Raw genomic sequence first — 117,983 nt, 5'->3', positions numbered from 1 at the left:
AAAGTGATGCATGCAGCACCTTCTTCATCCATCACAGTCCTTACTTATCTATTTCGCTGCAGCATCTACACTCCCTTGCTGTAGGCATCACATCACATTGGCCACAATGACACCTGTAAACAATACAAATCAGTTCAAATAATAAAGAGCCAATTCGATGATTTCATACCGACCTCAATTATTGGGGCATACTGTACTAACATGTCAAAATAGAAAAGGGGCACCTCTGAAGGGCAATCTACCGTTGAAGCTCCTTACAAGTAACATCACTAATAAGGAGGGGGTAGCCTCTTCTTAGAAGTCTTGCCTCTGTTGGGAGAATGCTGCAAAGGAAAATAAAACAGGCCGATGTTGCCTCGTTTCCAACTCTTTCCCACTTCTGAATCCATTCCCTAGATTGAGAAAATCTGGTTATGTAATTAGCTCAAGCGGAAATGACAAAAAGCTGGTGTGAGGTGCCACCTTCTCCATGCCCCACCCTTTCCCTGATTTGTGGTAACTTCACTAATTTGCCACTACAACTGCTAGGAAATTAATAATAGGCCACCTCTGAATTTGTTGTGCACTCTTCCAATTGGCTCCTTCAATCTACTAACCAAATGAAATATGTCTCTGTGACATGTTCCGGGGCATGTGCTACCACAACTTTTAAGGAAAATAGTAACTTCCTTAACTTAACTTAACTTAACTCGACCGCACTTTCATGTTAATTTTGCTGCCCCATCAAATTGGCTAGCTAAGAGTATGAGCAAAGTTAGGAAACATTTATCGGTTCTAGGCCTTACTAGTGACACAACTATCCTATATACAGTATAGTACGCTAGGCGTAACGTTACCGTTGTATTCCGTCAAGACGATCAATTTCGACATCGCTGTCCGATCCCGCTTCCTCTTCGCTGGTCTCCGGTTCGAACATGTAGGGAAAAACTTCCCCCACGATCGTCCACCATGTCCTCCATTTCCGTTACTTCTTCGCCGTTGCTATCTAAATACTGTGTGTCAATGCCACCGGCAGCCATTTCGCGATATGTATAAGCTATGCTGTGCTGTGTATATATGCGTACTACAGTGCGTGTATAGAGACTGTATGTGGTAGCAATATCGTATGCGACGATATCATTCACTTTCGACTTGGTAAACAAATGACGTCATTTGTTTTCGGCTTTCCCTGAACGAGTCAATCTAGCCGATTTTTGCGGAGTTTATGTTGCTTGATAGGAAGAAAATGCAAGGAATTTATGAAAAAAGAAGTCAATGGATGTTTTGTTCGATGTCTTATGTATAAATTTGTGATTTTTCATCTTAATCCAAATCTTAACTTTCTTGTAACAGACTGCTGAAATAGGTAATATTTTCGAGAAGTTTGAGATTTCTACATACCCAATGCACTGCGCAGAACATATACAGTTTGCACTCTTCTGCGCTCCCCCCCCCGTGACGTCACTGAATCTATTACGTAATAGTACTTTTTACCGATTTCTACCCCTTTGGAGACGGAAAAAAATCGCGGTGTTGAGTTTTTGTTAATGTTAGAATTGTTAAGTTTAATATTATGTAAAGTCAAGTCTACGTGTCGCTTGACCTTTAAACCTTCCAGGGACACAAAAGATTGGCAATGGGTCTGTAATTATGTAAGTCATTTTGATTTAAATTCAATTTCTTTGACAGTGGTACAACATGGGCTATTTTGAAAGATTCTGGAAATGAATCTGAATAGGGGAGATAATTCTAATGTGACTACTATTAACGATTATTTTCAGTTACTTTTTAATGGAAGCAACTATATTTTACCTTAAATAACCGATTGATAAATGGTTTGAACGTCATCCATAGTTTTGCACAAGCACTCTGAAACAATTCACGAAATGCACATTGAGACAGAGGAGATGGACACACTTATGAAGGCAGTAACTCATCTGAGGAATGGGTCACAGTACCCAATGTATGCTCTACGGAATGGCAAAATGGGTCAAATTTTGCAGACTTGGTTAAATATATTTAAAATCCGGATGCTGTAGGCAGTATTATAAATCTGCTTAACACCGTAAAGTCAGTAGAAATTGGACATGTCGTGGGAAATATAGACGTGTGATAACCATATTTCAGATAATAACATAAGAGATTATTGAAACTGATAATGAAATAAACAATATTGTTAGTTTGACAAAAGTATGTAGGTAGTCATAAATAATAACATCAACCTGACCTTGTTTTTTTTAAATTGAATAAACTGAAATCCGAGACTGCCGTTTAATTAGACTGCTTTATTCAATTGTGTTAATGATATGCATATTTTAGTTTAATTTAGTTTAATACAGAAGTTCAAATTTGTGAATGAGAAATGAGAAATCGTGAGTTAGGCTAATGCAACGGAAAGTTTAATGCTCGTAACCTGAGAGGTTAACAAGAAAGGCAAAATAACATCATACAGTAAAACTATGTACATATCAAGTTTTTTTAATGGTGTACAGTCGTAGCCTTTGATCATTTTATAAATGAGAGAATTCAGGTAGATTTAATCCTATCAGAGTTGCTTTACGAAGTGTAAATACATTTTGCAGAACATTACTAAAACAGAAATTAACATTGCTAAACATGATTTAATATTGCTAAACAATAATTGTAAAGTATAATTACAAATTATAATTACATGAATTTCAACATGAGTCTATGTTTTTTTTAACGAATTTATGATCAATTAAACTCAACAGTGTTCGGATCCATTAACACAGTACACACTCAAACATGTTTGTATCCAAGTATTTTAGTCATTAGGCTATGATTAGGCTTCAAAAATATATTTTTGAAAAATATAACATCAAGTCAATTAACAAATACCGTATTCCTTTTATATAAGTGAATGCTGCCTAGCCAGTGGCGCATGGTTGCATTTGAATCGAAATGATATGGAAAGAAAAAATAAAGACTTTTATATCATGTAAAAACATATCAGTGTATCCACGTCTTATCACATGTCAGCTATTTGCCTTGGGAGCCTTCCTGATCGAAGAACAAAAGTCATATCAGACTATCAGTTATTGAAGAAAAATAATAATTTAAGTTCAAATCAAAATACTACGTTATTTTTACATATTAAGTGAATGCTACCTAGTAAGTGAAGGTAAAGTCTGCAGACAAACATGGTTGCATAGTTATCGCTAAATTACCATTTACAGTTTACACTATGGAAGGAAAACAATAAAATTTTATAGAATGGAAACAAAAAATGGTATTAGTTGTTTATAAAATAATGTTTAAATTTGCAATAATTGAGCGTATCTAAGTCTCGTCTCAGATTAGATCCGTGCCTTCCGTGAGACTTATTGATGGAAAAACAAAAGCCATATCAGATTATTTTTCAGGCCAAAGCTTCCTTCGAATGACGCGAACCAGGACCAAGAAAACCTCACCTGGAAAGAAATACGGGATGTTGTCTTAGGTGATATACGAGAACCATGTAGCACTTTGAACTGAATGATAACTTATAAATATTTAAATATTCTTTCAAAATGATCCCGAACTCCCTCGACAGTTGACCAAATAGTCCTATGAGAAGAGAATGGGGGAGGGGGGGGGGTTGTTCTACATATATCTTAGGAAGAATCAAGACACTGTAACGCGGGGTGCAAAGGTTATAACCTTCATTTCCCCCATAATTCACCATTTGACGTGAAATCTTGTATTTTTACCTGGGGCGGGGCGCCAGATCCTGTATATGAGAGTCATGTTAACACCCCTAGGGCCACCGTTCCTTGTAAATTCCCTGATTTCCTAAATATTTCGTGACAAATTCATGATCCTCCTTCATCACACACACATATACAACTTTACTTAGCAGGACATTGGAACAAGCTATAAGTAAATGTTCACACATACCTGCTACAGCAAGGACGATTCCAAGATCGAGTAATATAAGTAAGGTGGATAGGGTTGCTTGATATTGAACGGGCATATAAACTGCTGCTACCAAGATATTGAGAAATATCGCAGTGAGCGAAAACAGCTGTAAAGAACAGACATTTTAATAAATACTCATACTCGTCTTCGCAAAAATATTTAGTAAGTTCTCTTTTACAATACTTCGGAATGGTATCATATTTGACTATAATGTTAATATTACAAATAGCTTGCATTTATTGCCTGTGCCCAAGTACCACTTCCCAAATAACTTTAAGGTAAAAAGGCTTCTTCATATCAACTAACAAAGCAGCGATTCACAAAGCTTATGTTTCGGTAAGAAATGTTTTCAAATGAGCTACAATAAAAAAAACATAAAACATATAATGTGTTCTTAAAATATGCAATTTTACCTGAAGATGTTGTTCAAATCGACTTTTCATAGGAGAGAACTTTACATGAAGAGTCAAGAATAGAACCGATGTACCGATGGTGAATAGTTTCGTCAAAGCGTCTCCCCAACCAAGAAGTGTAATTAACATCGTCTGTCCAACCTTCCTACCAAGCTCTAGAATCTCCCAGAACCAAAATTTATCCTTGTAATTTTCACAAAGAAAATTCAGGCAGGAGGGAATGTTCTGACGCTGCTTCTGACTGGTATTAATAAGAGGGGTTTCTTCATTCAAATTTGAGCTGTTATTACACTGGATATTAGCCCTTTTTATGGAAGACTTTCGACAATATTTTCGGAGCAGGATCAACAGGAAGAAAGGGAAGGCTATTACATAGACAGCGGTGGCAATGTAGGCCTCAGCTTGGTATTGATCAATGGATTCACAATTAATATCATAGTCAGCTCGAAGTAGTGAAATCGTCATGTTACCTTCTTGGTCTACACGATAGATGTCGCACGAGCCTGGATAGATCTCAAAAATAGCATCACAAGTTGGTTGGTATGTTATAAAGAGGACAAGAAGTACGTAAGTATGTAACTTGGATTTGATCTTCTTAAGTTTCGTCATAATTTCTGCACTTCCATCTTTACTGAAAAACTTAAAGTATATTTTAGACACTAGATATATCACAGTGGACACCAAAATAATTGCTATTGGAAGAAGCAGGGCAATTTTGAATCGAATGATTGGATCAATTAGCAACCGGCTATTAAGGCACTGAGGTCGGAAAGTAATTTTTAATATGTTGAGGGCGACATAAGAAAATAATTCCCATACGAAGCGTAGTGGTCCACCCCAAGTAACAATGTGAATGCTCTCGTAAAGATCCCCAACCACCTGATAAAAACCAAGGAAAATTTTCATACGTGAAGAGAGTTTGTCCACAAACAATCTGCCGTCTGTTTCCCTCTTTTTCGTATTTTGCCAGATGACTAAGATGATAATCAAGAAGCACAGTGAGAGAGTTATTATCATCTCAGAAATAATAAACCATTTTGATTGACAGGGAAAGCAATAATGCAAAACAGAGTAATATGCATCTTGACATTTACTGCAAAGCCATCCTCTGTAACCGTTCAGACAATTACCGTTGATTCTATTCGATGTATAACTGTAGTTGTTTTCGCAGCTTTCGGGTCTAGGACACTTGAAGGCTCTGGGCATTTTGTGGTTGTACTCACTCGTCGATCGATTGTAACTATTATTCAATGTAAGGAGGTTTTTTACGAAGCTAGAGTAGAGTGATAAGTTCATACCAGTAAAAGACCAATTCCAATAGTAACCGGGTAACAGACTTTTAAAGTCATCAGTACAGTTTAAGCCTGTATATAAGCACAGCGTACACAATCCAAATCGATCGCTGCGGGTGTAATTCCTTTTACAGAAACAAGCTCTGAAACCAGCATGCCTAGTATGATCTGTTCCTTCTGGACACGTTTTACAGTCCAATGCAGATGAACCATTCCCCTGTATGACATAATTACCACTGCTACAATTTTTACACGTCTCGCTTCCAATCTCGTCCTGATAAAATCCACCTGTTTGAGAAATCAAATACTGTCCTTTTTTAAAGGTGTGCTCTAGGTTAAAGCTATTTTGGAAATTACTTAAATATTGCATTTAAATTCAATCAATTAATAATATAATCATCACCATATCATACCCTACATTACCAGAATCATTTCGTCATCATCATTGTCAATTCAATCAATCATCATTCGAAGCTGCTGTCAAAAACTACTCACCCCTTGGACAGGTCATGCATTCGCCGAAACCATTTCCATATCCACCTGGCTTGCAAGGACTACATGTGACATTTGAGTGATTTCTCAAGCACTGAAACCCTAGCTTTTGGAATGATAGAGTTAGGGCAGCCCCACTGTCTGTAAATGTCACATTTGCAACAAACTCGTTATGAACACAGACTCTAATAATTGAAGGGAAAATGGAATTTAGTAGTATTCGAAAGCGTCTTTTATACTATACGGGTGTTCTTCATATCTCGATGAAACAAAGAATAACATTTGATGTTACTATTAACTTACAACATCGCAAAAGTTATTGTTTAAATGTGTGGAAATTTTCGACATGTCATTAACCACTTACCCGGATACCTTTCTCGTATACCTTGGTAGATGTTTTAACTTCGCACAAGTCAAAAACCTGTTTCAAAAAGTCAAATGATAAAAGTTATTATCTATCCTTGTTTTTGAGAACGTCGGGCAATACAGTTGTACAAGTTTACCAAGATCGTTGAACCTGTATATTACTTTTTAAACATACTGTACTACAATGTTATCAACATACATTGCGATATATAAGCAAAAAGTGTGAGTTATATTAGATGAACATTGACTGGTAGAACGAAACACTCTTAAACAAGAAAACTATCGTCTTCAAATTAAGTTCCGTCCATGTGTAAGCCTAGTTGAGTTTATTTCGGATCGTTTGCTGCACCTATTAAACGTGCCAATGTGACGCAAAGTTCTGGTGACCCCGGCAATGTTGAAACTTGATGTTAAAAATATGCCACAGAGATTTTTATGTGGATTACTGCTGGGATTAAGACGACCTAATTACATTTCGTTTGGAAAATCTACTAAATATGATATTCAACTAAAATATATATTTCGAAAGATTGTAGGCCATGTCTGACAATTTCTTGCTTCAATCATCGTCACACGTGTACAATTATCTAGTTACTTACTGTTTTTTTTATTGATACTTACATTGTTGCATTGCCAATACTACCAAGAGCTGTCTCAGAGATCTCCTCAATATCGTTTTTGTACACGTGACTGAAAGATAACATAGTTATAACATAACATAATCATTTAAAATACAAGACCATGTACCAAGACATTTAAAGTACCAGAAATATTTATAAGGAAGTGCGGAACCACTTTAAATGGCACGATCACAATTGTTTGTGACCGTCGTCAAATCATGGCTAGAAACATATTATGTATGTTCTGAACTGGTTGAATAGCTTGAGACAAGATGGGTATATTTTCCTACCAGTTGATATCATATCTCTATGATAAAAATTAATCAATATTTTCCATTCTTCCTCCCTCCCCTTAAAAAAGCAAAACATAAAGAAATATATGATATTTTCAATAGATAAAAGATTTGGAATCATATTCCAATATCAGAGTAACTTACATCCACACGTCATGACTTTCTTTACTTTATATTTTAAAGCACATGATATTAATAATATATATATATATATATATATATATATATATATATATATATATATATATATATATATATATATATATATATATATATATATGCATTAACCATTCCCAACATGTTTTTAATGTGACGAACCTACTTCACCTGACCATGAACCAGATACATATTTACTTAACATTCGGCAGTGTTAGAATGTGAAAATATGCTAATGACTGGAATCTTTATCGTCGACATAAAACAATATTAAGAAATTTGTCAAGAATGCATTAAAATAGTATTAATTGTATTATTGTTTACATACATTGACTTAACAGTCCCTCCTCCAAAAGAGTCATTTATCAGTTTCGTTAATTTGTTTTCAAATAGATATCTGCCGGTAGAGGAAAAAAAACCATCGATTGTTCTTGGGAATTGAATGATGTGAAATACATATTTACATCGATTTGTGTTTGCAATTCAATGATGGGAAGTGTATATCCACATGCAAATATTACATTTCATGAAGTAAATATAAGGTATAATGTTGATAATGTTTATGCAATATTTCGATACGTACATATATTATCTTAGTCTCATTGAAACTAGGAAATCATCCGTTGTATATATATTGAATTAGTAACAGTGTAAATATGTGTGTGTGTGTTAGAAGCTGAAACCATCATTCTCACGTTCAGCTTGCAGTACAAATGAACATTACTCAATTGGTTTCAAATCATAAAATGCTGCCTTAAGATATTTTTATGTCCCTTTAAAGGCTATAAATCAGCAAAGCAGAGTTTATCTTGAAAATTTATTAATTATTATTATTGTACTTACATTAACTGAACACCTGTGTTGTTGAACGTATTTTCCTGAATAGCCCGAATTAAGTTGTTGTTAAGGAAGCTTTACAAATACAGAAAATTTAAAATAACCGTAAATAAATTGTTTACTTTCATTGCTTCATTGTCACTTAAATGCACCTGAATGCAACAAAGCTGTACACAATTTCTGTATTACAGTGCTAATTCCACAATTGAAATGAAATGGAAGTGCATCTTAAAATTTTCCTTACATTTGATGCAGGGTCTTCAAACCTTTAAAGGTGGTGTTCTTAAGTTGTGTGAGGTTATTTCTCTGGAGAAGCAGATACTGTATGTTATGTTCCGTTCCAATTGTTTTCCAAAGCCCGTCTGGAATCTCAGTTATCTGATTATTTGATAAGTCTCTGAACAAGTATCAAAATAAAAAGGAACAAAGCGATGGAAAAGTGTTATTCCTCTCATCTGCAGCTTGTCACGTTTAGGCATTTGTAAACCGTGTAACATTTTGTTAACCGTGTTCGGTTTTGTTTTCATGATGGAAAATAACTATCCACATCGATTTGCATTTGCAATTCAATGATGGGAAGTGCATATCCACATGCAAATATTTCATTTCATGAAGTCAATATAAGGTTTAATGTTGATAAAGTGTATACATTATTTTTCATTACTTACATATACGATTTTAGTCTCATTGAAACAAGGAAACCTCCGATTCACATAAATTGGATTAGTAACAATGTAAGAGTGTGTGTGTGTTTACCTCTGAATAACGTATGAAAGATTTCACAACAACACGTACTGATCTTACTACTGGGATCAAATATTCAATGAATGGTCAAAGGAACTATTTTATCGTTAATTGATTTGGCAAATCGGTTATTCTACTCATATACTGAAGTAAGTTATTTCCACATTTACTGTTTCGAATAGAAACCTTTTCAATGTTAAGTTCCTGGGTCTTTGATTTTGTTTTCTTTCTGCAGAAATTATGTTGATGAACTACACAATCTTACACACAGGATATAGCTGAAAGTTGTAACATCCTTACAATAAATGATTGATCTGTAATTTACTAAAAATATCTGCTGGTAAGGCTGTAATTCGATTCTGAGACAGAGAGCTGCAGAAAGAAAAAAAAAACAATAATTAACTCTACAAAGGTTAACGAAAATACAAAATCGTGTAATTTTATGTTTATATCTTTTGTAGATGACAAATAGCTAGTTGGCGCAAAATATACAGTAATGCAAATGAAGTATTTGAAATATCTTGAGGGCTTAAAAGAGAAATAAGAAGAGAAAGAAAGTCAACATAATTACTAAAAAAATATTGAACATACTCATAACAAGAGCACCCGAACCCACATACACGCAAGTTTAGAAGTATAATTAGCGTTGTCTTATTTTGGGGGTAATGAATAAAACCAACTGACAGAAATGCGTGCTCGTAAGCTGTATTTTGATAAATTTCGTTCTCAACCTGCCAAAAGATTCACTCATTAAATAATTCCAGCTAAATACTTCAGCTCGTTATATATGGTAACGTTTGTTTTCCTTCAGTACATGATTACTATGGCCAAGAGCGTGGAACATTTCGGCCCAAAGGCCTCAACAGCCTTTTCCTCGAAGCCGATGCACAAGACGCGTAAAAGTAATGTTACATATTTTAGGTTATTTCCATTAACGTTGAGCATAGTTCAGTACTGTACACACGTTCAATAATGACATTGAAAGGTTTCGAGGATGTGAGAACAAATCGTGTTATTTCTGACAATGCCGAATATTTGCGCATTAGCTGTTTCAAGCGTTGCCCATAGCGCCAGTTTCCCCGGTAAAGAGGCTGCAATATTACCTTCTTTAACTTTCTTAAACTCGCCATATCAAGCTGTATATATATAATAATCTAGCAATACAACTTATAAGGAGTTGAACACAACAGCACATAAGTATGATATAGTGAAGGTATCGTACTCACAAAAAATTCAGAGATTTTAGCCCAAGAAACGAATCCTTGGTAAGGGTGTGAATTCTATTTCCTGACATACTCCTGTGAGAGAAAATATAAATTACACAGTATGAAGTAGTACCGCGGCATAGCTGGAAATTTCGAGAGAATTTTGTGCTTTTTGTGATAAAAGCGTGGGTTTTGGCATAGAACTAGAGCTGGCATAGAACTGTTATGAAAAAAATGGATATTGGGCCATCTCAATTTCTGCCCCCCGTGGGTGTGGCAGCCATTTTCCAAAACGGCCGCCACATGACTCTTTATACGATATATTGTAAACATGTTGTGCTAAATTGTAGGCAGCTATGGAATGAAAATGTGGTTTATTTGGAGTAGAATCTATTTTAGGTGGTAACACATACTTCCTAGAGAGCAGAGAATCATTGCAGCGGCCATTTTTCAAAACGGCGGTCATTTTAAAGATGGCCGACATGCAACATTTTATCATCAATTGCTGAATTATTTGCATTTTGTAACCGGTTTCCTTTTTTTACATTAATGAACGATGCTGTAAGTGAAATGTCTTAGATCCTCCCTTAAAAGGATGAACCCAGATATACGGGGGAGGGGTGGGGCAGCGTTGGTGGGTGTTGGTAAGCATAAAGCAAATACCTCAACCTCAGAGATTAGTTAAAAAAATAATTCAGACTTTCGCTCCACGCTATCCTCAACTTTTTTCAAACTTTACTCATGGACATCTTTGCATATTCTTCCTCACTGGATGAACACATGAGCAAGGAGCCATTCACTCCATGGACATGATCCGGAAGCTGTGGACCATCTGAACCTAGAGCAGTCACCGGTAATTGAATTAGACCAACCATTGTATGCCATGTCAAAACAAACCCAGTGGAAATGGCCCAATGAATATAGAGAGGACAAGTTTTTAATCATGTTCGATGGACTCCATATAGAGATGGCTGCTCTCAAGACGCTCGGCGACTGGTTACAAGGTAGTGGATGCGTTGAGGCACTGTATATGCGATATCACGATCCCAGGAACTGCTGACTTTTTCTTGCGAGCATCGCATCTGTCCCGTACGAGATGATCCCACCAAGTAACTGTTTCGGCCTTGTAAATTCTTAAACGCCGTGCCTATGACCTGCATTGTAAGACAACGCTGGGAAATAGTGATGGCATAGTGGAGTTCAATAAATGGTGTAGGCAAAGGGAACAACCATGCCCCCACTTCCAGTACTGGGCAACTGTTATGGAGTTGGAGCTATGCATACTAGTGTTTGTCCGTTCACTGCAGATTGGAGCCTTCGCAATGTACCTTAATGCACTAGCGGAGCTCGCAACCTGGTTCCATGCCTTAGATCACATCAACTATGCAAAGTGGATCCCCGTTCATATCAGGGATATGGCAGATCTAGAGTTCACTGCTGGGCACTTCACAATACGGAAGACGAAGAAGACATGCTCTGCTATTCCCATCGACCAGATACATGAACAAACAATGCATACATCAATGAGGACGGTGGAGCTGTTAGTCTCACTAACAATCCGAAGGCACTCCTTCGGTGGATGGTAGCGGGGCTTGAGGTTGCAAGAGTGATACGAGATTCCATGATGAACAGCCCTACAAGAAGGACCATGCTGACACCGAGTGTTCAGTCATCATTCACAAAATATGTTCGATCCCTTGTATCTGTGATTGGTGACTTCGGCAATCCCTTCGAGGCAGTGAGCACTGATCTCGTAGTACTCAATACGAAGAAGATTGCAGACCATGCTGCAGTGGAGACTGTGAAAACTGCCAAACGAATGGGACAAGATCAGTTCAACAAGTTCAGCAGAGAATGTCTGATAGGTAGATCGAAACCTATCACTGATCCGATACATCGCAACAACCTGAGGCTCTTCAAGGGTTCCACTGAAGCAGTCCGACAAACAACAGGCAGCTTCACTCATAAGTTGCCAGAACAGAAATGGGAATCTTGAAGAGTTCTTCCGCCACGAGAACCAGGCATGTCTCCAGCCTTATCTGACTCGGGAAATCGCCATCTGGGTGCAAAGAGCGATCTCCTGGTATGCTTGTAAGAATTATCCGAGTCACAAGAGGAGACTCCATTGGCAAGTAGCATCGTCCTTGATGGATCAGTGTTCGTACAGATGGTGAGACCATCTGGTGCTAAGAACTTTGCCGAGTATGCAGCTGAATCGTTAATTCCATACGTCTCTTCAAAATTTCGGAATACATCTCGCGTAGACGTAGTTTGGGATAGAGACTTGAATGATTTACTGAAGAATACAGCTAGAGCGAAACGTGGTAAAGTCGTACGCAGGCGAGTTGTTGCGGAGACTGCGATACCACGAAATTGGCACGACTTCCTTCTCGTCGATGAAAACAACACAGAGCTTTTCAGTTTCTTATCACATGCCCTCATGGAGTCATTCGAGCAGGAAAACGAACAACTAGTCATCATTGACGGGGAGCTCGTCTTGTGTCAGCCACCCCTGGAGGATTCTCTCTCGCTCGCCTCATGCAATCATGAAGAGGCATTCACTCGCATAATGTTACATGTAGCCCATGCAGCAAGTCAAGATCATGACAAAATACTTGTACGAGCTATGGACACTGTGGTTGTGATCCTAGCCATATCTACAGTGCCAGTCCTGAGTCCAGAAACTGAAATCTGGCTAGCATTTGAACTGGAAAGAAGTACCGATACCTGGCCGCTCATACAATGTTACAGAGTCTTGGACCAGATAGATCTCTTACACTGCCGATGTTCCATGCGCTAAGCGGTTGTGATACCGTTTCCAGCTTCGTCGGCCATGGAAAGAAGAAAGCTTGGAGAACCTGAGAAGCCTTTCCTGAACTGACAGAGGTGCTATTACAGTTCGTGTGCGCACCGAGTGGCATACCAGATGATGGTATGCCTAGTATCGAGCGGTTTGTCATTTTGCTCTATGACAGGACTAATGAGGGAACATACATCAACAAGGCACGATGAAAGATGTTCGCAAAGAAGACAACTGTGAAGCAGATTCCACCTGCGAGGGCAGCTCTGGAACAGCATGTAAAACGAGCAACTTACCAAGGAGGCCATGTATGGGGCCAGACACTAGTGTCAAATCCAGAATTGCCATCTCCAACTAACTGGGGGTGGACTTAATCAGATGGAGGGCTGTATGTGCCACACTGGACCACACTACCGGAAGCTTCGAAAGCTTGTGGCTGCAGCTTGCAGAAGAAAGGTTGCAATAAGAATAGGTGCAAAAGGTCCGCACTCAAATGTACATGATTGTGCGGGTGTGAACCTGCTTTATAATGAGGTATCATGATATGTATGCTCCGGAGCTAGCTTCATACTGGTCTTCCAGTGTTCCCAACTAGATTGTACTTTTCTATTAGGCTGCAATTATATTCTCTTGCTGAAAGCCCTTCCAAACTGAGGAGTTTTCGATTTTGAGTGGATAACCGATGGACTGACTGGGAAATAGGCAGAATATATTTACAGATGACAACACACTTTACAAAAACAAATCGCCCAGTAAGGTGAAACATTTTTTCGGTTACACCGTGAGTGGACTATCTCAATGTTACTCATATCTGTTTGTTGCCGAAAAAGGTCCCTCCTCGTCTCATAAATGTTTCAATGGTTTATCAGAATTCAAATCATCAAGAGGCATAACTAAGTTTCAGTGATATCCTTCCTATGCATATATTCTGATTCAGAGGTTAAGCAAACCCGTAATTAGTGATATTGTTATGAATGTTTTTGACATGATGGAATATTTGAAATATGATGGAGCATATCGGCATAATACCCCTTCAAATTGTCTATCTTCCCACACTACGAGTAATATCACTCTAAACTTTAAGCTTGTCCAAAAATGGTTCTGATGAATAATTCTGAATGTTGAGCCTGATAATAGATTGAGGTAAATTGATACCTTGTTAAAAGAGAGTGAGATTTAAAGTGATATATATATATATATATATATATATATATATATATATATATATATATATATATATATATATATATATATATATATATATATATATATATATATATATATATATATATATATATATATAATATAATATAACGAAAATCCACGTTTACTCCAAAGAAAATATTATTAGAGAAAACCAGAGAAATAAGATATGACTCATAATTGACAAAAAGGAGTAAGTTTTAGGAAATATATTGGAATTTTCGGTCCCCCTGGGACCTTCGTCAGCAATACTTGGGAGTCGAATGAAAAGTACAAAATGTGACACAATGAAAGAATGACGCTAGATAAGTGTAAGTTGCAATGATGGAAATATTATTAGAGAAAACCAGAGAAAAAAGATATGACTCATATTTGACAAAAAGGACTAAGTTTTAGAAAATATATTGGAATTTTCGGTCCCCATATATATATATATATTTATATATATATATATATATATATATATATATATATATAACCATATATGTATATATACATATATATTATATCTATATATATATATGGTTATATCTTGCTTCGAGTAACGTTTATTTGACCGATTTCACTTGTTAAATGTATCAATAGTACAATTATTGAGCACTGAGGTGATTGTTTTTACATTAATAAGCGTGATACGTACAAAAAAGAGATTTTCGGTGTAGCTCGGAAGAAATCTTGAGGAATCGAAGACAGCTGATTTTCAGCAATGCGTCTAGACGTGAAACGATATTAAATGGAGTTAAATGAATGTACTATGATATTAAAATCACAACAAACTCTTTCCGTTCGAGCACCAATTGTTTGTGACAATGGTGGCTAGATCAACCAACTTCCATTGTCAGTCGGGGATAAAACCCTTCAGTCTGGATCGTTTCAATTTCAGTGCGGAAAGACAGACCAGTTATATGCATAGGAAAACTTATGGCTAGAATCGGAAGGTTGTGACGATTCACGGTCTCTTTAACCGTTCAAAAAAGAAACCAAAAGTATTGATGAGAACAACCATTCCGTTAGATATCAAACTTATAAACATCATTTATTGTTTTAATATACTACAAACTGCTCTGTTAAAAGTCTAAACCTTCTCCAAGTTACAATATCATGCCACCATCTTAATCATATGAGGATATTTGGCATCCCGCCCCACCCCCTCGTATTCTTTAAATCATACACACGCTACTCTTGTGCATGAATATACTTCATTTTATACTTACAGGTTCTTTAAGTGAGTACAATTCATAATTAAAGTGTCGGGCAGGTACGTTAATCTATTAAACGAAATATCTCTGTTGGGAAAGCAAACAACGTTACCTTTTTTTTCCAATGATAACTTTAAAGTTGGGAAAAACAAAATCTTTATTTATTGTCGGTTAATCTTTTCTTCCATTGCTTAAAAATTCCAAGATAAATGATCCTTAAAGTAAGAAAGGATGCATTATATTTTTATCCAGGCGCTGATTTTCGGTTGGATGTAGGGAGAAGTCACATAAATTAAAAATTGTTTACTCCTACTGCATGATTTACATTACAGGTACATACTGTTTCAATGATGGCTATGTTGACTTTGTTGTAAAGAAACCTTGAAACCTAAGACATTAAATTATATAAAACTGAAAGCCCCCTACAGTGTTGTAGTCAAGTAAGTATGTTATAGAAGAAGAAAATAATAATCAAGAATACTTACAATGTAAACAAATTCGTATTTTGTTGGAAGATTCCTTTCGGAAGCTTGCTTATGTAGTTGTGAGAAATGTCTCTGTTAGAAAAGCAAAACGATGCATCAAGAAAATAAAAAATACTACTCTTCTTCTGAGATTCTGAAAGGTTACAGCTAAAACTATTTGCAGACCTTAGTTCACTGACAACAATCCTCTTGGAAAAAAACATAAACAAATATGAATTTTTTAGACGCTTTCATATAAAAGAGAAATGTTCTATGTAATTTTTTTTTTTTACATATCTTTTTTAGATAACACAGCACAGAAGAATATGATTTATGTGTAACATAAAAAACGAACGCATTTCTAATGTGAAAACCGTAAGGTTTTCACAGCTTTGACATCCAGAAGTAATATTATTTAATCATTCTCAATTTACCCATTTTTGACAGTTGAGCACGAAATTATGCCGAAGTTTGATTTTGTCTTGGTATTAACCGCTTTGTTTACCGTTTTGTTCAGAATATGAATAAAATAATGAAGGTTACATTATTATATATATATATATATATATATATATATATATATATATATATATATATATATATATATGTATATATATATATATATATATATATATTGAATGCAAATGTATAAACTATTAGCAACTCCTAAGTCACATCCCTATTTTGTATAAATCTTGGAGCTAGTTTAGATTAATTCATCACTTAAGATTTAGTTGCGGTAAAAAAATGACTTTAAGCAGAGTTCTTTATCACCAATGTCATCAAAGTTGCAATTTCTTGTCAGTTATTTACAGTATGTGTATGCAAAATTAATGTTACATTGTATTCAAACGCATTTGTATCTAATGTTTCAAAAATGAACACGAAACACTATGGCTTAAACAATTATGATATAACTATGTGTGTATCTTTTCAAAATGTAACGATGGTTTACTATTGACTTTACTCTTTTTACTCAGTAACGTAACGTGTGTCGTTTTCATTACAGAATAGGGAGAGTTCACAACCACAGGTTTTAAAAAGGGAGACTTCTTACTAGAGTATGCAGGGAATCTTATCACAGCAGAGGAAGGATGTAATATGGGGGAAGAGTACCCACCAACCACTGGGAGTTATTCTTTATTTGGGATCAATATGTGATAGGTACACACAATACAAAGAAAATATATACCAAAGCAGCCAATTTTAGCCATTGTTTTTAAACATCAATTTTTTTAAGGAGCAATGACTTTTACACCGAGTGAGCTATTAGAACACTTCTCAAAGAAACCGATGCTATAAAAACTCTCAATGTATTGATTACCATTTGTTTTAAAGATCATTGATTCAAATGTTATATTCATCCTTTAGCCAATACACTTCAGGCTGGTGTTCGTGGTGTTAATTATTTCACTGAAATGGGAGACAATAACAAAAATAATACGGTGGTTCGATTGTAAACACTATTTCATATCTTTCGAAAATCTAAATTCCAATCCAATAAATAAAAATTTACCGTCCATTTCTGCTACCATGTGTTTGTGAGGGGTGGTGGAGGGAAAAAAATATTGTTTTGTGTACATGTTACTGTAAATGCCTGTCTAATTTCGGATAATCATTTATTGTGATCTCCTTTTCACTCCTTACTGAAGTTAACATATATCTATATGCGATGGTAATGGTTTATGCATACATGTTTGCATTAATGTGTGTTTATGACACAAATCTTGTTAATGTAGTATCTTAATACCACATTGACTAAAGGCAACCTAATGATTTTTTGGTAGGAAACAAAGGTCATGGTGAGCCATGGTGAGTTTCCACCTACTGTATAAGGTTTAGAGTAATTGTTGAATCATATCTTAGTTAATATTTAGTTAGATAGTAAAATTGTGATTTAATATCTACTTTGGAAAGGAAAAATAAAAAGAGGGGAGGTTTGATGATTGAGGTACATTGGGGATAACAATTGACTCGATCCAATTACCCAGCCCCACTTAGACCCATTTCAAACCTTTAGAAGCAGTAGAGAAACTAAATATTTATCTGTTTACTGCGTTCATGCAATCAGTGTTGCACCGAAGTATCATTGCATCATAATACACTTTTGCTTCGTGGAAGAATATGCCTCGTTTGAATGAATGGTCAACACATGTTTGTCATATCACTGGGACAATACAAAAGTAAAATTGCACTATGTTGCATCATATATTGAATGCAACATGGACAAATAAGTCTACCTATTGTTTAAATGAATGGTCAAGACATATGTGAGACTGGAACCATGTATGCAACCAGTGTAGTACACTAGTACTGTCGTATCTCACTGCATGCATTGTTGAAGAATACGTCTGCCCATTATTTTGGATGAAGGTGCAGCACCAATACATTTCTCAGAGTACTTGAACCATGCAGTTTGTGTTGTTTTCTGCTGCACCAAATACTAAATGAATTGTGAAACAATATGTCTAACTATTGTTTGAATGAATGGTCAACACTTGGCACAGTAGAACCACGTATGCAATCAGGGTTGTACACTACTACTGTTGCATCACACATGTAATTGTGGAAGAATACCTCAACCTATATGTTTGAATAAATGGGCGACATATATTATATATAAGAGACATGCAATGTTTCTTGTCCAATATTGTATCATATTCTTTACATTTTAGAACACTATAAAACCTCAATTTGTAAAAATGGTCAATATATTGTCAGACTTGAGCAATTTAGTCTGTACTTTACATTGTTGCATCATACTGATAACACTGTGAAACAAAGTTGTGCTATATCAAGAAAGTTATTGTCTGTGTTTTGGATTGTAGCAGATACATATGTTTATATACAGTAACACTTGTAAGAGAATGTTTTTAGTATATAGTTTGTTCTTACTGTAAAAATGTGTCTAATGATCTTGGTAAGGGTTGTGCCTTCCATAAGATTTGACATTTACCAGCTTAGAAGGAACAAACTTGGACATTAATATGGATGATGACAACTTAATATTTTATGAATGATCGAGAGTACATTTGTCACACTGAAGCAATTATGGAATGTTATGTCTACATATTGGTTGAATGTATTGTTAACACATTTGTCGGACTGAACCATGCATTAAATCTGAGCTGTACACTATTGTCACATAATGTGCCGTAATGTCTACCTATTATATGAAGAAATGGGCAACATATACATCTACAACAACCGTACAATCTGTATTGTTCACTGTGGCCATATGGACTACATAGAACAGCAGGTCAAGCTTACCTCATGTTTGAATGAAGGGTCTACATACACATATTTAATTATCTAGCTTTTGCAATATGTATTGTTCATTGTAGCATATTTCTGGCTACATTATTGCAGAACAATATATATACCTATTGCTTGAATGATCGGTCAACACCTTTATATTTGCATTCAAAATCATTGCCAGTCAATAAAGAAATACATTTGTGTTTCATGTCCTTGAATAGGTGGAATATTGTAAATGTGAGAACATATTTTGTTGTCACTTTATTTGCATATACATATATATATATATATATATATATATATATATATATATATATATATATATATATATATATATATATATATGTTGGACTTTACTGCTTATGAAGTGTGGTCATTTGCAGTTGACCTTCTTGTTAGTTATATGTCTACTATATGTTATATCTATATGTTATATCTATATGCAACTATATGTTATGTATCATTTAGAGCATCGTGCATTGGAATGGGTCAACTTGCATGGAAAAATACGTACTGAAACGGCAAGCGGCACCAAAACAGTGATTACCCGATGGAGTTAGGAGGGCTTATTAACATATTGGGCTGGTTTGAAAGCTGTAGGGGTTGGGATGAAATACATATTAAGATGCAACTTGATAGTGCATATTTGTAAGCTTTGAAGTAACTTTCCCGTAAATTTGTTTTTATAGTGCAGTTTGTAGCAGCATATTGACCTTGTGACAAGTAATCTCAATACAACCTGCTCCCCTTGCCTCTCCTAACGACAGTCCTGCTTGAAGTGTTTTGGTATCAAAATAAGCAGAGTTAAACGCTTGACCAAATCTTACTTCATTCGACAAAAAAAAAAAAAAGGTAAATATCACCAACTTAAGAACAGAAAAGCTATAAGCATTTGGCTGAAACTAACAAAACTAACCAAACAAGTTGACATAATTGATCCATGCAGTATCTTTGACTAGAACCACCAGCCTATAGCAAAGGATATCATCAAGAAACCTCTGCAAAGTGACGAGAAATACTTTTTTATTAATAATTTAATCTCATTAATCTTTTGCATAATTTATAAGAAAATTCTTAGAACTGAATGGAAACTGAATATCTTCAATTGGTGACACAAACACCCACCCACACACATATATATATATATATATATATATATATATATATATATATATATATATATATACGTATATATATATATAATAGTATATATACATATATAAATATATATATATATATGTATGTGTATATATATATGTATATATATATATATATATATATATATATATATATATATATATATATATATATATATATATATATATTTAAATACAATATACATATCATTCAGCCAAAAACAATAATAGTCATAATGCAAAAAATTGCATCATATGTAACGAAAAAATCATCAATGGACATGTCATCTTACGTTATCACAATTTAACTGCCTGTATATTTTTAGTAAATTATGAAAATGTTAACGTACAGATCCGACAAAATTCTGTTTGAAGAGAAAGTGTTAACATCACAACTGCTAATTTGATTCCGAGAAATTTTCCTGAGTTAAGAAAAGAAAAAAAGAAGTATTAGAAAGTGTCCAAGGGCGTAGGAACCGGGGGCTGGGGGGCGCCAGCCACCCAGTGAAAAATGTGGAGGGGCGGAAGTATCATTCCGCCCCCCCCCCGCTTTGAAAGTCAGAAAACCCCTTTTTCATTTCCAAATGAGAAAAGAAATCTCATTTAGAGCACCAAATTGCATCTAAGGCCTGGTGAAAATACAAAATTAAGTTTACAAAATGGAGTGGGTGTTGAAGTGTGCTATATTGCACCAAATTGCATCTGAGGCTACCTGGAAATGCAAAAATTCCAAAGGGGAGGGGTGCCCCCAGACCCCTCCCCCAGGCCGGCCATCAGTCTTCAGCCCCCCGCCCCCACTCAAAAGTACCTTCCTACGCCACTGAAAGTGTCGGTGTATTAACAAATAATATTCAAATATTCAACGTATCCCTATTCAGCATTATGTTAATTTTGATTTTATTTGTTATTAAATCCATATTGTTTTCTTATTTGTATTGACGTTTACTATATTGTAATACGATCAACATTTATGCTCACAAGTTCATGCAGGTAATCTATTGCAATCAAACACTGCCAAGAAAATCAATTATTACTTTTGTTATTATTATTTAAAATAGTTCACCGCATTAGAAATAACAAGATACTTACAGTGTAACAACAGAGGACATTGAGGAAAATATCTTGGGTGGTAGGCCATGAATAGAGTTTCTCGAAAGAATACTGAAAACAAAATGTGAGAAATAGGGAGAGAAAGGGTTAAAAGTACAATCAAGGTGCAAAATGAGAAATATGTGTTATATTAGTTGGTATTCTACACAATATACACTACACACAAATACAGTAGAAACAAACAAAATCATTTATTTTTTTGACATTCGCATTTACGCATGGATATGTTTGATTTTTTTTTAAAACTTACATTATTGCAAGATTCTTCAGATTCATGAAAATGTTTTCAGAAAGTTCCTGCAGCTTGTTTCGTGATAACTGTCTGTGAAACAAAGAAAACGTCCGAATTAGTTGTTCTTAGCAAATGATATATGAAAACATAAACCAAGGATATGTAATAATATAAAGACGCAATAGGGGGTGCATATTTATTAAGGTTTTAAATACAAACTGTGCACCTTTATTTGTAATGTTGATACTTACAATTCCTCCAGATTGGTTGTCTTATGTAGTAGTTCATCTGGTATATATTTTAACTTGTTTCTTGTCAATTTCCTGTACGGAAGATAAATAGTTAAATATTGTTTATCGAACTGTATACGAAATATGACAATTTTGCATCACGCAAAAAAAAATACTTAACAACTTTGACAAAAGTTTTGGAATGATAGAGAATGTTTGTTCTTTATATGCTGCGTTTGTAATATCGAGATACTTCAAGTGTCAACATACGAATATAATAGCGTCATATTACATGTATCAATATACAGACGCAATCCTTTAAACTATTAAATATTAAGTTACAGAAAAGCATCATATTTTCTGTCTGTAGCTTCTAAACAATCACTTGAATTAAAACAAGGTTAAGTAGTGATATTTGAATACTTTGTTCTACTCAATTTCAAGCAACAGTTACAGAAGTAGTGAACGAACAGTGTTGCCAAGTTGGTTGTCTTCCAGAATATCTTCTCAGGCAGATGACTCAGTGTGTTATTCGTCATGTCTCTGTCAGATATAGAAATAAATACTGGTGACATACCTCGAAAAAGTTAGCAAGGAAACCAACACGAAAATGCATTTCAATGTTAAATGTTACCACCAGCCTAAAACTCTGATATAAATCTAATTACCCAAAAGTTTCATATGGGGGCACTCATTTTTACTATCTACAACCTCCTGATGTAACGTTAAACCAATTAAGGAAACGTAAGGTATCTGAAAACACTAGTCCTTTCTTGTGGAATCGTGGAATTATGCTTTAAGTTTTCAGTACAAAAATAATACGTTGTATTAAATCTCATTGTAGGCAAAAGTAAAGGAAACGAACTATATTGTGAATACATGCTCATAGAGTTCTCACCCCTCACATGGCAGGATAACTAGTTAATGTTAGGATGTAATTTTCTTGAATTTACGCAAATTTTCAATCGAAAGAAATAAGCAGCTATATGAGTAATTTTCTAGAACCGTTCGTCAAATTAAATGCTGAATTGACATCAAGCAATATTATGTCAAATTAAAATCCACATTTTTGTATTGGGCCTCTATAAGAATATCTTACCAATCATTGCTCCTGAAAGAATATCATTTTGACGCAATTAATATTACACCAGATACACACAGAGAACTACTGTAAATCCTAACGTTTTGTACCAATTTAAGTAAAAACTAGATAAAGTTTTATATCGGTAGCATGTGCTATCAGGATTACAGTAAGAACAGAGGATATGTGTAATTCCGACAAATCCAGTTTGATGCATTTGTTGGAATTACACATATCCTCAGCTCCTATATTTATCAGCACGATCCACTTTTTACAAGTTTTAAGATTTGCAGTTGTTACTTTTTCGATGTGTGTATCTGTTGATTATTGAGTGATTTAACTCTTTAATAACAATAACATATCACATCAAACTATGTTTGCAATCTCGGTATGTATAAATATGTTTCAGTACAGATGTGATAAAATAAGTATCACATTGGTACGTAACTAGGTCTTATTATGATAAAATAAGTATGCATATAACTATAAACAATGTGTTATGAGATTTATCAGCAGAATTTACGTTATTACCATTTTTTCTTCATCAATGAAGAAATGTCGAGGACAATTTGATAAAAAAAATACCACTAACCTAAATCAATTTGTTCAATGTACATTGATCAACAATTTCAGCTGCAGAGAAGTGCGAATGGTTATTTTATTCGTAACTTGATCTAGTCTTATGACTTATAACTTGACAATGTACTAGATTTTAAAATGTCTCCGTTACTCACACTACTTTCATTTCTGTGTTGAAATTAAAGGCACCGTCGGATATAGTCTCCAAGATATTGCTCTGCAAATATCTGAGGAGAAAATATTATTATCGGTATGACGTTAAATGTCGTAGACATTGTATATTAATGTTGTCCCTTCTGTAGGCAAATATTACAAAATATTTGAGTTAAAAGAGGAGCTACTTACAAGTTAGTCAAATTCAACTGGTTAAGTAAAGCACCCCTGGGGATATACTTCAAATTATTCACCGTCAGACTTCTGGGAAAAATATAAATAATAGCAACGATTAAGAAACAAACAAATTTTAACATAATAGGTCTATATTTTACTGCAAAATACAATGAGGGCTAAGTAAGCGGCTTGTATTGCCAAAAAATGTATTACTTTGTTATGTTGTTATAGTGTTATGGAGCTAAAGGTTGAGGCTAAGCTTCGTATTTAATTGATCATATGGAAACAGTTTGTCACTTATCTCTTTACAGTTGCAGTTTTGGCTGTGAAAACAATCTGTTTCTTCCAAATAATGGTCCGTGACCTTCTCTGGGTCGTTTGACTATAACTTTCCTTGCATGAAATATGAAATGCCGTACGCACAATACTTACATCTTAGTAACGTTTGGCGGTATATTCGTCGGAAAGTAACCCAGGTTTCTATTGGTACAGTTCATTTCATAGTACTTGTTAGTTCTGCGACAAGTACATTTCGCATTACCTCCACATAGAATCGCTCCACGAACTATGACATGTAAAAGAACAGGTTTAATGATACCGGACGTTGCTTGTTAATAATAATAACCCTTGTTCTGAACTGATGATGATAGGGGTTTTTAATGTACACCGGACACTAAGGACATTGGACGTTGTGTATAATTAGTGGTTTATGCCATCATAATCTTACAAGAAAAATCTAAGGCAATGTCTAGAAGGGTGATGGATATGTTGTGTCTCTTTAATTTGCTGATTCGTTGATTCGTTTTTCGACATAGGCAATCAGCAAAGTTAATATTGATTTTCTTTATTGAAACAATCATGTAAATTAGAACAAGAGAACATCTCACGAATATATAGAAAGTGTATGTAATAAAAATTTAACTTAAGTTTTTACTTCGTTTCTTTGTAGACATAGCCTGTACAAAATGATAAAATAGAATTACACTTGACACTTTATTAAGGTTAATATTATACTTCTAAGCATCACAAAATACCTTCATAGCTTTTGAGTATTTCTTTGTGAAGAAGGGAAAAGAAAACCGCTATGATCAGTCTCCTGGGAGCTTCACTCTGAAATGAAAATAGCGTGACAAAGGTAAACTTCCTGCGCTATTTCAAACTCATATCTTTTTTTTTTGTACGACCAAATAATGCAAAAATAAAAAAAAAACGCTTTAAGAAGAAGCATTTTGGCGACAGAGAAACGTTAAAATTGATATCTTTCGAAGAAAGTTTATTAGTTCCACAAAAGAACTGAATAATGAGAGTAACTTGTTCTCTATGATTAATTAAACAATAAATTCAAGTTAGAATATCAGCAGAGCATATCTTTACAATCATTGAATTGGAAATATGGCATACTAAATATCATGCTGCAAATCATTTCAGAGAACACGATGGAAAATATTTATAGCCACGCTCGTAAGGGTAATTATAAAATAAGGTCATTAATAATACGTTTGACCTTGCACAGCAATGCGACCAGGAAATAACTTACTTCAGTCAGCAATGGATCTGCTCAATCGTATTATAGAATAAGTTTAGGGGTTACCAACATTTTTGTTCTAATATTTTGAATATAAAGCTGGATTGGTGTTCAAAGTAATTGCCACTACTAACGATCACTTGTTATATCAATATCAGTTACTTATCAGAGTCTTGTTACCTTTATGAGTATCCTTTCGTAGAGACATGGTAATATAACAGTTAAATGAAAATCAAATGAACATACTAAAATCCTTTATAGTCATTACACAAGTATCAGACGTATGGCACTCAACAGCCTACAGATACGACTTGCAAGATACAACGACTTTTACTTACGCAAATTTTGAACCCCATCGGCAACAGAACCCCTCAGTGTCTACGTACAAGTAGGAACTTTCTGAAGGATAAGCAGAACCGCCAGTTATGCTGTACAATTGACACTCGACTCAAAATTAAACTTCCTTGTTTTCGAGACTATGGTCGAAACGATGTGATGTAAGAATCCTATCAAATAAAGGTGTCACCAATTCAGAACGACCCAATCAGCTATACTGCGTGACGGTTTTATTGCAGTTGAGAAATAACTTGCCGAAACTGAAAATCTTACAGCAGCGCATTGTATCGTTAATTATCTACCTCTTGACGTTTGAGGATGTCATTTATTGAACTAATAGCTCATCGTACTTTTCATTTTGATTACTAAAGAGATGTATGTATAGGCGTAGGAACAGGAACAGATAAATATGGCTGCTGGCAATGCTGTGTTTAGTCACATATACACGCTTAATGCTGAACATAGGCTCACGGGTCTTAACCCCAAAGTAACCCGGAATCGTTTGAAGTCGTGCAAGCGTGAGTTCAGTAACAACAATAAAAATTCTTAACATGAAAGCAAATAATTATCACGTTGGATTATTAAAAATCCATCTAGCAAACTTTGTAAAGTTCACTATTTCGAAAGATTATATAGTATAATATTATAATGACTATGTTCGCGTGACTTGTTCTCTTCAATGTGTTTATATTGTTTAATATTGTACTAATGACGATGCTGATGCGATTGAAAGTAGAATTGGAAAGGAAACGAACGAGCATGATTTATTCAAAACCAGTTAAGTGTTCGGGGTAATTACTAAGTAAACTTAAGTGTATAACTAATTAAGTCAAGTAAGTCCAGTATTGTGGTCTTACTGATAGAAGAGCGAAAGCGCGCCTTAAACCTTCAATTGTGTGTTGTGATATCATTTACATCGTACAACATAAGTTAATTAGTATGCACTTTCAGCAGCATTTTAGTGTCGCAGGATTTACAATTGTCGATTACTAACATTTACAACAACAGTAAGTGAGGAAAATGTCAGACTCTGCAATGTTTCTCTATAGTTAGTGCAACTGTAAAAGCAATGTGATCATTAAGCTTAAATCAGAGTAGGTGCGTTGTCAACGATCAATGACAGACTGACGTTAATGAACAATGGAAATGTGTGGGAATGAATCAATTGAAACGAGAGGTTGTTTGTATCACATGTACACGAAGGAAATATGTGAAACATTTATTAACCCCCGTCATGTCTAGTATACATCGCCTGTCAGATTAATGAATAACATGCAGTAACAGTCAAACTTCCATTTCTCGCATGAACTTTCTCATTAAATTCATTCTAACTTTTGTCACAATCCTTAGTAGGAACTCGGCAAAGTATCGTTTTGTTATTCTTGAAAGCTGCTTAGGATGTAAATATTTACGGTCTTTATCACAAACAGACCATGGTGACAGTTTCGATAGTGTGTGAAAGCAGGCCATTAAGCATAACTATCTTAGTGTCGTTACATTATACATTGTTTACATTTTAGGCTTTTATTAGTCAGTCAATAACAGAGATGTGTATTACAAAAAAATGCACTTAACAATTTTCGGGAGGAGGGGATGGGGGTTGATGTAAGATGTCATTTAGTTTAAGTTAATACGAAGTAATATGTTGTAAGTTTAACTGAGACCCCCTCCCCCACCATCTCCCCTTCCACGAAATGATACACTTACCTTTCAAATTGGTAGCCTTGCTAGGAATCCTGCCTTCGATATTATTACATGCCTTATGCCTCGTATTCATTTTTGCAATACTGTCAATGATATGTAAGATCTAAGACTTGAGTAAGTCTATTAATATATCAGCAAGCCACATATTTCCTCAAACGTTTCACGTGTTTCTTTATTCGCGTTTATTTGGTTTAGAAACGAATGTTATTCTTTGGGGAACCAGGTTTTACTTTTAAATGTCATCTTTTCATGTAATTCACGTTAGTATTGTAAGAGACTCCGTTTAAATGTAGGAGTCATTGTTCTTTTATGGGAGTGGGAGTTTTTAAGTTCATCCTTTTATGCTAGTATTAGGTTTTCTGACTGTCACAAAGTAACTACCGATTCAGCAGTTAAGAATCTCTGGGTTTTTTTATCAAATCTCTCCTCCTAAGGGTTTCTTATTGTGTCTGTAGGAGAATGAATTTTAATCTTGTGGCTTTTATTATGAATGTTAAACAGTAAACAAGTTTCAAATTTCTATTTGATTAAATTAAGCCTTTTAGTGTCCATCGGAGGAAGTATGTGTAGAAAACAATATTATACATGCATTAATGAAAAGGTTAACAAAAAGATGAGTAGAATCACAAAAAAAGAAAATTGATTATATTGAAGGTTCATATTTTTAGCATTCATGCTCTAACTCACAGTAACTGATTTTAACTGATTCAGGAACCTCGGGGCTACATGCCAGTGCCTTGTAACAAGTATATTCTTTGGTGAAGTGCTATTTTGCTCATTCCGGATTGTCTATCATCAACGTGAAAAATCTCTCAAAAGAAATGTTGTTTCATGCAGCATAAGTTACAGTACTTGCACTTTATCTTAAGACCATGAATATAATATATACCTAGTCTATATATAGCTTATAGAAAATATCGTAATATAATACATACTCAGTAACATGTAATACAATTCAAATTTTATCACTGCATATTTATGTGCAAAACATATTGAGGACACGTTTGAAAATATGGTGCTGTGGTTAAACGGAGCGATGAAAACAGTTTCATCTGGCTATTTTGTATACCATTGTTAATGACAGGAAACTGCTTATTAAGTCTTGTAATTTAGAAATTGTTATCCCGAATGTTATCGTACATAGAACCCTTCTTTACGATTTTTGACGTCTTCGCGGCACTTTTAACTCCGTAAGAGGTCATTTTACCTTCATAACCGTCCTCCTACTAGCCCCCTCGCCCCTTCCCTCCCATCCCCTCCCCCGCAACACATACATTTATGCGCACATACCTTCACTATCTTTTGGTAAGAAATTTGAACATTGCTTACTGTATAAGACGAACTGCCCGCTGAAGTTATACGGGAACTCGGGAGTTTATTAATATTTGCTTGTGTAGTAAATGTCAGAGAACTTCAGTTTACTGCAAGAGCCCTTTTTCATAAATATATAATCGATATATTTTGGCCTACTACATTATCGCACTAAATGAACTTGCTGTAATATGTCAACTGAATTTTGAAAACAAGTTACCATGAACTTCCCAATTACTGACTTGCAAAGTGCTTGCTTTCGATTACATTTTTTTGGTGCATATGTTTTCGCGTACTTTTTATGTAAAGTCATCGTGCTAAATATTCACTATTAACTAAATCAATATGGTATGAAACGTTTACCACTTGATATATAATAAATAAACCCATCCAAGAAGAGGTTCGGTTAAAATAAAATCATGAAAAACAAAATCAGGTTTTAACGCCAGTGGTTACTTCCGTTATTATAATTTATTATTGTTGTTCTATATATGAATGTACACTTCTTTTAAATGAACCTCCGTGAAAGCTAAACTTATTATATGTTCGTATAGAGTAATAACATTGGGAGTAGAAACAATCAAATAATCCTGTTTAGCTCGCATAGCAAAAAGGTTGGTAATTAACTCATAAATTTATAAATAAAATAAAAACCTGGCTCCAGTGTAGAAATATGAAGTCTAAATATCGTGTCAGGGACGCCATTGTGTCAATATGCGACGTTGAAGCACCATTATTAGGTATTAGAATGCATACCTTTTATTGCGATAACCTAGATGTCTTGTTAAGAGAGTTTACACATTGGTGATAGACAAGCCGCCGATAGGAGCAAAGTAACACTTCACCAAAGCATTTACTAACTTTAATTACTTAAGAGAAGATGACATTTGGTGATCCCTTTCCCCCTCCCACAATCTCAACGGTGAGAAATGAATCGAAGTACAAGGTATTGTTAGAAACAAAAATCGTTTCAAAAGCAAGCAACAAAAGAAACTTGTGAAACGATTGTATAAACATGTGGCTTGAAATTATAATAATAGATTCTCTTAAGTCTTCGATCTTGCATGTCAATGAGCCAATGAATATGAGTTAGGTGAAGTTAGGATTACTTCAGCAAAAAAAGACAGATTACGTAATCATATAGAATCCCGGATTCCCGATTTGAAAGAAAAGTAAAATTATTCCCTTTCAGGGGAGATGGTGGGGGGGGGCTCAGCTAAACGTACAACATATAAATTATTATAAGCTTAAGCTTACTGACATTGACAATCCCTACTATACAAAAACATTGCAGAGACTCACATTTTCTCACATTTTCCTAACTTACCATTCTTGTAAATGTTAGTAATCAACAATTGTAAATCATGCAAAACTAAAATGCTGCTGAAGATGCATATTAAGTAACTGATTTCGTACGATGTAAATGATATCACAACAAATAATTGAAGGTTTATGGCGCGCATTTGCTCATCTATCAGTAAGACCACATATTTTTCATTGAAGTTATACATTTCAATTCATGATGACCCCAAACACTGAAATGTTCTAGAATAATACATGCCCGCTGGTTTCCTTGTCAAGTCTACCACCACTCGCATCAGAATCGTCATCAGTACTAACTGTAGAGAAACATTGCAGAAACATTGCAGAGACTTACATTTTCCTCACTTACTGTGGTTGTAATTTAGTAATCGACAATTGTAAATCCTGTGACACTGAACTGCTACTGAAAGTGATTACTAAGTAGCTTATGTCGTACGATATAAATGATATCACAACAAATAATTGAAGGTTTATTGCGCGTTTTCGCTGATCTATCAGTAAGACCACATACTTTTCATTGAAGTTATACATTTAAATTCATTATGACCCCAAACACTGAAATGTTTTAGAATAATACATGCTCGCTATTTTCCTTTTTAAATCGACCACTACTCTCATCAGAATCGTCATCAATATGCACAAATTGAAGAGCACAAGTCACGTCACGTGAATATAGTCAATATTGTCTTAGACTACATAATCTTTGAAATAGTAATCTTTCACAAAGTAAATGCAGTTAAAAAAGAGTGCGCTAGATAGATTCTCAATAATCCAACATGATTATTATTTTCTTTTATGTTGCCCTTTAGGGTTAAGACTCTTGTACCTATGTTCAGCATTAAAGGCATTGAAGACTCGCCCCAAACCGCATGCCGCGCTCTAAAAAGTTAACTTCCCGTTGCTTGCAAATGACGCTTTCTTCTTATCGCTACAAAATGCAGACAAAATGCAGACAAATGAAACGTGATACCTTGTTATCTGTTATCTAGATCTGAGATGTCTACGCTGCTATCTACACTGTGTTGTGGGTATTGACCGTAGCTGTATGTATTGAATGTGCACTTGTGTCTAATTACCGACGGTAGCAAGCTGTGTGTATTTTTTGGGATCGGTGGTGGTGCCTAACACTTATGTTACACCTCATTCGAAACTAGGTCAGATTACCGGCATGAGACTTTTTTTGTGCGCGAGTCCTCACACCATTTAAGGCTGTATGTGTGACTACATGGTGGAGTGTCGTTGGGTCGGTTCTAATACAATTCCTTCATGCAGCAATACACTGTACAAAGTTACCTACATTGAAAGTTCTCGGTAGAATATTAAATTCGGATAGTTATTATAAAATATGATTTTGTGTGGAAGATAATGGTGTGAGTGGTGTCATTTTTGTTAATGAGTGATATAAAAGAGACATCAGAAGCTGAAACCATTTGATCAAAATTTGATTATGTTCGTTACTGTATAGTTAAATACCAAATGTGGTTTGACACTGTCCATGATGTCCATGTTTTCCGTGCGCTTTATATTGTTAAAACATTCTCTTTGGCGACAATTTTCAGAAACACCTTGATAAAGGTTAACAACACAATGATCACTCCATTGCCCGGCACTCATTTTCCTAATACAAGGAATTCACCTGAATGACCAAGCACTGTCGTGTGGTGTATCCCTAATTGAAATGTGAGCCGGGCAGAAACATTCCACTGCCAGCAGCCCTAGCTATCTTTTCATGTTCTCGCATATACATATTTTCATTCAGTGACCAAAATGAAGAGTCCGAACAACTTCTAGTTCAGTATATGTCAACATCAAAACGCAATGTTGACTAAAGACGTATGGTAGATATGTAATAGAATAATAAAATGCTGTCAGATTTCAGTTTCAGTAAGTTATTTTTCAATTGCAATCAACAGTCACAGATACGACATCACATGTTTCTATTATTGTTTCCAAAGACAAGGAACTTAAATGTTGAGGTGAATTCTAATTGTACAGCATAACTTGCGGTTCAGCTTATCTTGCATAGAGTTACTATTTGTCCGTAGACACTAAGGTGTTCTGCTGCCGATGGGGTTCACAGTTTGCGTAAGTAAAATTCGTTGTATCTTGCAAATCGTATGTGCAGGGCTGTTGAGTGCCATATGTCCATTTGCTTATGTAACGATATGTAAAGGATGTTAGTGTGCTAAGCTGATAATAGTTCAATTTTGATATTACTATATATCTGATAAATTATATTCATAAAGGTAAAGGCTCTGATAAGTAACTGATATTGACATAACACGTGATAGCACTTAGTGGCTATACTTTGTACATTGGAGTAATATATGCAGATTTATATTTACGGGGCTGCGTTGTTGTTAAAGGTCAACTTTCGAGGTGATAAAGTGTAAAACCCACCTGTTGTTGTTTGTTTGTTTTGCAATATATTATACATGCTTACTAACCTTTAAATTACTTGATGGATAAGTGAATATTCCTTAACGAGTTCTAATAGGAAACATGGTACATATGTGACCTACGTTCTCAAATATTGATATGAATTTAATGAACGATGAAAACTGACTTCAGAAAATCTAGACAAAATACACATAATTGAAAGTCAGAGATAATTATTTGGGGAGCTAGACATGGATCTGAACCAGTTAAGGCGTTCCACTGTTCTTACTGTGTTATCTGGCCTGTACTTGTTGGCAATATAACCTGTAAGTAACACATTTCAAATGTATTATTAATGACCTTAATATGTAATTACCATTTTGAGCTAGTCTATAAATATTTTCAATTGTGTTTTCTTACTCGATTTGCAGCATGATTTTAAGAATGCATTGTTTCCAATTCAATTGATTGAAAAGCTATGCTCTGCTGATACTCTAACTATAATTAATTGGTAAATTAGTGATAGGGAACAAATAATACTTTCATTATTTAGTTCTACTGTAATATGAATTGAAATTCTTCACATGCTATAATTGTTCAAGTTTTCTGTGTCTACAAAATGCTTCTTTTAAAAGCTTTTATTCTATTTTTCATCATTTGGTCGAAAATGAGATTATTTTCAAATAGTGCTTTGATATTACGTTCGTTACCTTACTTTCAGTTCCAGAGTGAAGCTTCCACGAGGCTGATCATAGCTGTTTTCTTTTTCCTTTATCACAACGAAATACTCAAAAGCTATGAAGGTATTTTATTTTTATGATGAGAGAGTATTAAACTATCTTTAATAAAGGGTCAAGTGTGATACTTGTGATACTCAAAAAGTGCAGGCTATGAATATAAGGATAAAAAGGAAGCAATCACTTTAATTAAATATTCATTACATTAGTTTTCTTTCGTTATAATTATCTATTAGTGGGATGCCCTGTTGTTCCAACTTTTAAGATTGTTGCATCATTAAAGTTTAATATTACATTTGATGATTACCCATGTCGAAATACGAATGACCCGGTTAGAATTATGTGATCGCAGGCAGTCAGCAAATAAAAGGGAACATATACATATATCCATCATTCTTTCAGACGTTTTCCTCAGAGCTATCTCGTAAGATTATGATAACATATAGTTATTATGATAGTTATTGTTATCCTTATCATTATAATTATCATTAATATAATTATTATCTGAATCGTTATCGTTGCCATTATCATCTATGGTCTAGTATCATTTAACCTGTTTCTTTAACATGTCATAATTATGTTCATAGTTCGTGGAGCGATTCTCTGTGGAGATGATGCGGAATGTATTTGCCGTGAAACTAACAAGTTCTATGAAATGGACTGTTCCAATAGAAGCCTGGGTAACTTTCCGACGAATATACCGTCAAACGTTACTAAGATGTAAGTTTTGAAGGAACATTGTGCGTACGGCATTTCATACTTCATGCGAGGAAAGTTATTGTCAAACGACCCAGAGAAGGTCACGAACGCTTATTGGAAACGACAGATTGTTTTGACCGCCAAGAGACCAGCAAAGTAAATTGATGAGTACAAAAGTGATTCCACATGAACAATTAATTACGAATATCAACCATGAACAAATAAAACAATATGATAAAACAACACAACATAGTTATACATTATTTACAACAATTACCGCTTACTTAGACCTCATTGTATTTCGCAGTGAAATTTATGCCTATTTTCTTATAGTTTGTCCCTATTTTTCTTTATTGTTGCTACTATTTTTATTTATTCCAGAAACTTTACAGTGAATAATTTGAAGTTTATCCCAAGAGATCCTTTCCTTAACCAATCGCATTTGAAAGACCTGTAAGTAGTTACACATATCAAATGGATTAGATTTTCATATATGCCAACATAAATGACAGCACGAATAATTCATTTCTCCTACTCTGAACGTCATACCGATAGTCATATTTTCTTCGCAGATTTTTACAGAGCAATATCATTGAGACTATATCCGATGGTGCCTTTAATTTCAACACAGAAATGAAATTAATGTAAGTAGACGAGACAGTTTAAAATCCCTTACCTCGTCAATTTATAAGTCATAAGACTAGATCAAGTAAGATTAAAATAACTCTGCGAACCTTTTTACAGCTGACATTGTTGATAATTTACATTGAACAAATTGATTCGATTCTTGGTACTTTTTTCCAATTAACCTTGACTTTTTTTAATTTATGCAGAAAAAAATTATAAAAGAATGAAACCGTTATGGACAATTTCTCAAAAGATATTTATGAGGACGTTAAACGCTCTTATGGTCATCTATACCTACATTTACCAGAATTTATATATCAAATCTAATAAACTGTTCACAAAAAGTTGTCAATAGTTATATCTATACATATCTAATTATACTGACGCCTAGTTTTGCGAGCTTGAGACGCATTTTTTGTGTTAGTTTCTTGTTAATTTTTTGGAGGTATTTCACCAGTAATTTGTTTCTATATCGTACAGAGACATGACGAATAATACACTGAGTCATCTGCCTGGGAAGATATTTTGGAAGACAACCAACTTGGCAACACTGTTCGTTCAACTGTTGCTTAACATATAGACTTAACCGAAAAAGTCAAATAGCACTAATTATGATACATATGTTTACACGTGAAGTATCTCGATAATACCAACGCATCAAGTATATACAAAAACAGATATGCTGTATTACGACATAATTTCTGTCAAAGTTGTCAATGCATTTTCGCTTTCATGGGTGACGCAACTTCCATATGTCGTATACAGTTCGATAAATATTATTCCTCACATGCAGAAATGTAAGGTTTTTTATTTAACTATTTATCTTCCGTACAGGAAATTGTCCAGAAACGAGCTAAAATATCTACCAGATGAACTACTACTTAAAACACTAAATCTGAAGGAAATGTAAGATGTAACACATTACACATTTTTGTGCACCCTTTGTATTTAAAACCTTAAGGAACTATGCACCCCTCGATTGATATTGGCGTCTACCTGTAGAATGATTACATATCCTGGGTTTATGCTTAGAAATATTGATTTTCAAAACATATTTATTCATTCTTCTTCTTTGTTTCACAGAGTTCTATCGCGAAACAAACTACAGGAGCTTTCTGAAAATATTTTCATGAAACTGAAGCATCTTGTTACTATGTACGTTACTAAATATTAAACCTTCAAACAAATCCAGACTTTTATGCAAGTATCACGATGGTTTACTTAAGAAACAGACCATTAACTTTGTGTGTTTTTCTACTGTCCATATTTGAAGTGTATATCATGTAGACTACAACTAACATAACAAAAATTTCTGATTTCGCACCTCGATTGTTCCTTTTAACCCTTTCTATCCCTATTTCTCACATTTTTTTTTCAGTATTTTATCAAGAAACTATATTCACACTCTACCACCCAAAATATTTTCCTCGTTATCATCTGTTGAGACACTGTAAGTAACTTGCAATTTTGAAACCGCTTTACAAATTGAGCCAAAGTCGACGCCCTATAGTTGTAGTTATAATAATGCATGCATTAACGTTAGCAGAAATGTCGATCGTATTATGAAATAGTCATCATCAATGCCATAAGTTAACAATACGGATTTAATATGAAATAAACTCAAAGTTAACATAACGCTTATAGTAATACGTTGAATGTTGCAATATTATTTGCAAATACACCGACACTTGTTAATACTTGTTATTTTCTTTATCTTAACTCAGGAAAGTTTCTCGGAATCAAATTAGCAGTTTTGATGTTAACACTTTCTCTTCAAACAAACTGTTGGTCGAATTGTACGTAAACTTCTTAAAATGACAACATTTCAGAAATTTACTAAAATTCTCTTGTTGTTTACACATTTATAATGGGGGGGGGCGGGGGTTGGTTGGACGATTTACAACAATAACGTAACTTTCAGTATTTTGTATTTATATTCTGACCCAAACGTTCAGTTAAGAAATATGAAGAACGGACAAAATTAAATTACTTTAAGGGTTTTAGTTTGTGGTTTCACTTCGTGCTCTACAATTCAAACAGGGGTAAATTGAAAACCGATTGAATAATGTTTCATTACCTATAGTCTGAATGTCAAACTTGTACATTGGAAATGTATTTGTCTTTCATTTTACATACCAGTCATATTCTTCTTTGCTGAGTGGTCTCTGCAACTAATAGGTTCCCTTTTCTGCATAGAAATTGTCTTTATTAAATGAAAGCGTTCACAAACTAAATATTTTAATGTGATTGTGTGTTTGAGGATTGTTGTTAAGTAAAATAATGTCTGGATATAATTTAAGCTAAAAACATTTTATTGTTTTATGGATCGTTTTGATTTGTGCCACAGAGACATTTCTAACAACTACATTAGCACGCTTCCGAAAGGAATCTTTCAAAAAAATGCGAATTTGCTTCATCTGTAAGTATCTAAGGTTAAATTTTACACTAAAACACTATAAGTTGATTACTACACTGTAGTGAGCCACTCGCTTTTCGATTTTTGTTTTATATTTCTTATTGATTCTAGGTGAACAGGTTAAAAGCGCAACTTCTTAAGTATAAGTTACTTAGCAATATGATTGCACCATTACCAGATACAGAGACGGAAAGAAACTACCTGCTCTCAAATAAAATACACGTTGTGTGGTCACGTGATGGTATATTTGATTAATAGGCACGACAAACGGAATTCAAAACGGTCATATTCTTGTTTTACAATATATCGATCAACTAATTTTGTTCAAAGTTACATATTTTGCAAATAGTCTTCACTGGACTGATTAGTGACCTCATAATAGTATTTAGTCAACAAATACAACAAATTCAACATGGCCAACGCTGTAACTGTGTAATTTAAGTCATGCGGTAGGAGCAAAACAGCTGTTAAGGTAGGCGACTTCTTTATAAATCCAACCAAATATTGTTTCACACTCTTCCTTACCCTAAGGATTATTTACCTTGAACTTCTGAAGCAATGGATTAATAGATCAACCTATACAAGGGGTATAGAATTGTTTCTGTCACTTCCTTGAAATTGATTATCAATAAATAGTCAACGTTGTTTGCTTTCCCAACAGAGATATGTCGTTTAATAGGTTAATGTACCTGCCCGAAAACTTAATTATGAATTGTACTCACCTATACAGCTTGTAAGTATTTGATCTAATAGTAACCTGCACAAGAGTATAGTGTACAGGATTTCAATGATACGAGCGGGGTGGGGGGGGGGGGCATTTCCTTAAATGATTTAGATAGTGGCATGAAACGGGAACGTTAGGAATGGTAAGACCTTTAATGGAGTAGTCTGGAGCATTTTATAACAGTAAACTATGTTTATAAGTTTGATATTTAAAAGAATGGTTGTTCTAATAAATACTTTCGGTTTCTGTTTTGTATAGTTAAAGGAATGGTGAATCGCCACAACCTTCATATTCTAGCCAAAGGTTGTCCTAGCATAGAGAACTGACCTGTATATCCAGACTGACTTTAAACAAATCCCAAATGAATGGTTTTATTCCCAACTGACAATGGAAGTAAAGGGACCCCGCCACGTTACATCCATCTTTCACAAACAATTCATGCTCGAACGAAAATACTTGGTTGTGATGTTTATTTTGAGGAGAATCTCATTAACATTAATTAAATTTCACTATTGTTTCACGTCTAGACACGCTGTAGGAAACCAGCTGTCTTCGATTCCTCAAGGTTTCTTCCGAGCTACACCAAATATATCATTTGTGTACGTATCACGCCTATTAAAGTGAATACCGGCACATTATTGTCCAATAATGTGTATTGCTTTTATTATTACTCGAAACCAGGTATATCCATCCCGCTATCAAGGAGAATCAGATGCAAGCTATATTCAGTTTTTGTATCACTCTTCATTACTGAAACGCCCCCCTCTACCCCCCCCCCCCCAAAAAAACCCCTTGTGCTTACCTTTCATGGACAAAAAGTTAACATTTTCTAAGCGCAGTACTTCTTATATCTTCAACCAAGATTTTGCCTAATTCAGTATCATTGTGGTACTCGCTTTTTATTATTCCTCACATTTAAGTTGGTCCTTTCAATTTTTTCTTACAGAAGTATTTCCGCCAATAGAATTCACACACTTACCAAGGAATCGTTCTCTGGGTTAAAATCTCTGCATTTTTTGTGAGTACGTTACCTTTACTATATCTTATCTATGTGTTTTTATAAGCAAAGTGTCACAAATTATTATGTACAGTTCTCAATAAGTTGTAGTAGTAGCTTACGACATATTGTATGAAATGGTCATTTCTAAAAAAAAATAAGGAGAATATAATATTGTAGCCTCTTTAACAGGGGAGTTTGGCAGTTATATGGGCCACGCCAGAAACGGCCAATTTGCACATTTTCGACATTATCAACAATAACACGATGTGTTCTCGCCTCCTGATATCCTTCCAATGCCATTATTGAAAAGGGTGTGTACGGTACTGAACAATGACACAACGTAAATGGAAATAACCACCATTATGAAGCAAAATTTGTACGCATTTATACATCGGCTTTGAGGAGGATGGTATTGCGGCCTTTTGGGCCGCAAATGTCCTAGGCCCTTGGTCATAGAGCGATCGACTGAACAGTGGGTGGACAATGACTTATAGGGCTGAGGTTATTATAAACCTGAGTGAAGTATTTTATGGTGTGGTATTTTCACTATGCTGAGAACAAACTGCTTTGCTATGGTTAAAGCTTTTGAAGAAGTAAACACGCCCATTTAAATCAATTGGTTTTATTCAATACGCCGAAGCAAAACCAACGTTAATGAAATACTGTAAAGTCTGTTTATAGGCCAAGTCATTTACTATTAGACATTTACGATGATAGCAAAAGGGGTTCAGGCCAGTAGTTAATACAGCAACGCTCATAGTACATTAAAATTAATTCAACAACACTGTGGAACAAGCTCCTAAATTTGCTAAAAACAAAGCCTTATTTACCTTCATTCAGGAGATGCCTAAATAAATACATAAATACTACATTGCGCTCTAAATGTATACTCCGAAATCTGGGTTGGTATGAGTAGGTGAGAGGTGGTTCAAAAACTTGGGTTTGTATATTTAAGTTGGGATGATTAGAATGGAGGCTGTTCCATATGTGTTTAGTAATTATGCTGAGTTTAATTTTTTTTTTTTGCATTTCGGGGAGTATTCTACTTTATAAGACATCAAGAGTTTTCAAATACTTACTTTTACTTGACGTATATTTTCCATTTACCATAATTACTCTTTATCCTCTACAAGAGATACATATGGTATTTGTCTATTTGTTGAACTTTGTAGAATTATTTGTTGTTGTTTGTTTTACTCTGCAGCTCTTTGGCTCGGAATCAAATAACAGAGTTACCAGCAGATATTTTTAGCGATCTAAAGATCAATCATGTCTTGTAAGGAAGTTACAACTTCAGTTATATTTTGTATGTAGGATCTTGTAGCTCATCGACATAACAGGTGCAACCAGAAAACAAAGCAAAAGACGTAGGAACTGAACAATTAAGAAGTTTCAATTCAAGATACTAACTGTTGAAATTACCATATTCTATAGATGAGTGTATTTTAGGATAAAGATTGACTGATTGCCCAAATCAATTAACCATAAAATATTCTTCCTATATATGATATTGGTAGTCAGTTTTGTGGTGAACGCGTATGTACGTTCTTTAAAGGTGAACATGAAAATATAACCAAAGCTCGGTTAAAATTTGTTACACATCTGTTACACTGATGTTACAGAAAGGTTACAAAATGTTCACAAATGATTAACGGTTCACAAATGATTATAAATTTTTCAGCATATAACGTGACAAGCTACATATGAAAGGAATAACACTTTTGATCGCTTTGATCCTATACATTTTCATACTTTATCAGAGACCTATCAAATAACCAGATAACTGAGATTCCAGACGGGCTTTGGAAAACAACTGGAGCGGAACATAACATACAGTATTTGCTTCTTCAGAGAAATAACCTCACGCAACTTAAGAACACAACCTTCGAAGGTTTAAAGACCCTGCATCAAATGTAAGCAAAATTTTAAGAAGCATTTTAATTTCAATTCAATTGTGGACTTACTAAAATACAGAAATTGCGTAGATTTGTGTTACGTTCGGGTTCATTTAAGTGGCATTGAAGCAATGGAAGTAAAACAAGAAATGTTCTAAACAACGGATATTAGTAAAGTCTTCGGTAACTATTTTTCGCAGTTCAGAAGATATTTCAACAATTATTTGACTATCAAGTAAAAGTTTTGATATATAATTATACAAGGCACTGAGGTCATTAATATATGACATAATTACGGAGGTAAGTTAACTAAAGCAAAAATACACTACGTTTACTTTATCATGAATATTGATTTGATTATTTCTTTTTCCTGTCGTTGTAAAGCTTCCTTAACAACAACTTTATTCGGAATATTGATAGAAATACGTTCTATAACACAGGTGTTCAGTTTATGTAAGTACAATAATAATATTTCATAAATGTTTAGGATACACGATGTCTTGCTGACTTACAGCCTTTAAAGGGACATAAACCATACCATATGGCAGCTGTTTATGATTTGAAAACATCTGAGTAATGTTCATTTGCACTGAAAACTAAACGTGATGGTTGTAGCTAAGAACACACAAACACACACACACAATTTTACTGTTAAAGGTTCACTCAAAATGTATGTCAGTATCGACTATTCATCGACTATTTTTACGAATTGGGTTGTTTCCTGGTTTCGTAGAGTTAACCAGTTCTCTTCAAAACAGATCAAGTAAAAAATTTCTGCGTATTAATTACAACGCTTGACTCTGTTCCAAAATCACGTTCTAAAATGTTTCTGCTTTCTTTTGTCATCATTTTCATATCTCAGCCAGATTGTCTTGTTTTATATACTATGAAACTATATTCACCTCGCCGCTGGCGGATTGAAATAAAACATGTGGTTAATGTGCCTTACTATTTGTGATGGTACGCTACCTAAACATATATATACCTAAACATAACATTAATAACGCTCAACTGCTCGGTGAAAAAAATATATTCCATGACAATATTTGACAATTATTTCGAAAATGAAAGTTACATAATGAAAGAGAAAATAACTTTTCAATGTTTACCATTATATTCAATTGTAGAAAATTAATAATAACTTTGTTTTAGCTGTCTATTTAGCAATGATACTAAATACATTAGGCTAAGTAAGGATCGAATTAATACAGCAATTTTATCAACATTATACCTCATAATCGATAACAATCGATGTTGATATTTATTTTCCATCATTCAATTGCCAATAACAATCGACGATCATTTTCTTCCTACGGCAGATTTCTATTTAAAAACAGATTAACGAATCTGAAAAATGACTCTTTTGGAGGAGGGACTGTTAAGTCCATGTACGTAATCAATAATAAATCAATACTTTTTGAACGCATTCTTCTTTAATTCCTTAATATTGTTAAGATATATATATATATATATATATATATATATATATATATATATATATATATATATATGTGTGTGTGTGTTCCATTTAACAGAGAGATATGATATCAACTGATATGTTCGCTTGCAATGATTTTACGAGGGTCGCAGTAAAGCATTGTGATCTGGCCATTTAGTTGCTGCGCACTTCCTAATTATGCTTTCTTGTACTTCTTGTTTCTCGGTATATGGTTTTTTTTTAATTTTTTTAATATTCTCTACTATTATTACGTTGTTATATTTCAGTCACATCTACAATAACGATATTGAAGAGATCTCCGAGACAGCTCTTGGTGGTATTGGAAATGCAACGATGTAAGTATTATTAATACATAAAAAATATATTACACAAAAGAGAATTGCACTCCTCTGACTATAATTGAAGCAAGAGAACGTCAGCCATGGCCTACCACCTTTTGAATATATTTTAATCAAACATCAAAGTTACAAGATTGTTCAAACAAAAATATAATAAGTATGCCTTTATCCAAGCAGTAATCAACGAAGTGATCTCTGTTGCAAATGTTTAAAATCGGGTTTTAACATCATCTGGGGCACCATGACTCTGTGTTGCTACGACACGTCCCACAGGGTATAGCGACGGCCCGAAATACATTCAACTACGTTAACTCACGGAAGGAACGTAATTTGAAGACTTTTATTTCGTTTTTCCGTTGTGCTAATAATTATTGATATAATAGTAACTGAAACTTCTTGGTCATATATCACAATGTATTTTGATGATGTTGTAGTACCGCAAGGTCACAATGATGATACTGACGTACAGTTTAAACGATCTTGATAAACTTGCACAACTGTATTACTAGACGCTCTTCAGAACTATGTTTGATGATTACTTTCATCATTTGATTATGTGAACAGGTATCTGAATTGTGCGAATTTAAAAAAGCTACCACGTCTTACGAGAATTGGAAACGGGTGAGTGGTTAATGAAATTATCGAAAGTGCGAAATGTGTTTAGCAATAGCCTTTGCGATGTTTCAGGTTAATGTAACATCAAATGTTATTATATGTTGTTTCGATATATGAAGAACACCAGTATAGTTTGACAGACATTTTTGAATCGTATTAAATTCCATGATTCTTGTTTCTTCAATTTTTAGAGTCTGCATTTATAACGAGTTTGTTCCAAAGGTGACATTTTCACATGATACGGGTGTCCTAACTCCATTATTCATAAAGCTAGGGTTTCAGTGCTTGAGAAATCCCACAAATGTTACATGTAGTCCTTGCAAGCCTGGTGGATATGGAAATGGTATCGGCGAATGCATGACCTGTCCAAGGGGTGAGTCATTTTTGACAGCAGCTTCGAGGGAGGATTGATTGAGATAACAATGATGATGACAAAGATGATTGTGGTGATGTTCGGTATGATATTGTGATGATTATATAATTAATTGATTGAATTCAAAAGCAATATTTAAGTAATTTCCAAGTAGCTTTAACCTGGAGCACACCTTTGAAAAAAGGCAGTATTTGATTTCTCAAACAGGTGGATTTTATCAGGACGAGATTGGAAGCGAGACGTGTAAAAATTGTAGCAGTGGTAACTATGTCCTACAAGGGAATGGTTCCTCTGCATCGGACTGTAAAGCGTGTCCAGAAGGAACAGATCGTACTAGACATGCTGGTTTCAGAGCTTGTTTCTGTAAACAGAATTATACTCGCACCAATCGATTTGGAAGGTGTAGGTATTGCTTACAGGAAGCTTTTAACTGTTCTAATGATTTTACGAGTCTGTTACCCGGTTACTATTGGAATTGGTCTTTTACTGGTATGAACTTATCACTCTACTCTAGCTTCGTTACAAATGTTCTTACACTTAATGATAGTTTTGATCCATCAATGACGAAGTATATCTTCAAAATGCCGAGAGCCTTCAGGTGTCCAAGATCAAAAAACTGCGCAAACAACTACAGTTATACACCGACTAGAATCAATGGCAATTGCCTGAAAGGTTACACAGGATGGCTTTGCAGTAAATGTCAAAATGCATATTACTCTGTTTTGCATTATTGTTTTCCCTGTCAATCAAAATGGTTTATTATATCTGAGATTATAATAACCATCTCGTTGTGCCTTTTGATTATCATCTTAGTCATCTGGCAAAATACTAAAGCGAGGGAAACAGACGGCAGATTGTTCGTGGACAAACTTTCTTCACGTATGAAAATTTTCCTCGGTTTTTATCAGGTGGTTGGAGATCTTTACGAGAGCATCCACATTGTAAGTTGGGCTGGACCACTACGCTACGTAGGAGAAATATTTTCTTATGTCGCCCTCAACTTATTAAAGATTACTCTCCGACCTCAGTGCCTTAATAGCCGGTTGAAACTAGATCCAATCATTCGATTCAAAATTGCCGTACTTCTTCCAATAGCAGTTATTGTAGTTTCCACTGTGATATATCTAGTTTTCAAAATATACTTTAAGTTTTTTAGTAAAGATGAAAGTGCAGCAATTATTGCGAAACTGAAGAATATTAGATCCAAGTTACATACTTACGTACTTCTTGTCCTCTTTGTAACATACCAACCAAGTTGTGATGCTATTTTTGAGATCTATCCCGGTTCGTGCGACACCTATGGTGTAGACCAAGAAGGCAACATTACGATTTCACTACTTCGAGCTGACTATGATATTAATTGTGGAAGCATTGCTCAATACCAAGCTGAAGCATATATTGCCACCGCTCTGTATGTAATAGCCTTCCCTTTCTTGCTGTTGATCCTCCTCCGAAAATATTGTCGAAAGCCATCCACGGAAAAGGCTAATATCCGATTTAGTAACAGCTCAAATTTAAACGAAGAAACCCCCCTTATTTATACCAGTCAGAAACATCGTCAGAACATTCCCTCCTGCCTGAATTTTCTTTGTGAAAACTACAAGGATAAATTTTGGTTCTGGGAGATTCTGGAGCTTTGCAGGAAGGTTGGACAGACAATGTTGATTACACTTCTTGGTTGGGGAGACGCTTTGACGAAACTATTCACCATCGGTACATCGGTTCTGTTCTTGGCTCTTCATGTGAAGTTCTCTCCTATGAAAAGTCGATTTGAACAACATCTTCAGGTAAATTGCAACTGTTAAGAATACATTATACATCACAATTATGTTTTTTTTTTCTAGCTCATTTTAAAACATATCACAACAGAACATACGTATTGTTCATCGCTGCCTTGTTAGTTGCTATGAAGAAGCATTCTTATCGTAAAGTTATTCTGGAAATATTCGTTGGACGCATACAATAAATACAAGCTAGTTATAATAGTAAAATAATTTTTAATATGATACGTTTCCGAAGTATTTTTAACGAGTAGTTACTTAATATTTTAGCGGAGACGAGTATGAATATTTAATGAAATGTTTGTCTTTCACAGCTGTTTTCGCTCACTGCGATATTCCTCAATATCTTGGTAGCAGCAGTTCATGTGCCCGTTCAATATCAAGCAACCCTATCCACATTGCTCATATTACTCGATCTTGGTATCGTCCTTGCTGTAGCAGGTATGTGTGAACATTGACTTTTAGCTTGTTCCAATGTCCTGCGCAGTAAAGGTGTATATGTGTGTGTGTGAGGAAGGAGGATCATGATTTTTTTCACGACAAAGTTAGGGAATGAAGGATTTTACAAGGAACGGTGTTCCTAGGGTAGTAAAATGACTCTCATGTACAGGATCTGGCGCCCCGCCCCAGGTAAAAATACAAGGTTTCATGTCAAATGGTGTATTGTCAGGGAAATGAAGGTGTTAACTTAGATCATTCTGTAAATACCTCTTGACGAAAAGTTGTGCTGATACATACTATTGATTTTATTGTAAGCTTGAAGGGTTCGGGTGGTTTTGCAACCCGTAGGAGTTTCTTGATTCTTCCACAGCTGAATGTTTACCCCCCTCCCCCCCCCCTAACTCCTCCATCCCTACGTTTCTGGACCATTCGCTCAACTGTCGATGGGAAGCTTGGGATTATTTTGAAAGAATATTTAAACATTAAAAAGTTAACTTGTAGTTAAAAGTGCTGCACTTCTTTTGTATATCACATATAGACAGCATCTTGTATTTCTGTCCAGGTGAGGTTGTCTTGGTCCTGGTTCGCATCATTCGAAGGAAACTTTGGCCTGGAAATTAATCTGATATGGATTGTGTTCTTCCATCAGTAAGTCTCACAAGGCAAATAGCCAACCTGTGGAGAGACTTGGATACGCTCAGTTATTGCAAAATTTAAACATTTTTGTATTAACAACTTATATTATTTTGTTGTTTCCATTCTATAAAATTATATTGTTTTCCTTCCACAGTGTAAACTTCAAATGGTAATTAAACGATAAATATGGAACCATATTTGTCTGCAGACTTTAACGTCACTTACTAGGCAGCATTCTCTTAATATGTAAAATTCACGTAGTATTTTGAATTGAACTGAAATGATTTTTGTCAAATAATTAGTATTGAAATTAGTGTAAACAGCCAAATGTCTACGATACTTGACTACAAACATGCTTGAGTGCACTGTATATTACGATCTGAACAATATTGAGTTTAAATGATGAGACATCTGGAAGAAATACATATACGTCATGACGTCATGTACCTAGAATTTGCAGTTATGATTTATAACATATATATATACAATTACCATTGACCAGTGGTTAATTTTTAGAGTGGTTTTGTTTGAATTATTTGAAAGAAGACTGTAAAGCTTCAACTGCTGACCTTCAATATTTAAAGCAATATACTGTACTAATTCATATGAAAGTACTCTAATGTTACCATTTGATAGATTTGACAAGTAAGGAATATTGAAGTAAATCATGTTCCGTATCATTGTTTTTTTTTTTAAAGAAAAATCAATGTTTATGATTGACAGTATTTATTACACTGAATAATAACGTTATTATGATGAAAGTGTTTGTTTACTTTCACAAAAGGTAAATTATGAAACAGGACTGTACACCATGTTCACAATATATTATGCATTTACATCTCGGGAGGGAATGTTTTAGAACAATATTATGCCTACTTTGTAATAAAATAAATGAAATCTGTTTATATTTCATATATTTTGGTGGGTTGGGGGAGTGGTGGATTGTCCAGGCGTATTCCTTAAAGCAGAAATATCACCCCTACTTGACAATGTAATAAGTTTGATCAGTCTCTCTTAATAATGTTTTTCGAATTTAATTTATACTTCGTGTACAAGTCAAAGCAACTCAGATGGGATTAAAACTACCTGAATTCTCTCATACAGTAAATGATCAAACGTTGCGCATGTAATATTTGACATAAACTTGATATTGTACATCGTTTAACTGTAACTTTGTTATGCTATTGTGCCTTTCTTGATAAACCTCTCTAGTTGAGAGCACTAAACATTTAAATTACACCAGTCACGATTTCTCATTTCTCATTCAAATATTTGAGCTTCTGAATTACTTTTATTATCCATGATCAGTATGCCTTTTTTTGTAAACCTCTCGAGTTCTGATCAATAACGATAAATGTGCGTTCAAATTACACTAGTCTAACTCACGGTTTGACATTTCACACATTTAAAATGTAGACATTTATATAAAACAAAGGTGTAAGAGGACGTATCACATATTTACACATTGTAAAATATGCATATCATTTTCGCGATCGATGAGAAAGAAAATTAAATAAAGCAGTAGAATTATTCGACACTTTCGGATTTCAGTTTATTAAATTTCGAAAAAAGGGTATGGTTAACGTTATTATTTCTGAATACTTACTTCATTGTTTTTAACTAAAGGAAAATGGTTTATTCTGTTAGCATCTTAAATGATCTCTTAAAATGGTATTATCTGAGACAACAAATAAAAATACTCCTCAATATACATGGTTACCAGACGTCCAGATTTTCCGAACATGTCCTCTTTTCATTGGCTTAAGTTGGCGTCTAAGCACATTTTTAATACTGCCTACAGTATCCGGATCTTTAACCAAGTGTGGCAAATTTAGCCATTTTTTGGTAGTAGCAATTGCTATTGAAATTGAATCATAGTTGGCTTTAATATCAATTAGTAAACAATAGCATAATTTGACATATTTTTACGTAATATATGGTTATTGTGCTGACGGTCCCGTTTAGTATCATTGAAAGTGTTAGCGCACAAGATTGTGCAATCAATCTTTTTTTAAGGGACGCCTTTTGAAGCGAAGTTTGGAACTCATCAGTCGTGCAAATCTGATATATTGAGTCTAAAGTTATATCTCTACTGGTGATCTTACAATCCGAATCTGTTCAATAAATAAGCCAGAGGTTCAAAGTCTGTCAACCTTACGATTAAACTACTAGCAAACACTACGCCAATATGGTTTATTGTATAGGTTAAATATGAAGGCCAGCATTAAACATAGTAACACGTTGTGGTAAGCTGTCTTAGTGCAGTCTAGAGCAAAGAAGCCACAAACGCGTACGTCCAGCTGTACTAGACCAAAGCAGGACAGCCGATTACTCACAATGTCTTTCCTACGCCAAGCAAGCATCGTTTGTGTAACTGCAGTTATTGTTGGTTTGATTATACCTACTTACCTGAAACCTTCATATCCAGTACCTGAGATATTTGGTACTGTAGCTCCAGGCTTTGAGGAAGTCCGTGACGTTTTCAGGTAAGTATATCAACCATGCAATGTCTTACTCCGGGCTAACGGAACATTGAGAGGATGGCGGGGTGAAGTGGGCTGGAATCGGGTGGGTGGGGGTTGGGATGAGATGGAGGATGTACCTGGTGTATTTGTTATCGTAGCTCCAGGATTAAAAACAAAACTAAGAGCAGTCTATTAGGTGACTTAACATTTAATATCAAACTGAATCTTGCATTTCTTCAAACTTTAAATCCACCCTCCCTAAGTCAAGGAATAAAACATTCGGTTCACTGAACTTGTTTATGTTTATGATATGAACCGAGGAGCAATACTTCTATTAAATTCAGCTTGATAGTACATCGCACAAAATATACAACATATTTTAGATAAATATGTCCCCATTTCAGTTAGAATAGGTGAGGGGGATATTAGTTAAACTGTTATATACGTTTGTTATGAAAAGCCATGAATGAAACATTTCTACAATAATCAATGTCTTTGTAGCTTAATAAATGTTCAACAGAAATTAATCGAATCATGTTCCGATCGTTATAATCCACTATTAAGAGAGGGATGTTTTGTATTTGTGTAGTATCTACAAAAGTCTTTTGTTTTGTCGTTCTCAAATTATTTTGTGAACCACACGTCATATTCCTAACAAAACGTATTTTATTTCGTGATTTAAGATTATTAATAATATTATTAAACCGTAATCAATTTCGACTGTTTGTTCTTGTTAGACTCAGAGTTAACCTATTATCGAATAGTATAGTGCAAAATAAAACAGACAGGTGACCAGTGGGACTTGTTTCATTACCACTATGACATGTAACTGCACGAATTATATAAGTTATGGTGAAAATATTAGTCCGAGCTATGTTATGAACTAAATGGAAATAAGATCTATTATGGGTTGACATCCCACAGACAAAATTATGAAGAAGGTTGGGACAAAAGGGATGCTGGGTCTGCATTTTCTGTTTACAAGGATGGAGAGAAGGTCGTTGACCTCTGGGCTGGCTATGCAGACGCCGAAGCAAAACGACTCTGGAGGGAGGACACTATGACAGTAATATTTTCAACAACAAAAGGTAGGCTATGAAATAAAAGAAACACACCATCGTCCCCAAAAATAAACCTTTATATCGACATTTATTTGTATACTTTCACTTCCTGTTATAACGTAGCGACATCTTTGGGATATGCATTAGCTTTACTATTCGAAACAATATTGGTTAACTAAGGAATCATACTTTTGCTAGTATTTAAAGGTATCTCGGATTTTCATTTTCTTTTACGAAAGGTCTCACAGCTGTGTGTCTAGCCATGCTTTCCGATAGAGGCTTGCTAGACTTTAAGAAAACCGTGGCGCACTATTGGCCTGAGTTTGCGCAGAACGGGAAGGAAAGAATCACGGTTGAACAATTGTTAGAGCATGAGGTAAATACAAACATCCTTTAAGATTTATCAAAATCACATAATAATAAAAAAAATCATTTTCAAATTCATCGTTTTCTTAGGAGGGGGCTTTTCTTTTCAAATGCTAACTATATTTTAATCGAAAAGGACACATACTTGCATACTACTTTGTGAAAGTAGTTTAAGTCAGGTTGAGCGAGAGCGTGTCGTATCAGCTACTATTGAATATTACTCTTAAGTTAAAAACATGAATATTAGCACAGCCCGGTTATTTCAATACGCAGTGGCTGCCAAAGAGTTTCGAGTTTACACTAACATTATAGAAAGGAAAAAAATCGGGGAACAAACTTTTTCCTAATATTCTCTTCCCTTTTCTGACTTTGTTTGAAGTTAGGCAGGACTTCTCACCACAGACGAACCTCTCTCTTACGACATTTTGAAAAATCACACGGAACTTGATAGAATCCTGGCTGCCACAAAACCGATTTGGGAACCGGGTACAAAGCATGGATACCACGGCATAACACTCGGACTATATTCGGACGCCCTTGTACGAAGGGTTGACCTTAAGAAACGCACCGTTGGTCAATTCTTTGACGACGACGTAAGAAAGCTATTCGGTAAGACTATTAAATTTATCACATTTAAAGACGGAATGTCATTTTAATCATGGCATTCATAATGGCATTTTTAAAGACTAAATTTACATATGCAAACCATATAGAAATTGACCAATCATCGTTCATACGAGGCTTTGAATGTAGGGAAATATGGGTTTAGCATAGTCATAGTATTATAATCAGCACCCCCCACCCCCACCTCATTCCCCTCTCGCGTCCTACCAAACGTTATATTTTATAAAGTAAGGAAAACACAAAGATATACTTACTTTTACTGCACATTCTATGTTTACTTGTCCTGTTAACTTAATTTCTCAACAATAGTTACCCTTCTAGTTGATTTACATGTTTTTGTAACATAATAATATAACGTTATACATTACTGAGAGATTTATGATTATGTCCACTATTCACAACATGTATTGATCCTCAAAATAAAATTGTCTTGCTCCACTTGTGGGAAAATAATGTTTACTGTGTCGTTAACAAGTTCACCACAATTTTCAAATAATCAGCCTCGCCTATTTGCAATGAGGACACTATGTTTACACTTTCTCATTCACATATCATTGCATGTATCATTAATGTTTAGTAAGGAAATGAACATAACTAAGTCATATAACATTTTCATATTTTGTAAAAAAATGTGCCTCCGTGCTTCATGCTGGTAAGTTTTTTTTCTTTTCTGACTAGAAAGTTATTGCTTTGCTTTCAATGCTATTATTACTTCGTCAGAATGTAAGATGACTAAATAACACTATGAATTATTTCAAAATCACAACTACATTTTAATGGAAGTGAGAATCTATGCATTTACAAAATTGATCAATCAATGAAGTTGGAAGCCTCAAAACCCAGATTAGGCTAAGATGATATGGTTATTAACAATTACACACAAACTATTCCAGCGTTGAAATGAATACGCTCACCATTTGGTAGATCAAAACCACGGATCTCTAAATGATGTATGTGCTAATTCAGACAGCAATAACAAAGTAACACTATCATAATGTTCATTCTTTGTATTGATTACATTTTGGTTCCTAGTTCTTCATTTGTCATCTAAAAAATAGTCAGTGAACATTCATTATATTGATTACATTTTGATTTCATTGCAGTTTTTTTCTTTGGCTACGATATTTATAAATATCATGATAGTGTCTGTACGAGTGAGCTCCGAATACGGTACAGCAATATATACTGGTCTCTTTGTTCTCGATATTTTCATCATATTTATCGTCTCAGGTGAGTAGTGTTTAAATAAATTTCAACATTACCCAATCACATTGAAACGAGCTCTGAGTGTGTTTTCGGTCTAAAGGAAATTTGCCCTGTAACCTTAAAGTGAAATTAAGGAATCGAACACATATTCCATTGGTAATAATGGATAGTATCGTCATATTTCTTCTTTGTCGGAGGCTTATTCATATGCATTAAGAAATGCATGTTGCCTTCGATATCGTCATAACATTTCCATGATACAATGCTCCTGCTTTTCTATATAGCCGAGCTGTTATGAAATATTTTTGTCAAGTGTAAATCTTGTCGCCACGTGGTATTAATTTTCTCAAACTAAAGTTCCAACACGCGCTAGTTCTGCTAACACACATCTGCGGGCTGAGACATCGGACATTCATATTTCTTTATAATTACAGCTGAGGCACTGCCTCTAATCATCCGATTCCTCGCTCGAAGCTTTAAACGTTCTAACAGTGATTAGCAACGGAGTTTCTAAATTGATTACTAATAAGGCTCATGCATATCTGTATTATAAATAAGATGTATATATTAGCATTGACCACGGTAACTGTAGAAATATTCAAACCAACATATCACCGTGGGAGAGAAATGATCACTCTCCATGAGATGTAGAGACCGTTTGAATGGCTTTCTTTGCATTTCATGTACCTTCAAGTGCACTGTTAGAAAATGGTTACTCTAAATTGTTAAATATTTAGTAAAATGTGATGTACTCAAACACTTTCTGTATAGTCAGTTGTAGAGAATTTCACTTGGCTCTTTTTTCATCATTCCTGGTGACAGATCACCGCTTATTAAGTCGTGTAATTCAGAAACTGTTATTCCAAATCTTATCATGAGGAGAACTCTTTTTTTCATGTTTTATAACGTCTTCACGGAAATTATGCATCCGTTAAATGGTCATTTTCGCTATTAAATATACATGACGATATCCGGATAAATTTAATTATTTCCTGGTAAGAATCAAATTCTCATGTGACGTAGACCCTTTCCATTACTGCATTTCTTCGCCAATGGACCCTGTTGGATCTTCAACATTAGAGCTTGTGTTTCATATAATATATAAATGTACCCTGTTGGATCTGGAACACGAGAGTGTGTGTTTCATTTAAAACATCACTGGAGCCTGTTGGATCTGAAACATGAGAGTGTGTGTTTCCTTTAATACATCACTGGAGCCTGTTGGATCTGAAACATGACAGCTTGTGTTTCATATAATATATCAATGTACCCTGTTGGATCTGAAACACGAGTGCGTGTGTTTCATTTAATACATCACTGGAGCCTGTTGGATCTGAAACATGAGAGCTTGTGTTTCATATAATATATAAATGTACCCTGTTGGATCTGAAACACGAGAGTGTGTGTTTCCTTTAATACATCACTGGAGCCTGTTGGATCTGAAACATGAGAGCTTGTGTTTCATATAATATATCAATGTACCGTGTTGGATCTGAAACACGAGAGTGTGTGTTTCATTTTACCGTTGGATCTGAAACATGAGAGCGTGTGTTTCATTTAGTATAACACTGGTACCTGTTGAGTATGCAGCATGAGAGCGTGTGTTTCATCTAATACATCGCAGCAGCCTGTTGGATCTGATATATGAGGACGTGTGCTTTACTAATTACATCACTGGTCACTGTTGGATCTGAAACATGAGAGCGTGTTTCATTTAATACATCACCGCGCTGTATTTATATTTCGTTTATTATTCGTTGTATTATTGGGATAATGCTGTTAACATAAAAATATTTGTATATTCAATAGTCAAACATTGTCGAATTTCACAATAACTGACCAGCAGAGCGTTTGCTTACGATTCAGTTCTGTCTTTTGGAGCATGCTTTTTACGTTACTTGCTGTGAGTTAATATGAATGAAAGTTATAGCAAAGTTTTGCTAATTAAATCGTCACTTCTTTAAACTCTCATTATGTAATTATAATTAATGCAAAGTCATCTTTCTTAACTATTCACTATTAACTAGATCAATATAGTACGAACGTTTACCACTTGATTCCCAATAAATACACCCAGTCAAGAAACAATTTCTTTTCAATGATTCTACTCATCTTTGTGTTAACTTTCTTAAAAATGCATGTATAATATTGCCTTCCATCCATGCCTTCCCATCCTTCCTCCGAAGGACACTTATTGAGTCAAAATTATAAATTTTCATACCGTTTAAACGTTCCTAATAAAAGCCACAGGAATATAATTTCGTGTCCCACATACACAATGGACAAACCTTTAAGAAGGGATTTTTTTTTTTTTAAAGACCAGAGCTTCTTAAAATCTCAGTTGGTAGTTACTTTGTGAAAAGTCAGAAAACCTAATACTGGCATAAAAGGAAAATAGGTCATAAGAGGACTCTGTGACAATATTAACGTGAATTACAATTGAAGAGAAACTGACATATGAAAGTAAGACCAAGCCCCCCCCCCCCGAAACATGTGAAACGATTGAATAAATATGTGGCTTCATGATATACTAGTAGACTTGCTAAAGTCTTGAACTTGCATGTCATTGACAGTAATGACAAAATGAGTACAAGGCAGGTGAAAAAGGACTTCAGAAACATCAGGGAAAAAGTTATTTATACCTTATCATAGAAAAGGCTGGATTTCTAACAATGCTACCGATTTGAAATTTGAGTAAATAATTATTTGTAAGGGGAGATAGTGAGGGGCTTAGCCATACGTACAGCATATAATATCTTATATGCTTAAGCTAACTGACATATAACAGTGCCTGCTTCCTATATTAATATGTGCAACTTTTGAAATACACATCTCTTTGTTATAGACCTAACATTACAAGCATGCAATGAATAATGCAACGAGACTGTGATAATTATGTTTCATGGCCTGTTTGCCGTAAAGACAGTCAATGTTTACATCCTTCACAGCTTTCAAGAAGACAAGAATATACTTTAAGAGATCCCACCAAAAATTATGACAATAGTTCGAATGAATTGAATGAGAAAAGTTATGCGAGCAATGGAAGTTTGAATGTTACAGAATCGTATCCATTTATCTGATAGACATTGTATACCATACATGACAAAGTTAAATACATGTTTGACATATTACATTTATGCACATTAGATACAATCAACCTCTCGTTTCATTTGATTCATTCCCAAACATTTCCATTGTTCATCCATGTCAGTCTGTTAATAAACGTTAGGTATGCAAACACATTTCTGAGACTCACATTTTCATTCGTAACTGTTGTTGTAGTGGTTGGTAATCGACGATTGTAAATCTCGGGACACTATAATGCTGTTGAAAGTGCAATATAATAAAACCACAACAAATTATGGAAGTTATATGGCGTGCTTTCGCTAATCTACCATTAAAACTACAATACTTGACTACGTTGAAGTCATACAGTTTACTTCATAATGACCCCAAACAATGAACTGTATTAGAAAATATTTCATGCTTGCTCGTATCCTTCCTTTCCAATTCCACTTTCAATCTCATCAGAATCGTCATCAGTACGAGATTAAACAGTGTACACAAATTGAATAGATCACGTCACGTGACTATATTCACTATAGCCTTACACTATATAATCTTTGAAAATAGTGAACTTTCAAAAACTAATTGCAGTCAACAAAGAGTGCGCTAGATAGATTCTTAATAATCCAACATGATCATTATTATGCTAAACCTTTTTTATTGTTGTTGCTGAACTCACGCTTGCACGACTTCAAACGGTTTATGGTTACTTTGGATTAAGACTCTAGTACCTATGTTCAGCATTTCAGCTGCAAATGTGACTACGTAGTGGAGTGTCGTTGTGTCAGTTCTAATTCAATACTTTCATGCATCAATACACTCTATTAAAGTTACCCAATCTAAAAATACCCGGTAGTATATTCAATTCGCATATTTAATTATAAATATGTATTCGTGTGGGAGATAATGGTGTCAGTGGTGTCATTTTGTCAACGAGAGATGTAAAAGAAACATCAGAAGTTAAAAACATATCATCAAATTCTTGATTATACATTTGACTGTATAGTTTAATAACAAATATGGTGTGACACTGTCCATAATGTGCATGTTTTCCGTCCGCTTTACATTGTTATATCTTTCTCTTGTGGGAGATAATGGTGTGAGTGGTGTCATTTTGTCAACGAGAGATGTAAAAGAAACATCAGAAGTTAAAAACATATTATCAAATTCTTGATAATACATTTGACTGTATAGTTTAATAAAAAATATGGTGTGACACCAGGTGCGTATCCAGGGGGGGGGCGTTGGGGGCGCGCGCCCCCCGGGTAAGAAAAAGAGGAGAGAAAAAAAGAGAAGAAAAAAGGGAAAAGGAGGGGGAAAAAAGAAAAGGAGGAGAGAAAGGAAGGGAAAAGAAGAAGAAAAAAGAGAGAAAAAGGAGAAAGGGAGGGAGTAGAAGATAGCCAAGACTTCGGGAAGAGAAAGAGGAACAGTCATAGTTAAAGCGCTGATCCCAATTATATACACAGGGTAGCCAGTGACAGATCAAGGATTACGGAGGGGGTGTGCGCCTCACCCTACCGCTTACACCAACAACTCCATTTTTGACATTCTTTCCCTCTCTCACTAATGTATCTATATAAATACTATATATGGTCTATCATAACGCGTGCGTGTGTATGGACGCCTTAAACAATTGTATAATTGTGCTATATGGAACCAACTGTGGCTGGTCTTGAACTCGACGGGGTCGTCGGGAACATGACGCATTTCGGGAAGGGGGCGACCGCCCCCCCCCCCCCGAGCAAATTTTCTTTATGACATCGCTAGTAATTTCAAAATAGACAATGCTCAGGTGCAACTTACAAGGCCTGGGAAGTGTCATTTCCAGCGATCTGGGAGGCATTTTCGGCCAAAATTTTTCTTGTACGCTTCGCGCCAACTCATGGTGGCGCTTCGCTTAGATAGTTTGCATACAGGCTTCGCCCTCCCTTGGCAATTACTCGCTACACGCCTGTTCGAATTTGTAAAGCAAAGAGCAGATATAACATCATATCAGTGAGCATTGAAATGCCTGTTCCACGGTGAACAGCCTCAAAAACTGTCTATGTGTGTAGTCGAAGGCGTAGCCCAATTGGATTTGGGGCTGTAACGACTTGCCCGAAAGAAAACCCAAAATTTTTCGCGCGCATGGCGCGCGTTCAACTTATCGATGCCAATATCATATAAGCAAGCATCGGTCATTACATTGCATGGCATCGTGTACCGCACGGTCCGTGAAAGTAGCACAGTATACCGCCGGATGCTAATGTAAACAACCAAATGTCTTATGTAGATGGAGAAAAACCATACAGATCCATTTATGTTAAACTCTCTTTTACAGTAGTAATGTCGGCCAATCTTAGAACTTTATTTTAATTACCAAGGAGATCATTTTTAAGCTATTCATTGCTATTTATTTTTCTTTCAGTAGGTGCCCGATAAAAATGGGAAAAAATTGGTTGCGGGGCGGGGGGTGGGGGCTGCAGCCCCGCCTCCTACGGGACCTACGCCTATGTGTGTAGTGTTCGGTTTCGATATACCTGATATCGGAAATATCTCCTATTTTTCATTTCCTTCAACCAAGTTTTATAATAGCCATAATAAGAGGTTTTAATACTTGTACAGCAATAAATTAACTGTGTCTGAATTTTCGAAAATTTCCTCACCAACATTCTTCATCATACTTTCCTCTACTCGTGCAATTTGTACCTGTCTATTAGGGGTTGAAGGAGGTTTTTCCCTATTGGTTGTCCATAGATTGAATTTTCTGCAACATTATGGGTATGTTTTCAAGTGATTTTTATTCACGAGAAATGTGAATTTTCAAATTCTCAACAAATAATGGGCTTAAAACCTTGAAAAGTGGGGCTTTCGGATATTGTGGGCCGTGACGTAGAATCGCCTGCAAAAGCAATGATCCATAGGACATGCAATCAGGTCGAACATGATGTGTGACTGGTGACAATCTTCAAAAAGGTTATGGATGGAAAAAAAAATGAGAAATACTTGGTTCTCAGGCAAAAGTGTACATTTGGTTGGTCATTTTCAAGCCCGAGAAGTGTCATTTCCGGTGATCTGGGGGGTATCAAAACCAAAAATTTTCTTGTACGCTTCGCGCCAACCGATGGTGGCGCTCCGCTTAGATAGTAATTCGCGCCCCCCGGGTTAGAAAATCCTGGATACGCGCCTGGACACTGTCCATAATGTGCATGTTTTCCGTCCGCTTTACATTGTTAAATCTTTCTCTTGTGGGAGATAATGGTGTGAGTGGTGTCATTTTGTCAACGAGAGATGTAAAAGAAACATCAGCAGTTAAAAACATATTATCAAATTCTTGATTATACATTTGACTGTATAGTTTAATAACAAATATGGTGTGACACTGTCCATAATGTGCATGTTTTCCGTCCGCTTTACATTGTTAAATCTTTCTCTTTTGCGACAATTTTGAGAACCAACTTGATAAAAGGTAAACAACATGATGTTCATTTCATTGCCCGGCACTCATTTTGCTAATACAAGGAATTCACCTGAATGAGTCACCACTGTCCTGTGGTGTATCCCTAGTTGAAAAGTGAGCCGGGCAGGAACATTCCACTGCCAACAACCATAGCTATCTGTTCATGCCCTTCGCCTTTACATATATTTCTTCAGCAATCAAAAGGAAAAGCACGATGAGCTATTACCTCAATTAACGACATCCCCAGACGCCAAGAGGTGGATAATTAACGATACAATGCACTGCTGTGGGATTTTTAGTTTCAGTAAGTCATTTTCAACCGCAATCAACCGTCACGCAGTATAGTTAGTTTACAAGTGGTTTCACCTTCATTCCATTTAATTCCTTTATCGCATGTTTCTATTTTTGTTTCGTAAGACAAGGAACTTTCATGCTAAGGTGAATGCCAATTCTATAGCATAACTTGCAGCTCAGCCTATCTTGCAGAGAGTCACTATTTGTCCATAGACACTACGGTCTTCTGTTGCAGATGGGGTTTACAATTTGCGTAAGTAAAAGTCGTTGTATCATAAAAATCGTATGGGTGACATACGTCACTCGCTTATGTTATGATTGAAAAGGATTCTAGTGTGTAAATCTGTTATTTATTTAATTTGTATATTACAATAACTCTACGAAATTATATTTATACAGGTTACAAGACTGATAAGTAACTGATATTGACATAAAACGTGATCGTTAGTAATGACAATTACTTTGAACACCAATTCACATTTATATTCAGGATCAATCAGGATTTTAGACCAAAGCTTTTGTTAACCCTTAGTAGATCAATTGCTAACAGAAGTAAGTTATTTGCAGGGTCACATTGCTCTACAAGGTAAACTTTCGTGGTCAGAGTGTGTAAAGCGCACATGCTATTGTTTGTTTGTTTCTTTTGCAATATGTTATTCATGCTAAACTAACCTTGATGGAATAAACATGGCGAACACATGACCTAACGTGTGTTTTGTAATATGAATATTTGTCAATGCACAAAGATTATATGTATTCCTTTTTTCTTGGGGGGGGGGGGGGGTTAGATTCGTAAACTGTATGTAGTACGCCATGCAATCCTCTTACTGTGCTATTCAGTCTGTAATTGTTGGCAATCGAACCTGTAAGAAACGGATTTCAATTGTATAATTAATGACCTTTTTTATAATTACCATTTCGAGCGTGGCTATAAATATTTTCCATCGTGTTCTCTGACTTGATTTGCAGCATGATATTAAGTATGCCTTATTGCAATTCAATGATTGAAAAGATATGCTCTGCTGACATTCTAACTTGAATTTGTTGTTAAATTAATCATAGAGAACAAATGACTTTCATTATGAAGTTCTTTTGTAAAATTAATAACTTTTATGATTTTTAAATAGCGCATACTTGAATTTGTTGTTAAATTAATCATAGAGAACAAATGACTTTCATTATGAAGTTCTTTTGTAAAATTAATAACTTTTATGATTTTTAAATAGCGCAGGGAGTTTACTTTGTTACGATACTTTCATTTTCAGAGCGAAGCTTCGAGGACGCTGATCATAGCGGTTTTCTTTTTCCTTCTTCACAACGAAATACTCAAAATCTATGAAGGTATTTTATTATGCTTAAAAGTGTAATATTAACCTTTATGAAGTGTCAAGTGTAATTTTATTTTATGATTTTTGTACAGGCTTTGTCTACAAAGAAACGAAGTAAAACCTAAGTTAAATTTTATTACAAACACTTTCTATAAATTGGTGAGATGCTCTCTTGTTCTAATTTATATGGTTGTTTCATAAGAAAAAAAATAACTTTGCTGATTGCCTATGTCGAAAAACGAATCAGCAATTCAGCAAATTAAAGAGACACAACATATCTATCACCCCTCTAGACATTGCCTTAGATTTTTCTTGTAAGATTATAATGGCATAAAAACACTAATTTTACACAACGTCTAAAGTCCTCAGTGTCCGGTGTATATTAAAACCCCCTATCATTTTCAGTTCAGAACAAGGGTTATTATTATTAGCAAGCAACGTCTGGTATCATTCAACCTGTTCTTTCACATGTCATAATTATGTCCATAGTTCGTGGAGCGATTCTATGTGGAGGTGATGCGAAATGTACTTGTCGCAAAACTAACAAGTACTATGAAATGGACTGTACCAATAAAAGCCTGGGTAACTTTCCGACGAATATACCGTCAAACGTTACTAAGATGTAAGTTTTGAAGGAACATTGTGCGTACGGCATTTCATATTTCATGCGAGGAAAGTTATTGTCCCAAAACGACCCAGAGAAGGTCACGGACTATTATTGGAAACGACAGATTGTTTTGACAGCCAATTGACCAGCAGTGGTAAATTGATGATAACAAAAGTGATTCCACGTGAACAATTCATTACCAATTTCAACCATTGAAAACATAACAATATAACAACATGATAAAACAACATAACAACGTTACACCTTATTTGCAATTATAATCACTTTCTTCTACCTCATTGTATTTTGCAGTGAAATGTGTTATAGACAACACAATATGTATGCCTACTTTGTTATAGTTATGCTTTTTAGTTTTGTTTTATATTGTTGCTATTATTTTTATTTATTTCAGAAACTTTACAGTGAATAATTTGAAGTTTATTCCTAAAGATGCTTTCATGAACCAGTTGAATTTAAAAGACTTGTAAGTAGTAAACATATAAACTTTATGATATCGTCGTAAGCAAACATAAGTGAAAACATTAACAATCAATTTCTCCTACATTAGACGTCATACCGATAGTAATGTTTTCTCTTTAGATTTTTACAGAGAAATATGATTGAGATTATATCCGACGGTGCCTTTAATTTCAACTCAAAAATGAAAGTAATGTGAGTAACTGAGACATTATTAAAATCCATTACATTTTCAATTTGTAAGTCATGATAATATATAATAAAATAATCCTGCAAACCTCTCTGCAACTGGAATTGTTTATTAGTTTACATTGTACAAAATGATTTAGGTCGTTGATCTAAATTTATTTAAAAACTATGATGAAGACTTTTTAAAGAAAATTTATGACGTCAAAAGCTCCTAGGAACATCTATAACTACATTTGACCAGAAAACATATCATTTCCGATAGCTCACCTACAGCATATTGTCTATATATACAACTATACTTATCTCATCATAATAAGAACTAGTTTTGTGTGAATGTGATATTAATCTAACTACAGTCTGTACTGTAACAAACCTGTACATACCAATTGAGATCGCAAGAATTGTTCCAAGTGATATGTTTGTATTATTAAGGAGCTGAATGACTTAATATTTCGTGCGCCAAAAGTATACTATCTTATACATTGATTGGTAAGATGCTCTACAGCGAGCTGCAATATAAAATGTTATTTTTGTTAATACAACATAATATTACTTGATATAAATGCATGAGGAATTATTCTCGAAAATTCTTCATATAAGCTGCTTATTTCTTCTCATTGTCACCGTAAGTTTGGTAAAGTCAATGAAACAACATGAACTAGTTATCCTTCCATGTTAGTCGTGAAAAATGTATAAGAATGTAGTCGCAAAATATTTCGATTCTTTAAATTTTGGCAACGACACATTTAATGTAAAGTTTTGTTTTCAGTTTGAGTGAAACATTGTACCTAATTCCACGATTCCACAAGAACAGTTTTTTTTATATACCTAAAGTTTCCTTAATTGGTTAAACGTTACACCAGGAGTCTGTTAGAAGTAAAGCTAAGTGGCGCAATATTTATCTTTTTGGGTATTTAGGTTGAAATTAGACTTTTAGATTGAACGTTAAATTTAACATTGAAATGCGTTTCTTGTGTTAGTTACTTATTAATTTTTGGAGGTCTTTCAGCAGTAATTTGTTTCTATATCTTACAGAGACATGACGAATAATACACTGAGTCATCTGCCTGGGAAGATATTTTGGAAGACAACCAACTTGGCAATTCTGTTCGTTCAACTGTTGCTTAACATATAGGCTTAACCGAAAAAGTCAAATAGCACTATTTATGATACATATGTTTACACGTGAAGTATCTCGATAACACCAACGCATCAAGTATATACAAAACCAGATATGCTGTATTACGACATAATTTCTGCCAAAGTTGTCAATGCATTTTCGCTTTAATGGGTGACGCAACTTCCATATGTTGTATACAGTTCGATAAATAATATTCCTCACATGCAGAAATGTAAGGTTTTTTATTTAACTATTTTACCTTCCCGTACAGGAAATTGTCCAGAAACGAGCTAAAATATCTACCAGATGAACTACTACTTAAAACACTAAATCTGAAGGAAATGTAAGATGTAACACATTACACATTTTTGTGAACCTTTTGTATTTAAAACCTTAAGGAACTATGCACCCCGTAATTGACATTGGCGTCTACCTGTAGAATTGTTACATATCCTGGGTTTATGTTTAGAAATGTTGATATTCAAAACATATTTATTCATTCCTTTTTTCACAGAGTTCTATCGCGAAACAAACTACAGGAGCTTTCTGAAAATATTTTCATGAAACTGAAGCATCTTGTTACAATGTAAGTTACTAAATATTAAACCTTCAAACAAATCCAGACGTTTATGCAAATATCACGATGGGTTACTTGAGAAACAGACCATTAACTTTGTTTGTTTTTCTACCGTCCATATTTGAAGTGTATATCATGTAAACTACAGCTAACATAACAAAAATTTCTGATTTCGTACATCGGTTGTTCGTTTTAACCCTGTCTCTCCCTATTTCTCACATTTTTTTTTCAGTATCCTTTCGAGGAACTTTATTCGTAGTCTACCACCCAAAATATTTACCCTGTTATCATCTGTTGAGACACTGTAAGTAACAAATTGAGTAGAGCCAAAGTCGACGCCCTATAGTTGTAGTGATAATAATGCATGCATTAATGTTAGCAGAAATGTCAATCGTATTATGAAATAGTCATCATCAATGCCATAAGTTAACAATACGGATTTAATATGAAATAAACTCAAGGGTAACATAACGCTTCTAGTAATACGTTGAATGTTGCAATATTATTTGCAAATACACTGACACTTGTTAATACCAAATTATTTATTTGTTTGCCACAAAAGTACAAAGTGGAGGAAGTCTTCCATAAAGCTTAAAAGCTTAACAATGTGGAAGACTCCCTGAAGAAAGAAAAGAAAAGAAAAGAAAAAACAAAATATATATATGTGTATGAATACATACATAGATATAAGTACAAATTAAATGTTCAATATTTATATATATATAGTAATTACATACAGGTATAATTTAGTTTTAGTCAGTAACTAGCTATTATTTCCTTACAAAACCACTTCTTAAAGGATGTGACTGACTTTTTACTCTTTAAATCGTTCATTAGAAGATTCCATGTTTTTGTTGCACGGTTTTGTAGGCTTAAAGTTCCAATGGTGGTATTGTAGAGATTATAGTGGGCATGATTAGCATGCCTCGTGTTATGATTATGTACATCTCTGTTACTGGTTGAAAAATTGTCAAAGGCAGCTGGTAGTAATCCATTCCAGGTCTTGTAGGCAAATAATGCAAGCTTAACTTTAATGAGATCGTGCACTTTTAGTAAGTTGAGTTTCTTAAATAGGGGACTGGTGTGCTCACGTGGGGCTGAATGTGTTATGTGGCGAATGGCTGTCTTTTGGAGTATTATAAGATTGTTAAGGTTGGTGTTGTATGTACCAGACCAAATAATGGAACAATAAGTGAGATGCGGGACAACCAGGGTCTGGTATAGTGTTCTGAGTATGTTTTCCAATAGATAATATTTCAACTTAGATAATATGCCAACATTCCGTGCAATTATACTGCAAATAGTTGAAATATGGTTGCGCCAGCTAAGTTTACAATCAATATTTACACCTAAAAACTTAGTAGTATAAACTTGCTTAATTATTTTACCATCCATACATATATCTTTATTCCAAATAAGTGTATTACGAGTATTAAAGACAATGTAATTACTTTTTTGTACATTTAGTGATAATTTGTTGGCTGAAAACCAATTACAGAATTTATTTAATTCATTTGACACGTTGGAAGATAATGTGATTATGTCGTCGCTCTCGAAGAAAATACTGGTGTCATCAACAAAGAGAATGATTTTGGCTAGTTTGGAGACATGACAAATATCGTTAATATATAGAATAAATAACAAAGGACCTAAGACTGAACCCTGTGGAACGCCGCAACGAATTTTAGCAAGATCGGATCTAGAGTTTTTATACAAGGTATACTGATATCTGTTCGAAATATAGCTTTCAAGCCAGTTGAGAGTAGTTCCTCTAATGCCGTATGAAAATAATTTATTGATAAGGATGGTATGATCGATCGTGTCAAACGCCTTCGAAAGGTCTAGGAATACACCAATGCAATTTTTGCCATTATTCAGACTAGTATGTAAACTGTTAAGTGCATCTGCCAAAGCCAGTTCAGTAGATTGTTCAGGTCGAAAGCCGTACTGTTCTTTACAGACAATATTATATTGGTTAAGAAAATTAAATATGCGATTGAACATAAGTCGTTCTATGATTTTAGAAAAACAGGAAAGCAATGAAATCGGTCGATAATTCTCATATACATTTGAGTCTCTCTTTTTATAGATTGGTATAACCTTTGCCGTTTTAAGTTTATCTGGGAATACGCCAGTGTTAAATGATAAATTACATATATGGGTCAAAGGCTTAGCAATGAAAGGAATAACATTTTTTATAATACCAGGTTTGAAATCATCATATCCTGCTGCTTTATTGGGTTTCAAGTTGGAAGTTGCGATTTTAATTAGTTCTTCTTCAGTGACTGGGAATGTGAATATTGAATGACTATTGTTATCACAGATGGTTTCATGTGATTTACCTTTGTTTTTTATTTTACTAGCAAGCGATGGTCCAAGATTTACATAGAAATTGTTGAAGTTATTCGCAATGATATTTTCATCACTGGTTTCTTGGTCACCATCTTTGAAAACAGCAGGATATGATGATTCTTTACGGTTATTGTGCAACATTTCGTTAATAGTACGCCATGTATGATTTGTGTTATTTCTGCTCTCATTAAATTTATTGTCAAAATAGAGCTTTTTCGAAAGTCTGATTACTTGATTAAGCTTATTACGATACGTTGTATACATAGACTTGTACATAACTGTAGGAGACTTTAACTGACGTCTGTAAAGTTTGTGCTTCCTTTTAATGGAAGTCAAAATACCATTCGTAATCCATGGGTGTTTCTTTCTAAAACACTGTTTATGATTGATTTGGCGAATAGGAAAACAATTATTATAAGTTGAACTGAGATAATTAAAAAAGGTATTATAAGCAGAATTGACATCATTTTCGTTTAAAACATTATCCCAATATGTGTCCCTTATTTCAAAAGTAAACCGCTTTACGTTGTTAGTATTGTAATTACGTCTATAGATGGTGTTGTTAGATATGATTTTCTTCCCTACCACTTTTAGAAATATCGGAAAATGGTCACTTATATCAGTGATGAGAACCCCTGGAGTAATCGTAGAATCATCGTTTGTAATGATGTTATCTATCAGGCTTGTAGTAATGCTACTAATACGAGTTGGGACAGTTATTGTAGGGATGAATCCGTTCGAATAGAGAATATTTAAAAACGTAGTTGATTTGATTGCATTCGTTAAATCAATATTATAATCTCCCATTATGTAGGTTTTACAGTTTTTATTCGAAATGATATTGAAAATATTTTCCAGATTAACATTAAACTCATCTAAAGAACCATTAGGTGGTCTGTAGACTATGCCGATAAGAAATTTATCTTTTGAATTTATGTCAGTAGCCTCTATAAAGAGAGATTCTATAGAATTATTAAAAATTGATAGGTCGGGTCTACAAATAAAACTTATATCTTTATATACAAATAGACAGACTCCACCGCCCCGTTTATTGTTACGATGTTTTTCAACAAGTTTGTAATTATCCAATTTTATGAGGGGAGAAAAATTATCATTGAACCAGGTTTCTGTGAATCCAATTACCGTAAAGTCATTATTTAATACAGAAATGAAAGTGTTAACATCGTCAAACTTATTGTTTAGGCTACGACTGTTGTGGTGGTACAGTGATATACCGTGATGAGGGGGCAGATTGTTATAAGAGTCTATGTTATGGTACTTACACGAGACATTATTTTCCCTGAGGCCGTTAATATCGGTGAGTATAGTTGACGCCATTAGTGATAACATTAAAATTGGTAAGTAAGAGAATATAAATCTTATTTTGGTTCTGTTCGTTCCCTTTCCCTTGTGTGATATCGCCTGGTGGTTGTGACGTTGGGCCTGGGGATGTTCTTCCTCTGTTGCTGGTTTGTGCTATTCTTTTTTACGACTATCCAGTCTGCTCCATCATTCGATGATAGGGTTCGCTTTATCTTTGCGCCGACTTGTTGATTTAATTCGCTCTCCGTTATCGGCTGAACTTTAGTCTGCCGACTTCTCTCTTTCAGGTCACTAATACATTCCTCATCTTTATCTTTTGTTAATATCCCAGTATTCGCAGGTCTCGATTCACTGTCCTGTGCTTCATAAGTCGTTGGTTTCTCTGTGTCCTCGTAAGTCGTTGGCTTGTCAATTGGGTTCTCGATTTCTGTGTCCTCATCCATTGTTTCCGTGTCGTCCTTTTCATCGCAGTGGTAACTCGTGTGGCCCAGCTTGTTGCATTTGTAACAGAGGATTTCAGGGCAGCGGTTCCTTGAATGCCCTTGTTGACCGCACTCTCTACAAGTGTATTGTGGGCACTCTCGTATTATGTGATCATCTGATAAGCAGAGATTACACACCCGTGATTGTCCATTGTGCTTTAATCTTAAGTGAGCTCCCTCTATAGTGATTGCGTACGGTAGAGACTTTACACTGTTTGGTAATTCGAGTCTAACGTATCTGATGCCATTTTCTATGTCGGGGTAGTCTTCGTAATATTTACGTACCCATGGGGATCTTAGTCTGCATCCGTATTCTTCCAGTTTTCCGGAGATTTCATCATCGGTAATGTACATTTGGACTCCAAAAACACTTACGGTTATTATGGTCTTGGTCACTCCCATGATGTCACATACCTCATTCCCTATTTTTAATCCAGTTTCTTGGATAAGTTCTGCATCTTCTTTGTTTTTTACCGTTAAGATCCACTGTCCTTGAGTCTTAACACACCCGAGAATATTTTTCTTTCCAATGTCGTTGGCCAAAGACTTCAATATGTCCGTAGATTTAAAATTGGCATCAACAAGCTTCACACTGTTGGTTTTCAACACGAAACTGTTTGGCGGCATTTTCGCGGATCCGGTACTCATTTTCTGAGATAAAGCCTGGCGCCAAGTGGCGCCTTGGCACTTGTATCGTTTGAAAAAAACTTGTACAAATTATATCAATGTTATGCCAAATTCGTAATAAAATCCTCCTGTTTCACAGGACAATGTTAAATGCCTCAGAATGAGGCCAGAAAAATGCACGAAAGACAAAAAATAAGTAAATAATCGAGAGCCGTTGAAGAGATGTTTCCGCTCTGATGTCAATGCGACTGATATTATTCGCACTTTGCTTAATACTTCTTCTTATTTTCTTTATCTTAACTCAGGAAAGTTTCTCGGAATCAAATTAGCAGTTTTGATGTTAACACTTTCTCTTCAAACAAACTGTTGGCCGAGTTGTACGTAAACTTCTTAAAAATGACAAAATTTCAGCAATTTACTACAATTCTCTTGGTTGTTACATTTGTATGGGGGGTTGAACGATTTACAACAGTAACGTAACCTTCAGTATGTTGATTTTATATTCTGAACCAAACGTTCATTTGAGAAATATAAAGAACAAGACAAAATCAAATTCCTCTAAGGGTTTTAACTTTGTGGCTTCTCCTCGTGCTCTACAAACTGATTGAATAATGTTCCATTACATATATTCTGGATAACAAACTTGTACATTGGAAATTTATTTGTCTATCATTTTACATATCAGTCATATTCTTCTTTGCTGAGTGGTCTATACAACACACATTAATAGGTTCGTTTTTCTGCATAGAAATTGTCTTATTAAATGAAAGCGTTTGGAAACTAAATATTTTTATGTGATTGTGTGTTTGAGGATTGCTTTAAAGGAACTAATGTCTGCAAATAATTTAAGCTAAAAACATTTTCGAATCTTCATAAAAAAATGATATTGTTTTTTATATTATTTATATTTGTTTTTGTGGATCGCATTGCTTTGTGCCACAGAGACATTTCTAACAACAACATTAGCAAGCTTCCGAAAGGAATCTTTCAACAAAATGCGAATTTGCTTCATCTGTAAGTATCCCCGGTTAAAGTTTACACTTAAACACTATAAGTTGATTACGACACTGTAGTGAGCCATTCGCTCTTCCATTTTTGTTTTATATTTGTTATCGATTCTAGGTGAACAGGTTAAAAGCGCAACTTCTTTAGTATACTTTACTTAGCAATATGATTGCATCATTACCAAATACAGTGACGGAAAAAAAACTACCTGCTCAAATAAAATACACGTTGTGTGGTCACGTGATAATATATTTGATTAATATGCACGACGAACGGGATTCAAAACGGTCATATTCTTGTTTTACAACATATCGATCAACGAATTATGTTCAAAGTTAAATATTTTGCAAATAGTCTTCACTGGACTGATAAGTGACCTCATAATAGTATTTAGTCAATTAATAAAACAGTTCAACATGACCAACGCTGTAACAGTGTGTAATTTAAGTCATGCGGTAGGAGCAAAACAACTGTTAAGGTAGGCGACTTCTTTATCAATCCAACCAAATATTGTTTCACACTCTTCCTTACCTTAAGGATTATGAACTTCTGAAGCAATGGATTAATAGATCAACCTATACAAGGGGTATAAAATTGTTTCTGTCACTTCCTTGAAATTTATTATCAATAATTAGTCAACGTTGTTTGCTTTACCAACAGAGATATGTCGTTTAATAGGTTAATGTACCTGCCCGAAAACTTAATTATGAATTGTACTCACCTATACAGCTTGTAAGTATTTGATCTAATAGTAACCTTCACAAGAGTATAGTGTACAGATTTTCAAGGATACGAGCGGGGGGGGGGGGGGGCAATTTCCTTAAATGATTTAGATAGTGGCATGAAACGGGAACGTAAGGAATGGTAAGACCTTAAATGGAGTAGTCTGGAGCATTTCATAACAGTAAATTATGTTTATAAGTTTGATATTTAAAAGAATGGTTGTTCTAATAAATACTTTCGGTTTCTGTTTTGTATAGTTAAAGGAATGGTGAATCGCCACAACCTTCATATTCTAGCCAAAGGTTGTCCTAGCATAGAGAACTGACCTGTATATCCAGACTGCCTTTAAACAGATCCCAAATGAATGGTTTTATTCCCAACTGACAATGGAAGTAAAGGGACCCCGCCACGTTACATCCATCTTTCACACACAATTCATGCTCGAACGAAAATACTTGGTTGCGATGTTTATTTTGAGGAGAATCTCATTAACATTAATTAAATTTCACTGTTGTTTCACGTCTAGACACGCTGTAGGGAACAAGCTGTCTTCGATTCCTCAAGGTTTCTTCCGAGCTACACCAGATATATCATCTGTGTACGTATCACGCCTATTAAAGTGAATACCGGCACATTATTGTCCAATAATGTGTATTGTTTTTATTATTACTCGAAACCAGGTATATCCATCCCGCTATCAAGGAGAATCAGATGCAAGCTATATTTAGTTTTTGTATCATTCTTCATTACTGAAACGCCCCCTCCACCCCCCCCCCAAAAAAACCTTGTGCTTACCTTTCATGGACAAAAATTTAACATTTTCTAAGCGCATTACTTCTTATATCTTCAACCAAGATTTTGCCTAATTCAGTATCATTGTGGTACTCGCTTTCTATTATTCCTCACATTTAAGTTGGTCCTTTCATTTTTTTCTTACAGAAGTATTTCCGGCAATAGAATTCACACACTTACCAAGGAATCGTTCTCTGGGTTAAAATCTCTGTATTTTTTGTAAGTACGATACCTTTACTATATCTCATCTATGTGTTTTTGTCAACAGAATCACGCTGTGTCTTCGCCTCCTTATATCCTTCCAATGCCATTGTAGAAAAGGGTTTACGGTACTGAACAATGGCACAACGTTAATGGAAATAACCACCATTATTAAACAAAACTTGTACGCATCTAAATATACATCGGCTTTGAGGAGGATGCTATTGTGGCATTTTGGGACCCAACTGTCCTAGGCCCTTGGTCATAGAGCGATCGACTGAATAGTCAGCCATAATACACATTTAAAGATGAGAAAATGTTACCATACATTACGAGCTTAAGTTTTGTTTACACATATTTAATTGGTGAATCTATTGGCAGGTTGCGAACGAAAATAATTTGGGACATTTGTTCTTTTCCTTTCTTTTTCAATTACCATGAGAAATTAAAGGGATGTTGATAGAAGATAACAGTGGGTGGACAATGACTTATAGATCTGAGGTTATTATAAAACTGAGTGAAGTATTTTATGGTGTGTTATTTTTACTATGTTGAGAACAAACTGCTTTGCTATAGTTAAAGCTTTTGAAGAAGTAAACAAGCCCATTTAAATCAATTGGTTTCATTCATTACGCCGAAGCAAAACCAACGTTAATGAAATACTGTAAAGTCTGTTTATCGGCCAAATCATTTTCTATTAGACATTTACGATGACAGCAAAAGAGGTTCAGGCCAGTAGTTAATACAGCAACGCTCATAGTACATTAAAGTTAATTCAACAACACTTGTGGAACAAGCTCCTAAATTTGCTAAAAGCAAAGCCTTATTTACTTTCAATCAGGAGATGCCTATATAAATATTAATACATTGCGCTTTAAATGTACACTCCGAAAACTGGGCTGGTATGTGTAGGTGAGAGGTTGTTAAAAAAAAACTTGGGTATGCATATTTAGGTCGGGATGATTTGGATGTAGGTTGTTCCATATGTGGTTAGTAATTATGCTGAGTTTCTTTCATTTTTTTTGTTGCATTTCGGGGAGTATTCTACTTTATAAGCCCTAAAAAGTTTTCAAATACTTACTTTTACTTCACGTATATTTTCCTTTTACCATAATTACTATTTCTCCTCAACAAGAGATACATACTGTATTTGTCTATTCGTTGAACTTTGCAGAGTTATTTGGTGTTGTTTGTTTTACTCTGCAGCTCGTTGGCTCGGAATCAAATAACAGAGTTACCAGCAGATATTTTTAGCGATCTACAGATCAATCATGTCTTGTAAGGAAGTTACAACTTCAGTTATATTCTGTATGTTAGATCTTGTAGCTCATCAACATAACATGTGCAACCAGAAAACAAAAGAAAGACGTAGGAACTGAACAATTAAGGAGATTCAATTCAAGATACTAAATGTTGAAATTACATTATTCTATAGATGAGTGTATTTTAGGATAAAGATTGACTACTTGCCTAAATCAATTAACCATAAAATATTCTTCCTATATAAGATATTGGTAGTCAGTTTTGTGGTGAAATCGTTTGTACGTTCTTTAGAGGTGAACATGAAAATATAACCCAAGCTCGGTTTAAATATGTTATACATCTGTTACACTGATGTTACAGAAAGGTTACAAAATGTTCACAAATGATTAACGGTTCACAAATGATTATAAATTGTTCAACATATAACGTGACAAGCTACACATGAAAGGAATAATACTCTTGATCGCTTTGATCCTACTTATTTTCATACTTTATCAGAGACCTATCAAATAACCAGATAACTGAGATTCCAGACGGGCTTTGGAAAACAACTGGAGCGGAACATAACATACAGTATTTGCTTCTTCAGAGAAATAACCTCACGCAACTTAAGAACACAACCTTCGAAGGTTTAAAGACCCTGCATCAAATGTAAGCAAAATGTTAAGAAGCATTGCAATTTCAATTCAATTTTGGACTAACTAAAATACAGAAATTGCGTAGAATTGTGTTACTTTCGGGTTCATTTAAGTGGCATTGAAGCAATGGAAGTAAAACAAGAAATGTTCTAAACAACGGATATTAGTAAAGTCTTCGGTAACTATTTTTCGCAGTTCAGAAGATATTTCAACAATTATTTGACTATCAAGTAAAACTTTTGATTTATAATTATACAAGGCACTGAGGTCATTAATATATTACATAATTACGGAGGTAAGTTAACTAAAGCAAAAATACACTACGTCTACTTTATCATGATTATTGATTTTATTATTTCTTTTTCCTGTCGCTGTAAAGCTTCCTTAACAACAACTTTATTCGGAATGTTGATAGAAATACTTTCAATAACACAGGTGTTCAGTTTATGTAAGTACAATCATAATATTTCATAAATATTTAGGGTGCACAATGTCTTGCTGACTTACAGCCTTTAAAAGGACATAAAATATATCACATGGCAGCTTTTTTATGATTTGAAAACATTGAGTAATGTTCATTTGCACTGAAAACTGAACATGGTGGTTGTAGGTAAGAACACACAAACCCACAGATGGTAATTTTACTGTTAAAAGTTCATTCAAAATGTATGTCAGCATCGACTATTCATGCTATATGTATTGGGTTGTTTACTGGTTTCGTAGAGTTAACCAGTTTTCTTCAAAACAGATCAATAACAATTTTCTGCCTATTAATTACAACGTTTGACTCTGTTTCAAAATCACGTTCTAAAATGTTTCTGCTTTCTATAGTCATCATTTTCATATATCAGCCAGATGGGTCTTGTTTTATATACTATGAAAGTATATTTACCTCGCCGCTGGCGGATTAAAATGAAACATGTGGTTAATGTGCCTTACAATTTGTGATGGTACGCTACCTATACATGCAATATTAATAACGCTGAACTGCTCGGTGAAAAAAATATATATTTCATGACTATATGTGACAATTATTTCGAAAATGAAAGTCCCGTAATGATAAAGAAAACAACTTTTCAATGTTATACCATTTTATTCAATTGTAGAAAATTAATAATAATTTTGTTTTAGCTGTCTATTTAACAATGATACAAAATACTATAGGCTAAGTAAGGATCGAATTAATTCAGCAACTTTATCAACATTATACCTCATAATCGATAACAATCAATGTGGATATTTATTTTCAATCATTCAATTGCCAATAACAATCGACGATCATTTTCTTCCTACGGCAGATTTCTATTTCAAAACAGATTAACGAATCTGAAAAATGACTCTTTTGGAGGAGGGACTGTTAAGTCCATGTACGTAATCAATAGTAAATCAATACTTTTGAACGCATTCTTCTTTAATTCCTTAATATTGTTAAGATATATATATATATATATATATATATATATATATATATATATCAGTACTAAGCATAGTTTCACATTTTAACACTGCCTAATATCAAGTAAATACGTATCATGATTCAGGTTCTTCCACATCCCTTGTCCGTTGGTTATTACAAAATGTTTCTTATGTGTGAAGGCTAGAAAATAGTGTTCCATTTAACAGAGAGATATGATATCAACTGATATGTTCGCTTGCAATGATTTTACGAGGGTCGCAATAAAGCATTGTGATCTGGCCATTTAGTTGCTGCGCACTTCCTAATTATGCTTTCTTGTACTTCTTGTTTCTCGGTATATGGTCATTTCCTTTTTCTTTATTATTCTCTCCTATAATTACGTTGTTATATTTCAGTCACATCTACAATAACGATATTGAAGAGATCTCCGAGACAGCTCTTGGTGGTATTGGCAATGCAACGATGTAAGTATTATTAATACATAAAAAATATATTACACAAAAAGAGAATTGCACTCGTCTGACTATGATTGAAGCAAGAGAACGTCAGACATGGCCTACCAACTTTTGAATATGTTTTAATCAAACATCAAAATTACTAGATTGTTCAAACCCAAATGTAATTAGGATGCCTTTATCCAAGCAGTTATCAACAAAGTGATCTCTGTTGCAAATGTTTAAAATCGGGTTTTAACATTACCTGGGGCACCGTGACTCTGTGTTGCTACGACACGTCCCACAGGGTACAGCGACGGCCCGAAATACACTCAACTAGGTTAACACAAGGAAGGAACGTACCTTGAATACTATTATTTCGTTATTCCGTTGTGCTAATAATAGTTGATTTAATATAACTGAAACTTCATGCTCATTTTTTCGCAATGTATTTTGATGATGTTGTAGTACAGAAAGGTCACAATGATGATACTGACGTACAGTTTAAACGATCTTGATAAACTTGCGCAACTGTATTACTAGACGCTCTTCAGAACTATGTTTGATGATTACTTTCATCATTTGATTATGTGAACAGGTATCTGAATTGTGCGAATTTAAAAAAGCTACCACGTCTTACGAGAATTGGAAACGGGTGAGTGGTTTATGTAATGTCGAAAGTGCAAAATGTGTTTAGCAATAGCTTTTGCGATGTTTCAGTTTAATGTAACATCAAGTGTTATTATATGTTGTATCGATATATGAAGAACAACAGTATAGTATGACAGACACTTTTGAATCATATTAAATTCCATGATTCTTGTTTCTTCAATTATTAGAGTCTGCATTTATAACGAGTTTGTTCCAAAGGTGACATTTTCACAAGATATGGGTGTCCTAACTCCATTATTCCAAAAGCTAGGGTTTCAGTGCTTGAGAAATCCCACAAATGTCACATGTAGTCCTTGCAAGCCAGGTGGATATGGAAATGGTATCGGCGAATGCATGACCTGTCCAAGGGGTGAGTAGTTTTTGACAGATGCTTCGAATAAGGATTGATTGAGATGACAATGATAATGACGAAGATGATTGTGGTGATAAATAGTATGATATGGTGATGATTATATTATTAATTAATTGAATTCAAGAACAATATTAAGTAGTTTCCAGGTAGCTGTAAATTGTGTGCACACCTATAAAAAGGCAGTATTCGATTTCTCAAACAGGTGGATTTTATCAGGACGAGATTGGAAGCGAGAAGTGTAAAAATTGTAGCAGTGGTAACTATGTCCTACAAGGGAATGGTTCCTCTGCATCGGACTGTAAAGCGTGTCCAGAAGGAACAGATCGTACTAGACATGCTGGTTTCAGAGCTTGTTTCTGTAAACAGAATTATACTCGCACCAATCGATTTGGAAGGTGTAAGTATTGCTTACAGGAAGCTTTTAACTGTTCTAATGATTTTACGAGTCTGTTACCCGGTTACTATTGGAATTGGTCTTTTACTGGTATGAACTTATCACTCTACTCTAGCTTCGTTACAAATCTTCTTACACTTAATGATAGTTTTGATCCATCAACGACGAAGTATATCTTCAAAATGCCGAGAGCCTTCAGGTGTCCAAGATCAAAACACTGCGCAAACAACTACAGTTATACACCGTCTAGAATCAATGGCAATTGCCTGAAAGGTTACACGGGATGGCTTTGCAGTAAATGTCAAAATGCATATTACTCTGTTTTGCAGTATTGCTTTCCCTGTCAATCGAAATGGTTTATTATATCTGAGATGATAATAACCATCTCGTTGTGCCTTTTGATTATCATCTTAGTCATCTGGCAAAATACTAAAGCGAGGGAAACAGACGGCAGATTGTTCGTGGACAAACTTTCTTCACGTATGAAAATTTTCCTCGGTTTTTATCAGGTGGTTGGAGATCTTTACGAGAGCATCCACATTGTAAGTTGGTCTGGACCACTACGCTACGTAGGAGAAATATTTTCTTATGTCGCCCTCAACTTATTAAAGATTACTCTCCGACCTCAGTGCCTTAATAGCCGGTTGAAACTAGATCCAATCATTCGATTCAAAATTGCCGTACTTCTTCCAATAGCAGTTATTGTAGTTTCCACTGTGATATATCTAGTTTTCAAAATATACTTTAAGTTTTTTAGTAAAGATGAAAGTGCAGAAATTATGACGAGACTGAAGAATATTAAATCCAAGTTACATACTTACGTACTTCTTGTCCTCTTTGTAACATACCAACCAAGTTGTGATGCTATTTTTGAGATCTATCCCGGTTCGTGCGACACCTATCCTGTAGACCAAGAAGGTAACATTTCGATTTCACTACTTCGAGCTGACTATGATATTAATTGTGGAAGCATTGCTCAATACCAAGCTGAAGCTTATATTGCCACCGCTCTGTATGTAATAGCCTTCCCTTTCTTGCTGTTGATCCTCCTCCGAAAATATTGTCGAAAGCCATCCACGGAAAAGGCTAATATCCGATTTAGTAACAGCTCAAATTTAAACGAAGAAACCCCCCTTATTTATACCAGTCAGAAGCATCGTCAAAACATTCCCTCCTGCCTGAATTTTCTTTGTGAAAATTACAAGGAAAAATTTTGGTTCTGGGAGATTCTGGAGCTTTGTAGGAAGGTTGGACAGACAATGTTCATTACACTTCTTGGTTGGGAAGACGCTTTGACGAAACTATTCACCATCGGTACATCGGTTCTGTTCTTGGCTCTTCATGTGAAGTTCTCTCCTATGGAAAGTCGATTTGAACAACATCTTCAGGTAAAATTGCAACTGTTAAGAATACACAATACATCACAATTATGTTTTTTTCCTAGCTCATTTTAAAACATATCACAACAGAACATACGTATTCGCATTCTTATCGTAAAGTTATTCTGGAAATATTCGTTGGACGTAGACATTAAATACAAGCTAGTTATAATAGTAAAACAATTTTTAATATGATACGATTCCGAAGTATTTTAACGAGTAGTTACTTAATATTTTAGCAAAGACGAGTATGAATATTTAATAAAATGTTTGTCCTTCACAGCTGTTTTCGCTCACTGCAATATTCCTCAATATCTTGGTAGCAGCAGTTCATCTGCCCGTTCAATATCAAGCAACCCTTTCCACGTTACTTATATTACTCGATATTGGAGTCGTCCTTGCTGTAGCAGGTATGTGTGAACATTGACTTTTAGCTTGTTCCAATGTTCTGCGCAGTAAAGGTGTATATGTGTGTGTGAGGAAGAAGGATAATGAATTGTTCACGACAGATTTTGTGGACCCCCCCCCCACGTCTCTGGACCATTCGCCAAACTGCCGATGGAATGTTGGGATCATTTTGAGAAAAAAATATTCAAAAGTTAACTTCCAGTTCAACGTTCTTCATGTTTTTGTATATCACATATAGATTGCATCTTGCATTTCTCCAGGTGAGGTTGTCTTGGTCCTGGTTCGCATCATTCGAAGGAAACTTTGGCCTGGAAATTAATCTGATATGGATTGTGTTCTTCCAGCAGTAAATCTAACAAGGCAAATAGCTAACCTGCGGAGAGACTTGGATACGCTCAATCATGACAAATTTTAACATTATTGTATAAACAATTTATATTAATTTTGTGTTTCCATACTATAAATTTCTATTTGTTTTTTTTTCCTTCCATAGTGTAAATTGTTAATGGTAACTAAACAATAAATATGCAACCATGTTTGTCTACATACTTTTACGTCCCTTACTTTGCAGCATTTACCTATATGTAAAACTAATGTGGTATTTTGAATTGAATTTAAATTATATTTTTCAGATAACTATTATTGAAATTAGCATAGACATCCTTATGACCAAAATACTTGTAATTACTAATTCTTAAGTGAGTACTCTGATTTTATCATTTGACAGAATTGACGAGAGTTTAAGTGTGAAGTAAATAAAGTTCCATATTATGTTTTCGTTTGTTGAACAACAATCAGTGTTTATCATTGAGATTAATCATTATATTTATGATGTAAGTCTCTGTTTTTGTTAGCAAAATGTTAAAGTATGCAACATGACTGTGTACCATATTTACAATATATTTGCATATACATCGCGGGATGGAATGTTTTTTCGAAGAAAAATAGTAGACCTATTTTGTAATTAAATTAATGAAAGAAGTTCATGTTTCATATAGTTTGGAGGAGTGGTAGAGGTATGGATTTTCAGGTTTACTTACTTAAAGCAGAAAGATCACCCCTACTTGCCAATGTAATAAATTCGATCAGTCTTTCTCAATAATGTTTTGCAATATGTATTTACACTTCGTGTAAAAGTCAAAGCAACTCGATGGAATTAAAGCTACCTGAATTCTATCATTTAGTTAATGATTAAACGTTACACCTCTACTCCATAACAGACAACTTGATATGTACATAGTTTTACTTTAACTTTATTATGCCATTGTGCCTTTCTTGTTAACCTCTCTAGTTGAGAGCAATTAACATTCAAATAACACTAGTCTAATGTACGATTTCTCATTTGTCATTTAAATATTTGAGCTTTTTGAATTATACAAAGCTGTTATAGAGAGCATCACATATTTACACATTGTAAAATATGCATATCCAAAAAGAAATTGAATAGATCAGTCGAATTATACGGCAGTCTTGTGTTTATGTTTATTAAATTTTTAAAAACAAAGTCATGCTGATGTTATTATTAATGAACCCTTACATAATTGTGTTTAAGTAACGATATTGTTCATTCCGTTATCAGTTTCAATCATCTCTGATGTTATTATCTGAGACAACACATAACGATACCCATCAATAAATATGGTTATCACACGTCTATTTATCCCAGGACATGCCCTCTTAGTACTGGCTTTACGTTAGTGTTTAAACAGATTTATATTACTGCTTACAGTATCCGGATTTTAAATATGGTCTTATATAAGTCTGCCAAATGTGACCAATTTTGCCTTTCAGTATAGCATAAATTGGGTAATGTAATCCATTCCTCTTTTAAATGAATTTTAAGTGCGTTCTATAATTTCAGAAAAAGAAGTTTTAACTTAGAAGTCCATAATTAAATCGTTATAAAAAACATCAGAGAAGTTCGGACGCCTCGCACCCTGACCTTACCACTACCACCATTAAATAAACGAACTGGGTCAAATAACTGTTTTAAAACTAGCTAAACCTAGCCTGATTACAGGATGCCATTCAACAGCATACTGACTACATTTGTATGATATCTACTAATAAACAAATCTAAAAGATATAAATATACATTACAACTATTTCTTCGGTAACGGTTATGTTAATTAAATATATTATTCAACGGCTAAATTCGTATTTCCGCTAAAAGATATCGGAGGTTGTTCGAATTAATAAGAAATCCATACAAAGATTAAGAGGTAGCATGCGACTAAACTGCAGCACTATTCTCTGATGACTGCTGACTTGTGCCGCTTTGGAGACAACCAGAGTGTCCATGGGGAAATGACTGCAAATAGGAAGCCACATTTGCTAAGGTTTCTAGCTAATATTTTCTTTTGAGAGGAGCTCAATTTTGCGAATGAAAATAAATTAATATTAATAGCTAAGTATTAGATTCATTTTTCCGGTTAAGTATTCTACAATTCGTTTTTACGATAATATCTCCCTTTATACATTGCTCTAAATATTATACTGACTTCTAATTTATAGTTTCCTTCGTGAGAATGGTTCAATAGGAGTCTTATACAAGTTACAATTCCTTAATGTTATAAATCATCGCAAATATCTTGTCTGCGATAGATAGCACGAAATTCATGTTGTTTTACTATTGATAATTGCAAACCAAATAATACTGACAAATACCGCCAAATATTTATAAATTAAAAGCTTGCAATTTCAAATGAATATCATATTGTTGTATTAGAACATACACACTGGAGACCATTGAAAAATTCATGTAAATGTTATTGCTAGCAGGAGTAAAGTAACTCTACGTATTTAGCTTAAATTATATAAATCATATAATAAACAATTGTCTTGGAAATTCTCATTGCATGAATTTTAACCATTTAAAATTAATAGATTCGATCCATGCGAAATCTTATATTGGCGCGTATCCAGAAGGGGGCGTTGGGGGCGCGCCCTGCGGGTAAGAAAAAAAGGAGAGTAAAATAAGAGTTATAAAAAAGGGAAAAAGAGGGGGTGAAGAGGAGGAGGGAGAGGAAGGAAGGGAATTGAAAAAGAGAAAAGGAAAGAGAAGAAGATAAACGCCAAGACACCGGGAAGAGAAAGAGTAACAGTGACATAAATACAGCGCAGAACCCTATTATATACACAGTTTAGCCAGTGACGAATTTCGGATTTCGGAGGGGTTTGCGCCTTACCCTACCCTTTACACCGACAACTCCACTTTTGACATTTCCATTTTCATATCTCACTAATGAATATATGTATATTATTATATATGGTCTATAATAACGCGCGTGTGTGTGGACGCCTTAAACAATTGTAATATTGTGATATGAAAGCAAATGTGGCTGGTCTCGAACTCGACCGAGTCGTTAAGTAACATTACGCATTCCGAAATAAGACCAGGATCAATATGCGAACTGCACTAGACATATTTCATTCGATGCACCCAACTCGCCATCCAGAGATAAAATGCTATACACTCAGACCTGAATGCTAATTGTTACCCAAACCTAGTTTCAGGGCTTGTACAATGGATCTAAACATAAATTCCGCATGCGATTGGAGAATTGAGCACATCTCATTTGAATATCATGGAGTGTATCCAAGGACGTATCATGGGGGAGGGGGGGGGCTGCACCCATCACTTCTTGAGATTGGTCTATCTGCATGAAATCGCGCGCCCCACAACCCTACGCCCCATCCTTCTAATCGCTTCCCGATGATTTACGAAACTGAATTAATTACCTTCGCCCGTAGTACCAAGACCTTGACAAAATCCGTCAACACACCACTTCATCGATAATAAGTGATCGGGTTGTATATTAGTGACGTCGTGCACTGACCTACATGGAGTGTGAACACTCACGATTTTGCAATTTACCAAGACCAGGCTCCGAAAAATCCGAAGAAATCCCAAAGACACTGTAGTGTGTGGATATCTAGTAATATCGATAGCGATATCTAGGGGTGAAAATCCCAAGATTTTCCCTAAGCTGAAGGCAGATAGAGAATTTAAGCCTTCAGTGTGTAATGAACTTGAAACTGTGCGTCTTTTGAAATGAAAGTGTGGCATTGCACAATAAACAGATAAAAGTTATTTATTTCAGTCTCATTTCAAATATTCGAATTTGTAAAGCAAACAGCAGATATCACATTATATCAGTGAGCATGAATATGGCGTTGCAGCATGAGCAGCCTCTAAACTGTATTTGTGTATAGTTTTCGGTTTCGGAAATATTAGTTTTTTTTTCATGTCCTCCAACGAAGTTTTATAGTAGCCGTTAAAAGAGGTTTTAATATTTGTAGACCAATAAATTAACTGTGTCGGAATTTTCAAAAAATTCCCTGACCAACATTCCTTAACACACTTCCCTCTACTCGTGCAATTTTGACGGGTCTGTTAGGGGTTGAAGTAGGTTTTTTTCTTTATTGGTTGTCTGTGGATAAAATTCTGGCGTATTTATTTACAAGAAATGTGAAGTTTCGAATTCTGAACAAATAATGGGTTAAAAACCTTGGGAAGTGGGGCTGACGGGTATTGTATTATTATACAAAAGCAATGATCCACATGAGATTCGATGCGTTGGGGTCGAGTATGATGTGTGACTGGTGACAATCTTCAAAAGGGTTATGGATGGAGGGGGGAACTGTTGGGAAATACTTGTTTCTGAAGAACAAATATAGATCTGGTTGGACATTTTCAAGCCCGAGAAGTGCCATTTCCGGTGATCTGGGGGGTTATCAAAACCCCAAAATTGTTCTTGTGCGCTGCGGGCCAACCGATGGTGACGTTCCGCTTAGAATAGTATGGGTATGTTTTGAAGAATTTATTTACGAGAAATGTAAAGTTTCAAATTCTGAACAAATATTGAGTTAAAACCTTGAAAAGTGGGACTGACGGGTATCGTGGGCCGCGACGTAGAATCACAAAAAAGTCAATGATCCACAGGTGATGCGATGAGGTCGAGCAAGATGTGTGACTGGTGACTAACTCCAGAAAGGTAATGGATGGGTAAATATGGGTAAAATTTTGGGAAATACTTGGTTCTCAGGCAAAGTGTAGATCTTGTTGAACATTTTGAAGCCCCGGAAGTGCTATTTCCGGTGATCTGGGGGTTATCACAAAAAAAAAAATCTTATACGCTGCGCGCCAACTAACGTTGGCGCTCCGCTTAGAATAGTAATTCCCCTCCTTGACACGCCCCTGTTATATATTATTATGGCTGGGATTATCTGTTTCATATAGCTTCAACGCTGATGAATAGGAATATAAAACCAAATATTCCATACACAGCGACAACAAAGTTAGAATCAGCAGATTGAAAATATATGGTGAGACATGTTAATTCGATTTCTGAATTGTTCTAAAAGATATCAAGGGCGTAATGTTATTAATTTGTCTGAATTTCGATCTTAAAATGAAATTATAGAATGCAATTAACAGTCAGTTAACAACATTTAATAGTCCTTTATATTTTTATTTGTTTTCTTGGTCCTTTTTCTGCAGAGAAAATGGTAACTGAAATCTTCCAAAATGTGCAAAATAAATAATAATAATCATAAATTAAATTTATATAACGCTTAATATAGCGCTTTAAAAAGTAGGAAAGAGACAGTGGAAACCAAGTACAAAAATAGAAGCTAGGAATCAAACATAAATGTTATAAGTTGTCTCTTAAAACATTACAGGGGTGGGAGAGTCACGAACGTGAAATGGGAGTTTGATCCAAAGAGAAGGTGAAGCGACAGAGAATGAACGATCGCCATAACGCGTGAGTGCAGGTACGTAGACCAGGATTTAATTACAAATGCGCATGATAGGAAGAGCGAAGCGTAACTGTAGTTGACCGACGCAAAAGGGAAAGAAAGTCAGTGATATATTGAGTAGCAAGCCCGTTGATAACTTTGTAGGTGAGCGTAGATCTCAAACTGGGTGTGCTGAGAGATGGGAAGCCAGTGCAATGAACGTAGTACAGGAGTGATGTGATCAACTTTTCAGTGAGTGAGACTAGGCGCGCAGCAGCGTTCTGAATTCTCTGAAGGGGAGCTATATGCAAATTGACAATAACTGTTGCAGTAATCCAGAAAGAAGGAAACAAAAGCTTGAACCAGTCATTCAGTTGAGCCTTCACCTAGATACCTCCTGAATTTACCAATTTTGTATATACCATACGCAGCTAAACGACAACTATTCTGAATATAGTTTTGCAAACGAGTTTATCGTCAAGCAATACACCAAGATCACGTGCATTTTCGGAAGGCACTGTATTTGTGCCTACAGTGAGGTCAGATAGGTTACTCGAATTTCTAAAATGGAAAGGGAGGGAACTTGGTTGACTTCGGCCTTTGAATCGTTAATGAGTGAACTGATGTAAGTACACCATTGCTTGATGTCAGCGATACAATTGTAGATACTGGTTAGACATGCATTATGATCATTTTGTTTTATGATCATGTAAAGTTGCGTATTGTCAGCATACATACGGGTTGAACACCCTTATGTGAATCGATAAGATTAATTAAAGGACGAGTATACAAATAAATCCAAATGGTCCAAGGACAGACCCTTGTGGAGCCCTCAATGTATTGATGTAAGCATTAGAAAGAGAATCATTTACGTTTGCTTTCGGTCTTTAATATAGGACTCAAGCAAATTTATAGAAATACCGTAGCTACGCTGCAATATTTAAAGACGATTTGATAGTCAATCGTGTCGAAAGCTGACGAGAAGTCAAGCAAGACGACGACAGCCTCAAGACCTTTATCAATAGCAAAAAGCATATTGTTGTATATTTTGATGGAAGCAGTCTCAGTAGAGGGGAAACTACGATATGCGGATTGCATCATAGAGAATAGCCCACAGTCGTGTAAATAAATTTGCAACCGTGCAGTTGCAATTTTCTCTTAAAGGTCAAGTGACACGTAACAGATTTCCTTCAAACTTACACAAATTGAAAAGCTACATATCAAAACCCTATATTCCAAATTTGGAGTTCCGCAATTGTTTCTTTGCTGTTTTAATTACGTTAATAACCAAGCTAATTCCGTAAGATAATGACGTCACGGGGGGAACCGCCAATGTTACCAAAGCTAGATATGCCTAATATGCTAACCGAGATCAAAGCCGTAAACAATACGTCATGAACAGTAAACAAAATATCAGATGAGAATGGGTGCACAACAGTACAATAAAGTTTCGTGTTCGTCAAACACTGTATACAGCGATAGCTTAGTACCAGTGCACACAGCCAGCCTAGCTGCCTAAGTACAGATTGGCTTGGACCTTCGAGCGAATCTTGCGAATCTATGTGTGCAGTGCGCTCTTCACCAGTTAAAGTTTCGATTCCTATCGCCTATCCGCGCAACTTGGACTTGGAACACCAACAGCTCGCCGTCTACAAGACAATGCCGTTCCTTCTCTATTTGGAGAAAGTATCTTCAAATCTCGAGGAGATATAGAAACAAGTAGACCAGTAGTTGCGAAGCTGGATCGGAAAAGAGTAAGTGTATTTTCTGGCCTAGGTCTACTACAACAAGGACGAACTTGGTATTATTACTAACTTACAGTATGCTAATTCTTATAATTTCGTTCAGTTAGTTAGGCCCTAAATTAGGTACGGCGACGATAAAGTTAGGCGTAGGCTAGGGCTATATTAACTTTTATCTGTGGTACATCATGAAAAATCCAGAATAACAAGCATAAGATGTTTACATGTCATTTTGCCCAATATTATAATGTGATCCCACCTATCTATATACTCAGAGTCATAGCTCATATGTTTCACAGTAAATGACATCCTTATATTTTGCCATTTTTGTTGGTAGGGCTGCAATTTTTGTTACAAGAGAAAACGCTTGTGACAGGTACTTTCAAACATATCAAACTGCTTTCTTAAATGAACTTTCATAACTTCCTTGTTATTTTCTTTCCCAATTTTCAATACTTAGATTAATCTAGAAGCTGTTCCCCAACCAACTGCAGTGAAAATAAAGGCAGGATTCTGCAGAATGTACATCTCCATCTAAAGGTAGCATGATCTTATAGACATGTGCTTGATATTACCGAAAAAACAGTTGGGAAATGGGGGAGGGGAGGGTGGTGACAGGCGTTAAAGATTTAAGTAGTCAGTTTTGAACGGGATACAAGGAATCTGCACCAGTAAAAAATCGACGCATTTATATGGGGGGGCAAGCTACCAGACAAAAAGGAGGCAGCAGTATTTCGGCCGAAAGGTCCCCATAAATAGGCTTTAATAGAGTGATGGATGGGGAGGGGGGGGTGGGGGAGAAAATGTGGTACAGAAGTGTAAGCTAGGGTAATACAAGGAAGAATGGAAAACTTTCATACATCTATAGAGTATTCTATAGCAGAAGTGAGTACAGGGGCCAAAATTTTAGAAACAGTACTCGTTGAAAGCAAAAAAGCAATTAAAACTGCACATCGGGCAGGCTGACTAGGGGATAATATACATTGTATTTTATCCATCATATCCGCCTGCCTGACGAGAGTGGTTGAGGAGGCTATACCTGATGGCTTCACAGGAAAATATAAAGGCTACATCTATAGTTACTGAGAGAAGGGAGATTACATTGTAGTTATACTATATGAAACCAAGCTGTAGTCATTTGCAATGCTCATGGTGTGAGTGGCCTATATTTTTGCAGCCACATAAAGCAGGACGATATGCTCTCCTCCAGAAAAGATATGTGAACCATCTAGGCAGCTGACCCCTGTCCAAGAGCAGCCTACTGTATGTGTGTGGTATAATAAGCGTTTATTCTAATTTTCAGTGAATGTAACACATGTATGTAGAAGTCCAGTGTTCACTGGTCCCCTACCACCATTGAAGTTGTTGACTGGACCAACAGAGACAAGAACACCATCAAAGCAACCAGGGCCATCTCACAGTGGCGATGATGGTCCGTCTGCTACTGTGGCTCCACATCGGGATACACCGAAAAACCGCCAGGTAGTCCGGACTACTCTCCGTCAGTTAATTCATCTGTACATGACAAAGATGACGCTTCAAGGTAATTTCAAGATTGATAGTAGATTAGTCTGGAAAATCAATTGATGCCATAACTTTCTGGAAAGAGGATCATTATTAATTTTGACACCAACACTGTGGGGTAGTCTGGAATATGTGGTGAGGCCATCAGTCTTTACTTCAATTAGCATATACATACTGTATCTGGTAGAGTTGTCACAGCTGTATGTGAACAAGAAATAAAGGCACAAAGAAGTAGTTGGATTTAACAGAGTATATTATATCTTCACTTGGCTGGATATCTGCTACTGAATACAAATGGTGAAAGTTGCATCTTATACACTCTTTTACCATGGATTACAAGGGGATGAGACAGGATGTTACTCTGTCCACGTGTTTACTTTACTACATAAACAGTGGTTAAGCTACTGAGAAAATGACCACACATCCTGCTGAAGATTACATAATCCATAATATTAGGTGCACAAACAGGTGTAGGGTTTTTGCTGTAATCAGTAAAAAATATATTGGAATTGTTCAGGCACAAGTTGTCAGGTAAAACCTGACCCATGTATCCACACCAATTGAGGTGTACTCAGCTGTCGCCTTAGTTGGGCATCCAAAGACTTAACTAACAACTGTGCCATGCCTACTGACCGAAATGGAGTGATTGGAATGCCTCTATCTAAATGGTATGTTTTTAAGAACTATTATTATATTATTCTTCATATCTTTACTATTCTACAGATTATGTATGGGAACTTCTTGACTGCTTGCAACAACTTCTGCAGAAGTGGAACTCTGGGAGAGGAGTGTCCTGTTCCTGTCAGAAAAGAGCCCCTACCACTTGCAAGCTCCTATGTTCATCCGAACAATGAGGATGCCATAGAACAACACCGAAGCAGATTTCAAAAGCTTTGCTGAAGTACTGTAGTTGATGTCCTCCCAATTTCTAATTTTGTTTCATTGTAGTGGGGAGCAATCGACTCTGTGAATCGTCTGTTCACATGATGTTTTGGCACAGCTGCAGAGCAGTGTTAATTAACAGGTCGCTACCAGCCTTTAGGGAAGTTGCTAAAGTTTTACATTAAAGTTTTACTTACATCTGGTTTCCATTGTAACTAACTAAATGATAACATTATATTTAAAAAAAAGTTCCAATGACAAGTATTCCTCTCTAGAGAGCTTAGACTTCAAAAATATAAATTTCATGCTGACTTACTATTTGTATGCAACTTTGGTGTTTCAAACATGTTGTCATTTTTTGTTTTTCTCGAAAAGAGTTGACAGAAATTTGCTGTTTGTTCCCCGCATGGGATAAAATGTGATTTTTTTCATCCCATTTATGATCAAGTAATCTTGATATTCCATGGATTAATGAACAATTTCAGATTGATTCTCATTACACTTTTATTAAAATGAAAGCCTAAACTCTCCAGATCCCATTGACATAGTGGTTTAGGGTACTTTATTCAAACTATTCTTCTATTTTAACCTAGTATATTTGAGATTCCAATCATCCAGATTTTGTTGGCAGGCTACTAGAAGTGACAGCTTTGCTTACAAGAGAGAATACATACAAAAAATTAACTTGAGTTTTTATTATTTAGTACTGTTATGTACTTTCCAAACTTGAAAATGTAAAATTTCATCCAAGATTGTAGTTAATACCATGAACCAGAAAAATGTAAGCTGGAATTCCAAAATGTTCACCATTCAGCCACAAAACAGACAGGACTGAACCCTGTTTCTATAAAACTTTGCAGAAATGATACTATGACTTGGCATAAACAGTCCACATTCTCACAGTCTTGATAATTTAAATCCTTCATACTGTTCAGATGGTAAAGCTTCTCTAATCCTCCTTACTGCATAGGATGGGAGACAACACAAATCTCCTTCCCTAAAAACTGCTAGCTCATCCGTGCAAGTTGTCTGTATGCTGTGTGTCTGTATTTCCTGTAAAATAATCATATGAAAACCAGCTATAAAAGATGAAGACACACAAAAGCTTGGTAGCCATCTGGGGACGTCAATTTTAAAATAAATTTCTATATGATTTCCAGAATTTGCTTGGCCCCTAAATCTGCCTCCCCTAAAGTAAGCCTAGCTATGCCATTTATACAAACTGATCATTGTATCTCGGGGACTAAAATTTGTAAATGGATCGTGCACAAGCATGGTGGACATTTTTTGTGTGGCATTTGGTTCCATGGCTGTGTTAATGACTACTATGTCAGTCAGCATGATAAGGGTTAACCTCAAGGGCATTACACCACTTTTTGGACAAAATGGCCTAATCAGAAGCAGGTTTTGAACATGGTGCACAAATTTTCTTGATCAAATCTATATCTTAATGTTATTCCTTTCACAATGAAACAAAACTATGAATACACTCTCTGTATTGTTACATCTTTCAACAGCAGGTCAGAGCAATGAATAAAGGTATACAACAAAAATTATGTAGTCTATACTTACTCTTGGATCCTGTTTTCCTGTGCACGTCCACCATACTGTTTGACGGTACATGTAGTAGGCTGTCTGAAGGAACAATGGGTTCAGGCACATAGCTTCAAAACCTGGATGTAAGGTTATGCATGCAGCACCTTCTTCATCCATCACAGTCCTTACTTATCTATTTCGCTGCAGCATCTACACTCCCTTGCTGTAGGCATCACATCACATTGGCCACAATGACACCTGTAAACAATACAAACCAGTTCAAATAATAAAGAGCCAATTCGATGACTTCATACCGACCTCAATTATTGGGGCATACTGTACTAACATGTCAAAATAGAAAAGGGGCACCTCTGAAGGGCAATCTACCGTTGAAGCTCCTTACAAGTAACATCACTAATAAGGAGGGGGTAGCCTCTTCTTAGAAGTCTTGCCTCTGTTGGGAGAATGCTGCAAAGGAAAATAAAACAGGCCGATGTTGCCTCGTTTCCAACTCTTTCCCACTTCTGAATCCATTCCCTAGATTGAGAAAATCTGGTTATGTAATTAGCTCAAGCGGAAATGACAAAAAGCTGGTGTGAGGTGCCACCTTTTCCATGCCCCACCCTTTCCCTGATTTGTGGTAACTTCACTAATTTGCCACTACAACTGCTAGGAAATTAATAATAGGCCACCTCTGAATTTGTTGTGCACTCTTCCAATTGGCTCCTTCAATCTACTAACCAAATGAAATATGTCTCTGTGACATGTTCCGGGGCATGTGCTACCACAACTTTTAAGGAAAGTAGTAACTTCCTTAACTTAACTTAACTCGACCGCACTTTCATGTTAATTTTGCTGCCCCATCAAATTGGCTAGCTAAGAGTATGAGCAAAGTTAGGAAACATTTATCGGTTCTAGGCCTTACTAGTGACACAACTATCCTATATACAGTATAGTACGCTAGGCGTAACGTTACCGTTGTATTCCGTCAAGACGATCAATTTCGACATCGCTGTCCGATCTCGCTTCCTCTTTGCTGGTCTCCGGTTCGAACATGTAGGGAAAAACTTCCCCACGATCGTCCACCATGTCCTCCATTTCCCTTACTTCTTCGCCGTTGCTATCTAAATACTGTGTGTCAATGCCACCGGCAGCCATTTCGCGATATGTATAAGCTTGGTGTGCTGTGTATATATGCGTACTACAGTGCGTGTATAGAAACTGTATGTGGTAGCAATATCGTATGCGACGATATCATTCACTTTCGACTTGGTAAACAAATGACGTCATTTGTTTTCGGCTTTCCCTGAACGAGTCAATCTAGCTGATTTTTGCGGAGTTTATGTTGCTTGATAGGAAGAAAATGCAAGGAATTTATAAAAAAAGAAGTCAATGGATGTTTTGTTCGATGTCTTATGTATAAATTTGTGATTTTTCATCTTAATCCAAATCTTAACTTTCTTGTAACAGACTGCTGAAATAGGTAATATTTTCGAGAAGTTTGAGATTTCTACATACCCAATGCATTGCGCAGAACATATACAGTTTGCACTCTTCTGCGCTCCCCCCCCCGTGACGTCACTGAATCTATTACGTAATAGTACTTTTTACCGATTTCTACCCCTTTGGAGACGGAAAAAAATCGCGGTGTTGGGTTTTTGTTAATGTTAGAATTGTTAAGTTTAATATTATGTAAAGTCAAGTCTACGTGTCGCTTGACCTTTAAACCTTCCAGGGACACAAAAGATTGGCAATGGGTCTGTAATTATGTAAGTCATTTTGATTTAAATTCAATTTCTTTGACAGTGGTACAACATGGGCTATTTTGAAAGATTCTGGAAATGAATCTGAAGAGAGAGAGATAATTCTAATGTGACTACTATTAACGATTATTTTCAGTTACTTTTTAATGGAAGCAACTATATTTTACCTTAAATAACCGATTGATAAATGGTTTGAACGTCATCCATAGTTTTGCACAAGCACTCTGAAACAATTCACGAAATGCACATTGAGACAGAGGAGATGGACACACTTATGAAGGCAGTAACTCATCTGAGGAATGGGTCACAGTACCCAATGTATGCTCTACGGAATGGCAAAATGGGTCACATTTTGCAGACTTGGTTAAATATATTTAAAATCCGGATGCTGTAGGCAGTATTATAAATCTGCTTAACACCGTAAAGTCAGTAGAAATTGGACATGTCGTGGGAAATATAGACGTGTGATAACCATATTTCAGATAATAACATAAGAGATTATTGAAACTGATAATGAAATAAACAATATTGTTAGTTTGACAAAAGTATGAAGGTAGTCATAAATAATAACATCAACCTGACCTTGTTTTTTTTAAATTGAATAAACTGAAATCCGAGACTGCCGTTTAATTAGACTGCTTTATTCAATTGTGTTAATGATATGCATATTTTAGTTTAATTTAGTTTAATACAGAAGTTCAAATTTGTGAATGAGAAATGAGAAATCGTGAGTTAGGCTAATGCAACGGAAAGTTTAATGCTCGTAACCTGAGAGGTTAACAAGAAAGGCAAAATAACATCATACAGTAAAACTATATACATATCAAGTTTCTTTAATGGTGTACAGTCGTAGCCTTTGATCATTTTATAAATGAGAGAATTCAGGTAGATTTAATCCTATCAGAGTTGCTTTACGAAGTGTAAATACATTTTGCAGAACATTACTAAAACAGAAATTAACATTGCTAAACATGATTTAATATTGCTAAACAATAATTGTAAAGTATAATTACAAATTATAATTACATGAATTTCAACATGACGTCTATGTTTTTTTTAACGAATTTATGATCAATTAAACTCAACAGTGTTCGGATCCATTAATACAGTACACACTCAAACATGTTTGTATCCAAGTATTTTAGTCATTAGGCTATGATTAGGCTTCAAAAATATATTTTTGAAAAATATAACATCAAGTCAATTAACAAATACCGTATTCCTTTTATATAACAAGTGAATGCTGCCTAGCCAGTGACGCATGGTTGCATTTGAATCGAAATGATATGGAAAGAAAAAAATAAAGACTTTTATATCATGTAAAAACATATCAGTGTATCCACGTCTTATCACATGTCAGCTATTTGCCTTGGGAGCCTTCCTGATCGAAGAACAAAAGTCATATCAGACTATCAGTTATTGAAGAAAAATAATAATTTAAGTTCAATTCAAAATACTACGTTATTTTTACATATTAAGTGAATGCTACCTAGTAAGTGAAGGTAAAGTCTGCAGACAAACATGGTTGCATAGTTATCGCTAAATTACCATTTACAGTTTACACTATGGAAGAAAAACAATAAAATTTTATAGAATGGAAACAAAAAATGGTATTAGTTGTTTATAAAATAATGTTTAAAGTTGCAATAATTGAGCGTATCTAAGTCTCGTCTCAGATTAGATCCGTGCCTTCCGTGAGACTTATTGATGGAAAAACAAAAGCCATATCAGATTATTTTTCAGGCCAAAGCTTCCTTCGAATGACGCGAACCAGGACCAAGAAAACCTCACCTGGAAAGAAATACGAGATGTTGTCTTAGGTGATATACGAGAACCATGTAGCAATTTGAACTGAATGATAACTTATAAATATTTAAATATTCTTTCAAAATGATCCCGAACTCCCTCGACAGTTGACCAAATAGTCCTATGAGAAGAGAATGGGGGAGGGGGGGGGGGTTGTTCTACATATATCTTAGGAAGAATCAAGACACTGTAACGCGGGGTGCAAAGGTTATAACCTTCATTTCCCCCATAATTCACCATTTGACGTGAAATCTTGTATTTTTACCTGGGGCGGGGCGCCAGATCCTGTATATGAGAGTCATGTTAACACCCCTAGGGCCACCGTTCCTTGTAAATTCCCTGATTTCCTAAATATTTCGTGACAAATTCATGATCCTCCTTCATCACACACACATATACAACTTTACTTAGCAGGACATTGGAACAAGCTATAAGTAAATGTTCACACATACCTGCTACAGCAAGGACGATTCCAAGATCGAGTAATATAAGTAAGGTGGATAGGGTTGCTTGATATTGAACGGGCATATAAACTGCTGCTACCAAGATATTGAGAAATATCGCAGTGAGCGAAAACAGCTGTAAAGAACAGACATTTTAATAAATACTCATACTCGTCTTCGCAAAAATATTTAGTAAGTTCTCTTTTACAATACTTCGGAATGGTATCATATTTGACTATAATGTTAATATTACAAATAGCTTGCATTTATTGCCTGTGCCCAACTACCACTTTCCAAATAACTTTAAGGTAAAAAGGCTTCTTCATATCAACTAACAAAGCAGCGATTCACAAAGCTCATGTTTCGGTAAGAAATGTTTTCAAATGAGCTACAATAACAAAAACATAAAACATATAATGTGTTCTTAAAATATGCAATTTTACCTGAAGATGTTGTTCAAATCGACTTTTCATAGGAGAGAACTTTACATGAAGAGTCAAGAACAGAACTGATGTACCGATGGTGAATAGTTTCGTCAAAGCGTCTCCCCAACCAAGAAGTGTAATTAACATCGTCTGTCCAACCTTCCTACCAAGCTCTAGAATCTCCCAGAACCAAAATTTATCCTTGTAATTTTCACAAAGAAAATTCAGGCAGGAGGGAATGTTCTGACGCTGCTTCTGACTGGTATTAATAAGAGGGGTTTCTTCATTCAAATTTGAGCTGTTATTACACTGGATATTAGCCCTTTTTATGGAAGACTTTCGACAATATTTTCGGAGCAGGATCAACAGGAAGAAAGGGAAGGCTATTACATAGACAGCGGTGGCAATGTAGGCCTCAGCTTGGTATTGATCAATGGATTCACAATTAATATCATAGTCAGCTCGAAGTAGTGAAATCGTCATGTTACCTTCTTGGTCTACACGAAATGTGTCGCACGAGCCTGGATAGATCTCAAAAATAGCATCACAAGTTGGTTGGTATGTTATAAAGAGGACAAGAAGTACGTAAGTATGTAACTTGGATTTGATCTTCTTAAGTTTCGTCATAATTTCTGCACTTCCATCTTTACTGAAAAACTTAAAGTATATTTTAGACACTAGATATATCACAGTGGACACCAAAATAATTGCTATTGGAAGAAGCAGGGCCATTTTGAATCGAATGATTGGATCAATTAGCAACCGGCTATTAAGGCACTGAGGTCGGAAAGTAATTTTTAATATGTTGAGGGCGACATAAGAAAATAATTCCCATACGAAGCGTAGTGGTCCACCCCAAGTAACAATGTGAATGCTCTCGTAAAGATCCCCAACCACCTGATAAAAACCAAGGAAAATTTTCATACGTGAAGAGAGTTTGTCCACAAACAATCTGCCGTCTGTTTCCCTCTTTTTCGTATTTTGCCAGATGACTAAGATGATAATCAAGAAGCACAGCGAGAGAGTTATTATCATCTCAGAAATAATAAACCATTTTGATTGACAGGGAAAGCAATAATGCAAAACAGAGTAATATGCATCTTGACATTTACTGCAAAGCCATCCTCTGTAACCGTTCAGACAATTACCGTTGATTCGAGTCGGTGTATAACTGTAGTTGTTTTCGCAGCTTTCGGGTCTAGGACACTTGAAGGCTCTGGGCATTTTGTGGTTGTACTCACTCGTCGATCGATCGTAACTATTATTCAATGTAAGGAGGTTTTTTACGAAGCTAGAGTAGAGTGATAAGTTCATACCAGTAAAAGACCAATTCCAATAGTAACCGGGTAACAGACTTTTAAAGTCATCAGTACAGTTTAAGCCTGTATATAAGCACAGCGTACACAATCCAAATCGATTGCTGCGGGTGTAATTCCTTTTACAGAAACAAGCTCTGAAACCAGCATGCCTAGTATGATCCGTTCCTTCTGGACACGTTTTACAGTCCAATGCAGAGGAACCATTCCCCTGTATGACATAATTACCACTGCTACAATTTTTACACGTCTCGCTTCCAATCTCGTCCTGATAAAATCCACCTGTTTGAGAAATCAAATACTGCCTTTTTGTATAGGTGTACACATAATTTACAGCTACTTGGAAACTACTTTAATATTGCTCTTGAATTCAATCTATTAATAATATAATCATCACTACATCATACCATACATCACGACAATCATCTTCGTCATCACCATTGCCATCTCAATCATTCCTCATTCGAAGCTGCTGTCAAAAACTACTCACCCCTTGGACAGGTCATGCATTTGCCGAAACCATTTCCATATCCACCAGGCTTGCAAGGACTACATGTGACATTTTTGGACTTTTTCAAGCACTGAAACCCTAGCTTTTGGAATAACGTAGTTAGGAAAACCACACTTGGTGTAAAAGTCACATTTGGAACAAACTCGTTATGAACACAGACTCTAATAATTGAAGAAAAAACAAGTGGAATTTAATAGTTTTCGAAAGCGTCTTTAATACTTTACTGGTGTTCTTCATAGCTCGATAAAACAAAGAATAACATTTGATGTTACTAACATCGCAAAGGCTTTAGTTAAGATATTTGGACATTTTTTGATATTTCATTAACCACTTACCCGGATACCTTTCTCGCATACCATGGTAGATTTTTTAACTTCGCACAAGTAAAAAACCTGTTCCAAAAAGTCAAATGATAAAAGTAATCATATATTCTTGTTTTTTAGAACGTCGAGCAATACAGTTGTAAAAGTGTATCAAGATCGTTGAACTTGTATATTACTTTTTTGAACATGCTGTACTACAATGTTATCAACATACATTGCGATATATGAGCAAAAAGTGTGAGTTATATTAGATGAACATTGACTGGTATAACGGAACACTCTTAAACAAGGAAGCTATCGTCTTCAAATTAAGTTCCGTCCTTGTGTAAACCTAGTTGAGTTTATTTCGGATCGTCGCTGCACCAATGGGACGTGCCAATGTGACGCAAAGTTTTGGTGACCCCGGCAATGTTGAAAATCAATGTTAAAAATATGCAACAGAGATTATTATGTGGATTACTGCTGGGATAAAGACGACCTAACTATATTTCGTTTGGAAAATCTACTAAATATGATATTCAACTAAAATATAAATGTTGAAAGATTGTAGGCCCTGTCTGACAATTTATTGCTTCAATAATAGTCAGACGTGTACAATTATCTAGTTGCTTACTTTTTTTTTAATTTTTATTGATACTTACATCGTTGCATTGCCAATACTACCAAGAGCTGTCTCAGAGATCTCTTCTATATCGTTTTTGTACATGTGACTGAAATATAACAACGTTATAACATGACAGAATCATTTAAAACCACAAGACCATGTACCAAGAAATTTAAAGTACCAGAAATATTTATAAGGAAGTGCGGAACCATTGTTAATGGCACGATCACAATTGTTTGTGACCGTCGTCAAATCATGGCAAGAAACATATGATGTATGTATTGAACTGGTTGACTAGCTTGAGACAAGACGGGTAGAATATTTTCCTATCTGTTGATATCATATCTCTCTGATAAAGAGTAATCAGTATTTTCTATTCTTCCTCCCTTCCCTCAGGAAGCAAAAAAAAAAAAAAAAAAAACATATGATAGTATCAATGGATAAAGGATTTGGAATCATATTCTAATATCATACATTACTTAAATCTGCATACCTTCAGATTTGTTCATATGCGTGTAGTATAAATATATATATACAACTTACATTAACCATTCTCGACATGTTTTTAATGTGATGAACCTACTTCACCTGACCATGAACCAGATACATATTTACTTAACAGTCGGCAGTGTTAGAATGTGAAAATAAGTACTGGAATCTTTATCGTCGACACAAAAGAATATTAAGAATTTTTTTCAAGAATGCATTAAAATATTATTGATTGTATCATTGTTTACGTACATTGACTCAACAGTCCCTCCTGCAAAAGAGTCATTTACCAGTTTCGTTAACCTGTTTTCAAATAGATATCTGCCGATAGAGAAAAAAATATCGTCAATTGTTATTGGCAATCGAATTATGAAAATTAAATATCCACATCGATTTGAATTTACAATTCAATGATTGGAAGTGCATATCCACATGCAAATATTTCATTCATGAAGTCAATATAACGTTAATAAAGTGTATGCATTATTTCGGTACTTACATATATTATTTTAGTCTCATTGAAACCAAGAAACCACCCGATGCATATATATTGGATTAGTAACAATGTAAATATGTGTGTGTGTTAGAAGCTGAAACCATCACTCTCACTTTCAGATTTCAGTGCAAAAATGAACATTACTCAGATGTTTTTAAATCATAAAATGCTGCCTTAAGATATTTTTGTTTCCTTGTAAAGGCTATAAATCACCAAAACAGAGTGTAGATTGAAAATGTATTAATTATTATTATTATTATTTTACTTACATTAACTGAACACCTGTGTTGTTGAAGGTATTCCCCTGAATAGTCCGAATAAAGTTGTTGTTAAGGAAGCTTTACAAAGACAGAAAGAGGAAATGAGAAAATTTAAAAGAACTATAAATTAATTGTTTACTTTCATTACTTCAATGTCACTTAAATGCACCTGAATGCAACAAAGATGTGCGCGGTTTCTGTATTTCAGTGTTAAGTGCAGAAATGAATTCAAATTGAAGTGCTTCTTAAAATTTTGCTCACATTTGATGCAGGGTCTGTAAACCTTCAAAGGTTGTGTTCTTAAGTTGCGTGAGATTATTTCTCTGGAGAAGCAGATACTGTATGTTATGTTTCGTTCCGATTGTTTTCCAAAGCCCGTCTGGAATCTCAGTTATCTGGTTATTTGATAAGTCTCTGATAAAGTATCAGAATAAAAAGGATCAAAGCTATGGAAAAAAGTGTTATACCTTTCATCTGCAGCTTTTTACGTTTAGGCATTTGTGAACCGTGTAACATTTGTGCAACATTTTGTTGACCGAGCTCGGTTATGTTTTAATATTTACCTCTGAATAACGTAACGATTTCACAACAACACTGATCTTACTACTGGTATCAAATATGCAAAGTATAGTCAAGGAATTATTTTATTGTAATTGATTTGGCAAATCGGTCATTTATCCTACAATATACTCATTTACGAAAATAATTCATTTCAACATTTACTGTTTCGAATAGAAACCTCTCCAATTTTTAGTTCCCGAGTCTTTTATTTTGTTTTCTTTTTGCGGAAATTTTATTGATGAACTACACGATCTTGTACACAAAATGTAGCTGAAAGTTGTAACATCCTTACAAGAAATGCTTGATCTGTAATTTACTAAAGATATCTGCTGGTAAGGCTGTTATGTTATTCCGAGACAGAGAGCTGCAGAAAGAAAAACAAACAATAATTAACTCTACAAAGGTTAACGAAAATACAAAATCGTGTTATTAGAATTTGTTATCTCTTGTAGATTACAAAGAGTTAGTTTGCGCAAAATATACAGCAATGCAAATGAAGTATTTGAAATATCTTGAGGGCTTAAAAGAGAAATAAGAAGAGAAAGAAATTCAACATAATTACTAAAAACATATTTGACATACTCATTACAGAAGCACCCGAACCCAGATACACACAAGTTTAGGAGTATATTTTTTTTGGAGCGTAAGGTAGTATTATTTATTTAGGTATCTCCTGAATGAAGGTAAATTAGTTTCTATTTACAGAGGATTTAGTAGCTTGTTCCACAGTGTGGTTGAATAAACTTCAATTTACTATGAGCGTTGCTGTGTAATAGGTGAGTCAGCTACTGGATGATGCCCTTTTCTGCGATCATCGTTAATGCCCAATCGAGAGTGAGATAAACCTTAACATTTTCTCATTAGCGTTGTCTTCGTTTAGGGTAATGAATGAAACCAACTGAATAAATGCGTGCTTGTTTTTCATCAAAAGCTGTATTTTGGTAAATGTCGTTCTCAACCTGCCAAAAGATTCACCAATTAAATATTTGCAACCAAATACTTCAGCTCCTTACATATGGTAACATTTGTTTTCCTTCCCTACATGATTACTATGGCAAAGAGCGTGGAATATTTCGGCCCCAAAGGCCTCAACAGCCTTTTCCTTAAAGCCGATGTACAAGACACGTAAGGGTAATTTTACATATATTCGGTTCTTTCCATTAACGTTGAGCATTGTTCAGTACTGTAAACACTTTCAACAATGACGTTAAACTGTCGTGAGGATGTGAGAACACATCGTGTTATTGCTGAAAATGCCGAATATTTGCGCATTGGCCGTTTCAAGCTTGGCCAATAACGCCAGTTTCCCATGTAAAAAGGCTGCAATATTATATTCTTTAACTTTTTTAAAACTCGCCATATCAAGCTGTATATCATATTCTTAGAATACAACTTATAAGGAGTTGAACATAACAATTTGTGAAACTTTACTCAAAACAGCACACAAGTATGATAAAGTAGAGATATCGTACTCACAAAAAATGCAGAGATTTTAGCCCAAGAAACGAATCCTTTGTAAGGGTGTGAATTTTATTGCCTGTCATAATCCTGCGAGAGAATATATATATATATATATATATATATATATATAGTTGGTTGGTTGGTTGGCGTCTATCTTGGCGCAGAGTGCTCTATGTCCAGAGGACAGAGCGGAATATATATGTTGATACTAGTTGAGACTAGTGGAACACTAGTAGTTGTAACTCGGAGTTTCACGCGTTATAGCGATCGTCAGACAACTCTGAAGATCGCTATAACGCGTGAAACTCCGAGTTACAACTACTAGGTTTCCACTAGTCTCAACTAGTATCAATGTGTATATATATATATATATATATATATATATATATATATATATATATATATATATATATATATATATATGGTTATATCTTGTTTCATGAAACGTTCATTTGACCGATTTAACTTGTTAAATGTATCAATAGTAACAATAAAGAAAAATTAACATTATTGAGCACTGAGGTGACCGTATTTACATGAATAACGTGATACGTACAAAAGAGAGATATTCGGTGTAGCTCGGAAGAAATCTTGAGGAATCGAAGACAGTTCATTTTCATTAATGTGTCTAGACGTGAAACGATATTGAAATTCAATGAATGGTTTTATGAGGTTATCCTCAAAATTAAAATCACAACAAACTCATTTCGTTCGAGCAACAATTGTTCGTTACAATGGTGGCTGGGTCAACTAACTTCCATTGTCATTATGGTATAAAACCCCTTAGTCGGAATCTTTGTAATTTCAGTTCGGAAAGACAACCTCTGGCTAGAATCGGAGGGATGTGGCGATTCTGTTTTACTATTCTGTTAGATATCAAACTTTTAGACATCATTTATTGTTTTAATATACTACAGACTGCTCCAATAAAGGTGTAACCCTTCCTAAACTTACAATGTCATGCCATTATCTAAACAATTTGAGCATATTTGGAACCCCTTTTCAACTCGCATTCTTTAAATCATACGCACGCTACTCTTGTGCATGAATATAGTCCATTTAATACTTACAAGCTGAGGAGGTTAGTACACTTCATTATTAGGTTTTCGGGCAGGTACGTTAATCTATTAAACGAAATATCTCTGTTGGGAAAGCAAGCAACTTTGCTATTATTTAAATGATACTTTAAAGGTTTGGACAAAACAAAATCTGGATCTATTGTTAATTGATCTTTTCATCCATCGCTTAAAAATTCTTACATAAATGATCCTTAAAGAGGCCATGACACGAAAATCCAACTAATCAAGAGTAACTTCCTCTGAATTTATGAGAAAATCTTTGTTCAAAACTATCCTCATCACCTTGAAAACCTTAAGGACTAATTCGCAATTAAGGTTTTAATATTCGCATCCGAAAATAGATATCTGAGAATGCGATTTCACATCAAGACAATGATGACGTCATGTTAGGAACACAAGTGCCAGGCCCAGGCATGTACCGGATGCGCGACGATCATACCGTTCCATATACACGCACATTTCGCTGAGAGAACAACCACTAGAAATTTCAAGTTTGTTTTACAACTGTTGTAAACTATCCGAGAGAAATGCCGGTCCGTTGTGTTGATGGGGGCTGCATAAATATCATAACCCATGATATTAGCCTTCATGGCTGAAGGACGGAAAAAAAAAACACGGCGATTATGACCAAGTTAGTGCACAACACTAGCGCCCATTTCACTTGGCCTAGCCAGTATGCAGCTCCGTATGAAGCGAACACTTTACGGAAGCATACTACGATCCCTCCTTTTCTATGAAATAAAACAAATGGACTTTAACGGTTTGACATAAAAGAGTCATTCTTTTGTCAAGTAATCCACAAAAAACTACTCTGAAGACCAGCTCGTGGAACATGAAACCTCCAATGGGGCAAGTGGCGATCCTTTGGAGGTATCGCGCCGAGCACTAGTAGTATTAGCGTTACTACACTGAAGTCGCAATAGACGAAGAAATTTTGCTGTATCATCTAAATTAACACCCCCTTCATTGCTCTATTGTATACTAATAAGCTATGAGGTTAGTTTCAGAAGTGATGGGTTACATCTTCTTGTGAAAAAATCTCAGTGCTCCAATTTATTTCTGGAATATGCTTTATCAGTTAGTTATAGCAATAATTTCTTATTGCTATTCCAGGAAAACCATTTTTTATGTTGGGGAGGGAGTGGGGGTAATGGGGATGGGTCAAAATAGGTAGGTAAAAAGATTTTATTCCAAAGGGTTTTTAAATCTCTAAGCAATTTATTTTAAAGCCACAGAGCCAAACATTCACACAACGTAGTTCAAGTCTTAAATAATTGAACAAAGTTTATTCAATATCAGTTCTAGACAGTCATTCTGAGCTAGCCTGTGACTAAACTAACATTATCAACAATCATTGTATTATATGACAATCAAGTAAAACTGTACTTTCCATAAACATTATCATTCTTAAATTACACTAATGTAATTTGTGACATCAAAGGAGGTTTAAAGAAGACAACTTACATGCATTTTCTTGCTTTAATCTATCGCTATCAATCGTTGTTGTGACAAATTAATTAAAATAATCCAGAAGCAAATAAAGGGTAATTTAAACCAAGAAACACCGCACGACGCAACTCACATGCAAAAATGGTTACCCATGCACGACGACACGTACAACACGGGCAACGTGAAACACAGCACCAAACGCATTAAAACAATCGAAGACCCTTAACAGGGTGTACTGCTGAGTTTCTGAAGAAAGATTGTAAAACAAACCAACTGCTGCTGAAGAAACAAAGTCTAAACATTCGAGAGTTCTGCTGCCTTCATTGGTCTTTATTATGACTTTTCTGTCAAATATCATTGGTGATATGGATATTTTGGCTTCCAGATAAAAGGTACGAAGCAAACGTCTGGGAGGTAAATGCTCCTAAAAAGGTCAATGCCCGTTCCCTTATGCATATATTATATGACATCACCGTCACGCCAATACTTGTGTCCAAATGCTTCAAATGCCTTTTCTTTCATGATGATGTTGGGTCTGAAAAATAACCTTTTCATTCTGAATTAAAAGTCTTGAATTTCAATATATCAACACTGAGGAAACCCTGACGGATTGATAATCCAACACAATCTAAATAAAAAAGGTGTTTCTGGAGGAATTTCTCAATCAAGGCTTCTTATACAATAAGTTGTCTACTGGCAACTTGAATCCAGTGTAATGACCATTGGCTGGAAACTCACTTCTGATCCTTTGGACTGCACATGATGGTAGCACAACCCTGACGTGTCTTGCTAGGAACCCCCAGTACCATTCAACCTGTTGACCGTAGGCTATGTATCTGTACTGGCTTGGGGAATAATTATGACAGTTCAAAATGTATTTATGTTGGCCCATGATGTCCACAATAACAAGCAGGCATACAATGTACAGTTATGGTTACATTTGTTGTGAATTTACACCTTCCATTTATCATGAAACATTCTTTTGTTTCAGAAAATTGATTTGCAAACTCCAGGCCAAAGTACTAGCCTAGTAATAATGAGTATGAAATAGCACATATGCCTACCTAGCATGGCTGCATAATGCAACTTACATCCCCGTTAGCGTAACACAACGCACAATACGGTTTAAGGGGTTCCGCGAATTCTAACAACACATGCACAAAATGGACTGGATTTTGTTTTTAAATGCTTCGTTAATAAATTCTTACCACGTAGTATGTTTCTTGCTATCGTTTCGAACGGATTTCTTCTTCGATATGTTGTGGAGCTTCAATTTCGGCTCGTTTAACAGGCTTGAACTGATACGGTTCTAACACCTCCGGTCCATCCTCAACGTTCGGTTCAATATTGGCATGATAATCGCCTTCACTCTCTGCTTCGAATATGAGAAAGGGCACTCTAATTATAGCCCAATTTCACTACCTGGTGAAGTACCACTATCACTTTGAACTTCGGTTGCCGCAATTGGTTCTGGATCCGCCATTTCACAGGAAATTTTGATTTGATATCGCACTTGTGATCGGTGTTTTGTTTAGTAACTACTAGTGGTATGTGTACTTGTCTACTGTGTACGTGAATGGTATGTTCGTAGGATCGTAAGCAGCGACAACACATGTGTTCAAAACTTGACGTCACATGACGTCATGCGAATGGGAAAATTTTCGAGTAAACAAAGTTTCAAACGTTGAAAAGGGTAAATTCGTTCTCAATTTTTGACTTGAAAAATCAAGTTTTAAACTGGCAGATTGGTTGATACGTGTACTAGAGAACATTCTTTGATGGATCCCAAAAATATAGGACTTTGAAATTTTCGTGTCATGGCCACTTTAAAGTAAAGAGGGATGTGATATATTTTTTTGTTTCAGGCGCTGATTTTCGGTTAAAGCGATGGAGAATACATACTTTAAGAATTGTTTTGCTCCTACGGCATGACTTACATTACAGCTACATACTGTTTCAATGATTGCTATGTTGACTTTGTTGTTTACTATGTTGTAAATGTTGACTAATTAAAATTATGAGGTCACTTGGTAATGACTATTTGCAAATATGTAACTTTGAACAAAATTAGTTGATAAACTTTTTTAAAACAAGAATTTGACCGTTTTGAATCCTGTTTTTTTTATCTATAAAATATACAATCACGTGAAAACACAAAGTATTTTTTATATAGAGCAGATAGTGTATTTGCTACTCTTTATCAGGTCATAATATCATCGTATTGGTAAGTAACGGACACTTAACAAGTTGCACCCTTAACAGAAACTGTTCAAGAAACTTTGGAACCTAAGACATTAAAATTCAACTGCAAGTGGCTTTATACAGTGTTGTAATCAAGTAAGTGTGTTATAGAAGAAGGATATAATAATCAAGAATACTTACAGATTACTCAAATTCGTATTTTGGTGGAAGATTCCTTTCGGAAGCTTGCTTATGTAGTTGTGAGAAATGTCTCTGTTGGACAAGGAAAACGATGCATCAAGAAAATAAGATATGCTATTCTTCTTCTGATATTTGGAACGGTTTACATTTAAAACTATTTGCAGACCTTAGTTCACTGCAAAAAAAAATCTTAGACACAAACATCCAAAATATTAAGTCTTTAGACGCTTTCATTTAAAAGAGAAAAGGTTTATGTAAAAAAGGAAATTTGTTTTAGCATATTTTTTATGGATCAATCAGCACAGAAGAATATGATTTATATGTAACATAAACGACGAACACATTTCTAATGTGCAAGTCATCAGGTCAGTTGAGCACAAAATTATGCCACATATTTACAACTTAAAAAGTTTGGTTTTGTCTTGGTCTTTACTTTTCTTAAATGACCGTTTTATTCAGAATATGAATACAAGAGTAAAGGTTACGGTTAAGTATGAATATATACTCTTGAAAACGTAAAACGAGTTGAAATATCCAGAACAGTGAAAAAACTTCCAGCCTCCACCGGGATTCGAACCCGAGCCTCCCGCTTTATATGAGGACACCCTAACCACAATGCTATGGACGCTAATTGTATGTACATAGGCTCGAAACCGGTAAGGAAGGTCGTAATTCCACTGTAGGCGTCACCTGTAATACAACATATACAAAAGGTCTATTTCTTAGATCATGTAACAGAGGCTCCATAATTTTCGCTGCAGGTGTTGTTGACCAGAAACAAATCTAGCTAGCCTACATTAGTGTTTGACCAATAATTAATGAGACGATCATCATCAACATAAAGCTGATTATAAGGCAATTGGAATGTATGTGGGTCTTGTTTAGACCATGAGTGTAACTATTGGCTCATTTTGCACAACTTTGTTGCTGTCAATAATATAAGGAACCAACTTAGTTACTTATAATAGTTCCTTATTCTTCATGAAAAACTAAATACAAGCTTAGAGCTTAATGTTGGTCTATTAACAATAACATCTTGGGCTAGTCATAATTCTAGCACAGAGAGAACCAGCTAACATGGTGTATAATGTTCCCTTCTTTTTCATATATCTACGTAAGTTTTTTATTGAGCAGTTCATAAATGTACACCTCAGATAGTACCCCATTTGTACACATGAACACAAACTGTGTATGTCAGGATATGTCTCAAGTGCAACTATTTAGTTACAACTTGAGCCTGTTAATGGTTAAATTGTGATATTAATGCATGCAAAGGATGCTTATGTTAACCAGACTTGCCAACTTTCATTGTTTCAAAGTGAGACTCCCACTTTCGCATATCGTCTGCGAGTGAGATTGCCAATCACAATTGCTCTCATCTATTTTTTTTTTCATTTGGATGCACATTGAACATAGCTCATTGTTTTGTTTTGTTTTGAGATCGGCTTTTATATGAAACAATTAACTTTCAAATCTCCGGGTTTTAGGCACCAATCTCTTGAATGCTAACCTTGATACATCATGCCTGGTTATTTAATCTTCTCAGTGACCTAGAAAACTCTGAGCTGGCTCATTTGTGACTGCTACATCATTATACACATGTAGTATGAACGCACCAGCCTTCACGTGTGGAAATTTTAGACTGATATAACATGTTTACTTCTTGATAAATATACAAAAGATTCTTTGTTTTTTCCTGTTCAGATAAGAAATAGAAGAAGACAGTGTTAACTTAACCCAGTGGATGATGCTAAAAGTCACTGCTGTAAACGCCAAGATAATCCTGGATTTGAAGGCAAATGTATAAACTATTACATTGGTAAGTGATCAACTCTTAAGTCACAGCCATATTTCGTATAAATCTTGGAGCTTGTTTAGATTAATTCATGACTCAAGATTTAGTTGCGGCTCTTTATCACCAATGTCTTAAAAGTTTCAATTTCTTGTCAGTCAATTACATTATGTGTATGCAACATTAATTTTAAATTGTATTCAAACGTATTTGTATCTAATGTTTCAAAAATGACCAAGAAGCACAATGGCTTAAACTATTGTAATATAACTATGTTCAAAATGTAAGTTTGGTTTTAGTTACTATTGACTGTACTCTTTTTACTCAGTAACATAACGCGTGTATTGTTTTCGTTACAGGATAGGGAGTGTTCACAACCACAGGTTTTAAAAGGGGAGACTTCCTACTAGAGTATGCAGGGGATCATATCACAGCAGAGGAAGGAAGTAAAAGGAAGGTAGAGTACCCACCAACCACTGGGAGTTATTCTTTATTTCGAATCGATCAATCATATTATCACTTTTATAAACTTAATGCTACACCGAAGGGTGTACACATACATTTATAGGAAGGCATACAGATTTAGGAAATGTTATTCACCTGAGGTGATATATTTTATCGGTCTTCTAAATGCTGGTCAAGTTTCAGGCCAGAAATATATTATAATAGTACTGCTGAAATGTGTTTGCGAGGGTTGAGGGAGGGGAGAATATTGTTGTGTGTACATGTTTCTTTATATGCCTGTCTTATTTCGGATAATCATTTATTGTGATATATATTTAACTCCTTACTGATGATAGCATATATCTATATGCAACGGTAATGGTGTATTCATACGCACAAGTTAATTTAGGATTACCAGAATTATTGTAAACAAGTGCAAACAGTTTTTAAATGTGTTATCTCATGGAGGCTAACCATTTAATGTCTTCAAACCTAGCACACCTTTGTTTGTATACCTGGTCAACAAATATCTAAAGAGAAGAATCGTTGGTACCTTTCACACTTTAGATATGTTGGCTGTGGGATATGGTTATCAATTTTGCGGCAAATTATTGCATCGGCCAAATCAATTGTATCCATTTCAAACATAAAATTCACATTAACTGTACCATATACTGTGGTCAGTCTAAACTAAACATGTGTATTGTGGTGAATCACAACCTGCACATTTTCAAATGTGGTTGATCTTAACTTTTGCATTGTGGACGAATATGCTTCGTTTGAATGAATGGTAAAGACATGTTTGTCATATTATTGCACTATTATAAGTCTACCTACTGATTGAATGAATTGTCAGAACATATATCAGACTGTAACCGTGTATGTAATCAAAGTTGTACATTAGTATTGTTACATCTTACTACATGTATTGTGGAAGAATATGCCTACCTACTATTTTGGTTGAAGGGCCAACACCAGTACATTTGTCAGAGTACTTGAACCATGCAGTTTATGTTGTTTTCTGCTGTACCAAATACTGAATGAATTGTGGAATAATATATCTACCTATCGTTTGAATGTATGGTCAACACATACGTCAGACTGGAACAATGTATGCAATTAGTGTAGTACACTAGTATTACAGTATTACTAGTACTAAACTAGTATTACTACATCTTACTACATGTATTTTGGAAGAATATGTCTACCTACTGTTTTGGATATGGGTCAACACCAGTACATTTGCCATGGTACTTGAAACATACAATCTTTATGTATTCTGCTGCATATTATACTGAATGACTTGTGGAATATTATGTCTATCTATTGTTTGAATTAATGGTCAACGCATATGTCAGACTAGAACCATGTATGTAATCAAAGTTGTACATTAGTATTGTTACATCTTAATACATGTATTGTGGAAGAATATGTCTACCTACTATTTTGGTTGAAGGGCCAATACCAGTACATTTGCCAGAGTACTTAAACCATGCAATTTGTATTGTATTCTGCTGTATATTATACTGAAAGAATTGTGGGATAATATGTCTACCTATCGTTTGAATGTATGGTCAACACATATGTCAGATTGGAACCATGTATGCAATCAGGGTTGTACTGTTGCATCATACATGCACTGTGGAAGAGTACCTCTACCTATATGTTGAAGGAGCGGGCAACATATATTTATCTATGAGAACCATGCAATGTTTTCAAACCATGCAAGGATGTTACGTAGGCTGCATCCTCCTAACATCCTTGTTAGGAGTCGTTTACCCTCCACCCACACTCCCCAACCCAATGGGAATATTAATGTGGTAAACCCCTGTGTCAGGTCTGTCATCACATGATTACGGACCCTGACATTCAGCTCTCTCCTTCAGGGCGGTGTTTACATCCAGGTCCTTACAATTGTGACACTCCCTTTGTAATATATCTTATCACTTGGTTCTCTGTCCTGATACACAATACATTGGCCAAATCTTCCCTCCCTTTCATTTACGACTTAATCATCACAAAAGCACAATCAGACTAAAAAATAAACAGTTTTGCAGTGGCTGAACATTTTAATCTTTATCTTAATAAAAGAAACTGCAGAAACTGCAGTCGAATTGATACTTAAAGTACGTTCACACTGTCATGGTCTCAATAGGGATATGCGTTTCTTTCCTGGGTCAAGCAATTTGAGCTGTCTGGGGTTTACGGTAGACTATGTGATTTCAATCACTCTTTTTACACCTCACAAAGGACCAGGGTGTCCGAAAATGTGTGTAGCGTGTAGTTACATCTATTCTGTTCTAAATATTATGTTGGATTAATAGGCATTACATGTTGTCCTTATCTTTTCTACTATTATTTCTATCCAACACGTGAAACATTTTATCATGCGTACATATATGTATATATATATATATATATATATATATATATATATATTACATATATATATATATATATATATGAATATATATATATGTATATATATATATATATATATATATATATATATATACATATATATATATTAATATATATATATATATATATATATATATATATATATATAAATATATATATATACATTAAACATATCGTTTAGCCCAAAACAATAATCATAATAATAAAACCAATTGCATCATATGTAATGAAAAAATCATCAATGACATGCCATGTAACGTTATCCCCATTTTACTGCCAATATATTTGTAGTAAATAATAATAAGTTAACGTACAAGTCCGTCAACATTCTGTTTGAAGAGAACGTGTTAACGTCACAACTGCGAATTTGATTTCGAGGAATTTTCCTGAGTTGAGAAAGAAACAAGAAGTATTTGAAACTGTCGGTGTATTTACAAATAAAATTTCAGTATTCAACCTACTTCTATTCAGCACAGTTAACCTGGATTTATATGTTATTGAATCAATATGGTTGTCTAATTTGTATTGACGTATACTATTTTGTAATTAGATCAACATTTATGCTCACATTCATGCAGGCTATCAACTGCAATCAAACACTGCCAATAAATCAATTATTATTATTATTATTATTATTATTATTATTATTATTATTATTATTATTATTATTATTATTATTATTATTATTATTATTAAGATTTAAATATCGTGTCTACTTTAGCTCTACTGAATTAGTTAACCGCAAGCTACTTACAATATCCTAACAGAGGATAATGAGGAAAATATCTTCGGCGGTAGACTTTGAATATAGTTCCTCGAAAGGATACTGAAAAAATAGTAATAAACAAAAATGTGAAAATAGGGAAAGAAAGGGTTAACACGAACAAACGAGGTGCAAATCATAAATGTTTGTTATATCCGTTTGTTTTCTACACAATATACACTAAACACATTGACAGTAAAGACAAACAAAGTCAATAGTTTGGATATGTTTGAAGGTATTTTCTTTTAAACTTACAGTGTTACAAGATGTTTAAGATTCATGAAAATGTTTTCAGAAAGTTCCTGTAGTTTGTTTCGTGATAACTCTCTGTGAAACAAAAAAGAACGTTCGAAAAAGTTGTTCTTAGGAAATGATATATGAAAATTTAAAAAACATACAACATACAAGTATACGTAATAATTATATAGACGTAATTGGGGGTGCATAATTATTAAGGTTTAAAATACAAATTGTGCATATTTATTTGTAATTTTTGATACTAACATTTCCTTCAGTGTGGGTGTCTTAAGTAGTAGTTCATCTGGTAGATATTTCAACTTGTTTCTTGACAATTTCCTGTAAGATAGATAATAGTTTTATAATTTTGATCGAACTGTATACGAAATATGACAATTTGGCATCACCCATGAATGCCAAAAGTTATTAACAATTTTGACAAAAGATATATAATAATATAGCATATGTGTTCTTTATTTGCTACGTTTGTACTATCGAGATACTTCACATGTCATCATATAACGTATTTAGCGTCATATTACATGTATAAATATACAGTTCAATCCTTTAATTTATTAAATATAATATTACAGAAAATTCCCAGCTTTTCTGTCGGTAGCTTCTACACAATCACTTGAACTAAAACAAAGATTAAGTAGTGCTATTTGACTACCTTGTTTCACTCAATGTTAAGCAAATATTACAGAAGTATTGAACTAACAGTATTTTTAAGTTAGCTGTCTTCCAGAATATCTTCCCAGGCAGATGACTCAGTGTGTTATTCGTCATGTCTCTGTGAGATATAGAAATAATTACTGGTAAAATACCTCAAAAAAGTGAGCAAGGAAACCAACACGAAAATGCATTTCAATGTTAAAAGGGTATGTTCAGTCTTAAAATCCGATATCAATCTAATGACCCAAAAGGTTCATATTTCACCACTCATCTTTGCTTTTTACAGACTCCTAGTGTAGCGTTCAGCTAGTCAAGGAAACGAAAGTTATCTGAAAACCCAATTCCAATCTTGTGGAATCATGGAATTATGCTTTAAGTTTTCAGTACAAAAATAGTACTTTGTATTAAATTTGTTGTTGGCAAAAGTAAAGGAAGGGAACTACATTGTGAATAGAGTTCTCACCACTTACATGGAAGGATAACTAGTAAATGTTAGGATGTAATTTTCTTGAATTTACGCAAATTTTCAATCGAAAGAAATATGCTGCTATATGAATAATTTTCTAGAACCGTTCGTCAAATTGAATGCAGAATTGATATCAAGCAATATTATGTCATATAAAAACACAACTTTTTGTACTGGGCGCCAGAAGAGCATCTCACAAATCATTACTCCTGAAGCATATTTTTTTGACGGATGTATGTTTGCATCCGATGAACACAGAGAACACAGTAACTACTGACTATGCTATAAATCGGTAGCATGTTATATTATGATAACAGTAATAACAGGGGGTATGTATAATTGAAATAAGTCCAGTTTGATGCATTTGTTAGAATTACCCATATCCTCGGTTCCTATTGTAATCCTAATAGCACATGCTATCGATTTATCATATTTGTCAGCGCGATCCACTTTTTACTGCGGGGAAAAGTCTTAAGATTTACAGTAGTTACTTTTTCTCTGTGTGAATCGGCTGATTATCAAGTCATTTAACTCTTTAGTAACAATAACATATAATGTCAAACAATGTTTGCAATCTCAATTGGTAAGTAGAAATATGTTTCAGTACAGGTGTAAAACAATTAGCATCACATTCTTACGTAATTAGGTTTTATAATGATTAGATAAGTATGCATTTAACTATAGACAATGTGTTGTGAGGAATTTATCAGCAGAATTTACGTTCTTATCATAATTTTCTTTATCAATGTAGAAATGTCGAGGACAGTTTGATAACAAAAAAATTCACCAACCTGAATCAATTTGTTCAATATCAACTGATCAACAATTTTAGCTGCAGATACGTACGAAGGGTAATTTTATTAGTAATTTGATCTAGTATGATGGCTTATAACTTGACAATGTACTAGATTTTAAAATATCTTCGTTACTCACATCACTTTCATTTTTGAGTTGGAATTAAAGGCACCGTCGGATATAATCTCCAAGATATTTCTCTGCAAATATCTGTGGAGAAAATATTAATATCGGTATAACGTTACACGTCGTAGACATTGTATGTTAATGTTGTCACTTCTGTGGGCAAATATTACAAAATATTAAAGTTAAAAGTGGCGCTACTTACAAGTTAGTCAAATTCAACTGGTACTGTAAAGCATCCCTGGGGATATACTTCAAAGTATTCACAATTAGACTTCTGGAAAAAAATATAAATAATAGCAACGATAAAGAAACATTTTTTTAACATAATAGGCATATATCACTGCAAAATACAATGAGGACTAAGTAAGCGGCTTGTATTGCCAAAAAATGTATTACTTTGTTATATTGTATTGCTATGTTGTTATAGTGTTATGTCGTTAAAGGTTGAGCTTCGTATTTAATTGTTCATGTGGAATCAGTTTTTTAGTCATCTCTTTACCGTTGCTGGTGTCTTGGCTGTGAAAACAATCTGTCGCCTACAATATGAAATGCCGTCCGCACATTGTTCCTTCAAAACTTACATCTTAGTAACGTTTGACGGTATATTCGTCGGAAAGTCGCTCAGGCTTTTATTGCTACAGTCCATTTCATAGAACTTGTTAGTTTTGCGACAAGTACATTTCGCATCACCTCCACAGAGAATCGCTCCACGAACTATGAACATAATTATGACACGTAAAAGAAACAGGTTGAATGATGCTAGACGTTGCTTTTGTTCATAAAACGATCATGTAAAATAGAAAAAGAGAGCATCTCACAAATATATAGAAAATATATGTAATGAAGATTTAACTAAGTCTTTGCTTCGTTTCTTTATAGACATAGGCTGTACTAAAAGATAAAATAAAGTATCGTTCTTTACAATTTATTAAGGTTAATATTATACCACTAACATTAATAAAATACCTTCATAGCCCTTTAGTATTTCGTTGTGAAGAAGGAAAAAGAAAACCGCTATGACCAGCTTCCTGAAAGCTTCACTCTGAAAATGAAAGTAGCTTAAGAAAAGTAAACTCCATGCGCTATTAAAAAATAATCTCTTTTTGTACGACCAAATAATGAAATATAGAATTAAAGCTTTTAAAAGAAGCATTTTGGAGACAGAGAAACGTTAAAATATATATATGTTTTGAAGAAAGTTTATTCATTTTACAAATGAACTGAAGAATGAGAGTCATTTGTTCTCTATCATTAATTTAGAGCTCTCTTCCACCCTTTTTTCTCCATCCCATTATGTCTTTGTCCTTCTCCAGTTTATTCCCTACCCACTTCCCTTAATCCTCTTTTTGTCCTGCCACTGTTTTTCTCCTACCTCTCCTCTTCCCCTGTTAGTTTCTCTCTTTCTTCTCTCCATCTCTTGTCTACTAATCCCCTTTCATTCATATCTTTGTGCCCATGCTCATTAACCTGTCTGTATTTTGTGCGTGTTTTTGTCCCTTCTGTTGCTGTTACTTGTCATTTAGCCTTTGAAGAAGATCCTGCTAGGATCGAAACGTCAGGCCAAGATACTTTTACACATTTTTCTACAGAGGCTCTCTAGTGGATACGCAGTTGGCTAACAGTTTTATTTTATTTTTTATTATTATCAATTTAACAATGGGTTAAAGTTAGAATATCGACAGAGAAATGTTAAAATATATATGATTTGAAGGAAGCGTATTCATTTGACAAAAGAACTAAAGAATGAGAGTCATTTGTTCTCTTTGATTACTTTAACAATGAATTTAAGTTAGAATATCAGCAGAGTGTAGCTTTTCGATCAATTGAATTGGAAATAAGGCACAATTTAAAATCAAGTCAGAGAACACGATGGAAAATATTTATAGACACGCTCGAAATGATAAATATATAACAAGGTCATCAATAATACATTTGAAATCCGTTTCTTACAGGTTCGATTGCCAACAATTACAGACTAAATACGCAGTAAGAAGAGTGGAAGGCGTACTACATTTACTTGAATTATTCACTTCGCTTTCTTACCCTCTCCCCCCCTCCCCCTCCAAAAAATTAATAATAATAATAATAATAATTGTATGTCCATTTATTAACATTAATAAAACTAAACATACTTTAGGTCATATATTTGCCATGTTTTTCCATCAAGGAGTTTAATGGTTACTTAGCATGTATAATATATTGCGAGAGAAAGAAAGAAAAGCAAAATAACACACTCTAATCACGAAAATTTACCTTGTACAGCAATGCGACTGCGCAAATAACTAACTTACGTTAGCGATGGGATATACTTAAGCGTATCATAGAATAAGGTTAACAACATTTTGGGTCTAATATCTTGAATATAAAGCTGGATTGGTGTTCAAAGTAATTGCCACTACTAACGATCACTTGTTATATCAATATCAGTTACTTATCAGAGTCTTGTTACCTTTATGAGTATCCTTTCGTAGAGACATGGTAATATAACAGTTAAATGAAAATCAAATGAACATACTAAAATCCTTTATAGTCATTACACAAGTATCAGACGTATGGCACTCAACAGCCTACAGATACGACTTGCAAGATACAACGACTTTTACTTACGCAAATTTTGAACCCCATCGGCAACAGAACCCCTCAGTGTCTACTTACAAGTAGGAACTTTCTGAAGGATAAGCAGAACCGCCAGTTATGCTGTACAATTGACACTCGACTCAAAATTAAACTTCCTTGTTTTCGAGACTATGGTCGAAACGATGTGATGTAAGAATCCTATCAAATAAAGGTGTCACCAATTCAGAACGACCCAATCAGCTATACTGCGTGACGGTTTTATTGCAGTTGAGAAATAACTTGCCGAAACTGAAAATCTTGACGTTTGAGGATGTCATTTATTGAACTAATAGCTCATCGTACTTTTCATTTTGATTACTAAAGAGATGTATGTATAGGCGTAGGAACAGGAACAGATAAATATGGCTGCTGACAATGCTGTGTTTAGTCACATATACACGCTTAATGCTGAACATAGGCTCACGGGTCTTAACCCCAAAGTAACCCGGAATCGTTTGAAGTCGTGCAAGCGTGAGTTCAGTAACAACAATAAAAATTCTTAACATGAAAGCAAATAATTATCACGTTGGATTATTAAAAATCCATCTAGCAAACTTTGTAAAGTTCACTATTTCGAAAGATTATATAGTATAATATTAAAATGACTATGTTCGCGTGACTTGTTCTCTTCAATGTGTTTATATTGTTTAATATTGTACTAATGACGATGCTGATGCGATTGAAAGTAGAATTGGAAAGGAAACGAACGAGCATGATTTATTCAAAACCAGTTAAGTGTTCGGGGTAATTACTAAGTAAACTTAAGTGTATAACTTCAATTAAGTCAAGTATTGTGGTCTTACTGATAGAAGAGCGAAAGCGCGCCTTAAACCTTCAATTGTGTGTTGTGATATCATTTACATCGTACAACATAAGTTAATTAGTATGCACTTTCAGCAGCATTTTAGTGTCGCAGGATTTACAATTGTCGATTACTAACATTTACAACAACAGTAAGTGAGGAAAATGTCAGACTCTGCAATGTTTCTCTATAGTTAGTGCAACTGTAAAGGCAATGTGATCATTAAGCTTAAATCAGAGTAGGTGCGTTGTCAACGATCAATGACAGACTGACGTTAATGAACAATGGAAATGTGTGGGAATGAATCAATTGAAACGAGAGGTTGTTTGTATCACATGTACACGAAGGAAATATGTGAAACATTTATTAACCCCCGTCATGTCTAGTATACATCGCCTGTCAGATTAATGAATAACATGCAGTAACAGTCAAACTTCCATTTCTCGCATGAACTTTCTCATTAAATTCATTCTAACTTTTGTCACATTCCTTAGTAGGAACTCGGCAAAGTATCGTTTTGTTATTCTTGAAAGCTGCTTAGGATGTAAATATTTACGGTCTTTATCACAAACAGACCATGGTGACAGTTTCGATAGTGTGTGAAAGCAGGCCATTAAACATAACTATCTTAGTGTCGTTACATTATACATTGTTTACATTTTAGGCTTTTATTAGTCAGTCAATAACAGAGATGTGTATTACAAAAAAATGCACTTAACAATTTTCGGGAGGAGGGGATGTGGGTTGATGTAAGATGTCATTTAGTTTAAGTTAATACGAAGTAATATGTTGTAAGTTTAACTGAGACCCCCTCCCCCACCATCTCCCCTTCCACGAAATGATACACTTACCTTTCAAATTGGTAGCCTTGCTAGGAATCCTGCCTTCGATATTATTACATGCCTTATGACTCGTATTCATTTTTGCAATACTGTCAATGATATGTAAGATCTAAGACTTGAGTAAGTCTATTAATATATCAGCAAGCCACATATTTCCTCAAACGATTCACGTGTTTCTTTATTCGCGTTTATTTGGTTTAGAAACGAATGTTATTCTTTGGGGAACCAGGTTTTACTTTTAAATGTCATCTTTTCATGTAATTCACGTTAGTATTGTAAGAGACTCCGTTTAAATGTAGGAGTCATTGTTCTTTTATGGGAGTGGGAGTTTTTAAGTTCATCCTTTTATGCTAGTATTAGGTTTTCTGACTGTCACAAAGTAACTACCGATTCAGCAGTTAAGAATCTCTGGTTTTTTTTATCAAATCTCTCCTCCTAAGGGTTTCTTATTGTGTCTGTAGGAGAATGAATTTTAATCTTGTGGCTTTTATTATGAATGTTAAACAGTAAACAAGTTTCAAATTTCTATTTGATTAAATTAAGCCTTTTAGTGTCCATCGGAGGAAGTATGTGTAGAAAACAATATTATACATGCATTAATGAAAAGGTTAACAAAAAGATGAGTAGAATCACAAAAAAAGAAAATTTATTATATTGAAGGTTCATATTTTTAGCATTCATGCTCTAACTCACAGTAACTGATTTTAACTGATTCACGAACCTCGGGGCTACATGCCAGTGCCTTGTAACAAGTATATTCTTTGGTGAAGTGCTACTTTGCTCATTCCGGATTGTCTATCATCAACGTGAAAAATCTCTCAAAAGAAATGTTGTTTTATGCAGCATAAATTACAGTACTTGCACTTTATCTTAAGACCATGAATATAATATATACCTAGTCTATATATAGCTTATAGAAAATATCGTAATATAATACATACTCAGTAACATGTAATACAATTCAAATTTTATCACTGCATATTTATGTGCAAAACATATTGAGGACACGTTTGAAAATATGGTGCTGTGGTTAAACGGAGCGATGAAAACAGTTTCATCTGGCTATTTTGTATACCATTGTTAATGACAGGAAACTGCTTATTAAGTCTTGTAATTTAGAAATTGTTATCCCGAATGTTATCGTACATAGAACCCTTCTTTACGATTTTTGACGTCTTCGCGGCACTTTTAACTCCGTAAGAGGTCATTTTACCTTCATAACCGTCCTCCTACTAGCCCCCTCGCCCCTTCCCTCCCATCCCCTCCCCCGCAACACATACATTTATGCGCACATACCTTCACTATCTTTTGGTAAGAAATTTGAACATTGCTTACTGTATAAGACGAACTGCCCGCTGAAGTTATACGGGAACTCGGGAGTTTATTAATATTTGCTTGTGTAGTAAATGTCAGAGAACTTCAATTTACTGCAAGAGCCCTTTTTCATAAATATATAATCGATATATTTTGGCCTACTACATTATCGCACTAAATGAACTTGCTGTAATATGTCAACTGAATTTTGAAAACAAGTTACCATGAACTTCCCAATTACTGACTTGCAAAGTGCTTGCTTTCGATTACATTTTTTTGGTGCATATGTTTTCGCGTACTTTTTATGTAAAGTCATCGTGCTAAATATTCACTATTAACTAAATCAATATGGTATGAAA

The 117,983-nt window shown here is 34.9% G+C and overlaps 5 protein-coding genes and 1 long non-coding RNA gene across 15 annotated transcripts; 4 read left to right on the top strand and 2 right to left on the bottom strand.

Annotated features, from left to right (window-relative positions):
- Positions 1–2,112: 2,112 nt before the first annotated feature.
- LOC139982385 (uncharacterized) lies at positions 2,113–25,937 on the bottom strand. 2 transcript variants are annotated; one of them, XM_071995169.1, is made up of 24 exons: positions 25,801–25,937; positions 24,972–25,047; positions 24,370–24,502; positions 23,953–24,024; positions 23,763–23,834; positions 22,419–22,490; positions 21,969–22,040; positions 21,736–21,807; positions 21,465–21,536; positions 20,726–20,797; positions 16,003–16,074; positions 15,533–15,604; positions 14,959–15,030; positions 10,337–10,408; positions 9,411–9,482; positions 8,611–8,763; positions 8,373–8,441; positions 7,858–7,926; positions 7,082–7,150; positions 6,459–6,515; positions 6,098–6,279; positions 4,311–5,890; positions 3,877–4,003; positions 2,113–3,410 (listed from the first exon to the last, which is right to left on the bottom strand). In XM_071995169.1, the coding sequence occupies exons 1-24, from the start codon at positions 25,816–25,818 to the stop codon at positions 3,352–3,354; spliced, it is 3,456 nt and encodes a 1,151-aa protein (XP_071851270.1). In that variant the 5' UTR covers positions 25,819–25,937; the 3' UTR covers positions 2,113–3,351. The 2 variants fall into 2 exon arrangements, with proteins under 2 accessions (XP_071851270.1, XP_071851271.1); XM_071995170.1 differs by having other exon boundaries at positions 23,953–24,021.
- Positions 25,938–31,712: 5,775 nt separating this feature from the next.
- On the top strand, positions 31,713–47,980 carry LOC139982525 (uncharacterized). Its single transcript, XM_071995419.1, has 24 exons — positions 31,713–32,221; positions 33,237–33,318; positions 33,840–33,972; positions 34,333–34,404; positions 34,524–34,595; positions 35,059–35,130; positions 35,413–35,484; positions 35,662–35,733; positions 35,957–36,028; positions 36,303–36,374; positions 36,926–36,997; positions 37,656–37,727; positions 38,246–38,317; positions 38,665–38,736; positions 39,923–39,994; positions 40,479–40,631; positions 40,998–41,066; positions 41,933–42,001; positions 42,339–42,407; positions 42,975–43,031; positions 43,217–43,398; positions 43,606–45,185; positions 45,494–45,620; positions 46,183–47,980. Exons 1-24 carry the CDS (start codon positions 32,204–32,206, stop codon positions 46,239–46,241), a joined length of 3,462 nt encoding a protein of 1,153 aa, XP_071851520.1. The 5' UTR covers positions 31,713–32,203; the 3' UTR covers positions 46,242–47,980.
- Positions 47,981–48,376: 396 nt separating this feature from the next.
- LOC139982386 (beta-lactamase domain-containing protein 2-like) lies at positions 48,377–50,746 on the top strand. The gene is made up of 4 exons (XM_071995171.1): positions 48,377–48,742; positions 49,646–49,809; positions 50,022–50,158; positions 50,528–50,746. The coding sequence occupies exons 1-4, from the start codon at positions 48,594–48,596 to the stop codon at positions 50,594–50,596; spliced, it is 519 nt and encodes a 172-aa protein (XP_071851272.1). The 5' UTR covers positions 48,377–48,593; the 3' UTR covers positions 50,597–50,746.
- Positions 50,747–51,877: 1,131 nt separating this feature from the next.
- Positions 51,878–78,999, top strand: LOC139982383 (uncharacterized). Of its 6 annotated transcripts, none has more exons than XM_071995158.1 (25): positions 51,878–52,002; positions 58,901–59,030; positions 60,043–60,118; positions 60,595–60,727; positions 61,125–61,196; positions 61,313–61,384; positions 62,414–62,485; positions 62,770–62,841; positions 63,013–63,084; positions 63,308–63,379; positions 68,165–68,236; positions 68,802–68,873; positions 69,525–69,596; positions 70,114–70,185; positions 70,527–70,598; positions 71,787–71,858; positions 72,342–72,494; positions 72,861–72,929; positions 73,780–73,848; positions 74,294–74,362; positions 74,931–74,987; positions 75,172–75,353; positions 75,559–77,138; positions 77,413–77,539; positions 77,798–78,999. In XM_071995158.1, exons 2-25 carry the CDS (start codon positions 59,013–59,015, stop codon positions 77,854–77,856), a joined length of 3,456 nt encoding a protein of 1,151 aa, XP_071851259.1. In that variant the 5' UTR covers positions 51,878–52,002; positions 58,901–59,012; the 3' UTR covers positions 77,857–78,999. The 6 variants fall into 6 exon arrangements, with proteins under 6 accessions (XP_071851259.1, XP_071851260.1, XP_071851261.1 ...); XM_071995159.1 differs by having other exon boundaries at positions 77,776–78,999; XM_071995160.1 differs by lacking the exon at positions 68,165–68,236.
- A 5,860-nt stretch (positions 79,000–84,859) lies between these two features.
- Positions 84,860–87,662, top strand: LOC139982799 (uncharacterized). Of its 2 annotated transcripts, none has more exons than XR_011798358.1 (3): positions 84,860–85,033; positions 85,482–85,561; positions 87,269–87,662. It is a non-coding gene; the product is annotated as an uncharacterized lncRNA (long non-coding RNA). The 2 variants fall into 2 exon arrangements; XR_011798357.1 differs by lacking the exon at positions 87,269–87,662 and adding an exon at positions 86,325–86,415.
- A 3,684-nt stretch (positions 87,663–91,346) lies between these two features.
- Positions 91,347–114,842, bottom strand: LOC139982384 (uncharacterized). Of its 3 annotated transcripts, XM_071995165.1 has the most exons (24): positions 114,658–114,842; positions 113,017–113,092; positions 112,632–112,764; positions 112,253–112,324; positions 112,063–112,134; positions 110,710–110,781; positions 110,256–110,327; positions 110,007–110,078; positions 109,743–109,814; positions 109,303–109,374; positions 104,332–104,403; positions 100,492–100,563; positions 99,978–100,049; positions 99,437–99,508; positions 98,253–98,324; positions 97,661–97,813; positions 97,409–97,477; positions 96,896–96,964; positions 96,192–96,260; positions 95,563–95,619; positions 95,207–95,388; positions 93,419–94,998; positions 92,985–93,111; positions 91,347–92,517 (listed from the first exon to the last, which is right to left on the bottom strand). In XM_071995165.1, exons 1-24 carry the CDS (start codon positions 114,673–114,675, stop codon positions 92,459–92,461), a joined length of 3,456 nt encoding a protein of 1,151 aa, XP_071851266.1. In that variant the 5' UTR covers positions 114,676–114,842; the 3' UTR covers positions 91,347–92,458. The 3 variants fall into 3 exon arrangements, with proteins under 3 accessions (XP_071851266.1, XP_071851268.1, XP_071851269.1); XM_071995167.1 differs by lacking the exon at positions 97,661–97,813; XM_071995168.1 differs by lacking the exons at positions 97,661–97,813; positions 98,253–98,324.
- Between the last annotated feature and the right edge of the window lie 3,141 nt (positions 114,843–117,983).

Source organism: Apostichopus japonicus, chromosome 16 (genome assembly GCF_037975245.1).
Source record: "Apostichopus japonicus isolate 1M-3 chromosome 16, ASM3797524v1, whole genome shotgun sequence".
In the NCBI taxonomy this organism is placed as follows: Eukaryota; Metazoa; Echinodermata; class Holothuroidea; order Aspidochirotida; family Stichopodidae; genus Apostichopus; species Apostichopus japonicus.
The sequence above is the reverse complement of the archived record's forward strand: the minus strand, read 5'-3'. Positions and strand labels throughout refer to the sequence as shown.

Coding starts and splice junctions, on each gene's coding strand:
- LOC139982386 (XM_071995171.1), top strand. CDS start 48,594: ATGTCTTTCCTACGCCAAGCAAGCATCGTTTGTGTAACTGCAGTTATT. Junction 48,743..49,645: donor GAAGTCCGTGACGTTTTCAG/GTAAGTATATCA, acceptor GACATCCCACAG/ACAAAATTATGAAGAAGGTT. Junction 49,810..50,021: donor AATATTTTCAACAACAAAAG/GTAGGCTATGAA, acceptor CTTTTACGAAAG/GTCTCACAGCTGTGTGTCTA.
- LOC139982384 (XM_071995165.1), bottom strand. Junction 112,765..113,016: donor AATACTAAAGGGCTATGAAG/GTATTTTATTAA, acceptor TTATGTTCATAG/TTCGTGGAGCGATTCTCTGT. Junction 110,079..110,255: donor ACACCCACACTGAAGGAAAT/GTTAGTATCAAA, acceptor TTTGTTTCACAG/AGAGTTATCACGAAACAAAC.
- LOC139982525 (XM_071995419.1), top strand. Junction 35,734..35,956: donor CTGAAGCATCTTGTTACTAT/GTACGTTACTAA, acceptor TTTTTTTTTCAG/TATTTTATCAAGAAACTATA. Junction 41,067..41,932: donor AACACAGGTGTTCAGTTTAT/GTAAGTACAATA, acceptor TTCCTACGGCAG/ATTTCTATTTAAAAACAGAT.
- LOC139982383 (XM_071995158.1), top strand. Junction 70,599..71,786: donor TTAAAATCTCTGTATTTTTT/GTAAGTACGATA, acceptor TTTACTCTGCAG/CTCGTTGGCTCGGAATCAAA. Junction 75,354..75,558: donor ATGCATGACCTGTCCAAGGG/GTGAGTAGTTTT, acceptor TTTCTCAAACAG/GTGGATTTTATCAGGACGAG.
- LOC139982385 (XM_071995169.1), bottom strand. Junction 16,075..20,725: donor AACAGAATTTTGTCGGATCT/GTACGTTAACAT, acceptor CTTTTCTAACAG/AGACATTTCTCACAACTACA. Junction 7,151..7,857: donor GGAGGGACTGTTAAGTCAAT/GTATGTAAACAA, acceptor GTTATCTTTCAG/TCACGTGTACAAAAACGATA.